At 49.9% G+C, this 121,896-nt stretch overlaps 1 protein-coding gene across 5 annotated transcripts; it reads right to left on the bottom strand.

The window, feature by feature from the left end:
- Positions 1-384: 384 nt before the first annotated feature.
- Positions 385-69,522, bottom strand: SH2B2 (SH2B adaptor protein 2). 5 transcript variants are annotated; one of them, XM_021005726.2, is made up of 11 exons: positions 69,190-69,522; positions 37,267-38,136; positions 29,376-29,477; positions 17,094-17,185; positions 16,612-16,686; positions 13,310-13,404; positions 13,026-13,196; positions 11,627-11,823; positions 4,287-4,458; positions 3,688-3,820; positions 385-1,142 (listed from the first exon to the last, which is right to left on the bottom strand). In XM_021005726.2, exons 2-11 carry the CDS (start codon positions 38,104-38,106, stop codon positions 866-868), a joined length of 2,154 nt encoding a protein of 717 aa, XP_020861385.1. In that variant the 5' UTR covers positions 38,107-38,136; positions 69,190-69,522; the 3' UTR covers positions 385-865. The 5 variants fall into 5 exon arrangements, with proteins under 5 accessions (XP_020861385.1, XP_020861383.1, XP_020861386.1 ...); XM_021005724.2 differs by lacking the exon at positions 3,688-3,820 and adding an exon at positions 3,038-3,163; XM_021005727.2 differs by lacking the exons at positions 3,688-3,820; positions 16,612-16,686 and adding an exon at positions 3,038-3,163 and having other exon boundaries at positions 69,190-69,521.
- Positions 69,523-121,896: the final 52,374 nt, after the last annotated feature.

Raw genomic sequence — 121,896 nt, 5'->3', positions numbered from 1 at the left:
AACACGGATGATTGCTTGTTACCACTTATATTTCACGGGTTTTTCTTTTGTTTCCTCAACCAAACTCCAGGCTCCCAGCAGGCAGGGCCCTTCTCCTGCACTGTAGTCCGCACCTCTACCTCCAAGTGTGACACAGGCAAAAGCCCAGCACCTGCTCCGTCCACTTCCTTTTACACATGGGGAACCTGAGACCCAGAAAGCAGGGGCATGGAGATAGCAAGTGGCCAAGGTGCCTGTGCCTGAAAGTGCCTGATTCAGTCTGCTGGCCTCCACGGCTCCTCTCCGTGCTCAGATTGCAGGAATCTGGAGGAGACACAGAGTGAGGGGGAAGAAGAATGGAAGAAAAGATGGGGTGAACAAAGAAGGAGGTCCGGAGCCCAGGGATTGCTGCAGTCCCTAAAACAGGCTCTTTAATCACATCCATATCTTCACTGAAGAGCTTCTGATAGAGCACTCAATCCCACGACCCATGGGCCGTTCCATGGGGGGAGGAGGACTGGGAAAGGGAAATCAGATCCTGGCCACGGGGCAGTGGCCCATACCCCCTCCCCCCAGAATGGGTTAGTGGGCGCATTTCCAGAGCAGTAACCAAAGGGGGTGTGACCAAGGCAGAGAGAAACACAGGAGAGGGAAGGGAAAGAAAAAGGAGAGACCGTGGCCAGCTCTGAATGCCAGCCAGACTCAGAGGGATTTCTCCAGAACCACGAAGGGCCAAACAATCCCTCCACCCATCAGAGAAGGGGGTGTCCTCGCCCACAAGCCACAGGGATTCTGCTCCCTGGGTATGGGAGGCCGAGCTCTCTGGGCCTAGTAGAAAGAGTACTGGTTCTCTACCGCCCGGGCCCTACTGCGGGCACCCTCACTGTCATGGTAGTCCTCCGTCCCAGGGCCAGGAGGCTCCAGGAGGCGCTCGGCACTGTTGCTGCGGCTTCGGGCGCTCAGCGTGCCCTCGGTGCGATGGTACTGTGGGTGCGGGACGGTGCCTGAGGAGGAGGAGGCTGAAGAGGAAGAGGCACCCCCGCCCTCGGAGGGAGAAGCTGGCTGGAAGGGCCCAGGGCCGAAGCTGGAGAAATAATGCTGGGTGGGGGGCTCGCTCCAGCAGCTGGGAGGCGGGGGGGCCGTGCTGGGAGCCGGGCCAGGGTCTGCCAAAACAAACACAGAGCACATCAGCGGGCGCAGGATGAGACAAGCCGGACCCATTGCTCCAGACCTCATTCCCCATCTCTCCACCTTGAATTTTGACCACTGCCCAAGCCCTGGCCACTGCTCTGGGCGCAGTGGTCCACTCCTTATTTGCTAGGGGGATCAGCCACATTCCCACCCCCATTCATTTGCTTAAGCAGCCCCCCTTTGCCTGAAATGTTTCCCCCACTCATCTGGGCTTGTCTTTCCTTCAAGGCCCACTTCTTTCATGACACCTTCTTCAACTGCCCCAGTCAAGTGAACTCCTCTAGCAACCCATTAATGAACATCTATTAAGCACCTACTGTTTAACAGGCATTGGAAAAACAAATACAAAAGCAAAATTCTCCTTGCCCGCATGAGGCTTATATTCTACATGTCAGGCACCAGGCACTAACAAATGGGAGAACTGGGAAAGGAGGTAGCCCTTGAGACGTGCCTGAAAGGAGCCAGGGCTCAGGATCACTTCCTGGCCAGGGTACTTGGAGTTCGAATTCTGCCTCCTACCTGCGCGACCAAGTGACCTAACCCCTCTATGCCTCAGTCTTCTCATCTGTAAAATGAGACATTGCCTTAAATCTCTAAATCTAGGATCTGATATGGTTGGCTGTATTTTTTGGCTGAGCCCCAGTGAGGGCAGGGAGCTTGCCTTTAGATCCCCAACCCAAGAGCAGACATTGGGGTGACATTTATTGATGCTTGTGGTCACACTCCTGGCTCAAAGATGGATCATTGGGAGAAACATTCATAATAACAATAACGTGGACCATACACGGATTCACAGGGAACAAACTAGCCCGTGAGGTGGCAGTAAAGTGATTCTTCCCATTTTCTGGAGTTTGATGGCTCACCCAAGGCCACACAGCTCATTAATGGGGAAGCTCTGCACTGGCCGCCAGAAGCTTGCTATCACATGATGCTGCCTGGGCTCCCCACCTGCTTCTGCCTGAGATACCTGGGACCCCCGGGATGGAGGGGGGAGGCTGGACAGCCCTTGATGCCAAGGCAGCCCAACCTCTCCTGGAAGCAGCTCTCTCAGCTCCAGCTATGGCCAAGGTGGGCTTCTCCCAAGTCAATAACCCCATCTCCCTCTATGGGCTTCTCCCAAAGGAACTTGTTTGTTCCAGGCCACAGACTGAAGCCTGCTAGAAGCCGGGGAGTACAGTTGGATGGTGGGGAAACTGAGGGCGTGAGACAGCACCTCTGAGGCCATTGGTGCCAACCTGTGTGTGAAGGAGAATTCCCCTCCTAACCCTTTCTCCCAAACGGTTGTCTGGCCTTGGCTCAAAGACTTTCAGGGAGGGGGACTCCATTAGCCAGGCGAGAGGTTGGGTCTCTGACTCAACTGCAAAGGGAGCTCCCGGGCAAGGAAACTACTTCCCCTAATGCAGGCTGGCACCTTCTCGGAAACTTAGAGGGTCAGAGATTTGCTTAGAGGGTTGAGAAGCAGAGTGATATGTCCAGGCATGTGGCAGAGGCAGGTCATCTGGCTGTGAGACCCGCTCTCTATCCACTAGGACAGGCTGCCTTTAATAATGTAAAATTCAATCCAGAAACAAAACTAACTTCACAAAGCCAAGATGGAGGAGCCACGACTAGACAATGAATTGTCTGAAAAAGATCTGGGGGTCTTAGTGGATCCTAAGCTCAGTAGGAATCAGGGCCCTTAAGGCTGCCTCAGGGGACACAGGATTCAGATTAAGGGAGATGAGAATGCCTTTGTCCTCTGCCCTGGCCAGGCAACATCTGTAATAGTGTTCAGTTCTGGGCCCTACATTTTAGGAAGCAGGGGGTGTCCCCAAAGTTTTAAAGCTTAAAACTGCACTAAGACTATGAATTGATTAGCTTTTAGCACCTGGAGAGGAGAGATCAAGACAGTGAAGGGCCCTGAGTTTGTGGCCTTGAAGGTTTGGTTGACAGAACTGAGGAGGTTGAGACAGCTCAGTAGAGACATGAGGACCATCCACAGGTATCTGAAGTCCTATGTGATGGAAAAAGCATCAGATTTCCAGGATAGCTGGGTGTTGGAAAGGATGGAGTGCCTCCTCCCCTGGCCCCAGGCTATCCCAGAACTCACTGAGGTGGCAGGAAGGCCTCCCACCTCCAAGTGTCCTTACCCTATGCTCCCCCTCCCCCCACCCCAGCTCTGCTCCCCAGCAGCCATCTATACTGCCGGACTGCTCACATGCTTAGATGAGATGGGAGCCACCCACTGAGATGGAAGACTACCAGGGGCAGCTAGGTGGCCCTGAGCCGGGAACCAGGAAGACCTGAGTTCAAATCCAACTTCAGATAGCCACTAGATGTGTGACCCTGAGCAAGTCACTTGACCTCTGCCTCAGTCTCCTCTTTTGTAAAATGCGAATAATAACAGCACCTCCCTTCCAGGTTGTTGTGAGAATCACATGAAATAATATTTGTAAAGTGCTTAGCACGGTGCCTGGCACATAGCAGGACGCTGGTATGGAGGGGGTAAAAGCATCACCAGATGAGGAAGGCACTTACCCAGGGTCACACAGCCTGCAAGCATGTGAAGCAAGATTTCTCCCTTCCCCATGCAGCCCACTGCCTCCCTGGGAGGCTTCCTGGGAGGCCTGGGTCTCTCTTCCTGTTTCAGTCTGACTGACACCCCTGTGAACTGGCAGATTCACTTTATAAACCTCCATGCACTAGCTGAATGTGTCCTCCTTTCAAACTCAGGTTTCCCTTTTTACTTTGCTGGGGGCAGGGCGGGGGGAGGGAGGGAGGGATGGAGAGAGGGGAGCGAATCTAAGCTCCCGCCAAGATCATGGATTGGGAAAGGGCTTTGGACATTAAGCGTCAGATGCTTGCAACTGCCCAGAAAGAACATAGAGGGTTTCCACAGACAATGCCAACCCCAGCCCATCCTGTACCCACATGTGCTCCCTGGTCCCTGCCCCCCAGTCTCACCCAGGGAGGGAGGAAAACAACTAAGTCAGACCCAACCGCCCATCCTGATAGGGCGCTGTCTGCCTGCTGCCTCAGGAGAGAGGCCAGGCCTTTACCACAGCTCAGGCCAGAGGGAGAGAGGCTCTGGACCACCCCAAATGGGGGAGGGTGGGGCAGAGGGAGGTTCCTCTTACCGGGCAAGGGGGCCTGGGCTAGCACGTAGCTGCGAAGGGTGATGTCGGCAGCTCCCCCAGACTCCAAGGGGATAGGGTGGGTGTGGAAGTGCCTCAACATGTCAAAGATGGACTGGAACCAGAGATGCTGGACGTGGCATTGACCATTCTCATTCAGGGACAGGCGCAGGTGCTGTGGGAGAAGACCAGGGTCAGTAAGAATGCAGTGGCAGGAAGGAAAGGAGGGAGGGAGGGAAGGAAGAAGGAAGGAAGGAAGGAAGAACAGAAGGAGAGCTAAGGAAGAGGAGAGGAGAGGAGAGGAAGGAAGGGAGGGAGGAGGAAAGGAGAGACATAGGAAGGAGGGAGGGAGGGAAGGAGAAAGGAAGGAAAAAGGAAGAAAGGAAGGAAGGAGGAAAGGAGGGAGGGATGAAGGAAGGAAGGAAAGCAGGAAAGAGAGAGCTAGGGAAGAGGAGAAGGAAGGAAGGAAGGAGGCAGTGTGGCCTAATGACAAGATCCCTGGCTCTGGAGTCAAGAGGTTCTGGGTTCAAATCCTGCCTCAGGCTGCCTACCTGTGTGATCCTGGGCAAGTAATTTAACCTCCATGGGTTTTGGTTGCTTGATCTGTAAAATGGGCAGAGATGGGATTAGACCAGATGGCCTTTGAGTCCCTCCAGCTCCTAGATACTATGACCCTAAAGCAAGTCAGGAAGAGCATGGGTCTCAATTGAGGACCAAGGTCTCTGACCTCATCTCTGCCTCCCCTCAGTCTATCTGACTTTGAACTACCTGCCCGGCACTGAGTTGGAAGAGAAGCCGTTGCACCTCCTTAATCTGACAGGGGAATCACAGTCTCCTTGAAGACTAGAAATAAAATAAAAGCGCGTGAGCATAAATGATGGAAGGACATTTGGCGAAGAAGACGAGTGCTGGTTCCCAAGGCTATGTGAGAAAGGATAGCAGGTGTGGAGCCAGGGCTCAAAGACTGCAGGACGTTGAGGGAGGCTGACCCCGCTCAGGGCCTCAGTTTCCCTGCCTGCCAAATGGGGAAGTTGGACAAGGTGCCTGCTGTGGTCTCCCTCAGCTCCTCATCTGGGACCCTTTGGTCCAATGATAGTGACGAGGTCAAAGAAAGTTTTCTGGGGAAAGTGAGTCTTCAGCAACTTAGTCTGGAGCGAAGGTGAGAGAGGGAGAGGGAAATAGGCAGCTGTGGGCGGATGAGGAGGAAGAGTGCGTGGCAGCCCACACCTGAGCTGGTTTCTGTCCCTCGGAAAGGTCAGTGTGGCTGGAATGTCTGACAAGCAAGGGGAGGCCTTGTAGTCTGACTGCGTGAACTCTCCAGCTGGGCAAGCCAAGCCGTTCCTGGGGGCTGCTCGGGATGAGTTGGGTTTTCTCATTTTTGCAGCTTTACCTTCCTCTCATCTCCTCTGGGTGGAAGCTGAAGGAAGGTCAGCCGGACCTTGGGTCAATCCCAGCTTGGATAATGGGACCCTGAATACCGTCAGCCTGGCTCCTGTCCCTAAGAGCAAAGTCTCTCTCTTAGCTCTCTTTGGGGTTCCCACTGGGACCAATCTTCCTACAGCTGTTTAAGGACCCCTCCCCGCTTCCACCCAAGCCCTTAGCTCTACCTTAGAACACCATCCCTGCCCACTCCAAATGTCTAAGGATGGCTGCAGCCCCCACGCACAGAGAAAAACAAACTACCCCATTTCCGCCTGGGAATTCATTAATCACCTGGTTATCAGAGAAGTTGGCTTTTAAGTTGGCTGGCAAGGGCGAGTTGGATTCCAAGAGAAAAGCCCCTGAGGGGAAAAGCATTAACTCTGAGATGATCTTTAAGATATGCAAACGGTTCCGAAGCTGCCAAGAGACTGGTGCAGCTGCACAGTGAAGGGAGGAGATGCCCACAGAGGGTGCCCCAGCCATGTGGAACAGGACTCCTTTCCAAGGAGAAGACGGGAGCATCCGAAGGGCAGAGGGCCAGATTGCAGCCAGCAGGAAGGCCAGTGGACACAGCATCCCCCGCTCCTTCCCACTGTGATGGGAGGCTCCAGGGCAGCCATCTGCGGTTACCCATAGAAACGCCAGTGTCCTTATTACGGCCAGCTAGGACAAGACGGCTTCTCAAGGGCCCTGCCGGCTCCAGATTGATGATTCTATGAACGCTCAATTAGCCCCAATAATGGGGAGGGGGAAGCTCTAGTGCTGCTAATACAAACTCGAAGAACCCTCAAATCAATTCGGAAGCGGGCCTGAGACAGGAAGGGCAGTGCACTTCATCTGCTGGCCAGGGACCAGCCAGGAGAAGGACGGAAGGGCTCGTCATCAGCAAGTCCCCCACTACCTGACTGATTATTTGGCCATAGTGACCCAGGAAACATTTTGGAAACATACAAATTGGAGCTCTTTGGACTTAGCACTAGGAAAGGCCTCAGTTTACAGAAGAAGAAACTTCTCTGATAACCAGGTGATTAATGAATTCCCAGGCGGAAATGGGGTAATTTGTTTTCCTCTGTGCGTGGGCCAGACATTTGGAGTGGGCAGGGATGGTGTTCTAAGGTAGAGGCCTAGGGAGTGGAAGTGACTTGCCCAGCATTATCTAGATAACGGCCAAGCCAAAATTTAAGCCCAGGACCTTGGACTCCAAAGTCACTCCCTTTTCCCCATCACAACCCCCCTACATACTTCCTTTCTGCTCCTGCAGTGATGATGGCAGAAATGGGACACAGGGTGGGAAGAATCAAAGGTTTTGTTGACCATCTATAAGTATTAATTTAACTTGGGATCCTAAATGTGAAACCCTTGGCCAACAGAAGCAGCAGCTTGAATTTATATGGCACCAGGTATATAGTGCTTTATGATACAGTATCTTATCTGATCCTCACAACAATCAAGTCAATACCCTCCGGGAGAAACTGAGGCACATCCATTCTCACCAGGGAGGAAAACAAATGATCAAATTTCTGCTTCCTGAAACAATAAGCTCAGATTTTCTAAAAGGGGGTTAGAAATAGGATTAACTTCCTAGTGAGTAACATGGGGCCATGGGATGCTTGGTCACCTCATTCCAAAGTGTTCATGGTACACAGTGTGGTGCAGTGGACGGGGCTCAGAGACTTGGAATCAGAGAATAGTGACAACAGCAGCGAGACCCCCAGTGGCAGCAGCAGCAGTACCACCACCACCACCACCACTACCACCACCAGTACCACCACCAGCACCACCACCACCAGCACCACCACCAGTACCACCACTACTACCACCACCACCAGCACCAGTACCACCACCACCACCACCACCACCACCAGTACCACCACCACCACTACCACCACCAGTACCACCACCAGTACCACCACCAGCACCACCACCACTACCACCACCACCACTACCACCACCACTACCACCACCAGCACCACCACCACTACCACCACCACCACTACCACCAGCACCACCACCAGCACCACTACCACCACCAGCACCACCAGCACACACCACCAGTACCACCACCACCACCACCACCACCACCACACCACCCACCACACCACCAGCACCACCACCACCACCACCACCACCACTACCACCACCAGCACCACCACCAGTACCACCACCACCACCACCACCACCACCACCACCACCAGCACCACCACCACCACCACCACCACCACCACCACCACCACCACCACCACCACCACCACCACCAGTACCACCACCACCACCACCACCACCAGTACCACCACCACCACCACCACCACTACCACCACCACCAGCACCACCACCACCACCACCACCACCACCACCACCACCACTACCACCACCACCAGCATCACCACCAGTACCACCACCACCACCACCACTACCACCACCAGCACCACCACCAGTACCACCACCACCACCACCACCACTATCACTACCACCACCAGCACCACCACCAGTACCACCACCACCACTACCACCACCACCAGCACCACCACCAGTACCACCACCACCACCACTACCACCACCAGCACCACCACCAGTACCACCACCACCACTACCACCACCACTACCACTACCACCACCAGCACCACCACCAGTACCACCACCACCACCACTACCACCACCACCACCAGTACTACCACCACCACCAGTAACAACAACACTGATGATGCTGAGCTAGCATTTACACAGCATTTCAAAGGTTCCAAAGCTCTTTATGTACATTTGATCCTCACAACCTGCCCTGGGAGGAAGATGCTATTCTTTCCATTTTACAGAAGAAACTGAGGTGGAAAGAAGTTAAGTGACTTGCCCGGGGTCACGTAGCTGTCAGCATCTGAGGGAGGATTTGAACTCAAGCCTTCCTGACTCCCCTTCCACACCACCTCCCTGCCAGAGGGTATTAGTTAAAATGCTGGCTCTACCCCTTAGTACCTGTGTGAACCTTGGCCAAGTCACTATGCCACAGTGGGCCTCAGTTCATCTGTAAAAGGTAAGAATTAGCCTCACCAGCTGCTAAGCTCTCTGCAGCTCTAAATCTGTGATTGTAAGGGGATTGCTGGGAAGACATTTGAAGCCTATAAGCTAATATACATTGAAGATGTTGAAATAGGAAGAATTCAAGATTTTTTAAACCAAATTAAAATGTATTTGGATACCAGGTGACATAAATGCAAAGGTGGGCATGGGGGGAATGGCCAAAAAATGTTGTTCAGAATCAAGAAAATGGGCACAGCTAGGTGGCACAGTGGATACAGCACTGGCCCTGAAGTCAGAAGTGCTTGAGTTCAAATCCGGCCTCATACCAAACACCTGACACTTACTAGCTGTGTGACCCTGGGCAAGTCACTTAACCCTAATTGCCTAAAAAAAAAAAAAAGAAAAGAATTAAGAAAATGAAAGAGGCCAAAGGCTTATTGATACTCAAAGTCTCACAGCTGCATACTGTGGGATCAGCTTGGTGGTACAGCAGATAGAGTGCCAGGCCTCAGGGAGACCTGAGTTCAAATATGGCCTCAGATACTTACTAGCTGTGTGACCCTGGGCAAGTCACTTCACCCTGTTTGCCTCAGTTTCCTCATCTGTAAAATAAGCTGGAGAAGGAAATGGCAAAACCACTCCAGTATCTTTGCCAAGAACTAACCTCCCTCACAAAAAGAGGTGGTGAAGAGTCTGACATGACTGAAAAATGAACCAACAGCAAAAGATTTAGAGCCAAAAGGGATCTTATAGGCCCCGTGTTAGAGAAAAGGAAACTGAGTCCCAGAGAAGTCACACAGGTTGAAAGTGATAAAGCCAAGAGGTGAACCCAGGTCTTCACACTCCAAACTAAGGGTCCTTTCATTACACCATACAGCCCCTCAAAGAAAGTCTCCTTCATCCTTTCTTCAAGGAGAGTCAGAAGTTGATGGCCATGGTGAAATCCAAACACCAATCTTCCACAATGAAATTGACTGCCTCTTAATAGGAAGGCTCTTTATAGGCGTGGGAATCATTGGAGAGCTAGATGTTCATGCAATTGGATCAAAGCCCAACTCAACTCCAAAGTAGAAGATGGGACAAAAATGAGAAGGCAGCTGTACATGCAAGCATCTGTTGACGACAGCCCCAAACAGACCTGCTCAAACTAACTGATGATTCTGAAAAACAGGAACTGGATAAAGACGCTGATGCCGATTCTTCTTTTTTATGGAAGTTAAACTCACGTGAAACAGTCACCACAATGGTGAGGTTGAGAGATCCCAGAAACTACTTTAGCCAGCACTGGACATTCCTGCTAATCTGAGTGATGTGGCAGTAAGGGCAACATGCTTTAGAATTCTAGCTTATTTGTTGCCAAATGTGGAGGAGAGAAGGCTGTAGACAGGACGTCAGCCTTAGAGTCAAGATGACTCAGACTCAAGCCTTGACTGCATGGCCGCCCTGGGCAAGTCACTTAACCTTTGTCTGCCTCAATTTCCTCAACTATAGATGGGTTAATAACATGAAAGGAGATAATATTCGTAAAGCACATAGCATAGTGCCTGGCACCTAATTGTTGCTGAAAGCATTTGGGGGTGGGAGGCAAGAGAATGCCTGGACATTCTGTAACAAGATCAAAGGAAGGAGAATGTGTGTTTGAACTTAAGTGATACATTCTTTCTTGTCTCCCAGTGGATTTTACTCATGGAATAGTTTTTAAAGGGAGGGAGAAAAAGATTCCCTGATTATGCTGTTATTCAGTCATGTCCGATTCTCCGTGACTCCATTTGGGGTTTTCTTGGCAAAGATATTGGAGAGATTCACCATTTCCTTCTCTAGCTCATTTTACAGATGAGGAACTGAGGAAAACAGGGTTAAGTGATTTGCCCAGGGTCATACAGCTAGTAAGTATCTCACGCCAGATTTGAACTTATGAAGACACATCTTCCTGACTTCAGGCCCTGAACTCTGTCCACTACAGCGCCACCCAGTGGCCCTTTCTGCTTATGTACATTCTTTATATTTGCCTATAATTTTCTTTCTTTTTGGGGGGGGGTGGCAGAAGATTTCTCTCTCTCGGGCCAATATCGGCAAAAATCCACAGGTAGGACGAGACTTCCTTAAAGAATTCACCATGGATACATCTTTCCATGGTCAGAAAAGAGGTGACTGCATCCGATGGCCCCAGCCATCCTGCCTCCATGTGCCCAGCCTGGGACTGGCTCCTGGGACCCGAGAGCTCCTAAAGAGGGCCGAAGCAAAGCCAGCAGGAATCAGAGGAGACGTGAGGCCTGATAGTGGTGACACCAGGGGTGTGCTTAGAGTTCTACTTGTCCCCTCCCTCTGGGCCTTTGTTTTCCCTTCTGAAGGATGGGGTGAAAGCATCTCTAGTACCAGGTAGATCAAATCAGTCAAGCCAGGATCAGAGGGATATAGGTTAGAGCTGGAAGGGACCTTAGAAGCCAATGAATCCAAACCTTATATTTTACAGACAGGGAAACTGAGGCACAGATATTCCACAGGTTTTGAGCTAGAAGAGACCTTAGAGGTCACTGAGTCTAAGCCCCACATTTTACAGATGAGGAAAATGAGGCTGAGAGGGGTGAAATGACTTGCCTAGGATCATATAAAAGGCAAAATTTGAACTCTGGTTTTCCTGACTCCAAGCCCCCTGCTCTACCCACTGTACCACCTGGCTGCCTCTGAACATGAAGGGAGCTTGATTTGAAGTACGTAGGAAGGGGAGGTCCTGGCTCCAGTGCCTGGTCAATTCTGTCAGTCTTCTCACAGTCAGGAGGAGAATGCGAGCTGCCCAGGGCCACGCAGGGCCCTCTTTATTTCAGGGCAGATGCTCTTTCCCTCACTACATCCGTCTCTCTTGTCATTCCCAACCCGCAATCTCCAACCCACAGTCTGTACACACTTGCCTTGGCTTTGCCCTGGAAGTTGAAGGTCAGCACATACTCCCCTGGCCGTGTTTCACTTTGACGGATGACAAAGAGGCCGTGGTTCCTGGCTCCTCCTGCCAGGACCAGTTGGGCTGCCTTGATCCTGGACAGAGTCCCATGGAACCAGGGATAGTCTGAAAGGACAATCTCCAGATCCACCTGGCTGCATTCCTCCCCTGGAGAGAGAGATATGGTGCCATGAGTGGGGGGAAGAAGCATCGCAGACCTCAGCCCTTGCTAGGCTCCTGAGGAAGGGCTCTGTCTTGACTGGCCCAGGTGGGATGAGGTGGGACTGATATGCCACAGACATGGAGGTGAGTGTGTAGACAAGGAAATCAGGTTGGGAAGGAGGAGAAGAAAGTAACTTAGCAGCATTTGGGGTATTCCAGGTGATGAAGAAGTATCATAAAAATCCTGGATGTGAGGACCAAAATGGTACATGGAGGGGGCCTAAGAGGCATAGTGGAGAGAGTGAAGGTGAGCTCCTTGCTGTGAGGCCCTGGCTAAACCACCTGACATTTCCAGGCCCCAGGTGACTCTGGGAGATTGCGGGTACTGATCTGCATTGGCAAGCTCCCTACAGCCATCAAGTCCTTGAGATGGTCTGAGAAATGTGGGGGGACTGTGAGGAGACCAGTCTAATGGAATGTAGTGATTAGTGGGAGAAGAGCCTGGAAAGGCAGGCTGGGGTTAGAACTGGGAGGGCCCTGAAGGCCAGTTCTACATAATTTGGACTTTATCTACTGAAGATGGTTAGTGAGGGCAGGGGAAGGACATTCTGAAAGGGACAATGTAGGGATAATTACCAGGGACCTGGCAATAATAGTCCATGGAGGCACTGTACCATAGCGGAGACAGAGCTGGCCTCACAAACAGGAAGACCTGGGTTCCATGTGACCCTGGGCAAGTCACTTCATTCCCTAAGTTCCATGGAAACCCAAGGGGTCTGCGGACATATTTGAGGAGATCCATGAACTTCTATGGGAAAAAGGATATCCTGATTGTCATGGACCTTGAACTGAAATTGAGCATTTCCTTCAGTCACTATTTCTTTCATTTCTGAGTGTAGGACTCCACAGAAGGGCTCCATGGGCTTCGCCAGGCCACCAAAGGGGCCCACAACACCGAAACAATTAAGAGGCCCTGCTATAAAGGAAGCTCTGGGTGGTCGGGCAGGTGCCACACTACATGGGCTGAAGCAACGACTTCACCAGTAGCTGCCTGTGAAGATCAAAGCACAGGTCTTGTCTCTCCTCCCCCTCAAAAAGGAGTTCCCATGTGAAGAGATAAGGGCCGAGTCCACAGTGATAGCCATGGGCTTGGAGAGAAAAAAAGAGGTAATTAACCTCCAGCAATGCCAAGAAGGCGCAGCAGGTACCTGTGTGACTGGTGCTGGCGGGAGACTCCAGGGTCTGAAGGAAGTTCTCTAGAGGGACGTGGGTCAACTGCTCTCCTGTGGAGTCCCTGGCCCTGCCGTGGGGGGCTGTGACCACTGCACCCAGTGCTGACTCCGGGGCCCCAGAGCACCTCTCCGGGGGCCGGGGGACATCTGCTCATGGAAGACAGAGATTGGCAGGCGAGCTTGGGATCGTGCATGGAGCCTACCACCCTCCTTAATGACCCAGCTCCCAAAGGCCACCGAGGGGCTGCCCCTTCACGTACCCTCGGTGAGGAATTCACAGCTGCAAGAAGATACCCGGCCGGGAAGGCAGCCGCCCTGGGCACAGGAGGAAAGCTCAATGTCGTCCCCACTGTCTCTGCAAAGGAAGAGCGGAGAGTCTAGATTTGTGCTCCTCTCCCACCCTACCCCATAGCTCGCACAAGAGGCCACTTCACAAGGTGCTCTCTGCTTCAGCAGAGTAGGAATATGACATGAACTTGGGTGGAAGAGTCCCGCTTCACCATCAATCCCTCCTCCGCACCTTTGTTCAAGCCACCCCTCCCACCTGGAATTCCCTCTGCAATAACGATGTTGTTGTTGAGTTGTTTTCAGTTGTGGCCAACTCTCTGTGACCCCATTTGTGGTTTTCTCGGCCGAGATACTGGCAAGGTTTGCCATTCCCTCCTCCAGCTCATTTTACAGATGAGGAAACTGAGGCCAACAGGGTGAAGTGACTTGCCCAGGGTCACACAGCTAGGAAGTATCAGAGGCCAGATTTGAACTCAATCGTCTTGATTCCAGGCCCATCACTCTGTGCACTATGGCACCCCCTAGCTGCCCACTCTCCAATCACAGAATCACAGATTTAGCGCTAGAAGGGATCTCTGAGGTCCTCTGGTCCTATTCCTTCATTTTACAGATGAGGAAACTGAGGCTCAGAGTGATTATAGGAACTTTGATTTGGAGCTGGAAGAGACCACAGAGGTCATCTTCTTATCTTCTAATTTCACAAACAAGGAAACGGAGGCCCAAGAAGTCAAGTGATTTGCCCAAAGTCCTTCTTCTGTGCTGCTATGTATATCATAGTTTGGGACTAACACAATTCTGGGGAGCTAATTGCTCTGTGTGTGTGTGTGTGTGGTATGTGTGGTGTGTGTGTGTGTGTGGTATATGTGTGTGGGGGTGTGTGTGAAGAGTGTGGCCCTCCCTCCCCTCTCAGTTTCCTGCTGTCACTCTCTCCAGGTTCTCCTCCTACCTGCCACACCCTCTAACAGTGGGTGTCCTTCAAGGCTCTGCCGTGGGCCCTCTCCCCTTTTCCCTCCATACCATCTCACTTGGTGTCCGCACCAGCTTCCTTGGATTCATTTAGCATTTCTATACAACCTACTCTTTGATGTCTATGCCAGCCTTACTCTATCTCCTGAACTCCAGTCCCACGCCACTGATGGTCCATCGGACACTTTGAATGGGACATCCCACAAACATCTCAGACCAACATGTCCAAAACAGAACTGGTGACGTTGCCCTCCCCAGACTCCTCCCTCTTCTGAACCAGCAGCCTGCTGGTCCCTCAGCTCCCCTCTCTCACCCCAAACAGTCCAGCTGGTGGACCATCCTTTATATGTTCTCTGTCCCCTTCTCTCTACTCACACGGCATAACCCCAGCCGGGGCCTTCGCCATCTCTTGCCTGGACTGTGGCCATAGTCTTCTCTTCCCCCTTCAATCCATCTGCATCTCAGCTGCCAAAGCGGTTAATTATGTCACCCTCACTCAAACACTCCGGCTCCAGTGGCTCCCTATTACCTCCCAGATCCCAAAAGGTGTCCCAAAAGTCTTAGTGGGCTTTTACGCCTTACCAGCTTAAATCGGCCCTGAGATATCTGGGACACCTGCAGAAAACGCTGTGTTTGCCATTGAAATCCCTTCCCAACCTGTCTCCTTCCCCCCTTTCCAGTCTTTTTATACCTTGTTCCCCTCCACCTTCTCTCTGACCAGCTACGCCAGCCCATGTACTATTCGGGACACCCATTTCCCACCTCTGCACCTTTGCACTGGCTTTCCCCTCAGGCCTGGAATGCTCTCTTTCCTGGCCTCCATTGAGATTTCGTTCAACTCCTCCCTCCTGTAGGAGGCTTCTCCCTGCCTCCGTAGGGCCTAGTGCCTGCCCTCTAAGATTACCTTCCATTGACTATGTGTACATCTCGAATGCTTGGCCGTTCACATGTTGTCTCTCCCATTCGAGCGAGAGCTCTTTGAGGACAGGGAACACGTTTTCATCTTTCTCTGTGTCCCTTGCCCTTAGCACAGCACCTGAGTGCGCTGGAGATGTTTCATAACCCTTGTTGTTACTGCTCTGGATCACCCTCTGTGGTTGCTGCCTTTCCTCTCACCCCATTGGAGTGGGAGGTCTAGTGGAAAGCAGACTGGTGAGGACACTGAGGCTTAAATGACTTATCCATACTTACTGGGCGGCAAAATGGCAGAGTCAGGGAGGGCTCCAACTCAGCTCTTCTGCCTCCCGGTCAGAGAGGCAGCAAAGGCGGACAGAATGCTGGACTGATGCCAAGAAGATGTGGATTCAGTTTCTACCTCAGACATTTACTAGTTGTGTGTCTCTGGGCAAACCACATGAAAAAAAGGGTCACTCTGCCTCAGTTTCCTCATCTGTAAAATGAGTGCGCTAGACTCAGCGACCTCCGAGGTTTGTTCCAACTCCCAGATCTATGACCCTATGAGATATTACACTCTCTCATCTCTCTAAGTGTGTTTCAGAACCTCTTTCCTGAGCTCCAGTCTCACCGCCCACTAACAGCTGGATTTCTCCAAGTGGATATTGTGGGTGGGTCTCAGACTCATTCGAGTCCACCTCCGGACATTCTTGTGTCGCAGGAGAGAGAGTGCTGGATGCTAAATGGCAGCGTGACCCCAAAGAATTCCCCCACATTCTCTGAGCCTCAGTTTCCTCCTCTGTAAAACAGAGATTATCGCACCTGTCGGTCCACATGGCTGTGAGGACAAAGGGAGGAAGCTGATGGAAAGTACTTTGGAAGCCGTGAATTTCTCATGACATTTACTAGGCCTGGCATGATCCCCTCTCCCTTTTTACCTACTGACTTCCTCCCACCCTTAAAGTTCAATCTTGGGAAGCCCCATCTACGCAGACTTGCCCAAGCATTCAAGTTGTCAATGACCTCTCCCCAATGGAACTCACACGTCACTTCCTTTACATCTGATATTTTGTCAAATATTGGGACAAAGTCATGAGATCATAGATCTATAGCTGGAAGAGACCTTTGAGGTCATTTAGCCCAATCTCTTATCATTTTACAAAGGAGGAAACTGAGGCCCAGAGAATTGACTTGTCAAAAAACAGAGGGCTACTTGAAAAGAATAACACTATTTCTACTCATTGATTCAGCAAGCATTTATTGGGCACCTAAAGGGCCATGTGCCAGGCCCCAACCTACAAAAGATCTACCATATAGAAGGGCCTTCCTCCCTAGTCAGACCAAGGTTCATGAGGTTTGAGATGTTCAGCTTTCTAGCTCACCCCCAGAGAGCCCTCCCTCTCATCTCACTCACGGTGGGCGAAGGTAGCTGTGGGAGAGTCTGGGTTGAGTCTGTCCCAGAGGCTGGGTTACAACAGAATTGTTGATTCTAGGATGTAGTGGACAAGAAAAAGGGAAGGAGTGAGTTTTCCATTACTGACATAACTCAGGTTGCTCTGCCCCCCAGAGAGTCCAGCCTGTGGAAGCAAGGGAGGTCTGCCCCAAAATGTTAAAGGGAAGGAAAGTATGAGTGCACCAGGGAGGGGCCCAGACCAGCCCAACATGACGCAACTGGTCTTCTAACAACACAGGAAATGTGAAATTCACTGAGGCTCATGAACTTGAGAGGGAAGTGAGAAGTAGTGAGTTCTAACTGTGAGTGGGACCAGTACATCAGGTCCTACCCATCTGTCTCAAGGCTGTCCCACTGACTCACGGCCCCTTTCCTTTTGTGCCATCCAAATGTGACGCCCTCCACCTCCCTTCTGTCTCTGTCTTCAACTCCTTGTTGCTTACCCGGGGTCTGTGCAGTCCTGGATGTCGGCCACCCATGAGTGTTTTTGCAGGGAGTCGATGGTTTCCAGGATGTACTCAGCTCCATTCTCTACCTAAGCCCAATGGGAGGAAGAAGGTGAATGAATAACAACAGCTAACATTTATAAAGTGCTTACTACGTGCCAGCCACTGTGAGAAAGGCTTTACAAATATTTTATATGATTTTCACAACTCTGGGAGGTAAGTGCTATGTGCTATTCTCATCATCTTCATTTTTCAGATGAGGAAATTGAGGCAAACCGAGGTTAAGCGACTCGCCCAGGGTCACCCAGCTATTTAGTGTCTGAGTCTGAATTTGACCTCAGGTCCTCCTTACTCCAGGCCCAGCGTCCTATCTAACTGCAAGAACATCATGAGCCCTTCTCTCTCCTCCCCCACAAAAGAGTCACAAGGGGCAAGGGGGAGAAGAATGGCCAGAAAGAACCAACCTATCCCTGGAAGGGGGGCTGAAATTGGATCCTTGACCTCGACCACCGTCCTTTGATTCCTACCAATTACTGGGATGGAATGGTCTAGATGGCCCTAGGGGTCCCCTCCAGCTCTGAAATCTGTGGTTCAATGAAGTAATTGGTCAACTAGGACCAACTAGGACAACCAAGATTCTAGACTAAAGTTATCCTCTGGCAAAACTTGGTAACAATAATAATAGCTAAGGTTTACATTGTGCTTAAAGGTCTGCAAAGCACTTTACATTCTATTATCTCACAACAACTCTGGAAAATAGGAGCTGTCATTATCCCCATTTCACAGACGGGGAAGCTGGTGTAGAGAGATTATAACACTTGACCAGGGTCACAAAGCCAAATAAGTGTTTGAGGCTGGATTTGAACTTCAGTCTTCCTAACTCAGAGTCTAACACTCTCCTGCACCACCAGCAAAAGGCTCCCCCCACCCCCACACTCTTAAGTCTCTTCCTCACCAGCCTGCCTCAGTACCCCAGTACAAATATGAGAATCCCTCCAGTATCTTCAGAAGATACTGAGTGTCTAAGAAAAGGTGACTGTTGCTTCCGAGGCACCCGGGGGCACTTGGCAAGGTCTCAGGCTCCCCCTCTCTCCAGCAGAGAGCAGGAGTAGATGGAGGATGAAGAGAAGTCTGTTTTGAAAAAAGAAGGGACCTAAGTTGTCTGGGCTGACTGTAGGCTGCCCGAAGTGAGGAGGGGGCTCTGGAAGGAAAACTTGGCTGTTTCCTTAAGACAAACCTTCAACCGCTTCATGATTCTAGCTTTGTTGGCTCTGGAGATGACACACAGGGGGAAAGACCTTCATTATCTGTAACTGGGTACTAGGGCGCTAAGCTGTAACTAGGGCCGGGTGGCCAAGGTTGTATCTCAGGGTGCCAAAATTTAGAGGGTGCTGACAGTACGCGTAATCCTTCTGCTGCCTAGAAACAATTGAGCTTAGCACCTAATTAGCAAAAATAAATAGCTAGCTGAGGAAGCTACCAGATGACATCCTTGGGTACATCCAGATGAGCTCTTTTTCCCCTTCCCACTTCGTGGTGGGGATCCCTTTCTTCCCTAACAGAGTCTGAAGTCACAGTTTGGCATCTGTTTGGCTCAGGCACAATGCTTCAGTTCTGGCTTCGATAGGCTGGCATCTCATCCAAGCTGGTCCTGAAGCCTTTGCCCTTACTACTGAATGGGAGTCTCGCTCTGTGGCTGAGCCCTGGGAAAGGGAACAGCTGGGGGAGCATGCAGCCTGGAAGAGAGCAGGGAAGTCGGAGGTCTGCCTGTTCACAAACAACCCTTTATCCAGGGAGGAGGAGGAGGAGAAGCAGCGGCGGCAGCAGCCAGGACAGCAGGGAGCCGGCCCCATTCAACAGGAAGCCCCATCACCGTGGCAACTCTAGACTATCCAGAGACAGCCGAGAAATAGCAAAGACAAGAAGATTCAATGGGGAACCTGGGGAAGGGGGCGGACAGTCCACAAGAGGCAGCGGTCACCAGCCTCCGAGAAGTCCCCTCCTCCTTTCACTTGTGGCTTTTGTTTTTAACTCTTTTAAAGGCTGAGCTGCTGCCTTTCTCCTCCTCTTCCTCGCCCCACTTCAGGGCTGGCTGAAGCTTGGGAGGTTCCCACACTCTGGTGACCTGCAAAGGGAATATTTGCATATCAGAGGCTCTGTGGGTTCATAAACAGCACGTTCGACTCCCTGTCCCCCACTGCACACTCCCCCATCAGCACCATCTTGGCTGGCTCTTCTGGAAGAGCAGACGAGCAAGAGAGGAAGAGAAACTTGGGGGCTCTCTGTGGTTTTCTCCAGCAGAGCGAGCCGGAAATGGGCACAAAGAGGGAACCCATGAGAGCAGCAGCAATGCCAACCGGGTCGAGCCCCGCTGTGGTGACGAAGACCAGTAGTCATCGTTAGCCATGCTGTTCCTTCACTTTGTGGCGCTGGGGAGTCCCTTTATTTTTCTGGACCACATTGAAGAGCTCTGAGTCGATCAGTCAGCAAGTGTTTAGTAAGCACCTACTATCTGCTAAGCCCCAGGGATACAAAGAAAGGCAAAAGACAGTCCCTGCTGGCAAGGACCTCACACTCTGATGGAGGAGATAACATGCGTATAATACAAATAGAGGACCCACAGAGGCTAGGCATTAGCACACTTCAGGGTTGCATTCTCTCCTCTAGGGGAGGTTTGGCTTGAAGGCAATGGGGATATCCTAGCCACACTCAGTTACTCACAAGCAATTGCTCACTCTTGGGTTGGCATGGCCCACGGCTGCATGTCCCCGGGACCACCGCTGGGGCCAGAGGAAGGAGACAGGCAGGTGTAGTGTCTGACTCAAGTAGAAGTGGGGGACGACAAGCTGCAGTTTAGGGTAGGAGGGCTGGGAGTTAACTTAGAAAGCCAAATATGAATATTACCTATGTTTTATTGTATTCTCATGTATTTTGTTAAATATTTTCCAATTAGAGTTTAATCTGGTTCGGGCAGCACTCAGAAGCTTCGTGGGCTACATGTGGCTCATGGGCTCAGTGTCTGACACTTCTGGCATACTGGATGGAAGGCTGAACTGGAGTCATGAGGACCTGGGTTCAAATCCTGCCTCACACATTTGCTAGCTGTGTAACTGTGTAACCTCTCCAGCCTCTGTTTCCTCATTAATAAAATGAGGGCATTAGATTCGATGACTTTTGCGATTCCTTCCAGCTCTGAATCTACGGTATCACGATTCTATGGCAGGCCACAGAGGCAGAGTATGGAGGTCTGCCTTGGGGGCCCCAGCCTAGGAAATGGCCCAAACAAAGGTGATGGAATCATGGATCCAAAACCCGAACGGACCCCACAGGTTACTTAGTCCAATCCACCCATTTTATAGATGAGGAAAGTGAGCCTCAGAGAGATTAAGTAACTCACCCATTGTCATAGAGCTAGTGTGTCAAAGCTAGGATTTGAACTCTGCTCTTCCTGACTCCCACTATCCCCTGCCATACTGTCTCTCAGGTGAACATCGAGTATAGTTGGAGCTGAGGAGGTGGCCAGTCATCAGAGACAGGACTGAGCCTCTATATCCTTCCTCCAGGCCCCAATATTCAGTTCAATGCTCCAAGGGTCTTCTTGAGAGAAGAAGAAAATTTTTAAAAAAATAATAATTTTTTGAAACTGTCTTCTGTCCTTCCCACCCCAGTTGAGAAAGCAAAAAACCAAAACAAAACTTGCATACTCAAGCAAAGCAAATTCCCACATTGGCCACAGCCCAAAGGGGAAAACAATCTCTCCATGCACTGAGCTCATCACCTCCCTATCAGGAAGTAGATAGCAAGTTTCATTCTTAGTCACTTGGAGGACATGGGTGGTCATTACACTGATTAAAGCTTTTAAGTCTTTCAAAGTTGTTTATCATTGCAATACTGTGGTCACTGTATAAACTCTTCCCCTGGTTCTGCTCACTTCCCTTGACATCAGTTCATACAAATTTTCCCAGGTGTCTCTAAAACCATCCCCTTCAACATCTCCCTCAGCACAATCGTATTCTGTCACATTCACCCTCTTAGTTTCGAAGTCTTTGTCACCAGAAAAAAGAGCTGCTAGGGATAATTTTGTTCATATGGGTCCTTTTCCTCTTCCTTTGATGTCTTTGGCAGGGTAGAGATCTAGTTAGAGTTACCACTAAGTCAATGGCTACTTGGAGTTTAATAGCTTTTGGGACAGAATTTCACAATTATTTTCCAGAATGGCTGGACCAGTTCCCAGTACCACGATGTACCTGTTTTCCCACAGCTCAGAAGAGGGGTTGTTCTATTTTTTTATTTTTTAGGCAATTGGGGTTAAGTGACTTGCCTAGGGTCACACAGCTAGTAAGTGTCAAGTGTTTGGTCTGAGGCCGGATTTGAACTCAGGTCCTCCCGACTTCAGAGCCCGTGCTCTATCCACTGCACCACCTAGTTGCCCCAAGAGGGGTTATTCTAAAGCACCCTCACTTGAGGGTAGGCGAGAATGGCCTCCCTGGCTCATTCCCATCCCTGGCCAGGAACTGTGAGAACCCTGGGAGAGAGAGGCCACCACCATTTTGGAACCTATGATAGGAAGGAAGAGGGCATTGGTCACAGTCTTATGTGGACCTTAAGCTTTAGAAGAGCAGATTTCCACAAGTAGACAGAGCACATAGGATCCTACGGACCAAGGTTCTGAAGAGGAAGTTGGCTCAAGAGAGAAGAAATGCAATTTTAGTGACTGTAACTAATTCACATAATGGAGAAAACTATGCGGGAGGGGAGATGGTTCAAGAGGCTGCTTCCCCTTCCTGGGGAGCTCATCAATGAATTCCATCTTAGAGGTAAAAGCTTCTGCCACTGAGGAAGGAAGCCAGCTGCCACATGCTGATCATGGCTTGGCCTTAGGGCCTTCTAGCCTCAAACAATACCTTTGGAAATTCTGTTCTTAACAGGAAGGTAAGGGCCATGCTTCGTAGGTAGAAGAAAAGACTTGCTCTCCCATGTTGACCTATGGCAAAAAGGGAAAGCATTGTGGGACTAGAGATGGGTCACTGTTGTCCTGCTTTTCAAGACTGTTTTAGAAGGTAGATGCCAAATGCTGTAGGCCACTGTGTGATATAGGAGGGGAAAACCCACTAGATTTTGAGTCAGAGGATCTAGTGTCTCAGCTCCCTCCCACATAGAAGAATTCACTTTTCACTGTCCTCAGTCCCTGCTCCAAGTGACTTCTGTGGGGACAGAACTGGCCCCAGCTAGATGCCAGTCCCCTTTCCTTTAGGTCTGGTGCAGCCTCTTCTCCTCATCACACATACTCTGCTCCAGTTCCCTCTGTTCTTGGGGCGGCTAGGTGGTGCAGTGGATAAAGTGCATAGCCTAGAGTCAGGAAGACCTAAGTTCAAATCTGGGTGGCCCTGGGTGAGTCTCTTAATCTCTGATTGCCTTAGTCTCCTTATCTGAAAATGGGGATAATAATAGCACGTCCCTCCCCGGGTGGTTGTGAGGACCAATTGAGGTAATAATTGTAAAACACATAGAACAATGCCTGGCACATTGTAAGTGCTATTTAAAAGTTAGTTATTATTACTATTATTAGAGATCATGTTTATAAAGTACTTGGCATGGTGCCTGGAACATTGTAGGTACTATATAAATGTTAGCTGCTATCACCATCATCATCGTCATCATCATCATCATCATCATCATCACCATCATGTTGGCCAGCGGGCTGCTGCCTCAGGCAGCCTACATTTCCATCTTCTCTGAAGTGGGGGTAGTTGGTGGGCAGAGCTGAGCTCCACTGCTCGCTGCCCCAGAATGGTGGAGTGAGGACAGGGGCTGGCCTGACTGAGGTTGCAGCACCAGCACGGAAATTTCTGAGCAGATCACAGCACACAAGCAGAGGGGTAGGCAATGAGGGGGTACTGAATGAGCCCCCTGGGGACTGGCCTTTTCCAGTCTTAAATCATCAAGCTGTTACTTTATCTTGGTATCTTGACCTGCCAAGACAGACTTTACCTCTTCTATATAAGTCTTATCTTGGGGACTTTTGAGAGGTTGGGTGAGATAACTCAGGACCCAAAAAGGTCTTCAGATAGGCCACTGATCCCTACAGAATGGCAAAGTCCCTGGCTTCCAAAAATTGACTGCAGAAATCAAAGAGCACGGTGAGCAGGGGAGACAAGTAAAGAAAGTTAAAACCCGGGGTGTGGGGGGTGGGGCTCCAGAGTGGTCTAGAGCATGGCATAGTGGGCCATGATGGCCAAAAAGAACTAATTTGATCGGAGGCTCTAATAAGGCATGCCGAGTGTCCAAGATGAAGGAAGTCCTGTCATTCTCTATCTGTCCAGACCATATTGGGAGGGTGGGGGAATACCGTATCCAGGACTGGGCACCACATTTTAAGAAGGGCGTAGACAAACTGAAAGATGTCCAGAAGAGGGTAATGTAACTAAGATCATGGAGCAACTAGAAAAAATCATGTTATAAGGAAAGGTCAGCTGAAGGAATTGGAGATGTTTAGCTTAGGGAAGAAAAAGGCTGGAACACAATCAGTTTTCAAAAAGACTCATCTTCCTGAGTTCAAATCTGGCCTCAGACACTTACTAGCTGTGTGACCCTAGGCAAGTCACTTAACCTTGTTTGCCTCAGTTTCCTCATCTGTCAAATGAGCTTGGGAAGGAAATGGCCAACCCCTCCAGTATCTCCGCCAAGAAAACCCAAATGGGGTCACAGAGAGTTGGGAATGACTGAAACGACTGAAAAATACCAACAATAACAAAAATAGAATGAGACACTGCTGGGAATAACAAATGGTTAGTGAGTTCTCCATCACTAGATGTCTTCAGGGAGAGGCTGGACAACCAGCTGAAAACAGTATTCAAGATGTTGGTATGGGTCAGGCTGAGGTTAGGACTTCTGAGCTTTCTTCCAGCTCCTCAGATTTTATGACTTTGTGATTGTTAGCCACACTCTTTGCAGGTCTTCCTAGAGATGAGAATTTGGGGGTCCTCAGCTGATCATTCAATGTCTCTGTAAAATACAGGGTCCTTGCCCTCAGTGGAAAGCCTGAAGTATCTCAGAGGAAAGATACAATTGAACCCACAGGTCTGTGTAGAATGAATGTCTGACCATTGGAGGGCACAGACAAGGCGTGAAGACCAGGGCTGAAGGAGGAGGCAAATGTGGACAATGGTTATCCTGGGTGGAAAGATTTGGCACAGTCTAAGAAGGGTGGTAGTGGCTGGAGGGATCCTTCCTCCCTCAGGAACTACTGCTGAGGAGGGGGACATATGTGCTTCCTTTGCCCTCTACCCCACTAGAACAGGGGGACCATCAGAGTGGGCACTCACAATGCTCATCCTTACCCAAGAAGGCTGGCCCAGGGAAGGGACTGCAACAGAACAGAGCCTAAAACGGGGATGGGGCGGATTATTTAAAGTTTCATTATTGGGTGGCACAGCCCAGCCACGGGGCCTGATGCAGACACTATTTCCCTTTTTCGCCAAGGTAGCTTTCATTCTGAGAAGCCCTTTCTGGCCCTTTTTGGGGCTAACTACTGACACCTGGACCAGGGAGGAAGCTGACTTCCTGTCAGAGGTAATATGTCCCAGGATGGGGTAGCCTGGAGGGACCATAGTGTGAGAAGGGTTAGGGACCTTAGAGTCATTTAGTCTAAACCACTCTTTTCACAAGTGGGGAAACTGAGGCCTAGAGAGGTGATTTGTCTAAGGTCACACAGGTAATAAATGGCAGACTCTGGGATTTCGTGGGGTTTTTTTTGGTTTTTGTTGGGCAATGGGGGTTAAGTGACTTGCCCAGAGTCACACAGCTAGTAAGTTGTACGTGTCCAAGGCCAAATTTGAACTTGGGTTCTCCTGAATCCAGGACTGGTACTCTATCCACTGTGCCACCTAGCTGCCCCCCAGACTCTGGGATTTGAACTCAGGTCTCCTGAGTCCAAATTCTAGGACTCCACAGCACTACCTGGACATCTCCAGCTATGCCATCTCTACCCCTTCCCCAGTGGAAAACTAGACCCTGCTCCTAGAACCTCCCTAGGCTTGCTCAGTTTCAGGACTTTGCAAGGCATCACTAGTGTGTGGCCATTGTCCATGCATGGGTCTCGCCAGCCCTCATTTTCCTGTGCTCCTTTATATGTTGTTTTCTTTAAAATGTAATCTTTTTTTCAGTTTATCTCTGAGTTTATTTCAGCGAAATTTTTATTTTATTTTTAATCTTTAATTAATTTATTTTGAATTATCAACAATCACTTCCATAAGCTTTTGAGTTTTAAATTTTTCTCCCCCTCCCTCCTCCCCTTCCTCGCCAAGATGGCACACAATCTGATATAGGCTTTACATATACGTTCCTATTAAACATATTTTCACACTAGTGACGCTGTAAGGAAGAATTAGAACCAATAGGAGGAACCACCAGAAAGAGGAAACAAAACACAACAGAAGAAAAAAATAGCAAACTATGCTTTGATATGCATTCAGACTCCATAGTTTTGTTTCTTTGGATGTGGATAGCATTTTCCATCATGAGGCCTTTGGAGATGTCTTAGATCCTTACATTGCTGAGAAGGGTTAAGTCTATCAAAGTTAGTCATCACATAGTGTGGCTGTTACTGTGTACTATGTTCTCCTGGTTCTGCTCAAAAAAATGTAATCTATTTGATGGCAGTGGCTGGCTAGCAGGCTTTTCTTTATAAGCCTAGTGCTTAGCAGAGTGCTGGACACAGAGCAACTTCTTAATAAATGCTCTACCTATCCATCATGCTACAAGGCTTCCCCTCAACTATGGCAGCTCTTCTTGTTTGCCCTGAATTACGGAGGGAACCATCACTGGCTTAAATCCCTGCACACTCTGTCCAGGAGCCCAGCAGGCAGGACGAACACAGGCCCACCCTGACCAGAAAGCGGATGGTTTGAGGCTCTGATGGACAAAGAAGGGTGGACCTACGCTTTCAGAAGCACCAAACTCAGTGATGCCCCCAAAAGGCGGCACATCCATGAAACAAACTGAAAAATGACGAGCCTTCTCCGGCACTCGGCTGGGGCCTTCTCAACCCTGCTCCCAGCCCTCACCGACGACACTGACTGGCATGTGGCAGGTGTAACCTAGAAACTGTAAGGGCGGTCGCCCTTTTCTGCTTGTTCAAATTTTTAAAGTTTATTTTTAAAATTTAAATGCTTTTGGGGTTTTATTATTATTTATTTTTATTTAAGAATTTTTTGGGGTGGTTACCTTTATAACAATACTCAGAAAGCCAAACTGGTAGACATAGGAAATTCAGAGACACATCAGAAGGGTTCCTCTGTTGGGAAAGGGAAGGGGTTACAGATCACTGGAGCTGGCCATCAAGCCCATACTTCTCATTTTTACGGAGGAAGAAAGCGAAGCCAAGAGAGGACACAGGATTATAGGCTCAGAGTTGGGAGAGACCTCACAATATTAACAGTTAAGGAAACTGAGGCAAGGTCAAGTAACTTGCCCAGAATCACAAAACTAGCAAGTGTCAGAGGTGGAATTTGAACCCAGGTCTTGTCTTTCTCTGAGGCCAGTCCTATAGCTAGAACACCAAATGTACACAGAATCATCCATGAGAAAAGGAAAAACACTCTCTGCATCTTCTGCTTTGGTATGCCCCAAAGTATTTTCACATCCGCTCTCAGATCTCATCCTCCCCATCCCAAAGAAGGGAGAACACTGAAGATCCACCACGCAGAAAATAACGGTGACGCCTGACCTTCCTGCAAGCAGGGCCTTTCTGCTATCTCACCTGACCCACACAATGACCCTGGGAGGAAGACAGCACAAACCGTTATCATTGTTGTTCAGTTGCTTTCCAGTCATGTCCAACTCTTCATAAATCCATTTTTGTTGTTGTTTTTTTTTAGATAGGCATTGGGGTTAAATGACTTGCCCAGGGTCACACAGCTAGTAAGTGTTATGTGCCTGAGGCCACATTTGAACTCAGGTCCTCCTGAATCCAGGGCCGGTGCTGTATCCACTGCGCCACCTAGCTGCCCTATAAAATACCATTATCCCCACTTTAAAGATGAGTCAACTGAGGCTCAGATAGGTGAGGGAGGCACCTAAGGTTACAGAGCTGTTAATGTCAGCTCTGGAACTTGAACCCCATTCTCCTGACTCCCTTCTCTCTCTCCGTCACCCCCATATCCACTTGGTTGCCAAGCATTGCTGCTCCCACCTTCACAACACGTCATGCAGCCGTGGCTTGTCTGCGCTCCTACGGCCACCGACCGAGTCCAGGTCCTCATTGCCTTTCAGACCAGAAGCCTCCTAGCCGGTCTCCCTGTCCAATTCACCTCTGACACAGCCGTCAAAGCAATATTCCTAACTGATCTGACCACGCTGCTCCTTTGTTCAAGAAATTCCTGTGGCTCCCAACTGCTCTTTAGATAAAACACTAGGTCCCTTGGTTGGCATTTTAAAACCTTTCCAGGCTTTGTTGAACATCATCATTCCCACCCCGCCCCCAGGCTCTACCATCCAGCCAGGTCAACTTCCTTGTTGCTTCCCACACCCAACATTCCATCTCTTGGCTTTTGCAGTCGCACCCAGCCTGGAAAGGCTTCTCTCCTCACCTCTCCTTTTCAGAATCTTTAGTTTCCTTCAAAGCATAGCCCAGGTGGTATTTGCCTCAGAGGCCTTTCCTGAGCCCACTGGCTGCTGGTGCCCATGCCTAAAAGGAAAACACTTTGGACCTGGATCAATGTGATGAGCAACCGTGACTACAGCGGACCTGAGAGGAAACACTGCCCATCTCCTGACAGAGGGGCCCAGGATGCAGAGTGAGAGCCGCATTCTTGGCCCTGGCCAATGAAGGAATCTCTTTGGCTTGACTATGCACATTTATGACCAGAGTTTTGTTTTTCCCTCCAATGAGAGAGGACAAGGGGAGAAAAATGCTTGCTGACTGAAAAAATTTAAAATGCAAATAAAAATAAAGGGAAATACTTTATATCTATCTTATATTTACTTATGTACATTCATGGTGTTTAGAGTGTAAGCTCTCTGAGGGCAGAGAATGTTTCCTTTTTGTCTCTGGATCCCCAGAGCCTGGCATAGTGACTGGCTCATAGTATGTGCTTAATGATTGTTTAGTGAATGAATGATTGCCCCCAGGACTGTTTTTGCTTTTTTTCTTTTTTGTATCTCAAGTGATTACCATAGTGCCTGGTCATCCCTCCTTCCTTCCTTCCTTCCTTCCTTCCTTCCTTCCTTCCTTCCTTCCTTCCTTCCTTCCTTCCTTCCTTCCCTCCCTTCTTCCTTTCCTTTCTTCCTCACTCCCTCCTTTTCCTTCTTTGTCTTCTCCCTTCCTTCTTTCCTTCCTTCCTTCCTTCCTTCCTTCCTTCCTTCCTTCCTTCCTTCCTTCCTTCCTTCCTTCCTTCCTTCCTTCCTTCCTTCCTTCCTTCCTTCCTTCATTTCTTTCCTCCCTCTCTCCCTCACACTCCACACCCATATTTTGGTATTAGATGGGGGAGCCTGGTTAGTAGAGGCTGTGCCCAGCTTGAGGTGCCTGGTAGGGGGCAAGGTGATGAAGTTGAAAGAGTGCTAGTTTGGAATCAGAGGACCTGGATTCAAATTCTGCCTCTACACCGTATCATCCATGTGACCTTGGGCAAGTCACTGAATCACTCTGTGCCTCAGTTTCCTTCTCTGTAAAATGGTAGGTTGGACTAAACTGCCTCTGAGGTCCCACCCAGCTTTGGAGCTCTGATTTCTGTGCTCTATAAGAACTTCCCGTCAATCAATCAACACTTATTAAACACCTACTGTATGTCAGGCAGTGTCCCAGGCAATGGGAACATAAAGACAAAAATGAAACTATCCCTACCCTCAAGGATCTTGCAATCCAACTTTTCCCCTTTTACATCCTAGGGGAAGGACAAGGGAAAGAGGCGAGAGAAGTACTGGGCAAACGAGGAGGAGGAATAGCTGAGGATTCGAGGCCTGGCCTCTGCAGCCCCTGGGCCCCCACACCCCTAATGCCTCCATCCCAGAAAGGCATCTTAGTCGAGGCTTCCCAAATGTCCTTTTCAGAAGCTCAACAAAGCCCTTTATAAAAAATTCTCCCCATTTCACAGACAGACAAAGTGAATCTCAGAGGTGCCAGGGCCTGATCCGTAGGAATGGGGCCCAGATTAGGACCTACATTCTTTGACTTGGCTCGTCATGAATGAGACAGCGTGGTACAATGCAAAGAGCCTCAGGAGGCCCTGCCTTCTGCCCTCCTGCTCTCCCCTCCACCTCTATCCCTCCCACAGCCCTCACCTTTAACACAAAAGTGTTGTCTTTGTCTGGCATCTCCAGGGGCATGGTGGTCCGGACCTCGATGATTGCAGAGAGAGGGATGCTCACCTTGGGTTTGGAGGCCTGAGAAAGGACACAGGAAGTTACTGATGATGGAGACATCAACCATTGGGCTGCTGGGCGCACAGACACACAGCCATACAGACACACACACAGACACACAGACATACAGACACATACACAGACATACAAACACAGACACACACACAGACATACAAACACAGACACGCACACACACAGACACACACACACACACACACACACACACAAACACACACACCCCCTCTATCCTGTACTCACATCTCCCTACACCTTACAAACTTTGCTCAGAGCTACCTGGCTTCTAGGGATCCATCCTAGGCCAATTCCCACATGGCTTCAGCCATTGCAATCACTCCCACCTCCATTACCCTCTCTCCAATTTTCATACACCTTGTTACTCTGAACACACAGACCTATAGGATTCAGAGCTCCCTGAGGGCAGGGGCTGTGATTAAATCCCACTCAGGTCAGAGGCTTCCTGCAGAAGGGCTGTGTCTCAACGGAGGGTTCCTTGAGGTCAGTGGCTGTTTCTCACTAGACCGGAGGCTCCCTGAGGGCAGGGACTTCCAATTTTCAGAGCACCCAGCCCAAGGCTGTCCATGTTCTTATTCAAACCATATAGGTCAGGCCTCAAGCCATCAGCTGCCACAATTCTAATGGAAAGACTTGGGGGAGAAAGAGAGACCAGAACACTCCTAATTTCCCCTGTGTCCCCAATAACTACAGTCTTTTAATTAAACGGAACAGGGCCCCAATGGAAGACGTTAAAGTTAATGTCTTTTGTTCTACATCCAGAGCCCTGCTCTGCCTCTGGAGTCCTGCTTGCTTCCTTCAAACACATCTCTGGCAGGGGTTGGCCAATGCACGGAAGTCTGGGTCCGGGCCCCCAGGTCTAGCAGCCCCTCTGCTATACCACTGGTCACCTTCTCCACCCATTGGACATTCTGGCTGGGAATCCCAGGCAGAGGTGACAGAGGGAGCTGGCCTTCCCAGAAGGCTTTGTAGCCGGTGGGCAGGCAGGGCGGGTGGGAATTGGAAGCAGCTGTGGACGCCATCCACCAATAAAGATGACCCAAGGTAGACTCTGGGGACCTCTTTTAGGAGAGCCTGAAACCCTAGACACTTGGTTTTCCAGGGAGGGGACTACCCTTCCCCTCCCCTCCTCTGGCAGAGTGTCACCTTAATCTGACGCTATCTGAGGCACGGATTGTGATGACGGAACGAGGGTGACCAAGTTCCCAAACTGAGGCTCAGCAAGGCCTGGAGTCCACCTGAGGGCCACCAGGCAGTCCACAAGAATATATTGAGCACCTACCACACGCCAGGCACACTGCTACGTGCTGGAGGGATAAGGACGAAAGCAAAGCAGACCCTGCCGTCTGAACAGTGGAAGGAGCATGCACGCATAGGCGTGTGTATAAGAAACAGAAAACAGAAGGCCACCTGGGGGGTGGGGAGGAGGCTCCAACACACAGTTAGACTGTCACTCCCCCTGGCCTTCCTCACCCCCCTCCGACTTCTGTCTCTAGGACAACCCAGCTTTGGTCCTCTCCAGGAAAGTCCTAGGCTCCTCTGACTGGCCAGAGGGAGCTGGAGAATGCTCCTTTCTAAAGAGAAGTTCACAAAGGCCAAATGGAACATAGGCACAGATGGTTGTGAGCCCCTTTCCCCTCCCCGTCTCCCATCCTCCATCTCCCCACTGAATCAAGAAGGTGCACGCGCACACGCGCGCGCACACACACACACACACACACACACGCGCACACACACACTCGCACACACCCATGCCAGCTATCTACTGCTTGAGATCTGAGCACTTATAGTGTATAAGGATACAGTGGGACAAAGGGCAGTGACGGTGTCTTGAAAGGAAGGACCATGGGACCATACAGAACTCTGGAGAGAGGGAGCCTGGGGGCCAACTAGTCCTAGGGTCCATGGGCAGATTTCAGGGGATCCATAAACTTCAACAGGAAAAAATGCCATCTGTCTTTTCACTAACTTCTAAATGCATCGAGCATTTCCTTCAATTATGACAATTACGAGGCAACCAATCGGATTCTGAGTAGGGGTTTGCCAGACGCTGCCAAAGGGACCCAGGACCCAGGACAAGCCGAGCCCCTGTTCTGCTCCAGCATCCTCTCTTCACAGGCACAGAGAGTAAATGACTTGCCTGCATTACACGAGTAGGGAGCACCAGATGAGAAATTAGAACCCAGGACTTTCCCATACAGAAGATGAGCATTGGTATCAAGGGCCTCCAGCATTCACCTTGTGATTCTCTCCCCCACAGGCAGGAACAGCTAACTCTCTGATTCCAGATCTAATTTAGGAAAAAGGGAGGCCTTTCCTCTCAGGTGACAGAGGTTGAGTGCCTCTTTGTCCCCAGCCAGCTGCCTCCTTGGGTTTGACCCATTTCTTTGAGTCAGGGATTGCTCTGGGGTTCACTTTTGGGGAGGGTTCAGTTGCTCAGGGATTTGTCTCATGGAGTTAGGGGAGGCAGGCAGAAAACAGCTGTGCTTCTTGGGGGACGTAGGACCCAGTTACAAGAACGAACCACAAAGATGAAGCCCCTTGACCACTGGGTGGTGTGGACCTCCTGGTCATTTCCCCCCAGTCTGTATCATTAAATGAGGTAATATTGTAAAAAGTGCTTAGCATCGAGCCCAGTATAGAGGAGGTGGTATAGAAATGCTTATTCCCTTCTTCCTCTCTCCTCCACCACCACAAGAAGACACCTCTGCAAATACTGTTTCTTTGGGAGAGAGAGAAAACATATGTAAGGCCAATACCTGGTTCCACTGGGAAGGGGGCAGAGAAGGTATCTGAAGAGCACCGTCCAAGGGGCCAAATGCTGTCTTGCTGGCCTCAGAAACCTGGGCTAAAATCCTGCTTTACCTATTTACTACCATTGGAACCGTGGTCAAATGACTTAAACTTTCAGGGCCCCATTTCCTTCTCTGTAAGATAATGGGGTTGGACTAGATGGACTTGGACAAGTCACTAAACCTTTTAGGGACTCAATTTCCTTATCTGTAAAACAAGAGGCTGGCCCCTCATTGGCCCCTGAAGTCCCTTCTGACTTGATAGGCGGCAGCAGCAAGTCCTCCCCTCTACAGGCGCTACCGGCCAGAGGCCAAGATTAAACACTTAAAGTGTGAAGTGGTGGATTCTGTCCTTTGGCTGAGAGGAGGTGTCATGGGAAGGGACCAGGAAAAGAATCAAGGGGCTTGGTTCTAGTTCCATTCAGTGACCAATAGGCTGTGTGACCCTGGGCCAGTCACCAACCCTTTCTGGGCTCCACTTTCTATGGATGGGAAATGAGATGGTGGAACCCGAGATCCCACCACACTCTGACATTTGAAGGATCAAAGGATCATTGAAATGGAAAGCGAATCATGAGGGCGGGGCAGGACAGTCTTACACCTCAACTCCAGTTACTTTGAGACAGTGGGAGGCTGGGTGAGAAAGGCCAACCAAGTCTACTGCCATGGCTGTTCTCAATGCTGGCTTGGCTGGGCTCTGCTGCTGGGGAGCCTGCAAAGATATCTTTGGCTCTTGGGGAGCCTGCCTCTGGCTGAGGAGCTGGGCACAGTTTTCCTCGTCTTGTGCATTTGCTCCCTCATCCAGTGAGCCTTCCCCGACTGCCTGGCCCACTGCCTGAACCTCTCTAACCCTATCTCCATACTTTACTCCACCATACAAACCCTCTTCTCTTGTCAAACTATTCTTCTTATTCTCTCTCCTCACCCAGCAGTGCCCTCCTAAACCCTCCAAACACACCAGGGTTTGCTTTCCCATTGCCAGGTCTTTGCTCACAATCCTCTGTCTGACTAAAGTATCTTCCCTCCTCCTCTCCTTTGTCCAAGTCCTACTCTGGTCTCTTGGCCAGGCTGTAGCCCTAGCCCTCTGTGATACCCTCCCTGACCGCCCCAGAGTAGGGGCAACAAGAGGTAACAAAATCCTCTTTTCTGACTTCCCATCCCCAAATGCCCTTGGACATTTAATAGATACAGTAATAATAGTTAACCTTCACACAGTGCTTTTGCAAAGCACTCTGTCTTCATTATTTAAGTATGATCCTCACAACAACCTTATGAGATAGGCATCATTATTCCCATTTTGCAGATGAAGAAACTAAGACCGAGAGAGATCACATGACCTACCCAGGGTCACAGAGCTGCTAAGTAACTCAAGGCAGATGGGAACCGAACCCAGGTCTTCCTGATGCCCAGCTCAACACTCTCCCCATTACCTCACCTGGCTGCCTTATTTAGCGCCCACTTGTGATCATGTTATTTCCCCCTAGACAGAAGGTAAGCTCCTTGAAGGCAGGAACACTTATTTTAGTCTATTTACCATTAGCACCTAGGACAGTGCTTGGCACATATCTGGTAGGCAAGGGATCACAGGATCACAGATTTTAAGCTAAGACCTCAAAGGTCATTAAGTCCAACCCCCTTCATTTGACAGCCAAGGAAACTGAGGCGCTAAGTGACTTGCCCACAGTCACTCCGGGGGTAGAGCCAGGATTTGTCTTCTAACTCCCAATCAGTCTTCCTTCCCACTGCCTGGCACTGCCCTAAGTGAGTGAGCATTTGGATATTTCTCTCGTGTTATTATTTTTTAATTTCAGACTCTGGTATTGTTAAACTTTTCAATGTACAAATCTTGTCTCTCTAAACTAGACTACAAGCTTCTTGAAGGCAGGGACTGGCTAGTATGAGGCATTAAGCACACAGTAGGGCACTCGATAGATATTTTGATTAATGCATAAGATGATCACCAAGTAGCAGTTTGGTTTCATAATAACAAAGATCACAGCTTACAAAACGAAACCAACATTGTCTCCTCCAAGGTAGTCAGCATGAAGGGATATATACTTACTCCCTTTCTGCTGCTGCTCAGATGCCGGTGAAATTCCTCTCTGAGAATTTTGGGCAGAGCCAAGACATGCCTACGATATATTCACATCTACTATGCATCTAGCATCTCACATAAGGTGTATGAAAGTCCGGAGCTAGAAGAGGAATATGGTTATTAAATGTGAATCATGAGCTGGCACCAACAGATCTTGGTCCAATCAGGCCTCCCGAGGGCCCACGTAATCTGGTGGGAAAAGGGCTGACTAGATGCAGAAGACTCGTGCTCATTTCCCTCCGCTACATCCTATCTCTTTCTTGGGTGACTGTGGGCAAGTCACTCCATACCTCCCTAAGCCTCAGTTTCCTCCTTGGTAAAATGAGGGGGTGGACGAGATGGCCTTCCAGCTCTAGAAATATGGCCCTATAAGCCCACTTAAAATAAAAGATTTAAAGCTGGAAGGAACCTTGGAGACCATCTCATCAGACCCCTCATTTTACAGAGGAGGAAACTGAAGCTGAAGGAGGCATGAAGTGACTTGCCTGTGGTCATACAGCAACTAAGTGGCAAAGGCGGGAGATGAAGCCTAGTCCTCTGACTTCTAACTTTAAAAGACGCCAACCACGAACACATATTTCTGGGGTATAAATGCCTCCAAGGGTGAGGTCCTATTCAGCAAAGGGAGGGACTGGAAGAGGAAAAGAACCAGCTTCTGCCTGCAGGGACGCCACAGTAGGATAGGGAGACAAGATACAAATGTTCCCCTCACAACACCAGTGTGTGGTAGAGTAGTATAAATGTCCCCCATTTTACAGAGGAACCTACAGAGTGCCAAAGGTTAAATGACTTATCTAGGGTCACCTAGCTAGGAAGGGTTACAGCCACACTGCCCACTCAGGTGTCCTGATGCCCGGTTCTTAATGAGCTGAGCACGTGCTGAGGGGCTGTTCCATGGTCTCGCCACCACACCCGCACAGCTGGGACTCCAGCCCTCGCTCTGCCTGGGAGGCTGCATCCTCTCACCCCGGTCTTCTTGTTTTGTTTTTGTTTTTGTTTTTTCTTTTTGGTTAGGCAATGGGATTAAGTGACTTGCCCAGGGTCACACAGCTAGTGTTATGTGTCTGAAGCCGTATTTGAACTCAGGTCCTCCTGAATCCAGGGCCAGTCCTCTATTCACTGCGCTACCTAGCTGCCCCCTCCTGCTCTTCTCGTTCCAGAGAACAGAGGCTAGGAAGATGAGAAGGACTGAACAGAGAGCAATCTTGTTTGACAACACCTGGCATTCCCGGCTGTGACAAGAGGCCCCGCTTGCCTTCACAGGCGGCCCCAGTCGGATCAATGCCGACCATCCTTCCTGGGTCTGCTCACCCAGAACGCCTGCTCGCCTGCCTCCCCCTCCTCTCTCCTCTCCATCATGCCTTTCTTTTTAGTCTCGGTCCATAACGGCCCTCCTTGCCTGAGCCCACCCCATGCCAATCACTCCCCCTCAGCTTCTCCTATGTCCTCATGCACCCATTTCTCAGAACCACGCCTCATCATGTGAAGTCTTGTCTCCCTGCCCTGACTGTGGGATCCCTGCAGGCAGAAGCTTTTTCTTCTCCATCTCCTGTCCCCGTAGCATGTTTAACAAAGGCCTGTGAACTCTATGGATGGACGGTGATTCCTAAACCGCCTTAGTGAGTTTTTAAAAATGAGTATTACTGTTCCCTCCTCATGCCACCTCTTTCGCAGATGGGCCTGCCTGGTAGTGCCTGGCCCTGGGACCTGGCCCTTTCTATGTACCTAGTGCGGCCTGGGGAAAGGGGTGAGAGAACATTATGCTGGGGGGTGTGGCAGAGGAAGCCAGAAAGAATTTGTTTATTCATTCACTCCTTCAGCCACTCATTCATTCAGTCATTCATTCATTAAGCCATTCTTTCCTTCATTCAGTCATTCCTTCCAACATTCCGTCCCTCCCTCCATCCCTTCCTCCCTTCCTTTCCTCCCCCCCTTCCTTTCTTCCTTCTTTCCTCCCTCCCTCCCTCCCTCCCTCCTTCTTTTTTTCCTTCTGTCATTCTTCTGCCACTTAGCCATTCAGTCAACAAGAGAGAGGCACATTCCGGTAGAGCCAAGAACAGCGGCCTGGGAGTGAAGACCCCAGGGTGCTAAAGGCCCAGTTCTGTCCCTGACACTGTGTGGCACTGGGCAGGTCAGATCTCTCTCTGGGCCCCCTTCCATCTCTAAAGCTTTTGCCTCTCTTCGCTAAGGAGCTTCTGTCTGCACAGCCTTGTTCTGGGTGCCTGGTGGATATCAAACCCCTCCAAGCCCTCCTTGGGATCGACCATGAACATAGGAAGGTCCCAGATCCAGAGTTAGAAGGGGCCTCAGAGACCACCATGATGCTCATTCTTCACCAGGCTGCTATTTCTAAGCACACAATTCTGTTTCACAGAGTCGGGGAGGAGAAGGACCTTGTGTCCAAAGAGGGCCAAGCCCTACAGCTCTCAGTCCCTGTCCCCAGCCCTCCTGACCCACCTGGGACCCTTCTCCTTCCCTACCCCATTCAATCCCTTGGCATGGTTGGACACCAGCCCCTCCTGGCTCCAGAGCTCGAAGGAACCAAAGACACCATTGAGTCCATGCCCTTCCCTTTACAGCTGAGGAAAATGGCCCCCAGGGAGTTTACTTATCCAGGGTCCTAGAGGTGGTGGAGCTAAGATTCAAACCCAGGTTCTTCGTCTCAAAGATTTAAAGCCAGAAGGGACCTTAGAGACATGTACTTCAACCCTGTTATTTATACAAGATAAAAATGAGACTCAGACAGAGGAAGTCATTTGTCCAAGGCCGCAAGCATCTGAGGCGGATCTAGGCCTTGAGCTGGGATTGGAACTCGGCACTTTCAGACAGCGTTCGCAATCAGAGCCCTCCCCAGCCTGATCATCCTCTCCCCCCGAAGCTGCCCCCTCACCTTGGGGGGGACGTAGAATTCTAACAAGAACCTCTCGCCCTCCACCTTCACAGCCTTCCGGAGCATCAGCCGGCACTTCTGCCACTGGGAGCCGCCCACGCAGCTGGAGTCATCGGCCACCATGTAGCGCAGCGTCCCCTCTCGCTGGATGTCTGCCAATTCCACCTTGGAGGCTGGGCCCCGGGAGAGCCTCAGCCGGTGGGCCCACTTCTCCCGGGGCTCTGCCGGAGGCTCTCCCCCTCGAAGCCCCGACGGTTGGCCTGCCTCAGGCTCAGGGGATGCCCTCCGGTGCCACATCTCCTTCACGCCATCCACCACACACAGGCTCATGTTACGCAACGAGAAGCCCTTCTTGAATCGCGGTTTGGCCGCGGCACTGAAAGACACGTCCTCTGAGCTTCGGGAGTGGCCGTAGGAAGAGACCTTGTGGGCCTGAGCCTGCTGGGCCTGGCTCAGGTATCGGGTGGGGGCCACCCCGGCCACAGGGTCCATGCTGTCGAGGGACTCGGTTGAGGTCTCCTCTCTACAGGGCAGCGGCCCTCGGGCATTGGGCATGTGGCAGGGCTGGAGCCCCACGAAGGGGACGATGTTGTACTTGGTGGGCGAGTCAGAGACGAAGACCCGGCTCACCTCGACGCTGAAGACGTCCAGAAAGTTGGCAGCGAAGTGGTGGGAGAAGGAGGCCTCGGCTCCCGGAGTGTCGTACTGCGGGTTCTCCCGGAGGAACCGACAGAATTTCTGGGCAAAGTCCACGGCAGCCGCCTGGGCGTGCAGCTCACAGAACTCCCGCCAGTCGGGGACCTGGGAGGAGGTGTCCTGACAAGGGGCATCACCATTCATGGCTCACATTCCATTCCAACTTCCGGACAGCTGTCAGGGCAAGAAGGAAGCAAGTTAGGGGGCCTGGCACACAGTAGGCACTAAGTAGATGCTTATTCCCTCCACTACTCCCCTTAGGTGCTAAGGAATTAGGGCAGGGGAGGGAGAGAGCATGCAGGGAAGAGGACAGCCAGGAATAGCACATCTAGATGCCCAGACCTCCTTGGCACACTTAGATAGCAATCCCTCCTGATGGTTCTGGACCCCACGTCTTCCCTTCCCTTTTGACCCCCTTGCATTTCGGGACACCTGCCCTCCGGTGCATCAGAGGCTTGCTGAACCGGGGCTGAAAGGGCGTCAGTTCCAGGCCCCACATTTTTCAGATGAGAAAAGTGAAGCCTGGGAGGTGACTTGCCCAAGGTCACATGGGCAGTGAGTGGCAGATTCAAACTCCAGTCACCTTAGAAGACATTGGTCCAACCCATAGTTTCCAGATGAGGATGAGACCAAGAGAGAGAAAGGGTTTTGCCCAAGAGCACTGGACAGTCCTCAGACTGGTAGCGAGTGACTGAGGTTGGATTTGAACCCTGATCCTTGGGCTTGACATCTTTCTAGGCTGAGTCCAAATCCCATATTCTTTTTGCTACCTCCCCCCCTGGCCCCTTTAATACCCTGGCAGATCCTGGCACACTGGACCAGTTGGAGGCTGTCTTTTCTTCCCCAGCATGACTGTTCCGTGGCCCTTCTGGAAACTGAGCTTCTACCTCTTCCTCTTCCCCCAAGAATCCTGCCTCTGGTTATTAAGCAACTGAAGATGTTAAGGGCACCAGAGGTAGACTCAGGCCATCCCACCCCGCCTCCAAGCCTCGGGCCTTCCCAGGGGCACAGGGACAGCCCACTGCTCCCCATTCTCCTCCCAGTACTACAGAGACCTCCTCCTGATCGCCTGCCTTCCCAGCCCCTCCCTAGATGCATGCCTCCAAGAACAAACAAGCCACTAATAGATTCTTAGCACCCGCTCAGGCTGAGCTGGCAAGGCTGCTAAGTGCCTCTAGGCAGCACGGAACTAGTGCCCAGAGCCTTTCCTTTTCATCGCATGAAGCCTCCCCTTAAACTCACCCTCTTCCCTTGGCAGAGAAGGCTAGGGGCGGGGGAGGGAGGGGCTGGGCAGTCAGGGCTCATCCCGTCTCCCAAGGTGCCAGGACAGGCTTGCGGCAGTGCCTATCCGGCAGCCACCTCTGGGCAGCCAGGAGAGGGCCTCAATCTACCCAGTGTTTGGAGACATTGATCATCCTCTCTGTGGGGGACTGGGTGGTGCTGGGCTCCCTGGGACCAGAGAAAGAGAAGGATTCATTCTCTAAAGGGAAGATGTTATGCCCAAACACTCCAGGACGTCTGTGTCTGACAGGCTGCCCAAGGCCCTGGACACAGATGAGTGAAGGGGCCGGAGCAGATCTCTTCCAGTGCCAGCTTTAACCCTCGAGCTCTGGGGTGGGAGAAGCAGAGCTATGGGTCAGTCAGAGCCACCAAGGCATGGTGGGTAGTGAGGCCTCCCGACCTCAACGTCCACCAACATTCCCACCTCCAACCCCAAATTCCTGGGAAGGGGGCGAGCCAATTGCTAATCTGAGAGCAAAGGCGTCTGATGAGGCAGATTTGAAAGCTGTCTCTTGTATGAGTGACAACTGTTTAATTCAACAAAATACAAGACAGCCCCTACCCTCAAGGAGCTTACCTTTTAACGGGGAGATTCTATGTACTGGGGAGCAGTGTCCAGGAAGGGAATTTGGGGTGACTGGCTGAGATGTGAAGGAAGCAGGGTGTGGGCCTGGCTGACGCAGTGAGCTCTCTGAGTCCAGGTGCAGTCTGGAGGACCTGTTGCCTACTGGCCTTTGGCATGTGGGGGTGGGGGAGAGTTGTATGAACCTGAGTCCCCTGGATCCCAACTCCACAGCTCAGGAAGCTGTTCCTCTGTCCTCTGACCAGGGAACTGAAGGAGAGCTAAGGTGGTGCAGTGGGCAGAACACTGGGCTTGGCATCTGGAAGACTCATCTTCCTGGGTTCAAATGTGGCCTCTGACACTTCCTAGCTGTGTGACCCTGGACAAGTCACTTCACCCTGTCTGCCTCAGTCTCCACACCTGTAAAATGAGCTGGAGAAGGAAATAGCAAACCGCTCCAGTATCTTTGCCAAGAAAACCCCACAAACATCAGGAAGAATTGGATGCAACTCGCAACAAGAGTGACTATAGACCTGGCCACAGTTCTCAAAGCTACTCATAAAAGAGAAGATAGGGCAGGGTGAAGGGATGGCAACAGCTGAGCTCCTGATCAATCAATCAAGGAGCACATAGCTAAGTGCCTACTATGTGCCAGGCCCTGAGGGTGCAAAGGCCAAAAATGAGCCTGATCTCAAGGAGCTTTGTACCCCTCCTGCCGTCTGGGACAGCTAGGATTCAAAGGGATGATATTCGTAAAGTGCTTAGCTCAGTGCCTGGCACACAGTAGGTGCTACATAAATGCTTATTCCCTTCCCTCCCCTGTCGCTCCCCAATCTATCCCCTGAATGAGCCTGAGCAGAGCCCTCTGAGAGGAAAGCCACAAGCTCCCTCCATTCTTTGGCCCCACATCCTTCCTGCAAAGCCGAGCCAGGTCCAGAGGACACCATGTTCTCCCAGGGAGCTCTAAGTCCAACGAGTTAATTAAAAGCAGAGTGTAAAGAGCCAATTTTGTGGTGACTGAGCTGTCCTGTGATGGACCTGCTACTCCTAAGGCACTGAAAGTTATGTTTTAAATAATCAATTGCTATTGATTGGGTTTAAATCAGCACAAGCCAGACACACAGCTCCTGCTGGAAATGCGGCCACTCCCTAGAAGGAAAGGTGGGGGCCCCCGGCCTCTGTCCATCAGAGACCCTTGCAGATAGCTACAGGCCAGTACCCCACCACTAATGGCAGCAGGAGGCCAGCAGCCAGGGATATCTTTGGGATCTCCTGCAGACGAAGCCCCCTCAATGGGCAGGGGACTCTACGGACCACAAGCAGGTTGGTAAATTGTAGGCCTCTCACTGCAGGGCTCACCAAGCTGCTCTGGCGTCCCTTGGCCCTGTCCTGACGATGACATGAAGCCTTTCCTTCCCCAGCACGGGTAGAGCCCCGTGTAGAGGCTTCCTAGGTCTTTGTTCTGGGCAGCTGCCTGGTGGGTGGGGCTCTTTTCCTACAGACCTGGATAGATTCTTTTGACCCAAGGATGCATCCAGTCAATTCTAGAGACAACATTAAGGAGGAGGGTGGCCAAGGGTTGCATGGAGGAGGACAGTGGGAATCCCTCTCTCCATGGGACTGAGTTGAGTAATGGGAGATAAGGAAAGGTAGGTTGGGGCCAGATTTAAGAGAGTCTTGAATGTTAGATCCAGAAGGGGTATGATCTATGGGGTTCCAGGAAGATGAACTAGCAGCAGCAGCATCTTTCCTCATTCTGGAATGCTAGACTCCAGATTGTGACCTACTGAGCACCATGACGTGTCCCCCCCAACTCCTCCTCCTCAAAGGAGCCCAAGGTAGGAGCACCTCTAAGGTCACCCCCCAGGGATTCAACATCTAAGCTAGGAATAGAACCCAGGAGTCTTGACGTCCAGGCCTCTGCTGAAACCAGGCTCCTTGGGCCCAGCTCCCCGCTCCCCCACAAGCTCAAGTATGGGAGATCAGGTTGAGAACCACGTTGGCCTCACTTCCAAAGAAGGACCCATGGGAAGCAGGTGGCTTCTTGTCCAGGGGCCAGGGCACAGCCCTCAGCCTGACCTGGCGCCACTGTAACACCCCCACTGGGTGGAGGAGGAGCAGGGGGGTGAGGGCAGCTGCAGGCCACCCTGGCCAACGAGTCTGGAGCCAGCAGAAACCAGAGCCCCGGGGGGACAGGTGGTTAGAGCTGCCCCAGTCCCATGAGGCCTCCAATCCCCTGGGCTTGGGGCAGAGGGAAGAGGAGGAGGAGGAAAACAAGAAGAGAGGTGGGCAGTAGGCGGGGACGACAGCCCCAGTGGGAATTGCAAGGCTTTCCTCCTGCAGAATGTCCATTGCAGTGGTTCACAGCTCATACTCATCTGGCCCTGCCCCTGAAGTAGCTGGGCAAGACACAGGGCAAGGGAGGCTGGGAATACTCCATGGTGACCCAGCCTGGCCCCCTTGCTCCTCCCTCCCCTCTCCACCCCTCCCCAGGCTTCCCTTTCTCTTCTCCAGGCCCATTCATGCCCCTTCTCCCCTTTTCTGGACACACCCCTCCCTCTCTTTACTCCCAGACTCCTTCACCCTGAGTCCCCAGCCCAGGCCGCTGAGCTCTCTAGGGCCCCAGAAGTAAGGGGATGGGGGTGGGGAGGGGGTAGGAAAGTCTTCCACCAGACAGCGTTTGACTGGAGAGAGAGAGAAAATACACAAAGATATTGACTTCTAGCCAAGTCAATTGTTTCCACCAACAAAAGGCACCGAGCTGAGCGGAAGTCAGCAGAAAGTACCCAGCCCTCCATCATCTCTGACCCCCCCCCCCACTTTGGGAAAACCCTTATGCCAGAGGAAGCCTCTGCTAGGCTAGGCTTGTGCCCAGAAAATACCCAAGAATTACAGCCCTCTCTGCCCTTAATGGAGGCAGCGTCCCCATCCGTCCTCGGAGGTTTCCTCTGAGTTTACTAACTAGGGGAGAAAAGCAGTAGGTTGAGCCCCAAACACTTAAGTATGGAATGCATGGTCAAGGTCACCAGTAGAGGAAGTGAGCCTGCGGGCTTTGAGAGGGTGATGTGGATGTGGATAAGTCCATTTGTAGGGATGTCTAAATCCTAACAGAATCACAAATTTAGAGCTGGAAGGGACCATGAAGGTTCTCAAGTCCAGCCTGCACATTTTACAGGTGAGGAGACTGTGACCCAGAGAGATGAAATGATTTGTCCAGAGTCACACTAAGCATCTGATGTGGGATTGAACCTAAGTCTTCATAACTCCAAATCCAGCATTCTCTCCACTGCACCATCCTATCTCGTCACAGAAACAGCTCTGCTGAAAGTCAATTAAAGGTGCCCCAAGCTCCTGCGGATAGGGTTAGGCGAGGTGTGTGGGGGGGACTCAAGCCAAAATCTGGTAGGAAAGAGTTTGACAGATTGGCACTATGAAAGAAATTGGTATTATCAATCCCAAGGAAGGCTCTTTTGGGGATGACTACGAGAAGCCTTCACTGGAGGACGGCTGGGCCCAGCCCTGTGGGGGGACCACTGGCAGCTGGTCTACATCCACTTCCTAGAGAGAAGACACCAAAGTTCGATTGAGGAAAGGCGGGCCTTCCAGCGCCCATCCTTAAGACAAAACGAAGAGAGCTGTGCTTTCAGGGAGGGTATCACCGGGCATCAGAGCTCTCACCCCGTGGGTTCCTTCAATATTGCTAACCAGAAATGATCCCAAAGGGGAGTTCCACCAGCCCTTCCACTCAGTTGGAGCAGTCAGCAAAGGTAAGACTGGGACAGAGAAGGGCTGCCCAGTGCCATCCCCCACTTCCTAGCAATGGGCCTAAGTGAAATCAACTCAGTGAGGGTTTCTTAGGGACCTACTGTGCGCACAGTGCTATGAAATGGATCCGTCACTCACCTCGGCTTTCCCGAACGTATTTGCCTCACTGGCCTGGCTTCTGGAGTGGCTGGCTTTGTGAGTTGGAGTTTGTTGGCACTGCTCTGTCCTGTCTACCTGTTCTCTCCCCCGTCTACTCTGCTGCACCTTCCGTCAGGCACATCCCCACCCCTGCGTGCGGGGCTGCTGAAGGCTCAGTCCTGGGTCCTTCTCTCTCCACTCTGGCTCCTGCTGACCTCCTCAGTTTCCAAGAGTTCCATTATTTACTCTCTCTGTGGAGCTGTCTCTGTATTCAGACCCGTCTCTCTCCTGAGCTATTTGACATGTTCAGCTAGTCATGGGCATCTCGACCCAACAGGTCCAAAAGGGAGCTCCTTATCTTCCCCTTGCCCCCCTTCTCTGAACTTCCCTTTTCCTGTCAACTGTACCCCCTTTTCTCGGCCCCCAGATTCACAGACTTGGGGTCCTCTTCAGTTCCTCACTCCACACAGCTGATTGGTCTCCAAACATCTCCTCCTCTCCATTCAAATGGCCACCACTCTGCTTCAGGCCCCCATCATCCCTTGCCTGGATGTCACAGCAGCCTCTTAATGGGTCTTAAATCTCTCCCCTTTCCAATCCAACTTCCACATAGCTGCCTGGAGTCAGGAAGACCTGGGTTTAGATCAGACACTTCCAAGCTATGGGACTCTGGGCAAGTCAACCTCTGTTTGCCTCAGTTTCCTCATCCGTAAAAAATTAAGATAATAATAGCATGTACCTCCGAGGGTGGTTGTGAGGATCAAAGGAGATAATTGTAAAACACATAGCACAATGCCTGTCACATAGTAGGCACCATTATAAATAGTAGCTATGATGATGATGTCAAGTGTGATCATTATCTCAGATATTTGCTAGTTGAGTACCTCTGGGCAAATCACTTAATTAAGATCTCTCTGACTCAGTTTCCTCATCTGTAAAATGGGGATAACAGCACGTCCTTTACCCTGTAGTGAAGAATGTCCTGTGGCCGATGAGAGATCCCTTGGGGCACTCCCCTCGAGGCTTCCCTCTAAGTCACGGGTGTGAGGATAAATTTTGGGAGGTCCGTGAACTTAGATGGGGTGTGTATACATATGTATGTGTATACATATATAATACATATATGAATATATATCTCCTTATTTTCACTAACCTCTAACTGAAATTTAGCACTTTCCCTAATTATTTAAAAACATCATTCTAAAGAGGGGGTTCCTAGGTTTCACCAGACTGCCAGGCAGGTCTATAACACAGAAGGGGAGAAGAAACCTCACTCTAAATTGACTTCAATCCATTTAAATAGCCACTTGCATTGAATCAGGCGATCCCCTAGCTGCCAAATCCTCCTCCTGCCTATCCTACGGTCTAGCACACGTCTTTCCATATTGTCTACCCAGATACCACCATGGGATTTCTCCAATACTTTGCTAAAATCCAGCACCAGCATTCCCCTGACCTACCAATCCAGGGTTCTCGTGCCAGTGTTCAGACAGGTGATATCATTGGTACACGGGTGCTACATAGATACAAGTAAGAAAACAGTCAATGCCTTCTCTGTAACTTAGAGCACTGCTTGGGCCACTGACTTGTTCAGAGTCACGCAGCCAGCATGTACATCAGGTAAGACTTGAACCCAGATCACGCAGAATGAGTCTGGCTCTCTATCCAAAACTGTCCCAATCCTGTCAAAAAAGGAAATGACGGAGTCTGGCTTGAGCTTCTCTTGATGAAGACATGTTGGCTCTTGGTGACTGCTGCTTCCCTTTCCAAATGCTCACATACCAGGCCTGCCACAAAGGTTAAGTGAGTTGAGGTCACACAGAATGTCAGAACGGGAAATGACCTTAGAGCTCACTCCCCTCTGATCCCCTCATTTTGCAGATCATGAGAAAACTGCAGCTCCAAGAAGGACAGTTGGCCATTGAAGGTCCAGGATGGGATGACAGCCAAACCCAACCAAGGCGTGGAAACATGCACGTAACAGAATGGGGAGCAATGTCTATGCTAGATGCTGATGAGCAGTGAGCTAGTCAACACGTATTTATTAAGCTCCTATGTGCCAAGCATTGTGTTAAGTGCTGGGGATCTAAAGAAAGACAAAAAAGAAACAGTTCCTGCTCCCAAGGAGCTCAGTCTAATGGGCAATCTCACACACACACACACACACACACACACACACACACACAGCCCAACCTTCACTGATGGATGGATGCTGAAATAGGCAGCCTATGGAGAAAGGCCAGACCCTCTCCTAGGCTGACTTTTGCACTTAGGACTCTTCTTCCTCAAGGTCAATGCCCCTAATCTTCCCCCATCCACTGTTCTCTCCCCCAGGTGCCCTAGGGCCTCATAGATCCAGAGATGGAAGGGACCTCAAAGGCCATCTAGTCCAATCTCTTCATTTTTACAGATGAGGAAACTGAGGCCCAGGGAAGGTCAGCGACTTGTCCAGAACCACACAGGCAATAATCCTCAGCGGGAGGCAGGGGGGAGATTGGAACCACGGTCCTCTGATTCCTAAGTCGGTGCTCTTTTTCCCATACCCTGGGAAGTGACCTGAAGCTCTGCCATTTCCTTCCCTGCTCCTGGGGGAGGACAGCATTTCAGTCTTTCTCCCACACCTTCTCAGGGTAGAGAATCCATCCTTCCCCCACCCACCCACTAGGGAAGCCTCTGAATAGAGAAAACAGAGCTGGGTACCAGCATCAAAGAATCTCTATGGAAACACCGTATTTACCCATATAGCCTCAGCCTTCGGCTAATGGCAGCACCCCTCTCTTTGGGACAGCAAGGGTGGCTTGAGGAACAGACCACTGATGGGAGTAAATGTGTCACCTGCCTGTACCGGAGAGCTCATCTCCTCCCCCCAGCCTAACCCCTCTCCTGGAACGGCTCAGGACGGCTTCTTTTTGCCTTTATATTATGTCATTATTTATACTGGCTTTTTCCTTTCCTTTCCTTTCCTTTTCTTTTTCTTTTCTTTTCTTTTTTTTTTTGTCAATGGATTTACCCTCCTCATCATGTCTCACTCAGGCTAATTTTAAAGTCTATTCGAATCTTGGAACACATGATGCCTGACAGCAGGAGGGGGAGGGTGGGGGGGGGAGAGGGTAGGGGCACCTGCCAGGAGCCACAATGGGACCAAGGCTTCTCCTGGTGTACTCCAATTGCACATAATCAAATGTTGCTGGTAAATGGGAAAGCTGCACCTTTGTGAGCTCGAAAAGCCCAGGAGGAGGCTGGGGGCTGAGGGCAGCGACCCCTCCCATTCTGGTTCTCATTTTCTGCCTTTGCTCTCTTCTCCTTCTTTAAATGGCCATCCCATCTTTCAAAGCTGGGCCTGGAAGCTCAGGTCCCTCCTGGTCCTAGTCCTGGTCCTAGTCCTGGTCCTGGTCCTGGTTCTGGTCCTGGTTCTAGTCCTAGTCCTGGTCCTGGTTCTGGTCCTGGTCCTGGTCCTGGTTCTGGTCCTGGTCCTAGTCCTGGTCCTGCTCTGCCTCCTCTGAGTCTTCCACCATGGGGCAGGCCCTTGGCCATCCTGGACGATCACCCTTATTGCCTGTACCCCTTTTTCTGGCCTTGTGTCATTACAGGCTCCACATGACTAAGTCTGGTCTCCTCAAGTAAAGGGTCAATTCCCTATAGTTAGACAGAAATCCTACCTTCTCCTCCTACCTTCCCTCTCTCTCTCCAGATATACTCACACATACACATACTACTATCTAGTCTTTACAAAATGATTTAAGGTTTACAAAGTGCTTCACGATGATCTCTCTATCTCTCTCTCTCTCTCTCTCTCTCTCTCTCTCTCTCTCTCTCTCTCTCTCTCTCTCTCTCTTTTTGTTTAGGCAATGGGGTTAAGTGACTTGCCAAAGGTCACACAGCTAGTAAGTGTTATGTGTCTGAGACTGGATTTGAACTCAGGTCCTCCTGAATCCAGGGCCAGCGCTCTATCCACTGCGCCACCTAGCTGCCCCTTACAATGATATCAATTGATTCCCACAACCCTGAGAGGTAGGTACTATTATGAGCCTCATTTTACAGATGAAGAAATTGAGTCAGACCGAGATTCAGCAACTTGTCTAGGGTCACACAGCTAGTAACTATCTGAGGCCGGATTTGAACTCATATCTTTCTGACTCCAGGTCCAGTGCTCTATCCACCTTTAAAGCTGTCTTTATTGGTCAGTATATACCTATATAAATATTATATATTTAGAGAACAAGGGAATGTTATTTCTTTTTTTAGATATATATCTTGGAACACATGTTTATCCATAAAATGTTCTATAGAGAACACCAGCCCTAAAGTCAGGAGGACCTGAGTTCAAATCTGGCCTCAGACCAAACACTTGACACTTATTAGCTGCGTTACCTTGGGCAAGTCACTTAACTCCAACTGCCTTAAAAAAATGTTCTATAGATATGTTTATTAATGTGTTTATCTATAGATGTTTCTTTATAAACATGTTTATCTATAAAATGTTCTATAGATATGTTTATAAATATCTATCTATAGATGTTTCTTTATAAACATGTTTATCTATAGAATGTTCTATAGATAAGTTTATAAATGTGTTTATAGATGTTTCTTTATAAACATGTTTATCTATAGAATGTTCTATAGGTATATTTATCTATAGATATATTTGTTTATAGACACATACTTATCTATAGAAGCATAGGGATATGGGACATGTTGGCCTAGAATTCCCCGAGGAGGCTGCTGCTTCTCCTAATGCAGCCTGGGACCTTCTCTTCCACTCCCTTAGCCAGATTCCCTTATGGGTCAGAGCCAGGGCCGGCACTGGGGGTGTTCTCACCTGAGGCTGGCTTTCCAGCCATTGCTTCTCTGACTACTCAGAGGTGCATGTATTATGGATGCAGGTTCTCCTTTCTGAGCATGTGGACAAGAGAAAGGAGACCAGATTTGGGGATCAGTGGGCCTGGCTTTGAATTCTAGCTCTCCTACTTCCCTGAGCAAATCACTTTCCTCTCTTGGGCCTCAGTTTCCTCAGCTGAAAGATGGGGATGCAGTAACTAGGTCAGTAAAATCAAACTCAAACAGAAACAGGGAACATACAGAAGGATGCCTGTATGGTGTGTATGATTTAGAAAACCACATATTAACATCATCTATGTTTGTCACATTTGATTTATTTTGCTCAACGTTTCCCAATGACAGTTTAATTTGGTTCAGACCATACTTGGGAGTGTTGCCGGCCAAGTGTTCAACACCTGTGGCCTGGATGGCCTCTCAGCCCTAAATCCTACGTAACCACGCACATGAAATGCCACATGGCTTGAAACCATGCACCATCCCAGAGGCCAAAGAATGAGCCTCCCAGAGGGGGAATGGAGAGACCCCTGGCTCTAGCCTCATCCCAACAGTGTTTGAGAATGGTGCCAGAGATATCTCTGAGGCTGTGCGTGACTGGACAGGAAGATGGCCATACCAAGGACTGAAGGAATTCAGAGGGAAGGCTGTCATGCCTCATCCTGGAGACCAGGCCCCTCTGAGACTCAGGTTTCCTATCTGCAAAGTGGGAAGAATACTTGCCCTCCAGGGTGATAAGTAAGTGGGCCTGGGGCTCGGATCCCTTCCTATCTGGGTGGCATCCAACCTCCCTGGGCCTCAGTTCTCCTTATCTGTAAAATGACAGGGTTTGACTTTTAGCCACAGATTTATGATTGGAAGCTCCTACATCGGGGCGGCATGGATTCTAAGAGATGCAGAGGAAGGCGCCTAGTCCACTGAGGGGACCCTCCAGGGAGGATTGCCGCAAGCCACGGACAAGAATCTCCCAGGAGGAAAAGACATGGGGGGCTGGGGTGTACACCAGACAGGAGGGAGAGCCCACACTGCTGAATTATATCACTATGCCACTCGGTGGGAGGAAAGGTCTGCTCTTGCTGCTACCCACAAGGGAGGCCGTGAAACAAAGAAAGAAATGCCACAGCGGACCCCGTCTCTTGTTCCTTTGAAGGGAAGTGGCAGCCGCTCAGCTGCCTTCCCCTCCTACCCTGGGAGCCCCCCAAGTCCCCATCCTACAGAACTGGGAGAAGGTAGGCAGACAGAAGGACCGCAGCCAAAGAGAGGACCTCTCCAAGTGCTCTTCCTCTCCATCCATCCATCCATCCATCCATCCATCCATCCATCCACCTCCCAGAATGAGAGCAGAAGGGAAAGGAGGATGGGGAGATGGGTTAATTCTTCCCAGTTCAGCTGAAGCCCATTCGATCTTGGTCCTTGCTCTTAAAGAGAAATGTTTACTCTTCTTTTTGTTCTGAAATCATCTGGGCACAAGATGGATGTGAGCTATGATGGCCCTGACGGAGGGGGAGGGTCGTGAGTGAGGTGAGGGGAAGGTAGTAGTTGTCTCCCTGGGCCAGGAAGGATGTGGTCATATAAACATAGGCGCGCACACGCGCGCGCACACACACACACACACACACACACACACACACACACACACACACGGGCCCTCCCTCCTTCTGCTGAGACCCCCAGGCAGTCTGCTTTGCCAGGATCTGTGTTTGTTTAGGGGAGGGGACAAGGAGGGGGAGGGGACAGAGCCCAGAAAGCCAGCTACCTGCTACCAATTATCTCTCTTCAAAATCTGTTGTTGTTGCTGGGATCTTTTGTTTTTACATCACCTTCACTTCTAAATATATCCCTCGCCCCTCCTTTCTCCAGAAAGCCATGCCTAGGAACATCTCCTGGTGTGTGTAATGGGACATGCAGGATGCTAGCTGCAGTGGCGGGGGGGGGGGGGGGGGAAGAAGTGGGCAGAAGAACAGACCCCCCTCCCCCGAATCCCACCCTGGATTGGGATCAGTCTGACGAAAAGGAAGAACAATAGGAAAAAGAAATCACGTGCCAGATGCCCATCAGATGCCTGTTAGCTCTGAATCCACAGACAATGGCTTACACCGAGACAGGGCGGACTTGAGCCCGAGGGAGCTTCCCCTGCCGTGGGCCCTCAAGCGTCCTGCCCACGTCCAGGGGCTCACCTCCCACCCCCTAGCCCTGCCCCTAGGGTAACGGTAACAATAATAACATCCAGCACTTACATGGCACGTTAAGGGTTGCCACCTACTAAACGCACGTTGTCCCACTGGATCCTCACAGTCATCCGATGATATAGGTACTAGCTAATCAGTATATGAAGCAGGATTGGAATTCAGGTCTTCCCAGCTCCATGCCCCATGCTGTCTACCTAGCAGTGCTTAGCTGCCTCAGGAAGCGACAGCCAAGTCCCTGAACAGCCCTCCTGCCGAGGCAAGCGCCAGGGAAGCACGATCAAAGCCCCACTGATCCCAGAACTGGCATGAGGGCATTTCGAAGTAGCCTCGGCAAGAGCTTGGCAGGCGGTCTGAGGCAGGAAAGAGCACGGGAGCCAGGCTCCCTCCTTGACTCTGTCACTTACTAGCGAGGGGACTGCAGGCTGGTCATTTGCCTTCTGCCTCAATCGCCTCATCTGGAAGCTGGGGTCAATATGCGTGCTAGCCACCCCCAGAGGTTCTCTGCAGGGATCTGTGGACAGCACCAGCAGATCACAGATGTAGGATCACAAGGGACCTCCGAGGCATCAAGCCCCGCCCCTTCGTGGGTCAGATGAGACGGCTGACGCCCAGGGAGGCAAAGCCGCCTGGTGATGGAGGGAGCCTCACGGAGGGCTCTCACGGCTTCTGTTCGCCGGTGTTCTTGGCCCTCCAGGGGACGCTCCTGGTCATGCCGAGGCTCTCAGTCACAGAGAAGGGCCGATCTGCTTCCGCTGAGGGAGCTCCCTCACCATCCCAGTGACATCACAGGCCCAATCCATGAAAAAGAAAGAGACTAGATTGTAAGCGCCTCGAAGGCAGGGACCGCATTTTATTTCATCCCTTTCAAAAAGAGCTTCTCACGTGGTAGGCAGCCAGGAAGTGTTTGCCATACTGGTGTATCACTGGGCCTATGCCAAAATGTGCGTGTATGGATGTACATGTATGTATATGTATGCGCACGTATGAGTGCATGCGTGTGTGTGACCGTATTGTGTGAACGGATGTCAGCATGTGTGTCAGTGTATGTGTACATGCATGTCTATCTGAGCTGCGAGCATTCGAGGAGGGAATAAGTATTCATGAAGCACCTACTATGTGCTAAGCACTCTACAGACACAATCTTCTTTGATGCTCACAACGGCTCTGTTATTATTATCCCCATTTTACAGGTGAGGAAGCCAAGGCAGACAGAGGTAAAGTGACTTGCCTCAGGTCACACGCCCATCAAGTTTCTGAACGGAAGTCTTCTTGATTCCAGGCCCATTCTAACCTCCTTGCCAACCTAGCTGTCTTCAAACCACATCCAGCCATTCCTAATCAATCTTCACTCCCCTACCTTATTTGTTCCTCCCCTACCCAAATCTTTTTTTAAAAAAAGTTAAATGAAAAAGTATGATTTAAAAAAAAAGTTTGTCCCACTCACCACACCCCCTGATCAAATAAATGAAGGAAGCTCTGGATGCATAGCTACATCATCCCTCACAACAGATGTCCACCTTAACCCTGCTGCAAGCTCATCACTTCTCTGGCAGGAGGGGAGGGGTCTGATCGGCCTGAAGGGTTTCAAAGTTGGTTTTCTCATCATATTGTCACCACATAAATTGTCCTCCCGGTTCTGCTCCTTTCGCCCTGCATCAGTTCATAGGAGTCTTCCTGTTTCCTCTGGAATTGTCTGCTTCATCATTTCTTATGGCACAAGAATACTCACAATATATTTAGCCATTCTCCAACAGGATACTGCCTTAATTTCCCTTTTTTGGCTACCAGAAAAATTGTTGCTCTAAATATTTTTGTACATATAGATCCCTTCTTCCTTTGATTTCTACCAAAAGCTTCAGCTACAATTGGCTCTTTTCACTTCCACACTTCTTTCCCTTGCACTCCCTTTCCTGGAGATTTCCTGCCTCCTCTCCACCTACCTAACACCTATCCACCCTGCAGGGCCCAAACTCAACTCTCACCTCCTCTGAGGGGCCTTCCCGTGCTGCTAGAGATCCCTACAGGGACTGTGGAGGCCTCTGAACCTCTGCCACACTGATCGCACCACTTATTTGGCCCTTGATTGAGGCCTGAGTTGGAATCTTTCCAGTTGTTTCAGGGCTATGGGCCTCGTCCATCAGCAGGATGGACGGCTACCCATGAGCAGAGTCTCAGGACAAGTGAGCCAGTCTCACGTCTCCTCTGAACTTCCACAAGATTGACCATGACCCTGAAGAAACAGGAGATCCTCTATAAAGATCCGCTGAGTGACTGGTGTCAGGATGTGGCCTGGGAACCCCGATCCATGCCCAGAGCTCCAATGACGTCATGGGTGACATTCCTGCCCTGCCTTCCCCCACCTCCAATCCCGCAGCTGTCCCATCCATAAGACACAGAGGAGACGGAGTGGGCTGCCCTGAACCAGCTGGCCCATGGTAGGGATTACAGGAACTGCAAGGGACCTCAGAGGCCCCCCAGTCCAAATTTGACAGAAGAAGAAACCGAGGCCCAGAGAGGTCAGCTATTTGTCCTAGGTCACAAAGCTTGTTAAGTGTCCGAGGTGAGATTCAGACCCAGGTCTTCCTGGGTCCAGCTTCAGGGCTCTATCCTCGCTGCCTCTTTGGGGTCAGTCTGTGACCAAGGAACATGGTAGAATCACAGAAAGTTGGGGCGGGAAGGGACTTCAGGGGTCATCAGATGTAACCTCCTCACTTCACACAGATAGAGAAAATGAGGCCTGCCTTCCAGAAAAGGGGGGCTGACATAAGGGTCACCTGTATAACGTCTCTGTGTTCATACTGACCTCCAAGAACCATCCAGCACAACCTGGCCTCCTCACTCACCCAAAGTCGGTGGCGGGAGCTGAAGCTCATTTTCACTACTTTGGGGGTAACACGTTACCCAGATGCTTTTGTCTCTCTTTAGACCCCCAGAGCTTAGCACAGGTCTCGGGACATAGTAGGTGCTTACTAAAGGCTGACTGACTGAGATAACTGATTGAGGAAGGTTAAAGAATGCTGCAGGGAAACACACAGGATTGGGAGTCGGAAGACCTGGGTTCAAATCCTACTTCTGTTACTCCTTGGGCTGATTTGGGCACATCATTTCTCTCTGGGCCTCAGTTTCCTCATCTGTAAAGAGAGGGGTTAGATGAGGTCTCTGTGGTCCCTCATAGTCCATACGACCTCATTGAGCACACCAAGACTGCACTGGCCATTGAGTACCTAATCGCATCATTGTCTGTCCTAATTCATGAGTTTGAGATATTGCATCTAGGGAAAAAAGTATATAGCCCTTAGCCGAGCACTTAGAGGCTTCTGCAGCCTGCACCCAGCCTACCTTTCCGGGCTCATTATCGATTGCTTCCCTGCCCCCCTCCCCCCCACTCTACATGTTTTGGCTATTCCTCATATGGGACAATCAATCTCCGACCCACGGACCTTTGCACCTGCTGCTCCCATGCCTGACATGCACTCCCTCTTCACCTCCACAGCAGAATCTCTACCTTCCTTCAAAGTTCAGCCCAGGTGCCAACTCTTACACAAACCTTTTCTGGACTCCCTCCCAGCGGCCCCCTCCCCATTATTATTTTGTACACACTGTATTTGGCTTGATGCCCCTCCCCCACAGAAAGGAAGCCTCTTGAAGGCAGGGCACACTTTGATCCTCTTCAGTATGCAGCACAGAAGGGTGAGCTCCACAGACAGAGGAGGCGGACGTGGCGAGCAGGGCACGGGGAGGCGACCAGAAACCCTGACTAGCTGTGTGATCACACGGCTCCTCCTCCCGTCTCTGAGCCTCGGTTTCCTACTGTATAAAAGAAGGGTGCAGGACTAGATGGTCTCTGACGTTCAGTGCCTTCAGAGTGTAAGCTCCCCGAGAGCAAGGGATGCTTTTGTCTCTCTTTAGACCCCCAGAACTTAGCACAGGTCTCGGCACATAGTAGGTGCTTACTAAGGGCTGACTGACTGAGATAACTGATTGAGGAAGGTTAAAGAATGCTGCCAGGATGTAGGATTGGAGATCTCTCTATGCCAATGTGTGTCCAGCAGCCGGGGACCCTTGAGAAGTAGAGGGCACAGGAGAGCTCTGGGATCCTTCATATGCTCAGTCACGGAGGTGGGGGGGGCTGTCAGTGTGGGGGAGGGGGGCTGTCAGTGTAGGGGGAGGGGAGGAGGGGCTGTTGGTGTAGGAGGAGGGGGGCTATCAGTATGTGGGGGAGGGGGACTGTCAATGTGAGGGGGAGGGGGAGGAGGGGAGGATGGGCTGTTAGTGTAGGAGGAAGGGGGCTGTCAGTGTGGGGGAAAGGGAGCTGTCAGTGTCGGGGTAGAGAGACAAGGAGCCCACAGCCCTGGCTTGTTGAAGACCTAGGAGTTCTTCCCCGGGTAAAAATAGCCTCCGTCCTGAGCTGAATGAGCAATTCCGGGCCAGCCCCTCCGGATGGGCCAGGCTCAAGGTCTGTCCCTTAAAATATTCATTAAGCCGCCTCCTGCCTTTCCTTTTAATGGGCAGGCTGCTCTCCCGGGGATCAATCACATGCTAAATGCTGGTCTGAGTCTTCGCCCAAGCTCCCTTAAAGGGCCAGCTTTGGATGAAGGGACAGCAGTGAGATAAAGAGAAAAATATCCGGGCCAGGAAGGAAGAGGTTTTTGAGCTGTGAGGCAGGGACCCCATTAGGCATCCTTCCAGCTGTTGAGCAGGTGTCCCAAACCAAGGAGCACGCTGCCCACTCTGGTCAGCCAGGAGGGCACAGATGTAGATGCCAAGGAAGGCTCTTTACATGGGCTCTGACCACCTCTCCAGCTCTTCGGGAGGGGGAGTACTGTGCTGTCAATCTCAGGATCTTCTACTCCCTCCACCCAAACGGGTGAATGGATGGGGTCATGTGACTCAAACATTCACAAAAACCATTCATTTTTCAAAAGGTGTTTTTCCTCCCAACGAGTAGTCGAAGAGCTGATTCATAAGCCAGAAAGCCACAGAATGCCAGAACTGGAAGACACCTTAGCAATCGGCTCATCCAATCTCCTTGTGTTTTTACAGAGGGGGAAACTGAGGCACAGAATGATTTAAGGGACTTGGCAAAGGGCACAGAGCGAGTTAGCAGTAAAACCAAGAGAAGAACCCAAGATTGATTCATTGCTGAATTCTTCTTCATCTCCAGGAAGGGAAATCCAGAAGTGAATCAAGTAAGTCAAGTCACAACAGCCAAAAAAAAAAAAATCAACCAAGCTGACACATCTAAGGAACACTTCAGGTAATGAATGGTCCATGGAAGGCACCATGGGAGAAATGAAGGTGACTAAGACTCGGCCCCTGCCCTCTTTCCAGTTCCACCATAATCTCTGAGTCACAGCCCCACACGGGGAAGTGGGAAGCCGGGACAGGGGATGAATGAGCCTAACTGAACACAGGCTGGGGGTGGGGAGGGACATTAAGTCATAGAGCGAGTCTTATGACTTTTGGATATGTCATGGGCTCCTTTCTTTCTCTGGCTTCACTACTAGACACAGAGGTGTGGTGAGTGGAGATAGAATGCTGATCTGGGGGTCAGGAGACTGAGGTTTAAATCTCATCTCTGCCCCTCACTACCTGTGTGAGTGGGTTAGTCATTTCTCTGAGCCTCAGTTTCCATATCTGTAAAATGAGAGGTCACTCTACTTGGCCTCTGAGGCCCCTTCCAGCTCTAAAGCTATGATCCTAGTTGCTAGGTCACTTAATGTCCCTCAGCCTCAGTTTCCATATCTGTAAAACGAAGGGGTTGGACTGGATGGCCTCTGATGTGCTTCTAGCTCTGTCTCTATGACCTTGGCTCCCTTGGGTCTCATTTCCTTCAGGAGATTCAACAATGACCTCATCCCTGGAGGGTGCTGCTCAAGCTTCTCTGTGTCTGGGTTAAGTTTGGGGAGAAAAAGACCAGACGAAAAGGATTTCCGCCATCTGGGCATTTAGTCAGGTTCATGGGATCACGGATTTGGCATGAGAAGGGAACTCTAATCCAGCCTTCCCATTTTACAGATAAGGACACTGAGGCTCAGGTAGAAGCACCCGGAGCCATACAACTAGTAAAGTGTCAGAAGCACGATCTGAACTAGGCGGTCCTGGTTCCGTGTCACCCTCTAGCCACCACTCCCCGTCGGCTGGGGAGACACACGCACAGACGACAGCAAGAAATTGTGCTCGCGCTGCACATGGTAAGGTCAGGGAAGGGCTGCTCTAGTCAAGGCAGGCTGCCTGGAGGAGGGGGAACTTGGCAACTGCCCCACTTTAAGGGTGGCATTGCCCGTGAAAGTGCACCACCAGCTCAGCTGATCTCACTTACCTCACACTTGTTTTTAATCTAGGCTGCCAAGGAACTCCAAGGCCACTCTCTTAAGGCCAGGAGGAAATCCCAACAAGTATGGTCCCCAGCACCTTTGGTCCCAACCACTCTCCAACGGGGCTCTCAGAACTTTTGGTCCCATCAGCTGCTCTAGAGTCAGGACAGGGAGGGAGTGCAATATCAGCAGAGAATGACCCACAGCCCCAGAGTTGGGGAGGAACCTGAATCAGACTATGGCGCAAGGCACCTTGATAGGAGTTCCAGGTGTGGAGTCACGGGTCCTGAGTTTGAATCCTGCCTCTGTCACATACTACCTTTGGGAGTGTGGGCGAGTCCCCTTCTCTGGGCCTCCATGAGAAGGCTGGACCAAATCAAACGTAAGCTCCTCAAGAGAAGGGGCTTGTTTCATTTTTGTGCTTTGTCCCCAGCACCTGTCCTGTCCTGCCTGGAGAGCACTGCATGTGGCTGCCATATCCAGGCTGGCTGTAGCCATTCTCTTCTCTGGACTTCATGCCTTCTACATCTCCACTGTCCAGTTTTGGACCCATAATCAATCAACACTGCCACTGCTACTGAAAAGAGTGAGCCAATCTCCTCACTCCTACTCCAGTCACCTGCCCTGTAACTGTCCAAACCCAAATGTACCGCCCTGGCCACCATTTCCCTCTGTCTCTGTTAAAATATAAGCTCTTCAAGGGAAGAGACTGTTTTCCATTCCCATTTTGTATTTTTATTTTATGCTTGGCAGATAGCAAATTTTTATTAAGTGGTTTTTTTTCATTCATTTTTCATTGTTCATTCATTTACTCACTTAGTAGAGTGCTTGGCAAATAGTAGGTGCTTAATAAACGCTCGTTAATTGATTGATTAGATGGTCTCTAAGGTCCCATCAAGCTCTAAAACACAGTTTCCCTAATTTCCCTTTTCCCCGTCATACCTCCTCCCACCCCCACAAAAGTTTCATACAGCCCTAAGAGCCTTAGCCTCTGAACTGACCTCATTCTCTTGGCCACCATCCCTGTGCTCGCCTTAATTGGGGCTAGGGACAGGAGTCCACACTGGGAGCTTAATCTCCTCACTCCAGTCTTCTGATTCCTTCAGTTCAAATCCAAGCCCCTGCCTCGGGACCCTGCCAGCACCCTCCCCTCCCTCTGACCCCCACATCTAGCACTGAAATCAGCTAGGGTTTAGAAGCTCACAAGGTTAAAGCAACATTCCAGTGCACACCCCTCTACCAAGTGCTATAGGAAGTGGGAGGGGAAGGGCTGCCCTCAAGGAGCTCCCTGTCATAGAAACAACCTGTCACCCATGTCTGAGCCTCACAGCCCTGTTTGCAGGTAGAAGGAGAGGTCCCACCTCTGACAGATCACCTTGGTGGAGAGAGTTTCCTCACCTGGGAGTTCCTTCTTCTAATAAAATCCCAGGTCCAGTCCCAATTTCTATCCCCATGTCCTCCCAATAGAATAGAGGCTCCCTGAGGGCAGGGCCTTCTTAGATAATGTTCCCAGCACTGCCCTAACCTGGAGATACAAGGAAAGGCAAAAACACTTGCATCCTACTTGGGGAGATGATATGTAAACAACTGGATGCCCATCAAGAAATCGACAGAATGGATGGAGGGCTATCTGAGAGAGGAAGGCACCACACCTGGAGGGATGAGAATAGGCTTTTAGAAGGTGGACTTGAGCTGAGTTTTGAAATAAGCCTCTGTATTTCCTCAGGACTAGCACACTGCCAGGCACACTGTAGGCATTTAATAAATTGTTATTATTGTTCAGTCATATCTGACTCTCTATGACCCCATCTGGGGTTTTCTTGGCAAAGACACTGGAGCTCATTGTACAGATGAGGAAACTGAGGCAAATAGAGTTAAACGACTTGCCCAGGGTCACACAGCTAGTAAATGTCTGAGACTAGATTTGAACTCAAGAAGATGAGAGCATTTCAAAGGAGGGATTTCTCTACCTCCCCTAATGCTATCAGCCCATCAACACCTAGCCCAAAGTCCTACCTCCTTTATGAAGCCCTCCAGATGCCTCCAGCCCACAATGACTACTTCCTCCTCTGGACTCTTCCAGCTCTGGTGTGCCATGACCCACCTGGGCACTTGCCCCACTCTCGACTCGTGCCTGAACATCAGGTCTCCTTCACCAGCCTGGGAGCTCCTGGAGAGCATCGGGCATCGCACAGATTTCTCTCATCTGTCCCAAGGCACAGACTGGCACAAAGACAGGGTACACGGAAGCTGTTCCATAAATATTTGTTGGGTGAAAGGCTGGTCTCTGCCGCTTCCTCCAACACTCCGCTGCCCGTGCCAATCACTTTGGTACCTCTCACACTGCAACCTTCGGGGACCCGTGGAAGCCTCATGTCAATTCACTTGGCAAAAGCCTTTTCTGAGGCAGCTTGAGAGACTAGAAAGAGCATGGACCCGGGTTCAAATCCCACCATTCCCTGTGTAACCTTTGGGGCCTCAGTTTCCTTATCTGCAAGAAGTGAGGAGATTAGACTAGATGCTTTCAATCTCTGCTTCTACAATTCCCTTCATTAGACTGTTAGCTCCCTGAGGGCGTCCTCTATGCCGGCTTCTTTGGTATCCTTGAAATGCTTGCTCTGCCTAGCACTGGGTGAGGTAGGAAGTGGCCAGAATCCCAGGATGCCAGTTAGAAGACACCTCAGGAATCATCTAGTGAAGGGGTCCTTAACCTGGAGCCTGTGAACTTAAAAAAACATTCTGATAACCGTACTGCAGTATAATTGGTTTTCTTTGTAACTCTGTGCATTTTATTTCACATATTTAAAAGCACGATGCTGAGAATTGGTCCACGTGCCAAAGGACTCTAAGATACAAAAGAACTCCTGATCTTGTCCAACTCACCCCCTCACCACAGCAGTTGGAAAATGCTTCAGAGATCACCTAGTTCAATCTCCTCTTTTGACAGGGGGGAAACTGAGACCAGAAGATGAAATTATTTGCCCAAGGTCCCACAGGTAGTATTTGGCAGAGACAGGATCTGGACCCGAGTCCTTGGCCTCCCAACCAACACTCTTGTCCACCATACCACAATGCCCCCATTTTAGAGATGAAAAGTCTGAAGCCCAGAGAAGGGAATGAGTTGCTGATGCCTGCCAGCTAACAAGTGGCAGATCTGGGGCTCGAACTCAACCTTCAATCCCTTTGTGCTGGTATTCAAAATAACTTGACTCAGCCTCTAAGCTGTAGGCTATGTGCTAAATCACTCCTTCATACACCCCTAAGCCACTGCGGGGCCCTGTATACCTGCCCTACCCACAGCAAAGCACTCCTCCTTTCTTCTGCAGAGGAAGCCCTGTGGCCTGGTGGTGAGATGAGGAAAAAGAGACTGGTGGCCGTGGCTGGTGGACTGAACTGGGCCAACCAGCCAGGGGCCTCTTAATGCCAATGAGCTCTCCCATTAAACCTTAAGACTACACTGAGCCTGGATAAGCCTGGGGCAGGGGAACAGGAGGGAGAAGAGATGGGAAACCCAACCATACTGAAGTCTGTTCAGGTCTGAAGTCTGACCTTATTCCTCTCAGATCTGCAAGGTCTGCAGAATCCTTGAGTGTTTCTAGGTCGCCTGGGGCCCCAAATACAAACTTAGGCATCTTGCTGCTCAGTGGAACAGTCCCTCCCTTTCATCCCTCCCATCCCCCCTTTTTAGAGAAATGGAATTGGAGGGAATAATGAGAGAGAGGTTTGAGGAGCAAAACTGGTTTTTGAACTTGATAAAAATCAATATTGCTCATGGTTTTAGACCCTCTTGCCCTGGGGGTGCCAAGAAACTCCACGGCCAGCCTGTTGGCACAGTCAGCTATATCAGTGGGTAGAGCAAGAAACAAATCCCCTATGTCATGAGGGCTTCCTGGAGAGCCATTCATCCCTTGTTAGCCCCTTTGGAGGCCCAAACTGAGCCAGTCTCTCTCTGCATTCTTAAAACATTTCTCTGGTCTGAACAGTATTCTTTCCAAGCTCTTCTTCTTAAATGGAACCAACTGTAGGATCTTAGATTTAGAGCTAGGAGGGGGACCTTGGGGGTTTGCTGACCTTAACCTGTCCTCTTACAGATGAGGAAGCTGAGGCCCAGAAATGTTAAATAACTTGCCCAGGGTGCAGCTAGGTGGTACAGTGGATAGAGCACTGTACCTGGATTCAGGAGGACCTGAGTTCAAACCTGACCTCAAACACTTGACACTTAACTAGCTGTGACGCTGGGCATGTCACTTAATCCCGATTGCCTCACCAAAAAGCAAATAAATAAATAAATGAATAAATAACTTGCCTGGGATCACATACCTCATAATCAGCAGAGCTAGATTTGAATCCAGGGCTTCTGATTCAAAATTTACTGGACTTGGAAGTCAAGAAGAAAGACCTGGGTTCAAATACTGACTCTGATACTTACTAGCTGTGTGATTCTCCAAGAGGTCATTTTCCTGGGCTTTAGATCCTTCACCTATAAAATGAAAGGTCTAGACACCATGATCTCAAAGGTTCTTTCCAGTTATCAGTCTAGGGTCTTTCCTGAAGGACACGCATATACTCAGCTTCACTTACACTCTGACATTAGATACTTTGAGATTTTACTTCTAAGAAGAAGTAGGGGAGTAGGAAGGCACCCGAAAGTTGGGTGAACATTGGATGGGGAGAGAAATGTCCAAGAAAGAGGGAGCGGAGGTGTTAGAAGCAATGATTTCATGTGCCTCTGCAGAGTGCTAATCACCTCTATTCTTCTAAAAAAATAAATTTGCAAAATAAATAAATAAATTTGATTTGACAGCCCTTGTTTTTTATATCCCCACATTTTCCAATTTCCCCTTCCAGAGAAGCTTTGTATTATCCCTTTATAACAAAGACTAAAAGGGAAGAAAAAACAGTTCAGCAAAATTAACCACACACACACACACAAACTGGCCAAAAAAACCAATCAAACAAACCGGACATTACATATGCAGTGTTCCACACCCACAGTCCTCCACACCCCTGCAAAAAAGGGAAGAAAATCATCCCTGATCTTATCCACCCCACCTGGCAACAACTCTGATTTTCCATGTGTATAACTAACTAAACCCTTGCCATTTCATCCCTCACTCATGTAAAAAGCATTGGCTAAGGACCAAATCAGTTGGTTGCCCAACCTTGTACTAGACCATCTTGTCGAGGAGACACAAGAAGGATCAGAGAGAGAAGAAGCCTGCCCACAGGAAGCTCTGATTGGGAGGGCAAGACTCAGAAAGTGGAAACAGACAAACCAAACAAAAAGAAAAATAAATCCATAGCAGGATACAAGACAACAACAGAAGCCCCAAATTCCATGACTGAGTTTGTGGAACTAGCTAGCTGCTGTAGAAATTCCAAGGAAGAAGTGAGGAATGGGGGCTGAAGTTCCAAGAGAAGGTTTCATGGTGGAGCTGGGCCCTAAGCTACCGTCTGAAGGACAGAAAGGATTTGATTAGCCAGTAGGAAGGGCATGAAAAGAGAGACATTTCAAATAAGATTTGAAATGAGCATGGCATCTATAGGGACATCATGCCCTCTGCCAGTGTCACTGAGGATTACTAGTCTGGGTGGGCCATGGAGGCACTACCATAGGGTGGAGACTGAGGCTGTGAATGAGATCTGGGCTCTGGCCATGATGGTCCATTCCTTCAGCACCTGGATTCTGTTGGACAGTTCCCAGGCAGCAGCTTGAAAGGAATGGGGAAGTAGAAATGGTTAAGATAGGGAACAGGTCTTGGAGCCAAGGATGGGAATTTCCTGTCCAAATCACCCTTGATGGGGGCTCTGGCTCTCTCTCCAGAGGACATTCACATATACCGAGTCTTCTTCAGCGGTGTGAGGGGAAATGCAGGAGGAAGGAGGAGAGAGAATCAAGTCCATCCCTGTGCACAGACTCACCTGCTCTCAACTAGCTTTGGACAGTTTTCCTAACAGTCACATTCTTTTGGGTCAGCCAAGGAAGATGACAGATGGCCCAAGATGGGGCTGAGACAGGGCCGGGCAATGTCTGTGGTCTAGGTAGTGCCAGGGGATATCATCCAATGTACCTACATCTCATCTCTTTCTCAACTTTTCTTCCCCCCAGACCTTAATCAATCATCAGCTCACAGGGGCACTTCTCACCCCAGTCTATGGCCCTTCGGTGCTGACCCCTAGGCTGAGGGCAAAGGGATGGCTTAATTCTTTCTCCATTCCCAAGCTCCAGTGTTGCTGCAGGAAGCCTTAGAACTGTGCTGCTGACTGGATCCACTTCAAATGCCTATCTCCATGGCCCTTGCTGATAGTAATCCTTATATTCATTTCTTGATTTCCCATAATTGCTGTTCCAGAGCTTTTCCACTGTTCTAGAATGGAAACTCACTTCTACCCCATGAGCTCCTTGCAGATAACCTCACCCACTGAAGAGATGCATGCCACTCTCAACGCCTCCCCCCACCCAAAATCTTTCTGTGTCGTCACCCTCTTGCTTAAGCCTCTCTTACTTCCCTGCTCTGGCCAAAGAAGAGGACTACACCCCATTTCCCCCAAGGCTAGTTGCTCTCTAGGCTTTTCTGAGACCCCACTCCATTAATTATCCTCCCAGTTACTTCCCAGTAATCTCCCTGCCTTCAGAGATGTCTCCTATCCAGTCTCCATTCTCCTACAAGATTAATTAGCCTAAAGCAATATTTTCAGCATGTTACTTCCCTGCTCTAAAAATCTTCAATAGTTCCTCATTGCCTGCTGAATGAAGTCCAAATTCCTTAACCTGGTATTGGAGACCCCCCACAATCCTGCCCAAATCTAAACTTCCTAGATTTATTTGCTGTTGTTCCTCTAAAAGGACCCTTTTAGAGTGCAGCTTGACTTGACTACCGGTCACTCCCTGAACATGCCTATCCTCCTCAGTGCCAAACATATACACACAGATGTGCACATACGTGCATTAACATGATCAGAGTTTCCTTCAGATGAAAGATCATTGTCCCATCCCCACCCAACAAAATCCCTACTTATCCTTCCAGGACCAGCTCAATAGCTGCTTTTCCGAGAAAGCTTTCCCTGATTTTCCCCCAGGTATAATTCCCCACATTTTCCCTCCACAGACCCCCCTATTCTTTTATCACAAAGAATTACCATTATTTAGGCTTCTTCCATCATTTCCCCTATTAAATTCATTGATAGTAGGGGATATCTCTTTTTACTTAGTCCTCTTCTCTCTCCCTTGAGGTCTAGAATGGTATCTGACCTTTAGTAGTAAGGGCTGGGTTTTTTTTTTAAATCAATGAACTAACTTGATTTCCCTGGGGTTAACAAAGGTCAGTGAGTAAGCCCAGAAGTTGCCTTTTGGGGAAGCAGGGTTAAGTGTGCATGCTCTTGGGGGAGGGAAGGGGCTTACAGATTGTACAGAACCAATGAAGGGGAAAATGGAATACTTCTTCACCTTCAGCACCCCCATCTTCAGGGAGAGCAGTCCAACAGAGATCAGCACCAGGAGCCCTGTGTCTTTAGTTCTTTATAAAAAGTGAGCTCAATCCATAGGCTTGTAGATCTAGGGACCTGGGGGAGGGGGAGCCTCTCATATCCCCTCCGAGAGGCCAATGATGGCCCAAGGTTATACACACAGAACGAGGCCAAGCTGGGTCCTCGGACTCCAAATCCAGGCTGCTTCCCATAGCACCATAACTTAACAAGTATGACAGATGCTTTCAAGCCTAGACTAACGGTTGGCCCTATTTTTCTAGTGTAGCCCCTCAGCACCCACTGTGACCTGGGGCTCCCCCTTGGGCCAAGATCTAGAAGACTGTCCTCTTGAGGGTTTCTATCAGGATTTACTGAGCACCCACTGTGCTCCCTGAGAATAAGGGCGAGACAAGAAAAGGAGACCAAATCACAGAGGAGCCTCACTGAGGGAGGAACCCTCACTCAGAACAGTTAACAAGACCAGGTAGTCCACAAAAGCCACTGGCAGTAAATGCAAGAGTTCAGAGGACAAGGAATTCTCTGAGGGCTAGGGCAGTCAGAGAAGGCTTCCTGGAGGAAGCAGCATCCTTTTTGGCAAAAAAAAGAGGAGAATCTCTTCTTCTGCTTTCCTTCCCGCCCACAAACATTTTACCTTGTATCCAAAGCTCCAGCTCTCTAAAAGGCAGCTGACATTCGTGAATAAAACCAAGGTCTGGCAGGGCTAGAAGTGGTTTTCCCTTCACTCACCTACAGCCTCAAAGTCCTTCCCTCTCCCTCAGAGCTGTTGCTGACAAGCCCATAGGAGCCTTGGAGATCTGACTGCTTTTCATTCTGCTCTGCCTGGACACTTTGATTTTTTTTTTCTTTTCTGACTTCCCTATTCATGCCAAGAAGGAATACTCGCCCGAGTATCTCTTTAGGGTAAGACCAGAGCGGAAACTGAGCCCGGTGCCTCCCCCGCTGGTGCCATGGCCCCCCTCCTTCCTGCACTCCTCCTCTCCCCTTCCTGAGGATCTGCCTCCACACATCACCCATCTCCTAGGGAGGGAGGGGGGGAGAGAGGGAGAGAGAGAGAAGAGAGAGAGAGAGAGAGAGAGAGAGAGAGAGAGAGAGAGAGAGAGAGAAGAGAGAGGGAGGGAGGGAGGGAGGGAGGGAGGGAGGAAGGGAGAGAGAGAGAGGTGGCTGGGACCCTTCTTCCACTCAGCCATGCCGCCCCCTTCCCTGCCTGCAGGCTAGCTTCTCCCCCTCCCCCCAGCCCTCAGTCCAGTCTTGTGACCGATATCCAGATGTCATCCATTTGTGAGCCACAAAGCAACACCCCCATCAGTCCTCAGAGGTAGCTGGGAGCACCCCTGGGACATCCAGAGGTCAGAGGTCAACACAGCCAGGAGGGCATGAATTAAATCAAGATACTTCCTCTGCGCACAGAGCCAGGCCAGGGCCCCTAAGGTCTGTCTCCAAGTGGGAATGCTCATTAAAATAAGGGCACCTTCAGCAGACGGCTTCCTGGCAGTGCCTTCTTGTCTTGGCCACTGAAGTCCAGTAACATCTTGAACTAGAATCCAGTGGAGCAGAATTCTTTTCATTGAAATGTACTTTTAGGAGAAAGAAATAGGGAAGTCAGGAAAAAGCACCAGGTGAAGGCAGGCCTGTAGTCAGGGGGTTTCCATCCACAGGGGGGAAGCCTGGAGTCAGCAGAGAGCTGAGGCACACAAAACAATACCTCCCCTCCATCTCTCTCACCAGACCCGGCTTGGGAGGCCCGAGGCTGAGAGGTAGAATTCAAGATTCTAGCAGCTCCTCTGGGCACTGAATGCCACCGGAGGTCACCAGACGTTACTAAAGCAGGGAAGTGCAACTGATGGTGGAAGAAGATTTTTTTAGTTAAAACAACAACAGTTTGGGATGTACTTAGTTTCCCAGAATACCTGGTGAAACCCCACTGTGTGCTCTTAGCTTAGTCTTAGCATTTGCACAGAACTTTAAGGTGTGCCAATTATGTGAGTAGGATCTCATTTACATTAATCCTCCCTCATGTTCTCCACTGGCCTAGCCAGAGTTTCCCAGCTCCTTCCATCTCCTTCATTCATGTCTTTGCACAGGCCTGGGATCTTTCTGTCTCTCTCTCTCTCTGTCTCTCTCTTTCTCTGTCTCCCTCTGTCTCTGTCTGTCTCTCCCTCTCTCTATCTCTCTCTATCTCTCTTTCCATCTCTCTCCCTCTCTCTGTCTCTGTCTCTCCATCTCCCTGTCTCTGTCTTTCCCTGTCTCTCTGTCTCTCCCTCCCTGTCTCTCTCTCTCTCTCTCTCTCTCTCTCTCTCTCTCTCTCTCTCTCTCTCTCTCTCTCTCTCTCTCTCCCCCCTTCCCTCCCTCCTCATTTCTTCATCTTGGAATCCCTTGCTCCCTTTGAGACCCAGCTTCGGGGTGCCCTCCATCAAGGGGCCTTTCCAGATTTTCTCTCTTTTCCCCTCTCCCCTCCAACAGTTGACTGTAAGCTCATTGCCGGCAGGGCTTTCATCTCTGACTCTATCCCTGGCACCTAGCACAGAGTGGTAGAACAGTCTGGCACACAGCAGGAGCTTACCAAATGTTTGCTGAATTGAATGGATTTCTTCCTGTTTTCTCTGCCACCCTGAGTCCAGTTCACACACTCCAGTATGACTGAGTATCCACTATGTGTCCACTCCCTCAGGCCACTCCTAATGCCTCTTTGTAACCTCCCAGACTCAGGGGTTAGAGTCGTTAATGAAAGGTTTCCCCTTTCCAGGGAGAAAAGTCTGGGGGACTGTGAGATTAGGAGGGTGGAGAAGAGGGACAAAACACACTAGATGAATGGGAGAAGAGGGTGGAGGAGAGAAAGAGAACAGTGAAGTACATTCAAGCTTCACTCAGACCACCTCTATTCTCCCTACCCAATTAGATGGGACCCAAGTCGAAGGGCCAGGGACTCACTACCATTTGTCCTGAGCTGGAGAAGAAAGAAACAGCAGGAACCAGCTTCTAACCTCCCCAGGACTGCAGCCTTAAAGACACAGTCCAAACAGAAGGTGGGACAGTTCTTACCCCTGGCCTCTCCAGGCTCTGCCACCTAGCTCATCAATTAGGAAGAGCGGCAAGCTAAGGTCAGTCTTTGCTTTTAGGGATTTCAGGGCTCTTGGACTTTGTTTCTTTCTTCCAGGAGAGGACTATGGGAAAGAGATCTAAAGTGCCTCCAGCCTCACCCAAGCCCTTTAAACTCCCATGCCAGGGTCCTTGTTTCAGCACCTATACCCATCATCCAAAAGGAGGAGGAAGAAATCTCAGGAAGATAGTGTTTGAGGAGAGAGGTGTGAGGCCAAAGCCCTCCTAGAAAACCTCCCACACCTTTGTCCTTCTCTCTATGCCAACTACAACAGCAGCTTCACTTTATAAAAGGGAGGGGTGTTTCCTCAGTGTGCTTTGAAACAGTTGCCAACCCTCAGTTATTTACACCTAGATTTTTACCAGAGTCCAGTTGCCCCCCTCCCCCAGCCTGGCACAATCCTAATTCCAATTCTTCATTCTTCATTCTCCCATCTCTCTCACCACTCCCCCCACCCCAGTGTATTTGGCAAATTTAAACTAATTTTTACCATTAATTCAAGTGAAAGGATATTTAAGGGGTCTTGAGAGTGGGAAGAGCTATCGGTCATGAGGTCACCCAGCTGAGAGGGAGTTTTATCATCTGGGATGCCAACCTCCCTCCACCTTGGAAACCACTGGGATGTTTCAGAGAAAAAGCTGGAGAGGAGGTGAGCCCACCATTAACATAGAGGAAATAGTGGTTTCTCCCCAGACAAATGGAAGCTCTGGGGCTTCATTGCCAGTAGTGGTGATAGATTAAGCCAACTCTCCCCTCTTAAGTCACCTATGTCCGAACCCCAAAGGGCAGGACTCCAAGCTCAGCTCACCTATTGTCCCAGTAGTGCTAGCTCCAGGGCCCCTCCTCTCGATGCCCTCAGCTTCGTCCCAGGCCAGGGAAATCCTAGCCCATTGAGAGGGGGTTGGGGGGCGGGGAGGCAAGAGAACAGCTTAAACCTAGATCCGTAAGAAGGCTGGGCACCCACTAATGTCTAGGGTGGCCTGGATGACCTCCCATTGCTCTTCCCAGCTCGCTGCTGCCAAGGCACTACCCCTCCTCACCCCACCACACACAGACCGTCACTGCCCAGGGGCTACACGGCTCCCTGCGTGTATCAATCTGACTGTTTTAGTGGAAGTGAGATCCCGATGTTGCCAGACCTCCTGATTCAAGAAATTGGGGAGCTAGATCGAGTCTCCCAAAGAGGCCAGATCACCCAATCATCAGCGGTCAGGCACCCCCGAGACTGTAGGTGGGGAGGGGGAGCACTAGCTCTGTCCCCTGATCTCCATGGCCTTCCCCGGGAAGGAAGGGGGCACAGGTAGACACAGACACAGGCAGGCGGCCGGGACTGAAGCCGGGGGGTGGGGGGGTGGGGGGTGGAGCATGAGGGCACAAACCGTACGCCTCGGTCCGGGGAAATCCAACACAAAGCCGGCCCCGAGAGACCCCGGGGGGCTAGGGGAGCGCGCACGCTGATAGGGGGGAGAGACCAAGCTGGGGCCCTCGTGCCTCCCCCAGCCTGCCAGGGAGCCATCAGAGCTCGGGCACCGGGACACCGGGGCCGGGGGTGCCTACCTCCACGCGCGCAGCTGCAGCAGTCGTGGGCCAGGCTCCGCGGGCGATTCACGGGCGGCTCACGGGACTCATGATGGGGGGCGCTGGGGGTGCGGGGAGCTCGCGGGCGCAGGGGATGCGGCTCGCTCAGGCGCCCCGGCTGCAGGAAGCCGCTGGCGGCCGCGCTGGCGGCCAGGGCCGGGCGGGGCAGAGCTCCGGGGGCCCGGCGCCCCTAGCACCGCGCTGCCCTCCCGCCTGGAGCGCGCCTCTCCTCCTCCGGCCGGCGTGAGCCACACACGCGCGGGAGTGCCGCCTCGCGTCCCCTCTCCCTCCGCTGGGTGCGAGGGGAATGGGAAGGAGGGGGCGGGGGAGGAGGAGGGAAGGAGGGAGGGAGAAGGGGAGGAGGAGGGGGAGGGGAGAGGGAGGGCGCGCGCCGCGCAGCCCCAGCCCCCGGGGATCCTTAAAGGGGCCCGCGGCTGCGGCGGCGGCGGAGGCGGCGATAGCGGCGGCTCACGCACGCTCCCGAGTGGCTAGCAGGGGCAGAGGCAGCGACTGCCGGAGTCGGCAGCTGAGCTCCAGGCGGCGCGAGCAGGAGGGCGGGGGGGGGGGGCTGGCTCTTCTGGAGGGGGAGGAAGGGGGCCTGGCTCTGCCCCGGGGCTGGGGGGTGCTGCCTCTGTCCTGGGGCTGCGGGGGGGGGGGATTGGCTCTGCCCTGGGGCTGGTAGGGGGACTGGCGGGGTTGGAGGGCTAGCTCGGCCCTGGGGCTGGGGGTTGCTGGCTCTGCCCTGAGGCTGCGGGGGTGGGGTGGGGCTGGCCCTCCTCATGGGGCTCTGGGCTCGGTCCCTGGCCGGGACACCCTGACTGCTCCAGCTCTGCCCATCCTCCAGACTGAATGATGCCTCTTCCTGCTAGGGGGCTGGAGAATCCCCAATTTGACATATGGAGCTGAGGTTTAGAGAGGGTGGGTGATGGGACCAGGGCCACGTGGAGAAGGAGCCACAGAACTGGCAGTGGAAGCCAGGACTCTCCGAGGGTCACGAAGACTTGGGGCATCAAGGCAACCTTTGAGCTTTGTACTCCCCTGCAACTTAGAGGCTTGGGTCCTAAATGACTGTGTTGTAGTGGAAAGAGCCCTGGATTTGGAGTCAGAGGAGCCTGGATTCAAATCCTGACTCTTTTCCTCTTCCCACTACCCGTGTGACACTCGGTCTTATCAGGTGAGCAAACTGACCTGACATTTGGATTTGATGACCTAAGGTCCTTTTCAGCTCAAAATCCTGGCCCCTGAGATGGGATGCCCTCCCTTCCCTCCATAGGATGCATGGAGCACCCCGTTTCACAGACGAGCGGCCTTGCCTGCCCATCCCTAGTCTCTGATCCAGTGTTGGAGACCTGTTTAGGGGCCCTGGGGAGGCTCTCATTCAGGTCCCTGAGATGGAATGCCCTCCCTTCCTTCGAAGGTCCAAGGAGGGAAACACCAGTTAGGAAAAACCAAACCAAGCCAAACCCAGGGTCCCTTGGCGACCGTCGGGGTGGTGTGGGACAGGAGGTGGATTGGGAACAGAAGGTTCCCAGCTGCAGCTGCACCCCCACTGAAGGTCCAGGCTCAGCAGGATTCTGGAGGGGAATCTCTCCAAGTCACTCCACCCTGACCCCGCAAACCCTGAGCACCAGGCTTCTTTTTCTAGAGCAGATGAGTTTGGAGGCTTCTGGGCAGGAAGACTTGTGACCTGAATGAGAACCTGTCAGGAGGTCCATTCTAAATGGAGGGGCAGGGTCACTCAGTGGGAGGCTGCTCACTTTTGGGAAACTCAGATGGGTTGCCTTTCCTTGATTTTTTGCAACTTTTCCAAAAGCCTTCCCACAAATTTCTCACAGACTTCCCCACACCAATGTTGAGGCCCTAGGGAGCTCAGAAACTATAAAGTTACTAATTTTTGTAGTCTAATGTGACTTGTTTCCCTTTTCTTCTTCTTCCCTCCCTCTTCTCCCTCTGTTTCTTCCTTATCCTCTCCTCTCCTTCCCACTCTCTTCCCCTCCTTTTCCTTTTCTCTCTCCTCCTCCTTATCTCCTCTGTCTTGCCCCCCGCTTCCCCTTCCCCTCCCTTCTTTCCACTCCCCTCCCCCTTGAGGAAGGCCTTACTTCCTCTGAGCATTGCTTTAAAATCAGAGGTTTAGACTTGGTGACCTCTAAGGTCCTTTCATCTCTGACAGTGGGGCTTTATTGAAGGCCTACTGTGTGTCTAACCCTATACTAGGCTGGGGAAGGGGGCAAGATGGAAGAGACAAGGAAGGGGGTAGGAAGAGGGGAGAAAGAGTGAATAGTGAACAGGCTGGCCAGCTGGAACGGAGGATGGCTATCTAGGCAGTGGTAGGGGATATTTATTGTTGGAAAGGCACAGTTTCCCTGAGGCTGTAGAGATGAGACATGTTGCTAAAACTGTGACTGAGGCCAGCTTCCGCTCCAGGTACCTCTGTTGCCAGTGGAGTGTTGGGGAAGAACTGGGTGCCTTGGCTGCTCCATGCCCTTACTTTCCCCCACCCCAAGCACAGTGAGGGCTACCACCACCTTTATGTACTCAGGGCTTCCTGTTCTGAGCTCGGACAGCAAATGTGGCCAGGGCTATTTCTAAACTGGCAACGGTGCCCTGCAGTCTAGGCATGCCGTCCTTTGCCAGTTATGGGCAAGAGGAGAAACGCCCAGCTGGATGACTTGGGCTGCTGGAATGAAACCTCCCTTGCCACTCCAGCCCATGGTGTTCTCTCCCTCCTGTGAACTGTTTTTTCCTGTCTTATCTCAACCTTCCTTCTCCTCACCCCCCATGTATTTTAGATCCTGGAGCCCACCTTGTTTCTTCTACATGTCTTGTGCCTTCCCACCTCCAAACATTTACTCTTGCTGTTTACTCTTTCTTTGGAAACATTACCCACCTTCCAAGGTCCAGCTTAAATGCTCCTTATTCCATGAAGCCTTCCAGGCTCCCCCTTCCTTTCCCCACCCAGCAGAAGAGCTTACGTATTTATCAAAATTTACATGGTCTTTGTCTATACCTCTCATTTGGCCCCTGTCACACTGCTTTGTACTTCCATTATTGGCCTTCCTGTTTCATCTCTTCTAATAGATCATCAGCTCTGGGAGAGCAGAAACTATGTATTATTCATCTTTTCATTCTTGACTGCAACTGAGAAACCTGAACAGAATGAATATTTTTTTGGAAGAAAGAACAAACTTCTCTAACACTGTTAGCCCCATATACAGATCCCAGGATCATAGACTCAGAGATGTAAGGGAGAAGATTATCTAGGCCAACCTTCATTTTCCAAATGGGAAAACTGAGGCCCAAAGAAGCAAAGACACTCATAGAGAGCTGGAGGGAGTCCACACCTCTCATTTTGCAGTGGAGGAGGAGTGGCTAAATGACCTGCCCAGAGTCACAAGGTAGCAAGTGACTCCCAAATCTAGCACTCTTTTAGATAGCACCAGCCTATCTTATCTGTTCAGTAGGTGATCATATGGTCTAATCTCACCCCCCAACCCCATCCCACAATTTCACACCATTAATAATGAGCAAGGTGACAACTTGTATTTCTATAGTGCTCTTAACTTTCTCAGAGTGTTCCCATATGCCTAATCCCATTTGATTCTCAGGAGAGGCCACATGGTACAATGGATAGTGCATTGGACTTGGAATCAGGGAATCTGGGGTTCAAATCCTGTCTCAGATACTCTCTGGCTGTGTTTCCCTGGGCAAGTCACTCTCCCACAAGGATGTAGTGAGACTCAGATGAGGTCTTAAAGCCTTTATAAATGCCAGCAGTCATTATAACTTCACTGAGGCAAGTATTAGTCTCCTGCTGTGTTGTGCTCTTTCCCCTAATTAGAATGTGAGCTCCTTGAGTGGGAGGATGGTTTTGTCCCTTTGTTTCTGTGCCATTTAGCAGGTTTTTTTTAAAGCAAAAACTAGCTTTTTAGTAAGCATTTAATGCTTTTCCATCCCATTCTATTATTCTTCTGATGTTACAGATGAGGAAAGCAGGGATGGGTAGGGCAAAATAGATGGTTCAAAGTGACACAGTCAATTCTTCCATCTCCTAGAGTCTAATGTACCAACCTAATTCAATTCAACTGAGTTTAGTTTAACAAACATTTACAAACAAGCATACTGTTGGGAGGCAGGAACCCCAGGGAACAAATCCAGCCTTTAAGACATACATTTATGGCCCTGGAGTCAGGAGGATCCCAGTTCAAATTCTGCCTCAGACACATAACACTAGCTGTGTGACTCTGGGCAAGTCACTTAACCCCAACTGCCTCACAAAAAAAAAAAAAAGGCATTCATTTATGACCCTGGAGAGCTCTCACTGTTTCAGTCAGGTCTGTAAGACTGTTAGTCAACAACCATTTATTAAGTACCTACTATGTGGCAGGCACTGTGCTGAGTTCTGGGGATACAAAAAGAGGCAAAAGACAGTGCCTGCCCTCCAGGAGCTTACAGTCTGATAGGGGAGATCACATGCAAACAAATATACACAAAGCAAGCTATATATACAGGATAAATAGTAATGTTTAATAGAGGGAAGGCACTAGAATTAAGAGGGGTTAGTAAAGGCTTCCTGTAAAAGGGGAGATTTTAGTTGAGACTTAAAGGAAGCCAGGGACATCAGAATCAATGGGTGTAGAGATGATAATTCAGTTCATGGGAGCTGATGAGATCACCAAGTGAAATAGCATAGCAGAAGAGGAGACAAGTGTCAAGGACAGCCCTGGGGGACTCCCAAAGTTTGCAGGTGTGACCTAGATGAAGATCCTGTAAAGGAGATTAAGAAGGACCAATCAGATAGGAGGAAAACCAGGGTACAGTAACACCATGGAAACCTAGAGACCAGAGTTCCAAGCAGAAGAGACTGATAGACAATGTCAAAGGCTTCAGTGTAAGCTGCAGAACAGGTGGTGGAGTAAGCTTCTTCACCTGCAGTTCCTCTAGGCCAAAGGAAAATGTTCCAGGCACTGTGCTAAGTGCTAGGGATACACAAAGACAAAAAGGAAAGATTTTTCTGCCCTCAAGGAACTTACGTTCTGTTGGGGAAAACAGCATGTGTGTAGAAAATTAAATATAAAATATATATGAAATTAAGTACAAAATATCAATGATGTATCTGACTGGCTGATGGAGAAAGGCTGAGGTATCTCTTCTGTCCTAGGAGATCACTGAGAAGAGATTAAATGGCCTCCTGTCCCAAGTTAGTTTAGTGACTCCACTTGGTGCCTAAAGGCTGAAAACAAGACCACATTCTTTCTTGTCAACCCCGTCCAGCTTTGGGATTCTAGGGTCCCAAGGATCCACCTCTCTCCCCCTACTCAGATACCCCAAATGCCCACAAAATGCACCAGCCTACAGCCCGAGTGTGCCTTCCTCCTGGACCCTGAAGTTTAAACCCCTTCCTGAGCTCTGGTTTGGGGTGGGGCAGGGTGCTGGCCTGTTAACTCATCCCAGGAGGGATATGACCCAAGTATACTTGGCCCTAGCTCTTCACAAAGGTGTGACTGTGTGGTTGGAGAGAGCTTGTCTGCCCTTCTTAATACTATTGTTTGCAGTACTGGGAATCTCTGTGTCCTTGCCTGCTCCCCAAGCAGAAGGTTCAAAGACAGGAGCTTAGTGTCCTGGAGACAGCCATCGTTTGGTTAAATGACTGTGCCTTCTGGGAATGGGTGTGTGTGTGTGTGTGTGTGTGTGTGTGTGTGTGTGTGTGTGTGTGTGTGTGAGTCATTCAGTCAACAAGCATTTCTTAAACCTTACTATGAGCTAAGCACTGTGCTGAGGAGGGGAGAGGGATACAAAGAAAGGTAACATATACAGGGTCCCTGTGAATGGGTGGGTGGGCTTCATTCCACTGCCCTGGCCATTGATCCTCTGTCTTCTCCATGCTCTTCACTCCTTCCCTCCTTCCAGCCTGAGTTTCTGCTCTCATTCATAGGGCTTCTTATTAAGACTGAGACCTAATCAATAGCCTGGCTCCCTGCCCAAGGTTTCATTAAGGGTTTTCGCTGATTCTATTGTGTCATGTTGAAGGTACAGCTGGTATGGTCCTGGACTAAGCTTTTTTGGGAGTGATAGAGGAGGAACAGGAATGAAAAGCGTAGGGCAGGCAGAGAATAGGGGCTATATTTTTCCCCACAAGTTTATAGGGTCATAGGTCTAGAGCTCAAAACGATCTCAGAAGCCACCTAATCCAGCCCCCTCAATATATTGAGGAAGAAACTGAGACCCTAAATGATTTAGGATCATAGCTGTAGAGCTCCAAGGGACCACAGAGACCATTGAATCCTCTTCATTTTACAGACAAGGAAACTGAGGCCCAGGGAAATTAAGTGATTTACTCAAGGTCACATAAATAAATGTCAGAAATGGGATTTGGACCCAGGTTCTCTAACTCCAGACCTAAGTAAAACTAGGAGTCCCTCAGGGGTTTAATGTTCCCTTCAGTTCCCCATAGAATGGTGAGGTGGGAAAAACTCTGCTCTGGTAGAATAATACATGCTTATTGATTGATTAGGAGTCAGAAGACTTGGGTTTTCCCAATTTTCAAGATGAAGAAAGCAGATTTTTCAAACTACAGGCTGGTGAATTTGACTTCGATCCTGGCAAAATTATAGGATGAATCATTAAAGAACTGGTTTGTAAAGCCTTGGAAACGGAAGCAGTGGTCACTGAAAGCCAACATGGGTCCATTAAGAACAAACCATATCAGACTAATTTCATTTCCCTTCTTTTCTTTTTTGACAGTGTTACTTTTGGACAACAGAGATGCCAGATATTTCATATAGCTAGAATCTGGCAAGGCATTGGCAAAGTATCCCTAACATCCTTGTAACCAATTCAGTTAGGTGGGCTTATATGGCGGGTATGGCTACTGGGCACACCTTGGGTGGCATTCCATTGGTCTCTCCCTTTCCCCTTGACAAGGAATACCTTACAGCAGTAAGGTGCCTGGAGGTAGAGGTGGGAGTTAGTATGTGCCATTAGATTGGAAGCTTCTTGAGGGCAGGGAATGTCTTTTGCTTCTTTTTGTATCCCCAGTGCTTAGCACAGTGCCAGGCACATAGTTAACACTTAACAAATGTTTATTGATTAATTGATTGATTGCCAGGCAAGTCAAGCTATGGTTCTCATCTGAATATAGCCCCTGACCCTAGAGCCTCAGAAATAGCAGTGCCCCTAAGACTACCAGTATTGCTTCTAGCTCAGACCCAGCAGCTATTATTGAGGGGAGGAATCACAGTGGAAAAGAGCCCCCACATTTCTTGACACCAGCACCAATTACTGACCAGTTAGTGGGCATGTAAGCCTAAGAGCTTGGAAATGAAGCACCCCTAAATCATTCCCCAGCCTCTGCAGCCTTCCCACGTGGGAATCAACTCTTGAGGAAATAAGACTTGGCAACCACTTCTGCAGGGGCTAAAGTCACTGCCTCTGCAGCAGCCACAATCAAAGAAGACCCAGAAAAGAAAATTCTTGCCAACAAAGTCCTTGGCATTTTCAAATGGTGCAAGATGGGAAATAGATACAATTCTATCAGTGGAGACAACATTTAAGATGCTTCACTGTCAGCTTTGCTGCTGTGCCCCAGGGACTGTGGGACCTTTCCATTTGACTTGCAGCTAAAATCTTCTTTGTGTGTTGTCTACCCCATTCAAATGTGAGCTCCTTGAGAACTCACTTTTCTTTTGAAAAGTCTTATTTTTCTAGTTGAATCCCCAGCACTTAGCAGTTAGTAAGCACTTAATACATATTTTTTCATTCATTTGCTCAAGGGATAGATAGGGATGATCAATTATGAATCCCTCTAGAGGACATTCCAGGTGGTGCAACTGGGGTGATTCAGGAAGGACCAGTGGGGATGCTCCCTCAGTGTGTGCAAGCATACCTGGCTCATTCTCTGTGCACACCTATGTTCACTGACCAGACCCAGAGAGTAGGGACTAATGAATCATTGTCAAGCTAGAGCGAGGATTGAAGTTGAACATTTTAATGAAGGCATATTTGATGTGCTTATCCATTTTGTGCACGATACCTTCCTTGGCAAGCACACGCTTCATTGTTAGTCGCCATTACCAATGGATAGTGGAGACAGGAGAGGAATCTCCTTCCTACTTCTTGCTAGAAAAACAAGAGAAATAGTGTGCTAGACCAGCCCCGAAAAGGGAGAAGGATGGCAATGGCTCTCCTCAGCTCTCTTGTAGACCACCAAAGGGGAAGAGATGATCAAGGCTGGGCAGTTCTGCTCATAGTGGCACATGGATGCCACATGGCAGCTGTCCAGAAAGCCTCACAGCTCTCTGGAATTTGGCATCCCTGGCCTGGAGGAGCTTACATTCTAACAGCAGAAACAACATGAACATTACATACAAAATATAGTTGTTTCCTAGAGGAGGGCACCAGCATCAGAGGAGTGTGGGGGACTAGAGAGAAATGCGGTCTAAGGTCCTTTCTAGCTCTGACATTCTGTACACCATGAGCCCTCCCAGCTCTTATTATCTTTCCATGTTTTCTCCTAATTCTGACAATCTTGACATAAATCTAAAATTGGAAGGCACCTCAGAGGCTATGTGTAGATCAGCCCTTTCATTTTATAGTTGAGGAAATTGAGGCCTTGGGAGGCTAAATAACTTGCCAAACATCATATAAATAGTAAATGTCAGAGACAGGATTTGAACCCGGGTTCTTGGTACTGTCAAAACTCTAATAGTAAGTAACAAAGTCTGTATTCCATCTTTGAGAAGAAAGGAATGGTCTGGTAACAGGGTAGGCCTTTAGAAGGATGCTGTGGGCCTCAAGCTTTATTGTTTGTAGGATAATCAGAGCCCTTGAATTGGAATGGGAGAACCCTCCCTCCAAATTTCTATTTCTTCCTTTTGAGTTTTTGTTCATTCTCCTAGGATTGTCCTTTTATACTTGAGAGTAGGGGTGATTTTGTGTGGGATGCCACTCAAATCTTTAAAAAAAACACACTTAGAGGTTTTTTCAAGGAGGAACAGAAAGTTAATTTTTATTTGCTATTCTCGAGAATAGGGTGTCCCTCCACCAGGATGCTCTGATGAGGGGAGACGACTTACAGAAGCAAAAGAACCAGATTAAGTAACCTTAACAGGTAAATTCTCCCCTCCCACCAACTGGCCAATGTTTGGCTCACAATCTACAGAAACAGAAAACATAACAAAGAAACTATATAGATATCTGTATTTCTTAGTTTGCTGAAATAATATCAAAGAAGCAATTAAAAATGTGCAGTCAAGCTAGAAACTGTGCTGTGTAGCCAGGTCATCGTGACTAAAATATAGCAACAGATGTAACAATAAAATACGAGGGGAAGGGTTTCAAACTTTAACTACTGAGATACATTGCACTGTATAGCCAGGTCATGATGACTGGAATATAGCAACAGATATAACAAGATGGGGGTGGGGGTGCTTCAAGGGTTTCAGGCTTGGCAAACTTTAACTACTGAGATAACAATGGCATGGGGGGGGTACTTGGGGCCGGATTCCCGTAACTCAGGTGATTTCTAGTAAATCAAAACTTAGGCCTGTTGGGCTGCTGTGCCTGCCTGGAGTCTCGATACAATTTCTATTTGTTCTTCTAAGAAGTCTTCATGGGACCCCCTCATCCCACTTAGGCTTATCCCAAACCTTAATTACACTGAGGAGTCTTCACTGAGGACATCCCATTCAATTTCATCCTTGGCACCTCACATATAGTAAAAGACTGAGACATCTAAAAGTGAACTCTCTGAAAGTTCTCATATATTTACCACCGAACACTGCCCCCTCCTCCCAATTTCCCTATTTCTGTCAAGGGCAGCAAGGTTCTCCTAGTCTCCCAGATTCAATCAATCAATTAAACCAATAAGTGCTTTCTGGATGCAAGGCATTGTGCTAAGTGCTGGTGATACAAAAAGAGTCCAGTAGCTGACAATTGAATCGGGAAGACAACCTGCAAACAATCATATACAAAACAAGCTATCTACAGGATAAATAGGAAATAGTGCACAGATGGAAGGCCCTGGAATTTAGAGGGGCTGGTGAAGACTTCCTGTAGAAGGTGGTGTTGTAGTTGGGACTTAAAGGAAGCCAGGGAGGTCAGCAGTGGGAATGAATGAGGGAGAGCCTTGCAGGCATGGGTGACCACAAGTAAATGCCTGGAGCCCAGATGATTTGTGGAATAGTCTGGAAGCCAGTGTCACCGGCTCAAAGAGTAAGGTGCAAGAAGACTAGAAAGCTAGGAGGGAGCTAGGTTATGAAGGGGTTTGAAGCCAAGCAGAGTGTTCTGTATTTGATCCTGTCATCTCTGATTCTTATCCCAGGCTCATCCTTCAAATCCAACTAGCTGTCCCCACCCTCCATGGGGTTATCAAAATAACCTTCCTAAAGCCCAACTCTGAACATGCTAGGCTCCTATTCAGTAATCTCCAGAGCTCTCACCTCTTTTGCCAGACATTACCCATTACTCCCTTTCAGATTGTACATTCTGGCCAAACTGACCCATTTGCTGTTCCCCAGACTCGGCATTACATCTCCCATTTGCCTTTGCTTTGGCATTTTTGCTGAGCTAAGTGCTTGGCACATAGTAAGTGCTTAATAAATGCTCATTCATCCAGTCATTCACTTCCTTGCCTTGTTACAGGCTGCCCAGAATGCTTGGGATGCACTTTTAACTTCCTACTCTTAGAGTCCTTAACTTCTTTCCAGGCTCATCTTAGGTGCCACATGCTATGGGAATTTTTTTTTTATACTTTTTTCTTTTCTTCTCTCTTCTTTTTTTTTTTTTTTCAGAAAGGACCTGGAACTTCACTGGTAAAGAAAACTTTCAGTGAGGAAACTATTTTTATTCATACAGATTAGCAACTGCTTGCAATTTATGGTCTTAAAGATGTACCTGGGAAATTGAAAAATTAAGTGACACAGCCAGTAAGAGTCAGAGCACAGCGCCTGATATAGTAGGCAATTAACAAATACTTACTGAATTGAACTGAGGGAGTAATTAGCTAGGGCAGATGAATATATCTATTGTATTTATTTTTCACATCATTTATATGTATATATATACAGTACTTGTATGTCAGAGGTAGAAAGTTTTACTGATTTGGAGACCCTCTATTCTCTAAAGCTTCCTTTACAATAATAATAATAATAATAATAATAATAATAATAGCTAACATTTATGCAGAACTTACTATGTGCCAGGCATTTTACAAATATTATTTCATTTTATTCTCACAACAACTTTGGGAGGTAGATGCTATTATTATCCTTAATTTTTTTACAGATAAGGAAACTGAGGCAAAGAGGTTTAAGTGACTTGTCCAGGGTCACACAGGTAGGAAGTGTCCCGAGGTCCGATTTGAACTCTGGTCTTCCTGACTCGAGGTCCAGTGCTCACTGTGCCACCTAGCCGCCTCCCTTTGAAATCTAGGCAAATTTCCTCTGGACTTCTATTCCAAAGGACATTGTCCCAGTGGATTCCTGCCCCCACAAGGGCATTCCTAGTAGAATGTGAAATACTGCACTGCTTCCTGGGAAGCTTTTCTTGATGCTCCTAATTGCTAGTGCTCATTCATCCTCAGAATATTTTGTCCTTTAAATTCCTGCATAAATGTTGGGCTGCTTCAGTAGAATGTAAGCTTCTTGAGGTAAAGGATTCTCTTTCATTTTGTCTTTGCATCTCCAGTCTCTAGCATGGTACCTTGCATACAGTAGGTGATTCATATAGCCTTGGTGAATGATGAATCCATAGCTTCACAACACTCTGGAAGAGTGCAAGGGGATGGGGTTGATGATCATCCCCTTGTTCAGATGAATAGCCTAAGGGACTTGCCCAAAGTTAGTGATGAGTTCTGTCTGGGCATCAGGGTCTCCTTGGGATGCCAGCTGAACCCAGAGAGCTGCCACAGAGGATGAGTGGACCTTGGGATGTCAGACAAAGCATCATCTCTGAGGTGGGGGTTGGGCATAGGGATAAAGCCTCACTGGGTCTTTGGTCTCTGCTGTGTGTACCTACCTAGGTATTGCAAGCATTCTCCCCAAGGCTCTCCGCTCTGGGGCTGAAGAGGGGAGGGTGGGAACTGGGGAGGAAAGCTCTAGGCATCAGAAAAGATCATGACATTGTGGAGTGCCGGGTCTGTGGAGGGAGCTTTGAGCTGAAGGAAGATGGTCCTAATGAAGAAAAGCTTACTGTGATTCTCTTATGTTGCCAGAAGGATGCTCTTCCTCTTCTCAGGGTGGCCTGGCCTGTAACCATGGAAACCAATGAACTCCCCAGCTGGGGCCTGATTGTCTAGGCTGGCATCTGGCCTGCTTCCTCAGCCCCCATTGCCTCCTCCCTGGCCCCCATTCATTGCTCTGCCAGTTCCCGCCCCTTGCACCGTGCCCCGAAGCAATTCCTACCCAGGGAGTACTGGGGAGTTGGGACTCCCTACCTCCTCAGCAAGTCAGGTTCTCCCCATTTGGGGTGAAGCAGCCATGTTGAGACCCCAGAGAGACCCCAGAGTCTCTCATCCCAATCCTAGATTTAGAGCAGGAAGGGACCTAAGAGACCATCTTGGGTGATCCTCATGCTTTACGGAGGAGGAAACTGAGGTGCTGAGAACTGGGATTTGAACCCACACACTCTGTCTCCAAATCCAACACTTTTGCCACTGTACAAGGCTGTACTTCATCCTTTTTGAACTTGACGTTGCCCTCCCTCAATTCCTCTTTCAAAATACGAATACCCCTGGAAAGAGTGATATGAGACCTAAAATGTGGCATAATGGAGAGAGGGCTCACCTTGCAATTAGGAAGTCCCACATCTGATACTTAATTCACTTTTCTCCTCTGAACCTCAGTTTCTTTATCTGAAAAATGGGAATAATCCTGAAGTACATACTTCATAACGGGGTTGTCTCCAGTCTCAAAGAGTTTCAAGTGAGATAATTTACATAAAGCACTTTGCAAACCTGGTGGAGTCCCAGGATAAATACCAGTCGTTATTAGAGAATATTGCATGTTGGGGGTGGGAATCTCAGGGACCAGAGACTTTGGGCCCCTTATTTTACTGAGAAGGAACTGAGGCCCAGGGATGAAGAGGGGCTTGCTTGATATCCCAAAGTGAGGGAGGGGCAGAGCTGGGATGAGACCCTGATTTGCTGCCTCCTGGCTTCAGGCTCTTTCCCCTGGGAGCCAGTTTCCAGAGAGTTTCCTGGGAGGTGGCATAAGGAAGAAGGCCAATCTGAAGAAGGGGAGGAGTGAGCCCCCAGGACAAACAGTGCACCCAGCCTGGCCTGAGGGGCCCACAAGGATCTGCTGAGGCTTCTGTTTTAGGGCTCTGCCTTCTTCCCCCAGAGCTCGATGGAGGAGTCAGCCTCAACTGGAATCCCCATCCTACCATCGGCCAGCTGTGTGCCCTTTATCCAGCCACTTCACCTCTGTTTCCTTCTGTATGTGTAACAGGGGCTCCACTTGGGGGACCCTGGGCCACTTCTGCTGGGCCACACATGTCCTCACTTAGGGCTAAAGGGCTTGGCTTTATAATTAGGAAGCAAAACCTGGGTGGTCCCTTGGCTCCCTCCTCCCCCCAACTCTGGCAGCGGTTGGTGGGGGAGGGATTTTTTTGTCACCCAAACCTTGAGCACTGAGTCATAACACGCACGACCAGCTAGAAGCAGCCCAGGGTCCCACAGAGTGGGGAGAGGCTGATGAGAAGGGCCCCTCGTGTTTGCCCCATTCCATGTAGTCAGTCAGTTGATAAACATGTATTAAGTGCCTACTATGTGCCAGGGATACAAAGCAAGGCAAAAGGCAGACCTCTCTCTCAAGGAACTCACATTCTGATGGGGGAGACAACATGCGAATAGCTATATACAAAGATATTAGATGGAAATCATGAAGAGGGGGAAGGTGCTGACAGTAAGAGGGCTTGGGAAAGACTCCCTGTAGAAGGTGAAATTTTAGTTGGGTTTCCTTAAAGGAAGCCAAGGAGGTCAGTAGTGGAAGAGTAGAAGGGAGAGCATTCTAGGCTTGGGGGACAGCAAAGAAAATGCCTGGACTGTGAGATGGAGATGGCCAGGAGGCCATCGTCGCTGGATGGAAGAGGGCTTGAGGTGGGGTATTAGGTGTAAGGAGCAAGATAACCGCTGAGGCTTCCTGCCACTAGGAAGCTCAGCATTCTAGGGCCTACGTGAGTCACAGGCAATAATTACTGACACAGGCTGGCTAGTGTTGCCGCTATTACAAAAGCTGATTCGGATTGCCCTCTCCCCAGGTAGAGCAAAGACCTGGCCAGCGAGAGGGGGAGGACAGGTGTGTAGATCATCTCTGAGCACAGAAGGGAGGCGGTTTCTTGCATGTCTCCACTCTCAGTACCCTCCCCTCCCCCTGACTCAGAAGATAAGAATAGCCCAGGGATTTTATCTTGGTCCTAGGCTCCATTAGAATCCAGGGAAAGCTTTGTGTATTCTCACACTTTATCTTGGTCAAAGAGGCAGTGTGACCAGTGACAGTCAGTCTCTAAAAGACCAGGGTTTGAGTCTACCTCTGCCACATCTTATCAAGTTCCTTAACCTCTCAGTGGCCTAGGCATCTTTTCAGGGCCCTGGAGGCAGCACTGTGGTACCTGAGGTTAGGGCCCCAGTACTTAGCATAGTGTCCTGAACACAGTAAGGGCTTAATAAATGCTTGTTGTTTGATTGACTGACTTGGAGTCAGGAAGACCTGAATTTTAATCTTGCCTCAGATGTGTGACCCTGTGTCACTTCACCTCTGTACCTCAGTTTCCTCATCTGTAAAACGAGGGGGTTAGATTCTGAAGCAGCTTCCAGTTATAAAATCTATATTCTAACTTAAGTTGCAGACCAGGTACTGGTGGACAGGCTTTCCATTCCAAGAGTGCCTTACACTCATGATGTTACAGATACAGTACCAATGAAATGGGGGAAGGGGAGCGAGTTCTTAGGCTCTTTTGTGAGCACAGAGGGTCGGAGAGCCTTGTCTGAGACCCTCCAGAAATCAGGATCATAGCTGGGCTCAGAACCTGTCTCCTGACTCCCCCATCTCCCCTTGCCCTCCACCCCATCCCTATTTCAGCCATTTACTGACCCTTAAGTGAACTGAACACTGGTGAAAAACCGCCAGATGACATTTGGTGTCCCCAGATGTGGACGTTCTGCCATGCTCCCACCCTCTCATGCTGCTCTCCATGGTGCCGGTGGATGAGAGGGAGGAAGAATTCCTGGCCTGGCTGTGTTAAGGCTCCCTCCCCCTCCCCTGAGACGGGTGAGTCAGAGATATAAGAGTTGTCCTTCTGAGTCAGGAGGAGCTGATTTCAGCTCCTAATAATAAAGGCCTCATGTTTGCACAGGGCTTTGCCATTTACTACAGACATTGGCTTATTTGATCCCTGAAACAAGTATGAAATCAGCAGGGCGTGTACTTGACAGATGAGGTCACTGACTTGTCCAAGGTCACTCGATTAGTGCCCGGCAGAGCTGGGAGAGAAGCCAGGGCTCCCTCCTCTTTTCACACCTCTACCTTCCTTCCCCCTTCCACACCCAGCCTGTCTTTTCACCCCAAGACCAGCTGAATGCAAGCTCTCTGAGGTCAGGAAAGGCTTTGAATTAGCAAGTAGGCAGGGCAGATAACACCATCCATCCATTTATTTTCTTTACATTCTGTGAATTCTTTTGTGTCGCTCCTGTAGAATATAAGCTCCTGGAGGGCAGGCCAGCTTTATTTTTTGCCTCTGTCTTCAGCGCGGACCCAGGATTTCATTGGTGCGATGAACTGCCAGTGGGGAGATGCTCTCTGCCAATCAGCAACAAGTCTACAACTTGGCAATAGTGGGCTGCTTCAGGAATTGTGGGGGTCAGTGACTTCCCCCAGGTGACGAACTTAGCTAGTGTCAGAGCACGGGGCCTGGCATATACAGCAGGGAATTAGAAATGCTTAGGTGAGAGAAGACTCGAACCCAGGCCTTCCTCATTATGAGACAGCCCTACAGTCACCAGAATTCATAGTGATCCTAACTCTAGAGCTGGAGGAGATCTCAGAAGCCATCTAATCTAACCCTCTCATTTTACAGCAGAGGAAACTGAGGCCCCAACAAAGTAAATGACTCACTCAAGGTCACACAGGGTGGATAAAGGCCCTGTGACTCCACAGTCAGAGCTCTTTGCCACCTTCCTTCAGCCAGGTCATAGAACCACAGGTATGGAGCTGGAAGGGACCTCAGAGCCCCCCCACCCCAATTTTACAGATTAAGAAACTGAGGCCCAGGAGGTAACTCTGGTCCTTTCCCTCTAATGCACCACATTCCTTTGGCAGCAGGGTCCTTATTTCTCCCCTAGCACACAGTAGGTGCTCTTGGGTAGGTGGCCTAACTTCTCTGGTCTGCACAATCCATCTTGGCATACAGTAGGCAATTAACAAACGAGTATTGATTGATTTGTGGATTGGTAAAACTGGGGATCAGAGGGGCTGGCTGTCAGCGGCAGAACCAGGCAGGCCCAGGTGCGCTGGGTAGCTCACCAAGGAGATTGTGTTTTCTCCCTAGTGATGGGCTGGATATCAATGGCTAGGTAAACAGAAGGCTGGGTCATCACAAGGCCTGGTGCCCAGAATCCTCGCCCTAGGGGAGGCAGCGCCCAGTCTGTGGGCACTGGAGGGGCCAGAGCCACAGGCTAACTCCTCCCCCTCCCTCTCTGCCCTCCTGATGGATATAAATAGAAGCCCCACTTCCCTTGTCCCAGAGGCAGCAGGGGTTGGTAGGGGAAGGAGCACCATTGGCCTGGAAGCCAGGAGGCCTGGCTCTGAACCACTGAGCTGGGTGACCTTTGGCTATGAATCGCTTCTCTGATTCCTTCCCTAAATGAAAATCCCTTCTGTGAAACCAAGAGCTTTTGTCAGCTCCCAATTCTTTTTGGTGAACGGGGGTGAAACAGAGACTTGATTCCAAGCATGAAATGGTGTTCTGGGTCCACTTCTGGCCATTCTACAGAGCAAGATGGATGAGCAGCTTGGAGCGGAGGGGAGAGCAGAAGACCTGAGTCCGAAGCCTGACTTCTGTGACCTCGGGCAGATCAGCTCCCTTCTCTGGGACAGGGGGCAAATAACTTCCCCTCTCTGGGCCTCAGTTTCCATAAGGGGGCTGGACTACCTGGCCTTTCAGCTTTCAACCGAGTCTACTCCCAATTTTACATAGATATGTCTGTCAGTCAACTCATAGCATCTAGCTGTCAACCAGCAAGCATTTATTAAGCACCTACTGTGTGCCACGTACAATGCTAAGCTGCTGACTGCAGGAATTCTATCCTGCAAGATAAGAGATGCCAGATTTGAGGCCAGGGTCTGCTCTTTATGAGCTGTGTGACCCACAGCAAATGACTTTACCTCTCTGGGAGGGGATCCTAACTTCTCTCATCTCCCATTGAACCCTCCCTTGTCACAAATGAGCACAGTTAAACAAAAGTCATTCAAAGATTGGCCATGCTTTAGCCTTCCTTCTCTATCATCACCTACCCCTTCTTTCCCCTCCCAAACTCCTCCTCTTGAGAAGCCCTGAGAATTCCAACCAGGGGGATCTGGTCCCACCCATCTCAGCACCAGCCTTGAGCACAAAGAATCCTTTCCTTACTTGTCTATCCACTGGGTCCACTCTCTTATTATGGCCAATACTCTCTAGAAAGGTGGGGTCTGAGAGCCACAGATTTGACTGGGTGTGGCCAGCCCCCTTCTTAGGCTGAGCAGCATCATGGTCGACCCCATGAGGAATGCTCCTTCGGTCCTTCAGTGAGGGGGTCCCTAGGCCCACTTAAAAACCCGTTTTTGCAAAACTCCTCATGGCCTTTGTGGTACACACATTCAGTGACTCCACACTTCCACGGAGCAGCAAGGCCCCAGAGTACCACAAACATTCACCCGGTATGGAATGCAGATGCTTGGCTGGGAGGTCATGCATTCCTGGTCTAGGAAATGGGGCAGAAGACAGTGAGGATTTTCTTTGAGGAGTAACGTCCTTCCTTCATGACAGTGGGAGGGACAGTGCTCCATTCATACAGAGAGGCCTGAGCCTGGAACTCATTAAGATCATAAAGTCAGTGCTGGGAGAGACCCCAGAGGCATCTAGTCCAACACTCTCATGTTACAGGGAAGGAAACTGAGGCCAAAGAAGGTTAAATGCTTTGCCCTAGGTCGCAGAGGTAGGAGGCTGGATTTGAACTCAGGTCCTCTGCACCTCTTTAGCACAGCCCCACCCTGACTTCTTGGGCAGCAGGGTCCCTTTTCTCAGAGTCTCCAGGGTGGCCCAGGGCAGGAAGAAATTGAGGTATCCAGCTTAGGGCCTTGTGGTGAGATCACACACAGAGCACAACATTTGAATGCATGAATAAGTTTATTCCAAACTTCTCCAAGTCCTGGGGCTGGGGGAAGGCACTGGAAGCAAACAGCAAAGCCGTTCTAATCTAGCAAATCTAAAACTCTAAGGCTTTGTGGGGATGCCCTTTCCAAATCAGGCTGGCATCCATTTGCCCTGGATCAAAACAATCCACACCCGATTCTACCCAAATTGTAAATATTCCTGACCCAATTCTAAAGCAGAAAAAAACAACCAACCAGTTTTCAGGTTTGATGCCTTGACTGTTCCCAGACCCCTGGTTGAGGCTGAGCCAGGTGATAGGGATAATTTCTTTGCTGACTCCTGTGTCTGCCAGGGATGTTAACGGGACCTCTCGGTCCTTAAAGCCCACCCTGATAAGAGGCTAGAGGGCTGACGATGGACAGTGATGATGGACCTTGGATGTTAATGTCCAAAGAAAGGAGGAAGGGCTGTGAGAAGCAGTACCCATGGTGGAGTGAATCAGGAGGCTGATGGGAGATGACAGGCACCTGGTACCCGCCTCCTGAGACCAAACTGGCTTCCGGGTCAGCCCCATAGGCCTTTCACAGCCTGGTAGGGAGCACTCTTTCGGTAAGCGTCCTTCTGAGGCCTCTTGGCAACGGCAGGAAAGCTCCCCTTAGCACTGCTGGGCATGCAGACCTCCCGCCCTGCCCCCAACACAGACGGGTTGATGTATATCCTGCTCTGACTGCAGGCACTGCACCTGTGTGAGGTGTGAGAACACACGCACGGGCACCGTTATTGGAGAGACACACAGAGAGCTGGGCTTGTTAATACCCAGCAGTGAGACTGATTGTCAGAGGCATCTTCTCACCTTAAAAGCCAAAGTCCTGACTCAACAGGAAAGCACAAAGCTAGCTAAAGGGAATTAGGCGGAAAGAAATGAAGGAAGGGAAAAACACCTCCTGGCAGAAACCAATCAGCCCTGTGGAACTCCTGCCTGGGCGGGCTTTTTCCTCCAGCTGTGGTCAAAGACCATGACATTCCCAGAGTGCCTTGGTTTCCCCAATATTGCTAGCTGCTACATGAAGGGCACAGATGGGCAAAGATAACAATGGGGAGCCCAGCTTTCTAAGCTCCCAACCTCCTCTCAGATTCACTCTGACTCGCGTGGCAGGGTCTGGGGCCTGGAGGCTTGCTGGCCTTCCAGACAACCAAATCCCAAAGGCTCTTCCCCTTGCCTACTTGGCCTGGCCCTCTGGTCTGCTGCTGATTCGCTCAGGGTTGGGGAGGCCCTATGGTGGAGGGGGTGGGGTGGGCAGGGTTGCTCCTGGCTAAGCCCAGATGAGAGCCTCCAAGAGGCCCAGGAAATGTCCATTAGATTAAGCCAGAGATGGAATCAGATGGTAACTTAATCAGCAGTACAGCAGAAAGGCATTAGTGGGGCAGCAGCAAGGAAGCGGGCTCCGTTTCCATGTCTGCTGGGGCTAACGGTCAGGAGGGCCTTTCCTGAGCACAGAGACAAGTGAAGCCTCTGGCTCTGCTTGTCCTTCTGAGTTCTGATGCTGCCAAAGGCTGTGGGCCCTCAAGGAGTCAATCCTGTGGCTGCTGGGGAGTCCACTGCCCAAAGCACATCTGGGGTTTCACTAGCTGGGCCACTGTTAACCTAGGGAAGAGCCCCAGGGTGGCCAGGATTCTTGGGTCTGTGACATTCTTGACCAAACCAATGAAACTAAGGAGCTGCCTGCACTCAGTGCATCTGCTAAACTCTGAGGTTCATGGAAGAAGAAGGGTCTGAGATTGTCCTGAAACCCTAGAGCAGGAGGAGACTGGGGGAGAGGCCAGGGGAAGGGAGGGCTGGTTTCTGCTGTGGTTTTTTTCTAGGGCAGCCTAAGCCAGGAGGGACATGCATGGAAGAAACTGCACATGCAACCCATGGGATAGGGAGTGGAGAAGCTGGTCCGGCCACTTGGCACTGGGGTAGGGGAAGCCCCTCCCCATCACTGCCACATGTCCCCATTGTCTCCGTTCTCATGGAACTTGTGTAAGTGGTCGGCATATCTGCAAAGAATAAGGAAGACCATCAAACAGAAGGTGGGGGAGACAGAAGGGGGAGAGAGGGGGAGAGAAAGAGAGAGAGAAGGAGAGATAGATAAATAGATAGATAGATAGAGAGAGACAGAGAGAGGAAGGGGCGGGAGGGAGAGAGCTCCCAAAAGCCATGATGGTGGGTGGGACACAAAGCTGATTTTGCCTCATCTCTGGTCTTGTAATCTTTATCAACAGCTAATTTGACAAAACAAATAGAAACATACTATTTCCTGGACAGAGGGAAGCTCATCCATGTAGCACCCCAACTCCCCCTTTCTTGTAATGACATTTTGGAGAGACTGACCGGTAAAGTGTGAGCCAGGTATGGCAACTGCACGTTCTAACACTTTTGAGGCGATTTCTTTCTTTCTCTGTCTTTCTTCCTTTCTTTCTCTTTCTTATATTTTTGATTACTTTTCTCTTTCTTTCTTCTTTCTTTCTTTCTTTCTTTCTTTCTTCTTTCTTTCTTTCTTTCTTTCTTTCTTTCCTTCTTTCTTTCTTTCTTTCTTTCTTTCTTCCTTCCTTCCTTCTCCTTCCTTCCTTCCTTCCTTCCTTCCTTCCTTCCTTCCTTCCTTCCTTCCTCCTTCCTTCTTCTTCTTCTTCTTTCTTTCTTTCTTTCTTTCTTTCTTTCTTTCTTTCTTTCTTTCTTTCTTTCTTTCTTTCTTTCCTTCCTTCCTTTCTCTCTTTCTTTCTCTTTCCTTCCTTCTTTCTGCCTTCCTTCCTTCCTTCCAATGTTTTCCTTTGGCTTTCTTTAAGACACAGATGGGAATGGCATGCTCTTGGATCATACATACTTCTTAGCACAGTAGGCTGCACAGTCCCTCTCTACGCTCTCGCTCCATGCGGTCTTGTACAACACCTGGTGGTTGAAAGGCACAATGAGCCCAGTGATAAGCTTATCTCACCTTTGGGTAGTGTTTGATCGCTGCCAGCTTCTCTGATCATGCGATCATAGAGCAGGAGCTGGACAGGTCCTCAGAGGCCAGAGAGTTCAACCCTCTCATTTTATAGATGAGGAAACTGAGGCCCAGGGTGATGTGTTCAAGGTCTCAGAGGCAGGAAGTGTCAGAAATGGGACTGGACCCAGCTCCTTTGCCTTCAGAGCCAGGCTTCTCCTTATGGAACCATGCTACCCAGAAGCTGGAGACACGCAAAGGGTATCAGAACCATTCTTGTTTAGGGGACAATGGGGAGTGATGGGGACCTTCTGGAGAGGACTGGGGTAAAGGAATGAGTGGAGAAAGTCAGCCCCAGGGCATTCCAAGGAAGGAGCTCCTGAGCAGTTGGAATGATGCCACAGAGGGTCAGGATCATAACCCCAAAGAAAGACTGTGGCCCATTGGCTCTTCCCAGCATCCATAGCATGAGGGAGCCCCACTCAAGCCTCAGAGGAAAGGGGAAGGAGTAGCTGGGAACCAAATGCTCTCAGCACAGAAGCAGAAGACCTGCTGCACACTTCTTGAATCCTGGACTCATGGTGAAGCTTTGGGGCTTGAGTTTTCTAAACTATTTCCATCAACAGCAAAACATCTTACCAGAAGACATTCCCTAGTGGAGTCTTCCTCCCACCTCCCACCGACTTGGGTGCCTATTCCTTCTGGTGATGCCACAGGCCTCAAGTTCCTTCCCCTATCCACTTACCAAGAACACCAGGCAATGCAGGAACAGCGTGTAGAAAAAGCCGATGGTTCGGGCCATCTTGTTGGAGAGAATCAGTCGTCCCTGAGGAGGGAGAAAAGAATGAGAAGGGATAGTCCTGGCTGATCCTACCTATGCACCGTGTTGGCCTACATCATTGCAATAATAATAATAATAATGACGACAAACAACAACAATAACAAGTGTTGTGTTGTTTTGTTTCTTCTTTCTTGTGGTTCCTCCCATTGGTTACAACATGACTAATGCGAAAATATGCTTAAGGAATGTGCACGTAGAGCCTATATCTGATTGCACGCCATCTTGGGGAAGGAGGTGGGGAGGGAGGGGGAGAAAATTTAAAACTCAAAAGCTTGCGGAAGTGAATGTTGAAAACTAAAAATAAATTAATGAATGAAAAAAAGGGAAAAATAACACTAATAAGAAAGGAGGCAGCATGGCCCAATGGAAAGCCTCTGGGCTCTGCAGCAAGAAGCTGTGGGTTAGAATCCTGCCCTGATGACTAGTAGCTATGCAGTCTTGTACATGTCACTTGATCCCCATGAGCCTCAGTTTCCTCATCTATAGTATTAAAAGGTACCTCTGAGGTCCCTTCCAGCTCTAGATCTTTGATCATATCCACAACTGGTATTTGTATATTGCTTGAAGGTTTGCAATATGTGATATCTTTGATCCTGACAATAATCAAACAGATGCTATTATACTGTCATCATTTTACACAAGAGGAAGTTGATGCTCAGAAAGGTTAATTTATTTGCTCCAGGGTTTTACAGCCTGCTACTCTCTCCACCAAATCTCACACACACACACACACACCACACACACACACACACACACACACACACACACACACACTCTACTGGGCTGTTACCCAAGGCAACAGCTACAGCCTCTGGGCTTTGAAAAACTGATGTTAGCTGGTGTCAGGAAAGGATCAAAACATGGAGATTGGGGGCAGGGAGTGCTCAACCAAGGCAGAACCATGGACAGCAGCCAGTCTTTTCCTAGGAAACACTATTTTACCTGGGCTTGCTTCTGACCAAATGCTGACAGTTAACATCCCCACAGTTGAAGAGTTTTTTTTTTTCCCCATAGAAACACAGGACCTTAGATCTAGAGCTGAAAAGGATCTCAAAGACCACCTAGTTCAACTTCCTCATTTTACAATCGAGGAACTGAGATCCAGTGACTTGCCCAAGGTCACATGGGTAATTAAGTGACCAAGATGGAATCCAAAGGGAGGTCTTCCAACTACAAATTAAAATGACAAACAGCGATGAAAAACCATTGACACTGCTCAGGATGCCTCCCCTTGCCTATTCTACAAAGACAGGTAAGATTCTAGAACACAGAATAGATAGTTGATAAACATTTAGAAAGGGAAGTGGTTACCATTAAAACCCATCATGACTTCATCAAGAAGGGAATGACTTTTTTTAAAAAAAGAGTTATTAGTTTGATAGGTCATAGGAATGCCATCAACACAATCTACTTGGATTTCACCAAAGCATTTGGCAAAGTCTTTTAGTGCTATCCTTGTGAACAAGCTGAAGAGGTATGAGCTAGACAATAATACAGTTGGGTAGATTTAAAACAAAGTTGGGCTCAAAGAATCCATTTCATGAGTATACGCTCGGGGAGGCACAGGGAAAAAAGATTCAGGAGTTACGGTAGGCTGGAAGTTAAAAACGAGTCAAGAGTGTTACATGGTAAATGAAAAATGCCACGTGGCCATGGGCTGCATTAAGAAAGGCCCAGCATCTGGGACAGAAGAGGTGCAAATCCTTCCAAAGTCTGCCTTGGTCAGATCACACCTGAAGTACTGAGTTAAATCCCATGTCCCATTGCCCATGCCTTTGCGTCCTCTGTGCCTTGCACACAGAAGGAATGTAATAAATATCTGTTGAACTAAATTCCATACTCCATGTTTTAGGAAGGGCACGGATAAAATGGAGAGAAACCAGAAGAGGGTGATTCATATGGTGAAGGCCCTTCTGGGGGAATGGGTGACGTTATTAGAGAGGGTTAGGGCTAAGCCCGAGGACCAAATATCCCCAGCGCTCAGATAAGGGAGAAGGGAAGAGATGGACTCAAGGGGAGACTGTCTCTGCTCCTGCTTTAAGGCCCCTCCACTTAGCCATCTTCACTCCCTCTTTACGATGGAGCCACAGAACAAATGAGTAGTCTGACTTTAATTTCAAAAGGGGAATTCACTCCAGGTCTGGCTGAAGTTAGTTTCTGATTCTGCCTTCAGGGCGGCCCAATGCAGAATATTAGAGGGACATCTATTATTTCAGCTGATCAGAACACTAACAATAGCTTGCATTTGTATGGTGTTCCAAGGAGTGCAAAGGACCATGTATGCATTATCTTATTGCATCCTCACAACACTAATTATCTCCATTTCATATATAAGCAAGCTGAGGCTCCGATCGACCACGTCATTTGCCCACAGTCATAGCTAGTAAGTATCTTCTGTGGGATCTGAACCTTGGGCTTTATGATTCCAAGTCCAGGGCCCTAACCCCTGCCTTCTCTCACAGGATCACAGCTGTAGAGTCAGAAAGGATATTAGAAGTCATGTCATCCAGAGGTTCTTGGCTTTTTTCAGTGTCCTAAGCCCCTTTGGGGGAATGATGAAGCCTATGGACGCATTTCAGAATCACGTTTTAGAATACAGAAAATGAAATTCATCGAATTACAAAGCAAAGCAATTATAGTGAATTACAGTCATCAACAAATCTTTAAAAAGAAGTTCACAGACTCTAGTAAGAACCCAAGTTCTAGTCTAACCCCTCCATTTTACAGATGAGGAACCTGACGCCCACAGACTTGCCAAAGGTCACACAGCCAGTGACAGAGGAAGGACTCCAAATCTAGGGCTCTTTTCAGCTGCCCATCCCACGCCCACAGTGGGATGCAGTGATTTTCATCTTCATGGATAGAAAGCAATTTCAGTCTTTGTCCAGAGCTCTGTCCTATCCAGGGGTAAGAGTTTGGCTTTGGGCATCCAGAGGATTTTATTTTTCAGGCTATGGTATGTACCTTGTTGATCCTTGCAAGGACATTCACATGGGACAAATGAACCTCTGGGAACAAAGGTGCAAACCTGGAGAAGGATGACATTCTGGAGGGAAGCCCTCAGAATCCCTCTGGGTAGCTGGATACTCCTCAGCCAGAGAAAAGCAGTGACTTAGAGTAGTGGTGGGCTTTGGGTGAGGATGGACTTGGCTACCAAGTCCTGACTATGTGAGATAAGTTTTTTGCTGCCAATTGACAGCTCATTGTGGCTTCTGAGGCACAGGGGTGCAGGACAGGATTGATAATGCCTCCTTAGCTCTGAGCTCAGCATAGAAGACCTGGCTGACAACACTGGAAAGGGAGGACAGGAGAGGAGGTGGACCAGGCCACACTTCCCTTCAAAGCCCTTACCCTTTTGAGGGAGGGAAGGGCTGGGAGTGGCCCTGGACACCTGGGATCACAGGCATCTTTTTTCCTTCCCAAGGGGAATCAGGGGCAGAGACAGGAAACCCCACCAAACCCCAAGAAGCATCAAACCTGAAACTACGCTTCAGCCCGGTAAGGGGAAGAGAGAGAGAGTTCTTTAACGAGGAGCCCCAGGGCCCAATAGAAATCAGAGCCAGACTCATTATTGCCCCCCTAACCCCCCCTCCCAAGCTGCCTACTGCATTCAGCTACCCAGGAACAGATGTCTTGCTCCAACCACCAGCCCTGCCCCTCGCTCCCTGGTCTGTGAGCTTATTAGCTTCCCAGCTTAGAGGCCCCCAGCTAAAAGAGGAAGAGGGAAGGGTGGGGGGAAGAAGAGAAAGGGGGGAAGGAAGGATGAAGGCTGCACCATGGAGGAAACGTTGGCTTCCAATTGTGGCCAAAACCTGTCCACCAGCCAAACCTGGGCCTGGTTAATCCCAGTGCTGAAAAGCAGAAGGAAACCCAGAGAAAAGGTGAGGGGGGTTTCTAATAATGGAGAGAGAGTAGAGAAGATATGCAGGGACCTGATGTAGCCAATGAGATGTTGCCCTTCAGCTAGCCTACACTCAAATCTCTCCTTTAGCAGAAGGCAGGTTATTAACTATATTGAACAGATCTGAGTAGCTGGAGGGAAAGGAGGAGGAGGGGATTGGAGAAGAGTGGGGGTGAGGGTGAGGACACATGGGAGAGGAAAAGAGAGGGAGAAAGGAGTAGGAGAGGTGACGAGGGAGGAGGGCTCCATGGTGGCACATTTACCTTGATATTTCAGATTTGTCAACTCAGAGGTACTGCAGTAAAAGATTCTGAGATATAGAGGGTGTGTGTGTGTGTGTGTGTGTGTCTGTGTGTGGGTGTGTGGGTGTGTTTTCATTTTTAGTGGTTTTCTCTGGGCTCTTATGATGCCATGAGCTGCAATGCACTGGCTTGAAGGGATACTTTTTATGTGGGGAGACAGCATTTGATTCAGGATCAGTAAGCACTTATTAATCACCTAATGTGTACCAGGTAATGGAGATACAGAGGCAAAGTAAAAAAGTCTTTTCTTTCAAGGAGTCCTCAAGGAGAAGATTGAGATATGGAAGGGGCCTGGAAGGTCATCTAGTTTAACTCTCCCATGCTACAGAGGAAGAGACTGAGGCCCCAAGAGGGGAAGGGCAGTCAGAGAACCTGGATTCAAATCTCGCCTCTGGTGCTTACTACCTATGTGACCTTGGGCATGTCACTTCCCTGGGCCACAGTTTCCTAGTCTGTAAAATGATGGGGTTAGACTTGATGGCCTCTGTGGTCACCTTTAGCTCTTAGGTCTATGGACTCTATACCACCATATCAGCCCAGGTAAGTGACCCTCTAGGTAAGGGCTCCTGCTGCCCTTTCCTCCTGGCTGGCTCAGGGGATGGGCATTTGATGTTTGTTTACAAGAATGGTCACAGGCCCAAGGCTGTTACATCAATGTTGGCTGTGGCCTTGGGAGAGAAAAGGAAAACTCCTCTCGGCCTGCTGTTTCCTTTAGATTAATGTCCTGGCAGCATCCGTGGAACACTACTCTTGGCAAAAGCCCTGTCATCCAGCTAGAAGAAAGCCAGGCAAGTGAGCAGGGCCTCCTTTTGCTGATGCCCTGAATCTCGGTAGTGGTCCACCTCCAGGACCAAAATTCATGAGCATGTGGGGTGGAACATTGCTAAGGAGAAAGAATAATAATCGATAACATTTATACAGGTCTGTAAGATGTGCTCCATGATCTCACTGGATTGTCACCACCACCCCATGACGGAGGCACCATTATACCCCCCAAGTGACAAGTGAGGAGACCTAGCCTGGGAATGTTAGCAGTAGGGTTTGACGCTTGGTTGGTCTTCCTGACTGCAATGCTGGGACTCTGCTCAGCTTGAGCCCCCAGTGAAGGGTCTTGGATCCCAGTGGAGAGTCAGCACCAAGAAGTAGACCTTGGACAGTTCCTCATCAACTTTGGGGTATCCATCTGCTGATCGACTGGGGACACCCTCCCCCTTCTTCCTTAGCTCAGGACCCTCACCCAGGTACTCTGCTCCGCTGGCACCTTCTTTCTGGCTATTCCTGCCCTGCTGGTAGAAGGCTACTCAGACACGCAGCCCTCTCCCTCCTCTCTGTATAGTCTGTGGTATCTCATCATTGTCTCCTTCCTGAGACTGATAGGATGGATTTGGAGCTGATGAACCTGGGTTTAAGCTCTGCCTCTGACACTTCGTACCTGTGTGACCTTGCTGGCCACTTCCTCAGCCCTGGCCCCTAGGATCAACATGTGTAAAATAAGCAGGTCAGACTGAGGATGAGTGAGGTGAGCATACTTAAGAGGGCAATTTATACAACAATGGCAGCATTATAAAGAAAGACAAACTTCAAAGACTTTGGAACTGATCGGTGCAATGAGAAACCATAATTCCAAAGGGCCAAAGATGAAGCAGATGGCCCACATCCTACCAGACAGCTGACGGACTGAGAATGACACCAATATACAATGTTGGACATGACCCACCAGGGAAACTGTTTAGTTGGAAGACCTGTGTTTATGTATGTATTATATATACTATACATACACATATAATATACACATATATTATGCACATATGCTATGTATGATACGTTCACATATATATTTGGTATGAGGGTTTTCTCCTTTTTAAAACTTTTCAGTCATGAAAATTGGAGGGAAAAAATAAATGCTTGTAAAAAATGTTTAAAAATTAAATAAAAAAGAACGGACTTAGATTAGCTGGTCTATAAAATTCCCTCCAGCTCAGCCTCTGGTCCTAGGGAGGGCACAGGCCACCGTGCAGCATTTGACACACTAGGCAGTTGCGGTGGGAGGGAAGGGACACTGGTTGCTTGTGGGCCTGGACACCATCAGAAGCTCCTGTAACTTCCTTTCCTAGGAAGGGGCCGGTCCTAGTCATCCAGAGGCCGATGTGCCTCTCTGGTCAAGAGGCAGCCTTTGTTGACAAGGGCCTGAGAGGCAAAAGTCTGGGGGTGGGAAGCGGGGAGGAGGTGGTGGTTCTTTTTTCTGCAGCTGGCTCATTGAAGGGCTAATTACCACAAATTAACCTCAGGGTGACAGGACCCCCCCACCCCAAGCAAAATGCCCCAGAGGAGATTGGCTGTGCATAAACTTGGTTAATCATAGCGCCTCAATGCTACAATAACCAAAGCGTCTACCCTGGCTAAATCTGGCACCTTAGTTTAGGGAGCGTAAATAAACCATCCAACAGTCACATTTTCAGCATTTGTATTGATATTTGTGAAGTTCTTGGAGATTCTCTTGGTGCCCGAGAAGTCTAATGCCCCAGCATTTCCTGGCAGCAGAGGGCAAGACCCCTCTGACAACTGTGCCAGTCAGAGAATCATCCAGGGTAGAATGAGGGCACCAGGGAGGTGAGCTCTCCCAGCTCTTCCTCTCTGCAGATGAGGAAAATAAGGCCCAGGGAGTTGAAGCCACGTGCCTAAGGTCACACGGCCAGCCAGTGGCAGAACTGAGATTTGAATTTGGGTCTTTTGCCCACCACCCTACAGGCATGGGAAAATGGTGGCTGCAGGGAAGACACCAAGGACTTGCTTAGAGTAACAGAGTGAGGACAGAGTGTTTGTTGAGGGGTAGAGGAGTCCCAGTTTCCTTAGCCATGCTACTCATTTTGTGATTGTCCAGCCCTCTTAACAGCATCCCCCCACTTCCCTTTCCAACTCCATCAGCTTCTTTCTACCTCTTGTTCACAGAAGATATATTCTTCCTTCAGTCTGCCTCAGTTTACCCCTACTGGCTCTAGCATAAAATACGAACTCCTTAGCCTGTCTTTTAAAGCCTCTCACGGTCTGGCTCCTAACCAGGCTCACTGCTTATGACTCCCCTTCTCAAATTTTCTGGTCCAGCCCAGCTGGTCTGCTGCTGTCTGCCAGCCTTGGAATGCCCTACCTCCTCATCGCAACTGCTTCAGCTCCCGAGCTTTCTTCAGGGTTCTGCTCAGGGGTCCTCTCTCCTGGTTTACTAAGTTATTATTGCAGTCTTCATTTATTTACCTGGGCAATATTATGACCCCTCCCTAAAAAAAAGAATGGAAGCTCTTTGAGGTTGGGGGCTTTTTTTGGGGGGGAGGTTGTCTTTGTACCCCCAGTGACTAGCACATAGTAACCACTCAGTAAGTATTTGTGGAAGTGAATGGAGTTTGCCCAGGCCTTGTGACATCTTTCATAATCCTCTTTTCCACTTCCAGAAATGGCTGAGTCCGACGTTTATGACGGAGAAGTGGTTAGGGCACTGGACCTGGCGTCAGGGAGACCTGGATTCTAATCCTGCCTTAGACATTTACTAACCGCGTGACCCTGAGGAAATCACTGCTCCATCTTTGTGTCAGTTTCTACATCTTTAAAATGAGATGGGGGTGGACTTGAGGGTCTTCTAAGGTCCCTCCTGGCTCTGAATCTATGGGCCTTGACCTCTGCGGGCCTCGGTTTCCCTACTGGCCAAACAAGGGGGCAGAACTCAAGGGCCTCTGAGGTCCCTTCCCGCCGCAGGGCTGTGATTCTAGGATCCTGTGAACTCCCCAAAGCTGGGGTTTTGTGTACAAGGAAGTCCCCCTGGCTGCAGGGCCAGGATGTTTAGACTCAGCTCTGAGCCTACACCACATCTTTGAAAAGGGCCGAATCTTACTGTGGGAGGAGGCACAGGCTGTGGACACAGGTCGGACCAGCAGGAAACCCCAGTGAGCTTCGGGTCAGGGGCACGTGGCTATGGGAATAGGAAAAGGGAAGCCCTATCTCCTTGTGGGAAGCCTGAACCACCCTGCGGGGGGGGGGGACTGAGCCTGCTGTACCAGGAACAGGCGTTGGGCTGCCCATTCTCAGCCTCGTCACCAGGGACCCTCGAGAATCCAATTAAGTTTCTCCCTAATCATTTAAGCACAGGAAGCTCCCAGAAAAGAAAATAAGGTGGGGGGAGTGAGAAGGAAGGAAGGTGGCTGGTCCAGCTGGCTTTCTGGGGGGCTGAGTGAAATCACTTCTCTTTCATCTGCCCTCGGGGCTGGGGGGTCATAGACAATGGCCCAGAGCCACGGAAAACCTTAGCCATCAAGGGAAGGAGCCCTTCTCTGGACACTGCCCCTCACGGAGACTCAAGGGAACCTTGCAAGGGAAGGAAATGTCCTTGGCCAGAGCTAGGCTGCTGCGCTCTCGGAAAATGGCAAGGCCTGATGCAGGACTCCTGGTCAGCAGAGCCCACAGCCTGGGGCATGGCATGCCAAAGCAGTCTGTCAATACGCTTTTATGAAGTGCCTCCTATGTGCCAGGCACTGTGCCAAAGGCTGAGGATACAGAAAGAAGCCAAAGGCCCTGCCCGTCCTCAAGCCGCTCCCACCACTGGGCAGGGCTTAGAAAAGGACTCTGGAATGTCCCTCACGCTTCTTTCTATCCATCCATCCATCCATCCATCCACCCATCTGTCTGTCTGTCTGTCCATCCATGCACGTGTAGGAGTACAGACTTAGAGATGGAAGACCTTGAGTCCAACTCCCTCTTTTCACAGACAAGGAAACTGAGGCAGAGAGGTGAAATGAATTGTCCAAGGTCACAAACCTGGTAAGTGTCTGAGGTAAGATCTGAACCCAGATTTTCTTGATGCCAAGTTCAGTGGCCTACCCACCTGTCACCTCCTCCTTTCATACCTGAGGCCTTTGCTCTCTTCTTCTCCAAAGAGGAGGTGGACCAGAACCATTTGGATCACATCCAGACTCCTTATGGCATTCAAGGCTTTCCATCATCTACTCCTAACAACCATCAATTTTGTGCTCCTTCAAATCTCCCTTGTTGTCCCAATTATGACGGGAGTTCTTTGAGGACAAAGATGATGCTTTCCATCTATTTCGTAAGCTCCCCTCCCCGCCCCCAGCTTGTGTTAGGACACAAGACTAGGTTATAATAATAATTGCTAACATTTATATGGCACACACTGTGCGCCAGGCAGCATGCTAAGCGCTTTGCCAACGTTGTCTCGTTAGATGCTCGCGTCCGCTCAGGGAGGCCTGTGCTGTTATGGCTCCCATCTCACTGAGGCAGCTGGAGGTTAAGGTGGACCAAGGTCCAACAGTGAGTAAGGGTCTGAGGCCAGACTTGAACTCAAGTTCTCCTAACTCCAGGCCCAGAGGTCTACCCACTGCACAGCCTACTTCCCTCCAGGTGCTCAAGTCGCTGCTTTTTCCCATCTTGGTTCCCCCTCCCCCGCCTCCTGCAGCAGGCCAGCAGAGGCATTTTGAGGACTGAATGATGGGACCCTTTCTAGTCCTCTTTGAGCCAGGCCTGACCCCGGCCGCATCCCCCGTCCCCCCAGCTCTCGTCTTTCGCCATGCTGAGGGACCCCCAGCACAGGGGCTGCTGTAGGCAGACAGACTTTGGGCACTCGGTCACTCAGATGGGGAGCTGGAAGCCTGCCAGGAAGAGGAGGCTTTGCAGGCAGAAGACTCACCATGCTGAGGGTGGCCTTGTCCCAGGGACTCAGGCTCAGGTACTTCCTCTGTCGTTCCTGAAAGTCAGACACACAACGACACCTAAGGAAATGCCTGCTGGTCATTCTTTGCCAAGAGTGAGGGCTCCACGGGGGCAGAGACTGGTCAGAGCCAGGGGGGATGGAGGCAGAGGTTCCTCAGACCCTAGGCCTAGATTGATGGGACCTCAGGAGCCACTGAGCCCACCCACTCATTTTATACCCAGGGAGGGGGAGGGGCTGAAGATCATGGCTGGAGAGCTGGAAGGGACCTTAGAAGGCATCTGGTCCAATGCGAGAGACAACATGAACACAAGTGCATGCAAACAAGATTCATATGGGAAGAACTGGCAATTATCAAAGAAAGGGGAGCTGGGAAAGGTGCCCTGGAAAAGGTGGGATTGTACCTGGAACTGGAAGGAAGCCAGGGAGCCTAGGTGAGATAGTTCTATCAATATGCATTTATTAAAAAAGTAAGCATTTACTAAACACAAGGAAAGAAGGAAGGAAGGAAGGAAAGAAGGAAGGAAGGAAGGAAGAAGGAAGGAAGGAAGGAAGGAAGGAAGGAAGGAAGGAAGAAGGAAGGAAGGAAGGAAGGAAGGAAGGAAGGAAAAAAGAAAGAGTCTTATATTAGAGGGAAGGGGGCAACATGTACATATATAAGTACACAGGATATACAAATAAAGGTGATTGGTTTGGGGAGGGGACTGAGAAGGACATTATCTGAGCTCAGATATTCCCCCAGCACAGAATTCTTACTCTCACACAAACTGCCCCGGGGCCCACTCAATATGGCCACTGGGCTAACGTTGGAGAAATCTGGCTTTTCTCCCCAGCTCAGCCCCTGCTGGAGCCCAGACAAGCCCTTATCTTCAGCTCCCTCATTTTACAGGTGGGGAAATGGAGGCCTGGAGAAGACTTGCCCAAGTCACCTAGTTAGCAGGAAGCTTGAACCTACACTCTCTGACTCTAAATCTGTTGCTTTTTCTATTCTTGTTGTTAAGTCATTTTCAGTCATGTTTGACTCTTTATACTCCCATTTGGGGTCTTCTTGGTAGAAACACTAGAGTGGTTTGCCATGTCCTTCCTCAGCTCATTTTACAGATGAGGAAACTGAGGCAAACAGGGACTTGCCCAGGGTCACACAGCTAGTAAGCGCCCGAGGCCACATTTGAACTCAGGATGATGAGTCTTGCTGACTCTAGGCCTGGTGATCTGCGCACTATGGCACCACCTAGGGGCCCCTTTCCCATTCTAAGGCGCTGCTTTTCCAAAACCCTGGTTCTCGTGTCCAAGAGCTTGCAAAAAGTCCTTGGCCCACAGCTTTCACGATTCTGTAGTTCACTCTTAGCTCCTCTCAGCTCCCATCTCTCCAGACCAAGGAGGCCTCACGTGTTCAGCCTCTCCTGTTGCAAAGTCATCTTGACTCTTTGGACATTTCAATTCAGCAAGAATCAAAAAACTCTTTCAATGGAGGTGAAGACGTATCTTTTCGGATACTCCTGTGACTTTCCTCTGAGGAACCAGGGAGATACAATGAGGCATTGTGGCTAGAGACCTGAATTCAAATCCTGCCTCTGACTCTTACTGTGTGATCCTGGGCAAGACCCTTCGTTCTCTGGGCCTCAGTTTCCTTATCTGTAAGATGTAAGTTAGTTGGACTAACTGACCTCCAAGGTTCCTTCCAGCTCTGCCTGCCAGGATGCTGGGCTCTTGCTGTCCCCTAGCTGGGGTCACACAGGTCCATCAACATTGGTGGCACGTGGGGGGGTTGCTATGAGGCCCATGAGTCCCCCGGGCTTCCCTTCACACCTCTGTTCGCTGAGATGCTTTCAGCAGGGAAGGTGGCAGGAGGCAGACCCTTTGTATTGGGGACCGTGGGAGCTGACCCGAGCTGGGAGGGGGGCTTGAGAAGCCCCCCCAGGATCCCAAAGCTCTGCCTCCTCTAGTCCACCAGGCTCAGCCTGATATTTAATACCCTCTCTATGGTTCGCAAAGAGCTTTTGTATATTATTTCACGCAAGCCGAGCAACCAGCCTGGGAAAGAGGGGTCGCAGGATGGAAATTGTGGGCAGATCTGAGAGGACAGCACCTCCCCAGGAAGGGAGGAAACATTCTCTCCAGAGCCGAGGATAAGGGCATTGTCTGGGCTCAAGCAGCGGCTGAGCTGGGGAGAAAAGCCAGATTTCTCCAACATTAGCCCAGTGGCCATATTGAGTGGGCCCCGGGGCAGCTTGTGTGAGAATAAGAACTCTGCAGCTGGGGGGACATCTGAGCTCAGGACATTACCTCTCCAAACCAATCACCTTTATTTGTATATCCTATGTACTTATATATGTACATGTTACCCCCTCCCCCCTAACATAAGACTCTTTCTTTTTTCCTTCCTTCCTTCCTTCCTTCCTTCCTTCCTTCCTTCCTTCCTTCCTTCCTTCCTTCCTTCCTTCCTTCCTTCCTTCCTTCCTTCCTTCCTCTCTCTTCCTTCCTTCCTCTCTCTTTCTTCCTTCCTCCTTTCCTTCTTTCCTTCCTTCCTTCTTTCCTTGTGTTTAATAAATGCTTATTTTTTTAAATAAATGCATATTGATAGAACTATCTCACCTAGGCTCCCTGGCTTCCTTCCAGTTCCAGGTACAATCCCACCTTTTCCAGGGCGCCTTTCCCAGCTCCCCCTTCTTTGATAATTGCCAGTTCTTCCCATATGAATCTTGTTTGCATGCACTCGTTTTCATGTTGTCTCTCCCATTAGATGGTAAGCTCTTTGCAAGTAGGGGCAGTCTTCTTTCCCTAGTGGCTAGCACAGTGCCTAGCAGCATCCAGTAGGTGCTTAATAATGACTGCCTGATGGACCTTAATAGGTTCTTAGACAGAGACCTTACAGGCTCTCCTGCCCTTGCTCCTCTTCACTTCATCAGGTACTTGACTGTGGGCAGCGGGGCACCCCCGGAAGGTAGACAACAGAAGGTGCTACTGCCACCCACCTCTGCCCACCCCAAACTGGACAGAGGGGAGGTGAGACTGGCTTACGTACCCTCTTGCTGAAGGAGGAGAACGGGTCTAGGCGTTCTTCATACTGGGACGAGTAGCGGAGTTCTGTGTCATCACTGCTGCTGCCCTGTGGGACAATAAGACAGACTGTCAGCCTGGAGACCCCTGGTGTGGGCACTCCAAGGGCATACCTGCTGCTGGTCTGATTGCTAGTCATTCAGTAACTGAGGAAAGACTAATACATTTGGAGGTTGCAGATCTGGGTTCAAATCCTACCTTTGACCCATCACCAATGGGGCCTTGGGTACATCCTTTAACTTCCCTAGGACTCAATTTTCTCACCTATAAAATGGGGACCTAGCATAATTTGGAACCCACAGGTTAAAAACAATGACAAATGTCCCAGGGATTGCTCCCAATGAGGCCTTGGGCTGTAGCCCACCAGCCCAGGTTGTGATTCTCCTGAACTTCCTCCCCTAATTCTGCTTCAGAAGAGAGTTTGCATTCTCTGAGCACTCAGGCTGTGAGGCTGGAATTGACTTCAGGGGGAACAGAGCCAGGCAGGTGGGAACAGGGACAAGACAAGGCTGGGCTGGGAGTATGGTTTGCTGCCCCGGTTGGCTCTCTGAGCCCACAGGCCTGTAGAGTACACAGCGTTCCCAGCAGGGGCCCTGCACGCCCCTTCATGATGATTTAGTGACTCACAGAGACAATATCTCCCAGGAACCAGGGGAAAAGACGATGCGGGTGGATTCAGAGGGCCTGGGGCTGTCCCCTGCATCTGCCACTTGTTACCTGTGTGACTATGGGGACTCTTGGGGCCTCGGTTTCCCCATCTGTAAAATTGGGGCCTTAGAGGTCCCTTCCAGCTTGAGATTTATGACCCCTCTGATCCTACCTGGCAGAATGTGAACATGAAAACAGTAACAGCAGCTGGCATTTAGCTATCCCTTTAGACTTCAAAGTGCTTTACACAGTGATTATCTCCTCTGAATCTCACTATGACCTTGTAAGGCAGGTGCCCCAGCTCCTAAAGGCACCAAGCTTCAGACGTGCAATTTGAGCCGCTGCCAGAAGGGTCACAGACCTAGAGCTGGGAGGCCATCCAGTTCACCCCCTCATTTTACAGATGAGGAAGCCGAGGCCCAGGGCAATTTGCCAAGGTCAGACAGTAGTAAGTGACTGAAGCAGGATTTGACTCCAAAGCCACTGGGCCACATGGTCCAGTGACAAGACTGGAGGGGGCCCTGGCCTTTGCATGTTCTGCTCTGTTCTGTCTCTGGCTGGCTGAGGCAGATGCTGGTAGGGGAAAGCAGACATGGGCTGTTACTGCGCTCTGATGGGAAGCAGCTTTATGCAGAAACAGCCCAGCCCTTGGCTGTGTGCCTCCCTGCTCCCCTGCTCTGGGAGGGCCAGGTCGGTTCTTTCCTCTGTCACCCCAAAACACGATCTGAGCTCCCCCATCTTCCCCCCACCTCTATTCCCACCAGCATCCTCTCTAAGGATGAGAGATTGGTGGTGCTGATGTTGGGAAGGAGGCAGTGCCCTCTTCTGGCCAGCAGCAGAACTACACACTCAGAGCCGGAAGGGACAGCAGAGGATGTCCAACTCACAGGCTGCAATGTAAAACTGGGACGTGTTTAACAAAATAACTAAAAACACCTCAAAGTCAACCTTAATTTGTGGCTTGGGTTTGACAAAGCCTCTGACCTAGTCAAATGTCTTCATTTTATTAAATTTTTCTTCCCTCTCATTGTTAACTTGACAAACAAGAACATTTCCAGACATGACCCCATTTTATGGATGAGAATACTAAGCCTAAGGAAGGTGTTCTAACCACACAGGCCACAGAAAGCTCTTCAACCTGGAATTCCACTCAGCCCTGGGCTTCTCACCCTGGAAGTACCCTCGGCCCTTCTGGCCTCTCTCAGGCTGGCCATTCCTCCATTTTAAGGAGGACGCCGTGTCTTTATTCCTTTGCAGGATGCTCGCCTGACCCTCTCTCGTGGTTGCCGAATGGATTCCCCCTCCCCTGGCCTTTCCACTTTCCTTTTATGTGTTGTCTCCCTTCATTAGAATGTAAGCTCCTTGAGGACACGGCCTGTTCTTCTTTCTGCTTATATTTGTATTCTCAGAGCTTAGTATGGTGCCTGGCACAGAGCAAGAGCTTAATAAATGCTTGTTGGCTTGAATTGACTTGAGAAAGGTTAAGTGGCTCCCTAGAATGAGCCAGAAGCAGAATTTGAACCCAGGTCTTCTGCCTCCAAGCCCATCAGAGTCCACTGTGCCATGCTGACTCTCATTAGTAAACGGCTCTGAAACACAATCCTAAGGTTGGTGAGGTTTTCTGTTTTCCAGAAAGGGAAGCATTCTCTATTTTCTGGGCTTGGGTAGAGCCAGCTGATGCCAAAGGATTAACTGAATGACCCTGGAAATCTGCACTCCCCCCCCCCCTTGTCTATAAGGGCCTCGATGAAGCTCCCAGGTTCTTAACCCCTTTTGTGCCACGGACCCCTCTGCCAGCAGGCTGGCAAATCCAGTGGGCCTCTTCTCAGAATCATGCTTGTAAGGGTATGAAGCAAGATGCACAGGATCACAAGGGAGACCGTCACAACATTTTTAAAAGAACCCTGTGTTAAGAACCTCAGTGGACAGAGGAGGGGTGGCCCAAATTGTGAGCAGAGGCAGGAGAGCAGACGAGCTTGGCCTGGTGCCCTGCTGGGTCCTCCGATGACTGAGCAGGTGGGTCTCCAGGTCGACCTCTTCAGGTCGCTCCCCTCTGCCCTCCCTGGCTCCCTGGGGCACCTAGTTTGTAGTGGATGGGGGCGGGCAGGCAGGGGCTGGTTTGCAGTGGACGGGGGTGGGCAGGCAGGGGCCAGGGTGGGCAGGCAGAGGCTGGTTTGTAGTGGCCAGGGCGGGCACTCACGTGGCTGGGGTAGCTCTGCAGGAACTTGATTTTCTCATACAGCTTGATGTTGTCGGCTCGAAGGTTGTCCAGCTCGCTCTGCAGGGCCTGGATGGTGTGCTGGGTCAGGCGGCTCTCCTGGGTGGGGAGGGGAGAGAAGGAGACACTGTTAGGCTGGTCTGTAGGTGGAATGTACCAGTGTGGCTTCCTTCTATTAGACTGGGAGCTCCTTGAGGGCAGGGACTGTCTTTAGCCTCTTTGTATCCCCAGCACTTAGCAGAGTGCCTGCATGTAGTAGGTGCTTAATAAATGCTTATTGACTGATTGACTATTCAATGCTTAACAAAAAAAGAATCAGCAGAGGATGCCATCCGTGTCCTGAAACAAGCTTGGACAAGCCCCTTTGCTCTTCCTAAATTGAGAGCCAGGCCAGGGACTGGGGCTGTGATTTTACCAGGACAGGAAACTTCTGGGTGGGGAAACTCCCTCTTCTCAAGTACGTAGCCCCTTTCTCTGTAATTCAAGAGTCTTGGGGGAGGGGTTGCCTGGGCCACCAAGAGGTGAGGGACTTGCTCAAGCTCACACAGTTAGTACGAGCCAGAGGTGAGATTTGAACCCACGTCTTCATAATTCTGAGGCTGGCTCTTCACTCATGGTTCTGCCGTGGGACCTCTAATATGCAGGAACAGATTTCTGAAATCAGCCAAAGACGCCCCCACAAAGAGCCCCGCTGGATTGTCGGGGGATACCTTTAGGACCACACTGGGGGCTTGAGAGGACCCCAGGGCCTGAGCCCCTCCTGACCGCCTGCTCTTGGTCACTGACTGCCTTACTTACCGCTTCCAGCTCCTGGTTCCTCACCCGGAAGCGCTCCCTCTGGCTGGAGATGATGGACAGCAGGGAGTCCACCTGGCCTTCCGGGAGCCCAGCACTGGGGGTCTGGGTGTACCCTAGGAAGGAACGCTCATGGTGAGAGGCTCCAGGGGAAGCTGGGGTGAAGGGAGGAAGGGAGAGGATGGAGGAGGAGGGCAGGGGCCTCAGAGGCAGGGGCGAAATTCCACCGAGGCCAGCCGGCCTCAACAAGTGTCTCTTAAGCATCTTCTGTGGGGAGGCCGAGGGAACACACGGGTCCTCGTGGGCTTGGTGCCGGCTTCACTTTGTGCAGATACCTTTGACAGGGAACAGCAACACCAGGGAAGCTTCTGTGATCTCCATGGAAAGCACCTTCCCGTCTGAGGATCAGTGACTGGGAGGTCGGACCAGCTGACCTCTGAGGCCCCTTCCGCTCCGACGCCGAGAGATCGGCTAACGCCTAACACCTGCCCACAGTATCTGCCCATGCGGAGTCTTTAATAGGGACTTGCTGACCTTCAGAATTAGAAAGGACCTCAGCGTCCGGCTGGTCCCACCGTGCCCCAGGCATCCCTGGTGCAACATCTCCTTGGATCCTCAAAGTCCCCGAGATCCGGACCAAAGGGGGCATTATCCCCATTTGACAGATAAGGAACTGAGACCCAGAGAGGCTGTCACTTAGATCACCTAGACGGTAAAGGGCAGAGCTAGGATTTGAACCCAGTGCCCTGAGTGTTCTAACTAGAGTTAGCTCCTTTTAAAGCAAAAGGCCCTTTGTCCAGGCATTAGGACCACAGACCCTACTCCTTCATTTTATAGGTGGGGGGACTGAGGCAAGGGGACTTGACCAGGGTCATACAGGCAAGAAAGCAGCAGGGGTGAAATTGGAGCTCATGGAATGCCTTCTTTTCTCTCACGAACACCAAACTTGGGTCTCGCCTCCAGGAAACATCTCCTGGCTCCCCTGTGTAGCCCAGTCAATATGCCCTCGGACTCAGAGCACCTGGGCTTAAGTCTGCCACTTGCTACCTGGGTCGTCTTGAGAAAGTCACTTTACCCTGGGCCTCAGTTTCCTCATCTGTGAGATGGAGAGAATACCCTTCCAGCTCTACACCTGCATTCCCCCAAATCTGTGTACTTCTCATCCAGGGGCCATGCAGGGGCTGAAACAGTCTCGCGGGGCGTACTCCACAGCCCAGTGACTCTGCGTCCTCCTTCAGGTCTCAGCCACCATCCCACCTTTTACAGGAAGCCTTTCCCAATGCTGGTGCCTTCCCTCTGTTGATTATTTCCAATTGATCCTGCATACAGCTTCTTTGGACATAGTTGTATGCTGTCCCTCCCATTAGATCGTCAGCTCCTTGAGAGAAGGGACGATTTTTGCATTTCTTTGAGCCCTTAGAACGTGGCTCAGTGCCTGGCACACAGTAGGTGTTTAATAAATGCTTGGATTTGGCTTCCTTCCCCAGGAGGATAAAGAGAAGACACGGACACGGGGCGAGGGCGCCTCTTGGCTGTACATAGGTAGCCGCCTGGGTCCTCCACCTAAGGCTGGAGCCTCGAGGGGCATCGACTGCATCCGTGACCAAGGACCAGCCATCCACACCGCTTGCCTGGCCGGCCCCACAGGAGATGCCCATTTCCAGGAATGCTCGGTGCCAGCTGTCTGATGGGCAAAGCTGTGCAGTTCTCTTTGGGAAAGACCGGAAATGACTACACAGGTTGGTGGGATTTGGGAGGCGGAGGCAGGATCCTTGTGTTCCCATGAGGGCCCTGGGAGGTGCCATGACTGATGACCGCCTCCTTCCACTCTGGGGACCTTTTCCTGACCTGAGGGCTTCCACCCTTTGCTCCTGGTTTTTCCCTCTGGGGCCAGGCACAGCAAGTCTGGTTCCTTCTCTAGTGGCTGCCCTTCCCATCTTGAAGTCAGCCATCATGACCGCCCCCTCCCCCCCAAGTCTTCTCTTCTCCAGGATAAGAATTCCAGTTCTCAATTGTTCTTCAGCTGCTTGGACTCAAGGCCCTTCATCATTCTGGCTGCCCTCCTCTGATACGCTTCCATTTATCAATGTCCTTCCCAAATCTTGATGTCCAGAACTGAACAGAGTACCCCAGATGTGGCTTGACCAGGGCAGTGGACAGATGCTGAAAACAATCAGAGTCACCTAATTCTGAAATATTCTGAAATAACAGCATTTCCCACTTATCAGGGATACAAAGGGTGCTAGGCAGGGTTGTGCTGGAGCCAGCTTATACCAGCTCATAAGAGCTGATGGTTAAACGCTCAGTGTGAGTGTTTACACCTTGGAAATCAGCAATGCTACAAATCAGGGCCTGACTTATTGTTTTGTTGATTGTCTAGAATTTTAAGAATGATGGAGAGAGTATTAATGATGCACATTAAACTTAAAGGTATACTGTGTGTGTGTATATATGTATACATGTATATTTATTTATATTTATATTGCTAGAGTTGGTTGTTAAATACTTACCAGCACACAAACCTGGATGGTGTTTTCCTTGGGAATTTGTACCCTATCTGAGAGATGCCAAACCTTCCTTACATGGGAGAAGTCGCCAAGCCAGTTCTTTAGCGGAAGGTGTCCCAAGCTGGCTTTTTCCTTGAAGACCCACTAAGTGTTCAGATCACCAATCCTTGGTCCTCTCTCCATCCCTCTGGTTGACTGGGGTTGGTCTCGCCAAGGCTTCTGGTAGGGCCCTCCCCTGAACCTACTATGTGTTAATCTTATTTATATTTCCAACATATGGAAATGTATTCAAGTTATTTGTCTCAATAAGTAAGTTCCTTAAGGGTTGGATCTGTTTCAATCTTTGTCTTGGTATTCCCAGTGCCTGGCACATAGTAGGTATTTAACAACAGGTTGCTGATTGATTCACAGAATAGAATCTCCTTGAGGACAGAGTGTATTTCATCCTGTGCTTGTCTCTTCTCAGTCCCCAGCACACAGTAGGTCCTTAATTAATGCTTTGCTGATAAATGTAAATTTCTCGAGGGAAGAATCTTTGGTTTTACACAGTGCCTGGCACACAGAAGGTGCTTAATAAATGTAGGTTGATTGTCTGGGCCCCAGGGAAGTCGAGAACCTCAGCCCACAGCTCCTGTTGCCCTTTCACTTCTCTCTCATTTCAGGAGAGAGAGCCCCATTCAACATTCGAGGTCTTACCATAGAAGAGGGCTGTGGCTTCCTTGATAGGCTCAGGAATCTTCTCCAGATGGTGCTCGGACGCACCCTGAAGACCAAAGGAAAATAAAATTTGTGAGCAGCTATGAGGTGACCAGATCGGGCTGAACACATCCTAGGTGCCCCATAAATACTTGTGGGAGTGGAGATTGGAACCCACCTGTAGAGGGAGCTCTCTTGGAATTTACCTGCAGAAGGACAGCTCCCTGAGGGCAGGGAAGCATCCTGTGCTCATCCTGACTGCGATGTGAGGTTAGAAAGATAGGTTGGGGCCAGCTTAATGGAGGCCTTTACTGAGTAGGGAAGTGCTGCGGTCAGAGAGGTGTAGGGAATGCTGGTTACCAGGCAGCTGGATGGGATCAGAGGGCAGGGGATGAAAAGAGGAGGAGAGGAGAGTGGGGCCCAGGGGCCCCTGCGGGGGAGCAGGAGACCCTCGAAGCCCGAAGCACAAGTGGGGAAGATGACCTCGGCATCTGGGCGCCGGAGGGACTGGATGGTGCTGAGGTCCTGCTCCAGTCTGGTAATCAGCTGCTTCTGTTCGGCCACGGTGGCCACGGCCTCGGAGAACTGCACCTGGAGCTCAGCGCAGCGACCTGCGGACACAAAGCCCCGAATTGCTGGTCAGCGTGGCCGCTAGAGACCGGGGCAGCTCCGCTTCCCTCCGCGCTCTCCCCTGCCCTTCTCCGAGGACGGCTGGACGCCCGGGGGCTCCGTGCCCCCTTTTCTCCCCCAGCCTCCCCAGCAAAGGCTCGCTCACAACTGGGACTGGTCTCGTTGGGAGCCAGCTGCCCACCAGTCGGAAGTGAAGGACACTGGAAAATCCCCCCAATATATCGTCCACATTTGCTCGCGGACGGTTTACCAACCCGGCTTCATTCTTTTGGGCTTTCCAGGCATCATAACAATGCAAATATAAGAGAATCCCAGGACTACAAGGAGATCTCAAATCCTTTGCCTCCAAACACATCCGGGGATACAGAGTTGGGAGGAATCTTAGACGTCATTCTATCCAACCCCACATTTTACAGATCACAGCATCACCATCATATCTTATGTATGAAGTGGCACGGACTAGGTCTCCTTAAGGCTGGTAGTTGGCTAATATTTTAGCTGTGTGACCCTGGGCAAGTCACTTAACCCCATTTGCCTCATTTTCCTCATCTGTAAAATGAGCTGCAGAAGGAAATGGGGGTGGTGGTGGTGGTTGGGAATTAAGCCATATCTAAGGTTCCTTCCAACTCATGGTCCCTGGGATCGATGGACGAACTTTGAGAGGGAGAAGGGGATGAGGAAATCAGGGAAGGTTTCATGCAGGAGGCAGCCCTTGATCTGGGCCTTGCAGGCTGGGTAGGATGTTAGTAGGCAGAGGTGGGGGTGAGACAAGAAAATGATACTCAGTGTGTAAAGTATGGTGGGAGTCAAGGTTCAGTGGTAGCAATATGCAGGATGGGACTGAGGCCAGTGAGGGGTATAGTTGGCCAGGTGGTGCATGCCAGGCAAAGGAGTCTACCTTTTAATTAATTAATTAATCTGCTTATCCCTTTATTTACTTATCAATTTATTTATTTAACCATTTATCCATTTATTTATTTGTTTGTATAGGCATCACTAAAAGTTTTTTAACCGGTGTGATGATATGAGATCCCTCCCACCCACCTCAATTCCTTCTCAAATACAACAGAACCGATTTCAAGCAACAAATGAGTATTTATTAAACAGTCACTATATGGCAGGCACTGTGTGCTAGATGCTGGGCACAAAAAACCAAACATGAACCTGTTCCTGCCCTCAAGGAGCTCACAATCTCTCAGGAGAGAACATGTGCGCACACAAGCAGATACGGAATGTATGAAAAATCAATCTGAGGTCACTTGGGCGTGAATGTGTCTACTGGCAGCTGGTGGAGGAGAGGGTCTGGCCAGGCCTCATCTAGGAAGAAGCACCTCAGCTGAGCATTGAGGGAAACATTCTAAGAGGGAGAGGGGGAAAGGGACAATATTCCAGGTACACGGGGACAGCCTGTGCCAAAGCACAGAGGAGCCGGAAAAAGGGCAAGAGAGCCAGTCTGGACCGACTATGGAGTAAGGACTATAGGGGTGAAGTGTGTTCCAGGGCTGGGGAGGGAGGCTGGAGCCCGTACGGGAAAGGCTTCAAAGCCACGGGAGTCTGTATATGATCCTGGGGCTATCAGGGACCCATTGCAGCAGGGAAGTAATGATGTGGTCACTACAAAATCCAGGTGATTTAGGAAAATCCCTTTGGCAGCTGTGTGGAGGAGGGACTGTTACAGGGGGAAGCTGGGAAGTCAAGTGTAACAGCCCAGGGGACTAGGATGGTGGATCAGGAAAACCTTGGAGAGAGGGGGCCTGGTAGGAGCCTTGTGACCAAGCTCTGGGTCCATCAGTTGTCAAGGGGGGACAGAGGGGAACGTAGGTTAGTCGCTCACCTTTTCAGTGCCTTATGGAATTCTGAGGTTCAGGTGTAAAGCCCAAACCAATCTACATTGGTAAGGGGGTGGTTTCCAGACTGGAAGCTCCCTACACCGATTAAAGTACAGCATCTATGGATGGGGACTGAGTTCCTAAACTGATTGGTATAGGAAAAGCTTCCAGATGAGAAAACACACTGTACCAAAGCTCTCAGCTGCCAGATCTGATTTTTTTCCCCCCTTAAGTACCTTAAGGGATGCTCTCAACCTCTCTGCTGCATTGGACATTTTCTCCTCTCTGGGTTTTCATGACATTACTCTTTCCCAGTTTTCCTCCTCCCTCTCTGACCACTCCTCTGCTGGTTCGTCACTGAGTCGACGCCCTCTTACTTTGATGGTTCCCCAAGGCTCCATTCTAGGTCCCCTGTTCTTCTTTCTCTATGTTACATCTCTTGGCGATCTCATCAGATCCCACAGGCTGATGGTCACCACCATGTTGGGCTCTCTATATACCTAGCCCCAGTTTTCCTCCTGAATTTCAGTCCCATATTGCCAATTTCCATTTGGACATTTCCTGCTGGATTTTCCAGAGACATCTCCAACTCAAAAGGTCCATAGCTGAACACATTATCTTTGTCCCCAAACCCACCCCTCTTCCAAACTCCCATCTTTCTGCCAAAGGTACCACCATTCTTCCAGTACCCTCAACTCCTCTCACCCCACAAATCCAATAAGTTGCCAAATCTTGCTATTTCTACATCTACAACATCTCCCACTTCAGACCCTTCTCACTCCTCACATAGCTACTCAGGACCTCTACACCTCTCACCTAGATGACTACAATGGACTCTTCTCTGGTCTCCCAGGCACAAATCTCTCCCCCATTCCCTCCACCCTTCACCAGGCTGTCACAATGAGATTTTTCTTAGATCTGATCATTTTACTCTCCTACTCAATAAACTCCTGATTATCTCTAGACAATCAAACATGGGCTCATTCAGCTTTTAAACCTCTTCTTACCCGGTCCCCAACCTCTTCCCAGGCTTGTTAGACTTCACTTCCCTTCTGTTCTTCCCCCTTGACACTCTATGCCCCATCTCTGCACTTTCACTGCCCCTCAGGTCGAGATTACCCTCCTGATCTCCACTGGAAATTCCCTCTCTCTCTTCCTTGCTCAGCCTCAGCTCAGACACCACCTTCTGCACGAAGCCTTTCCTGATTGTCCCTCCCTCTAACTAGCTTGTATTTCATTACTTTGCATTTATTTGTATTAATTAGCCCTCTGAATAGAAATTTTAAATTTATAAATGTAAGTTCTCTAAGTGCTCACATGTGTCTTCTGTTAGGCATGGAAGCTCTTTGTGAACATGGATTGTTTCATTCAATGAAAAGGTACCTGGCACATAGCGGGTGCTTAAATTGATTGATACCAATGCACCCTTCTTAGCAACTTATGATATTAGAGCACAAAACCCCCTTTTCTCTATGTGGCATGGATGCCGTTGGCAGTTTGGTGAAGCTTTTTCAGAATAATGCTTTTAAGTAATTGGAGGAAATACTAAATTTCAGCTAGAGGTCGATGAAAATAAGGATACATTTTTTTTCCCCATCCAAGTACATGGACCCCCTGAAACCTATCTACAGACCCCTTCTGTGGATCCCAGGTTAAGGAGTTTTGTCTTAAAAGAGTTTCCTAGATCACAGTATGTATACCAGAGGCAAGAATTGGACTCCTGGGCCTGGCTATCTGCCCCCTGCCCAGGTCTTCCTGACTTGAAGGCTGCCGCTCCATCTACCATGCATGCATAGGTTCACTTTTAGTCATAAATACACACCTTTACCTTTCTACTAAGGTGAATACAGAGGAACAGTTGCCTTGGAGAATCACCAAGCTGGCCAAATGCCTCCCATCTCCAAAGGATTCAAACCCAAGGTTTCTGGTTAAAAATCCAGGCTCCCAATTTAAGTTTCATCCCCATCTTCCTTGCAGCATGAGGCCGATAAACTGTAGTGCCACCAGAGGGTGCTGCGACTTCAGAAATGACCAGAGGTTCTTAATCCTGGCCAGAGAAGTACCACCACCTGTTAAAGAATTCCTCTGGAAAGCTGTTTGGAGGGCTTGGCCAGGGGCTCCACCCCTCTAAACTCTCAACAAGGGGCCGGGCTATTTAGGGGCCTGGGTAGTTAGCCAGAGGGGATGCTGGAGGAGAGATTTCTGGTTTGGTTTGGTGGGTCTGTCCAGGCGGGTACTGCACTGTCCATCTAGGCAAGGAGGTTGGGTGGGGGTTTGGCCCCCCCCAATCTCCCTGGTCAAAGATATCTGTAAAGAGCTTTTTTTCACTATGTGGCTGAAAATAACTGTGCCATATAACCAAATAGGAAAGAGAGCTAACGATGAAAACAAGGCAGGAAGCTTCTGGGCTGCCACGGCAAGCCCGAAGAAAGGAAGGAAGGAAACGAGCATTAATTAAGCACTGACTGTGTGACCTTGGTCGGGCAAGTCACATCTCCCCAGTAGACTGGAAGCTCCATGAGGGCAGGGACTGTTTCATTTCTGTCTTTTGATCTCCCATGCGTAACACAGTGCCCAGCTAGTAGTAGGTGCCTCATCAGGCCTCAGCTTTTCCTCTGTCAGGTAAGGCTGGCTAAGGTGTTTTCCAGGTCTGGCATTCTGTGAGTCCTTGACTCAGCTTCCCAATCAGCCTTTGGCCCAGCAGCTGTACCTCCCTTCTCCTTGGCTTTGCCTCTTTCCAGAACCAGGGAGAAGATCACAGGCAGATGCTCCTTGTCTTGCTCTAGGCTGTGCTCGGGGTGGGGACTGACCTTGAACTGCCGGCTGGTCAGATGGCCGAGGATGGGAGGCTGTCACTACACGTAGGAGTTGCCCGTCACAGCATGGACAAGCCAGCCATCTGTTGGCACAGACGCCAACAGGTCAACCCTTGACCCGGGTGCCGGGCTTATTTTCAGGATCATTTAGGATGCAGAGCTGAAAGGAACCTTGGCGAGCATCTGTGTCAGTGTCCTCCTTCTATAGAGGACAGAAGCGAGGGCCAGTGTGAGGAAGGGACTTGTCTAATGCAGAACGGTAAGGAAACAGCAGAGCTGCCGTGGTTTCTGGTTCAAAATCTGGTGTCTTCACATCCCGAGAGAGTGTTTTCCAATTCAATTCCGATCCATGTCTTAGAAAGAATATTAGAGCCGAGGACCTAGGTCTGAATTTCAGCTTTGTCACTTGCTAGGTGACAAGGACTGTGCATCCTTGGCCAAATCACTTCCCTTTCCTGAGCCTTGGTTTCTGTATTTGTAAAATGAGGGGGGATGGACAAGATGGCCCCGGAAGTCTGTCCTGATTCTCGATCTATGGTCTTAAGACTATGTCTAAGTCACTTTCTCTCTCTGGGTCTCAGTTTCCCCATCCCCATCACCAAAAGGGTTGGGATAGCTCACCTCTGAAGTCATCGTAAGGTCTAAATCTATGATCTAAGTCCCTATGATATGCCAGGTACTGAGAGAGGTGGTGGGGGACACAAAGCCCCTAGCAAGGCAGTCCCTGCCCAGAGGGGCTCACAGTCTACTAGAGAGATAGGGACAATGCCCATGAACACAGGAGGGAGAGAACGGTAGGAAATGGAAGCATCAGGAAATGTCTGGAAGAGGAAGTGGCTTTGCAGCTGCCCCCACAGACACTGGTGGAGCGCCCAGACAATGAGAGGCAGATGAGTTTACAACGAAAAAAGAAAATTCATTTATTTTTAAAAAGGAACAATAAAACAAGAGGAAGCCAAGCCTAGATTGAGCCACCTCTGGGTATCATATGGAGCAAACGTTTTATCTCAGACTGGTTCCCTCCACCATTAACTAGTGCCAGGGTCTCCAATGCATGGCCCTTTGGGCTCCCAGGGTAGGTTACTGCCTTGAGATTTTTTTGCAATGTGTGTGTGTCTGTATGCATGTATGTATGCATCAGCAGCTAGGTGGCATAGCAGATACAGCATGGGGCCAGGAGTCAGGAAGATGAGTCGTCAAATCTGGCCTCAGATACTTACCAGCTGTGTGACCCTGGGTAAGTCACTTCACCCTGTTTGCCTCAATTTCCTTATCTTTCAAAATGAGCTAGAGAAGGAAATGGCAAACCATTCCAGAATCTTTGCCAAGGAAACCCCAAATGGAGTCATAGAGTCAGACACAACTGAACAATGATAAAAATCTATCTACTTACCTATCTACAGATACATAGACACACACATGTATCTATGTTATATATAGAGTTAGTACATGCATGCATACATATATAGCATGACATGTGTGTATGTTTTCTAGCACAACCATAGTTCTGTACCCTTTTATGGCAACAAAGGCTGTACAGAAATTATAGCCCAGCTGACCTCTGAAGATCCTCAGAAGAATCTTGTGAGGTATTTGGATGAAAGTAGAAAGTGACATGTCTATATACACATTTTCATAGATATTTATATATGGAAGTATGTATGTATTCCCTAATCAGTTGACACATTAGTTGACTAGTAGGGAGTTAGGGCCCTGAAATTTCTGGCCATGTGGCCAAACTGTGGACAATCCTGGGATTTCTCTGGCCTTGGGAGAATTCAAGTCTTCTAGTTTGAGTGGTATGAGTTAGTGGGTGAAAAAAAAGAAAGGAAGGAAGGAAGAAAGAAGAAAGGAAGAAGGGAGGAAGGAAGAAGGAAAGGAAGAAAGGAAGAAAAAAAGAAAAGGAGGAAAGAAAGGAAGGAAGAAGAAAAGGAGGAAAGGAAGGAAGAAAAGGAGGAAGGAAAGCAGGAAAGGACGGAAGAAAGAAAAGGAGGAAAGAAAGGAAGGAAGAAAAGGAGGAAGGAAAGGAAGGAAGAAAGGAAGAAGGAAAGCAGGAAAGGACGGAAGAAAGAAAAGGAGGAAAGAAAGGAATGAAGGAAAAAAGGCAAAGAGAGAAAGAAAGAAGCATCAGTAAAGCATGAAAAATTCTGAGGAAAACAAACAAGTTCCAAAGGAGACGCAAGCGGGCCATTTTGGTGACTACCTTGTCAAATTTAATACAAAAAAACCCCAATTATGTAACAGTCCACAGTTTTATGCAAAATCCTTTCTGTGCTTCTTTGTATATTGAAATTTGGGGGTTTGTGGATGATTATTGAGCTCATGATGAAAAAGGAAAGTCTACATAAACAGAGGCCAGTGCATTTCCTCGCTGGAAGCTGCTGAAATGGAAATCCTCACAGCCCGGGCACATCAGCATTTCTGGTCACGCTCGCCCAGCTCCCACAGGAACCTGGATGCCCCTCAGCTAGGGAGCGCTCAGGGAATTCTAACTGATTTTTTGCCATTGCCTCAGCGTAGCAGTGACAGGCCTGTCCATCTGTTGCTAACTCTTCACTCCCCCCGCCTTCTACCCCCCCTCACTCCCCAGTCCCATCTTTGCTCTACATTTCCTGGGGCTCATGGGCCTCTAAGGGTCACTGCCTCATTTCTGTCCCCCTGGATCAGAATCTGGGAGCTGGATGGGACCTTTAAGGACATCTCTCCCATCATCCTCATTGGCCAGATGAGGAATCAATCTCAGAGAACCTGTGACTTGTCCAGGACCACACAGCTTGTATAAACACCAAGGGTAGGATTTGAACCCAGCAAAATCCTTTGTTCCTTCCAGGGTGCCACAGGGAAGGGACAAACAGCATCCCTTTAGTTACCCAAAGGAACGGCCCAATGTTCTTTATTGGCACTGCCATCTGGACCAGCATCCCAAGGGTTTGGGATCCATGAGGTCCCGATCAAGCAATCAGCCATCCGATGTGCACTCAACGTTCTACGTTGCAGGCACGGCACCGAGTGCTGGGGTACAGAGGAAAAGCAAGAGCATTCGCTCTGTCTTCAAGGAGCTTCCAGTCTCATGAAGATTCCTCTGCTTTGAAGCGTCAGGAGAGGGGACTATCACCCAGAGTAACAGCCAATTATGTACGTTTTATGGCAGCCATCCTCTGTGAGACCCTAGAGCTAGGCTGGCCCTCACCAGAATCCTGGGAGGCAGGTATTGTGATGAAAAGGAAAGAGCTCTGGATCTGCAGTCAGAGAAGCCGGGTTCGAGTCCCAGCTGGTTGTTCTGGGTGACCTTGAGCAAATCGTCATGCTCTGTGCATCAGTTTCCTCAGGTATAAAATGAGAGGATTGGACTAGAGCAGTGGTGTCAAACTCAGCTAGAAACAGCTGCACATAAGGATCTCTGCAACCTGACTGACTTGGAAAACCACATATTAATGTTGTCTATGCAATACTGCATTTTTATTTATTTTGTTAAACATTTCCCAATTACACTTTAATCTGGTTCGGTGCATTCTGAGTGTCGGGGGCCACGTATCTGACACCTCTGGATGGGATAACTTTTAAGGTCCATTTCAAGTCCAAAAGTATGATTAGAGCTCTGAGGTTCCCTTTAGTTATAAATCTGTCATCCCGCTCAGCTTTGCAGAGGGGAGACACACTGACCGCATCCTCACTCCCAGGCGCCAGGTACTGTGCATCCGAGTCAGACTGTCCCCGCCTCTGTATCTTGGCTCCCCATGCCTGGAATGCCCTTCCAGCTCCCTTTTTTTGTTGGCTGGTTGTTTTTCACTCATGTCCGATGACTCTTCGTGACTCCATTTGGGGTTTTCTTGGCAAAGTCACTGGAGTGGTTTGCCATTTCCTTCTCCAGCTCATTTTATAGATGAGGAAACTGAGGCAAACAGGGTGAAGTGACTTGCCCAGGGTCACACTGCCAGTAAGTGACTGAGGCTGGATTTGAACTCAGGAAGACGAGTTTTCCTGACTCCAGACCTGGTGCTCTGTGCACTGTGCCACTAACCCTTAGCTCACTTTCAGAATGTTTACTTGTGATGCCACCTCCTACAAGAAACTCTTTCTGCTCCTCCAGTGGTCAGTATCTCCTCTGTCCCAAAGCTACTTTTCTGTTTATTTGCATAGTATCTATTTTGTATTTACATATCTGTCCAGGTGGATCCCCTTTCTCTCCAGACAATGCAAACTTTGTGTATGTGTATGTGTGTGGGGGGTCTGTTTCTTTTTTTCCTTGCTATACCCAGTGCCTGGCACACAGTAGGCACTTCACAGGGGCAGCGTGCTGCCTTGAACAGAGCCAGAGGTGATGTGTGTGACAATGGGCAGATAAGTTTGCCCAGAAATTTCCTTTCTCTGGCTTTCATTTCCTCCTATCTTACAGTCAGGAGTTGGGTAAGGTGTCATAGACAGTGGATAGGGTATTGGACTTGACATCATGAAGACCTGCGTTTGAATTCTGCCCTAGATACTGACAAGTTTGCAACTTTGGGCCTCGGCTGCCTCATCTGTGAGATGGGGAGGGGAAGCAGATTTGACGCCCTCCAAGGCCCCTTCTAGCTGGTTATCTACGACGGTTCCTTCTACTTCTATTGTCTGTGAGGTTATATATTTCATCTATCCAGAATTCAGTTCAGAAATCTGAATGGAGTCCCTCCATGTTGCACTGAGGAATGTGCCCAGATGTGCAGATCACACTTAGCTGGATGGGGGGGAAGGGGGAGTTAAACACCGAAAAGGCAGGAATCAATTTAAAACTATGATGCCCAATCTATACCAGCTGAAGAAATGGACCTTCGATAGCAAGATAGAATAAATGTACAGAGGTTATTATTCCCTCTTTTTTTCTTTAAGAACATACCTCCCAGTGGATAGAGCACCGGCCCTGAAGTCAGGAGTACCCTAGTTCAAATCCGGCCTCAGACCAAACACTTGACACTTACTAGCTGTGTGACCCTGGGCAAGTCACTTAACCCCAACTGCCAAAAAAAAAACCAAACAAAAAAACCCCCATACCTCTCATACTGTAATACAAACGAGGAAGGACTGGCCAGGCAGTTACTCAAAAGGAGATGTTCTAGGGGTGACCACGAATTGAGTAGAGCCACAAATCAGAACTAGTGGCAGAAGAGACAAAATGATGCTGAGATGTGCTTAGAGGAGTCGGGTATGGGAAAGGGCATTGGCATAGCTGCTATGGTTACTGGGCATCACCATACTTCAAGGGCAGAGTCAAGGGGAGGAGTGGGATGGAAGATGGGATGAAAGAAGTGGGTGTGATTCAGCCCAGAGGAGAGGGCTCACGGCCACCATTGGCTACTTTCAAGAATATGAGGGGGGCTGACTTGGCACCGTCCACATCAACAGCTGCTTGGTCAGACTGGACTGTGAGGCCGCTTGATGTGAAAGGCCACAG

The sequence above is a fragment of the Phascolarctos cinereus genome, unplaced genomic scaffold (assembly GCF_003287225.1).
Source record: "Phascolarctos cinereus isolate Bilbo 61053 unplaced genomic scaffold, phaCin_HiC Scaffold_5;HRSCAF=322, whole genome shotgun sequence".
Classification (NCBI taxonomy): domain Eukaryota; kingdom Metazoa; phylum Chordata; class Mammalia; order Diprotodontia; family Phascolarctidae; genus Phascolarctos; species Phascolarctos cinereus.
The sequence above is the reverse complement of the archived record's forward strand: the minus strand, read 5'-3'. Positions and strand labels throughout refer to the sequence as shown.

Coding starts and splice junctions, on each gene's coding strand:
- SH2B2 (XM_021005724.2), bottom strand. CDS start 38,106: ATGAATGGTGATGCCCCTTGTCAGGACACCTCCTCCCAGGTCCCCGAC. Junction 17,186..29,375: donor ACAACACTTTTGTGTTAAAG/GTGAGGGCTGTG, acceptor CATTGGGCTTAG/GTAGAGAATGGAGCTGAGTA. Junction 13,197..13,309: donor CTGTGAATTCCTCACCGAGG/GTACGTGAAGGG, acceptor TTCCATGAGCAG/ATGTCCCCCGGCCCCCGGAG.